This window comes from Lutjanus erythropterus, chromosome 16 (assembly GCF_056507025.1).
Source record: "Lutjanus erythropterus isolate fLutEry1 chromosome 16, fLutEry1.hap2, whole genome shotgun sequence".
Lineage (NCBI taxonomy): Eukaryota > Metazoa > Chordata > Actinopteri > Lutjaniformes > Lutjanidae > Lutjanus > Lutjanus erythropterus.
This window is the reverse complement of record NC_139332.1, coordinates 37,148,015-37,292,193: the sequence shown is the minus strand read 5'-3', so window position 1 is coordinate 37,292,193 and position 144,179 is coordinate 37,148,015. Positions and strand designations below refer to the sequence as shown.

General features: G+C 38.4%; 7 protein-coding genes, 7 pseudogenes and 7 gene segments (V, D, J or C); 12 read left to right on the top strand and 9 right to left on the bottom strand.

The window, feature by feature from the left end:
• The window catches only part of LOC146313624 (semaphorin-6D-like), a 93,919-nt gene extending 64,479 nt beyond the window's left edge, over positions 1-29,440 (top strand). The window contains exons 18-20 of the mRNA XM_084739561.1: positions 21,271-21,521; positions 24,092-24,223; positions 27,534-29,440. Of these exons, the coding sequence (XP_084595687.1) occupies positions 21,271-21,521; positions 24,092-24,223; positions 27,534-28,862 (1,712 nt within the window). The 3' untranslated portion in view covers positions 28,863-29,440. The remainder of the gene's footprint in view (positions 1-21,270; positions 21,522-24,091; positions 24,224-27,533) is intronic.
• Positions 29,441-45,805: 16,365 nt separating this feature from the next.
• On the bottom strand, positions 45,806-48,363 carry LOC146313623 (uncharacterized). Its single transcript, XM_084739636.1, has 2 exons — positions 48,082-48,363; positions 45,806-47,016 (listed from the first exon to the last, which is right to left on the bottom strand). The coding sequence occupies exons 1-2, from the start codon at positions 48,278-48,280 to the stop codon at positions 46,358-46,360; spliced, it is 858 nt and encodes a 285-aa protein (XP_084595762.1). The 5' UTR covers positions 48,281-48,363; the 3' UTR covers positions 45,806-46,357.
• Positions 48,364-48,831: 468 nt separating this feature from the next.
• On the bottom strand, positions 48,832-58,776 carry LOC146313622 (class I histocompatibility antigen, F10 alpha chain-like). The gene is made up of 8 exons (XM_084739624.1): positions 58,489-58,776; positions 56,437-56,703; positions 55,675-55,953; positions 54,753-55,055; positions 53,660-53,761; positions 52,016-52,033; positions 51,805-51,876; positions 48,832-49,951 (listed from the first exon to the last, which is right to left on the bottom strand). The coding sequence occupies exons 1-7, from the start codon at positions 58,667-58,669 to the stop codon at positions 51,830-51,832; spliced, it is 1,197 nt and encodes a 398-aa protein (XP_084595750.1). The 5' UTR covers positions 58,670-58,776; the 3' UTR covers positions 48,832-49,951; positions 51,805-51,829.
• A 3,548-nt stretch (positions 58,777-62,324) lies between these two features.
• Positions 62,325-65,814, bottom strand: LOC146313621 (uncharacterized). The gene is made up of 2 exons (XM_084739629.1): positions 65,383-65,814; positions 62,325-63,241 (listed from the first exon to the last, which is right to left on the bottom strand). Exons 1-2 carry the CDS (start codon positions 65,651-65,653, stop codon positions 62,355-62,357), a joined length of 1,158 nt encoding a protein of 385 aa, XP_084595755.1. The 5' UTR covers positions 65,654-65,814; the 3' UTR covers positions 62,325-62,354.
• Positions 65,815-70,153: 4,339 nt separating this feature from the next.
• Positions 70,154-71,827, bottom strand: LOC146313620 (Ig kappa-b4 chain C region pseudogene; annotated as a pseudogene). 2 transcript variants are annotated; one of them, XR_014772085.1, is made up of 2 exons: positions 71,793-71,827; positions 70,154-70,657 (listed from the first exon to the last, which is right to left on the bottom strand). The product of XR_014772085.1 is annotated as an Ig kappa-b4 chain C region pseudogene, transcript variant X2 (transcript). The 2 variants fall into 2 exon arrangements; XR_014772084.1 differs by lacking the exon at positions 71,793-71,827 and adding an exon at positions 71,408-71,658.
• A 1,759-nt stretch (positions 71,828-73,586) lies between these two features.
• On the top strand, positions 73,587-74,237 carry LOC146313619 (immunoglobulin kappa variable 4-1-like). The segment is given in 2 exon segments: positions 73,587-73,759; positions 73,867-74,237. Coding segments are annotated over 2 exon segments (435 nt in total).
• A 1,798-nt stretch (positions 74,238-76,035) lies between these two features.
• Positions 76,036-77,647, top strand: LOC146313618 (immunoglobulin kappa variable 1-39-like). The segment is given in 2 exon segments: positions 76,036-76,141; positions 76,358-77,647. Coding segments are annotated over 2 exon segments (360 nt in total).
• Positions 77,648-77,781: 134 nt separating this feature from the next.
• LOC146313617 (Ig kappa-b4 chain C region pseudogene) lies at positions 77,782-79,244 on the bottom strand (annotated as a pseudogene).
• A 16-nt stretch (positions 79,245-79,260) lies between these two features.
• LOC146313616 (Ig kappa chain V region 3547 pseudogene) lies at positions 79,261-80,281 on the top strand (annotated as a pseudogene). The gene is made up of 2 exons (XR_014772008.1): positions 79,261-79,830; positions 79,938-80,281. The product of XR_014772008.1 is annotated as an Ig kappa chain V region 3547 pseudogene (transcript).
• Positions 80,282-84,119: 3,838 nt separating this feature from the next.
• On the top strand, positions 84,120-84,738 carry LOC146313615 (immunoglobulin kappa variable 4-1-like). The segment is given in 2 exon segments: positions 84,120-84,202; positions 84,419-84,738. Coding segments are annotated over 2 exon segments (357 nt in total).
• A 725-nt stretch (positions 84,739-85,463) lies between these two features.
• On the bottom strand, positions 85,464-86,336 carry LOC146313614 (Ig kappa-b4 chain C region pseudogene; annotated as a pseudogene).
• A 3,419-nt stretch (positions 86,337-89,755) lies between these two features.
• On the top strand, positions 89,756-90,643 carry LOC146313613 (immunoglobulin kappa variable 4-1-like). The segment is given in 2 exon segments: positions 89,756-89,889; positions 89,997-90,643. Coding segments are annotated over 2 exon segments (435 nt in total).
• Positions 90,644-92,641: 1,998 nt separating this feature from the next.
• On the top strand, positions 92,642-93,301 carry LOC146313612 (immunoglobulin kappa variable 2-29-like). The segment is given in 2 exon segments: positions 92,642-92,746; positions 92,963-93,301. Coding segments are annotated over 2 exon segments (357 nt in total).
• Positions 93,302-94,383: 1,082 nt separating this feature from the next.
• LOC146313611 (Ig kappa-b4 chain C region pseudogene) lies at positions 94,384-95,676 on the bottom strand (annotated as a pseudogene).
• A 6,505-nt stretch (positions 95,677-102,181) lies between these two features.
• On the bottom strand, positions 102,182-103,911 carry LOC146313610 (Ig kappa-b4 chain C region pseudogene; annotated as a pseudogene).
• Positions 103,912-109,706: 5,795 nt separating this feature from the next.
• Positions 109,707-111,336, bottom strand: LOC146313609 (Ig kappa-b4 chain C region pseudogene; annotated as a pseudogene).
• A 3,470-nt stretch (positions 111,337-114,806) lies between these two features.
• LOC146313607 (Ig kappa chain V-III region MOPC 321-like) lies at positions 114,807-123,795 on the top strand. The segment is given in 4 exon segments: positions 114,807-114,930; positions 115,147-115,450; positions 122,325-122,353; positions 123,292-123,795. Coding segments are annotated over 4 exon segments (720 nt in total).
• On the top strand, positions 118,540-119,166 carry LOC146313608 (immunoglobulin kappa variable 1-39-like). The segment is given in 2 exon segments: positions 118,540-118,627; positions 118,844-119,166. Coding segments are annotated over 2 exon segments (360 nt in total).
• A 3,128-nt stretch (positions 123,796-126,923) lies between the features above and the next one.
• On the top strand, positions 126,924-130,281 carry LOC146313606 (uncharacterized). Its single transcript, XM_084739635.1, has 2 exons — positions 126,924-127,253; positions 129,518-130,281. The coding sequence occupies exons 1-2, from the start codon at positions 127,076-127,078 to the stop codon at positions 130,279-130,281; spliced, it is 942 nt and encodes a 313-aa protein (XP_084595761.1). The 5' UTR covers positions 126,924-127,075.
• A 5,288-nt stretch (positions 130,282-135,569) lies between these two features.
• On the top strand, positions 135,570-138,607 carry LOC146313605 (uncharacterized). Its single transcript, XM_084739633.1, has 2 exons — positions 135,570-135,874; positions 136,872-138,607. Exons 1-2 carry the CDS (start codon positions 135,730-135,732, stop codon positions 137,759-137,761), a joined length of 1,035 nt encoding a protein of 344 aa, XP_084595759.1. The 5' UTR covers positions 135,570-135,729; the 3' UTR covers positions 137,762-138,607.
• A 2,415-nt stretch (positions 138,608-141,022) lies between these two features.
• Positions 141,023-144,179, top strand: part of LOC146313604 (uncharacterized) — a 5,719-nt gene continuing 2,562 nt past the window's right edge. The window contains exons 1-2 of the mRNA XM_084739615.1: positions 141,023-141,587; positions 143,697-144,179. The exon at positions 143,697-144,179 is cut by the window's right edge and continues 2,562 nt beyond it. Of these exons, the coding sequence (XP_084595741.1) occupies positions 141,506-141,587; positions 143,697-144,179 (565 nt within the window). The 5' untranslated portion in view covers positions 141,023-141,505. The remainder of the gene's footprint in view (positions 141,588-143,696) is intronic.

Genomic DNA, 144,179 nt, shown 5'->3' with positions numbered 1-144,179 from the left:
TGCAGAAGAAGTTTAGGGTGACAACAAAGTCATGTCTCTGTCTGGAGTTTCTTCGGCTTTAGATTTGGCTGCTCGGTCTGCTCCTTTTTGAGAAAGTTTGGCTCCCAGAGATGGAGAAGCAGCTTCATAAACAACTTCAAATCCTCTCCTGCTGAACCCATATGGCCCCGGGGCAGTTCACTGTTAGATCACAGCATAAAACACATTTACAAATAAACAAACATACTGATAACGACGCCAAGAATAGCTCCATTAAAAGGTCGAGTGCACAGTCCATTAACACTACAAAGGGGGTGTTTAGAGACGCTTCCCCTCCCATCACCATTATCATCATCATCATCATCATTATCACCACATCAGGCCTTAATGTGCAGCTTAATCGCACTAACTGGAGAAACACACCAACCTTCAATGCCAATGGAAATATTACCAGTAAGACTAACTGGGCGGGTGATGAGATAAACTTTCAAACAACAGAAAACCGATTTGTTTGAAGGTTCCTGTTTGTCCTTCAGTCGGGGTCTTTCTGCAGTAATTACACACCTGACCGTCAGCTGTAGGAGGATCTGTCTCAGATCACGTCCTCCTCAAGGTTTCCTCCTTTTCTCTCCCTCTTAATGAGGATTTTTAGTAGACGTTACCTTGATCCACTGACAGATTTCATTGACTGTCTGAAGACGTGAGCGCTGTGAAGACCTCTGACTTTAATAAACCTGACTGTCAGCAAACATCTGCTGAGGGGTTCAGGTGTCCTTGGGCAAGATGTTGCATCCATGTATCAACATTTCACTTTTCCTGCCCAGGGCACCTTAATTGCTTGTGAGCACCTGGAAGTGTGCTCAAGTTAGTGCAGCGAAACAGACGCTGCATTCAGGTGCTCCTTGGATGTTTAGGAAGTTTCCTGACTTTGGGGTGTTTGTGAGCTTTACATTGTGGAAACAACATGGATGCAATAAAGAGCAGGGTAGAGTCGTTGCTGTACTTTGTAACGTGTGGGTGATGGTCAGCTGAGTAGATCCACGTTGCTGAAACAGTTTGAAGTTTGATATTACAAATACATGTTATCCCAGACTTGTTTCTGCACCAGTGCACTCCCTAAAATCACTAAAATATGCCTTTACCTGACTGTTTATCAGGGTTAGCTAGGTAGCTGGGTCATGCTGTGTCGACACAGTTACAACCTCATACCACTTCAACCCCAACTGAAAAAAAGTTGTGACATTGTGTAATATGTAAATAAAAACATTTCAGACCATTTCATGGTTAATTATGTGATAATTAGCAAGTACTGTTTTCATATAGTGGGTGGTAAATACCAAATATCATACTTACCATGACATTTGTAGGTCTTTGTAATTTGTAATTAAGTTACAGGTAAATTAGGAGGAATTTTAAATATGCTGCTTTGTAATTATCAGTAACTATGAAAATCGTACTTGCTAATTATAGTTATATTTTGCAGGTAATTTCTATAAAAGTTCAATCAGGCCACTCAGTAATTACAACCCACTACATGAAAATGGTACTTGGTCATTATCATATAATTTACCATGAAATTTTGGGGTAATTTGTGGCTAATTTCTAAGAAATTTCAAATATATTACATGGTAATTCCCCCTATTTATCATGAAATTATGAGACCTGGAAATTGAAGCATTACCCACGATATTTAATGTTAAATGTTGGAACTCGTGCACAGTGTGTCTTGGCATCATCTCAGCAGGGACATCTCTGAAAAAGACATTGTCTGGATGGCAGCATGTGTCGCTCCAAAACCTGCATGTACCTTTCAGCATTAATGGCCTTCACAGATGTAACAGTTACCCATGATGCCATGGGCACTAACACACCTCCATACCATCACAGCTGCTGTCTGTTGAAGTCAGTGCTGGTAACAATCTGGATGGTCCTTTTCCTCTTTAGCCCGGAGGACACGACGTCCATGATTAGTGAAATGTGGACTCGTCAGACCACAGCAGACTTTTCCACTTTGCGTCAGTCCATCTTAGATGAGCTAGGGTCCAGAGAAGTCTGCAGTGTTTCTGGATGTTGTTGATATACGTCTTTCTCTTTTCATGGTAGAGTCTGAACTTGCATTTGTAGATGCAGAGACAAACTGTGTTTACTGACAACGGTTTTCCAAAGTCTTCCTGAGCCCATGTAGTATTTCATTAGGTTTGCATTAATGAAGTTTCTTTTTTATTTCTTTGACAAAGCGGTGAATCTCACCCCGTCCAGGGTTGTGAACCACCGAGCCTTTCCATGACGCCCCTTTTATACCCAATTATGATAGTGTCACGTTTTTTTCTTTTTTTGATTAACTTTTTATTCAGTGCTCTAAAATGATTTACACATGCATGATATTTGCCACAGAAAACAGTCGAAGAGAAGAACATCACATGTAGAGAAAAATAAATCCCGCCCACGCTGTTTGATTGACAGGTGATCTCCAGGAGGTGTGAGGAGCACCTGGAGACCGAATTAAAACATGAGAACCGACCGTGTGTGTGTGAAGAGGTGAGGAGGAGGAGGAGGAGGAGTAGCGATCTGCAGACTGTTGGTTCACCTGCTGCAGAGAAACAGCTTAATTCTTATTCTACACACACATGCACACATACACACACACACCTGACGTACGGTGTGTCAGGTGTGAGTTGTCTGACCTTTAAAGTGAGGGGATCGTGTGTGTTACCAGCGTTTTTGGTGGCGAAGCGAAAAAGTCAAACTTGACAAGGTCTCTCCTTTTTCATCACATACACACGCACACATATACACACACTCTCTCTCTCTCTTTAATCCGTCTGTCACTTCTCTCTCTCCCTCCTTCATCTCGCTGTCATTTCTTTTCTCTCTCACCCTCATTGCCCCCCTCCTCACACAGACACACACACGTACACACACACTCTGTCACTGCTGTCTGCCTTCATGTGAATACCAATGGATCTTGTGGAGAAGGAGTGGGCGAGAGAGCAGTAGAGACAGAGGGGGAGAGAGAGAGCATGCTAATAGGGTAGAAGTTTCTGGAGCCTGACTTCAGTGTTCGGAGCGTCGCCTCGGCCTTAAAGCCACAGCTCGCTGTCAGTGGGGTGTGTGACGAACACGTGTGTTGGGATGTGATGCTGCCTGAGCCTCTGTTCTGTGATAAAATTATACCTATACCTATATAACAACACCTGCATTGTGTCAGCAGCTGAATGCAAACACAGTTATACCGTTTCTGCCTCAAAATTAGCACATATAAACCTGCTGAAAATAGGTGTGTTACCCTTTTCTCATTGCCAGCAGAAGCTGAGACTGAATTCATGTGTGCAGGAGAGCAGAGAGAAAGAGGTTTTTAAAAGTGCTTCTGTGTTCAGCTCGTAGTACTTTTGTAGCGTCTAACTGAATCTGTGTGGTTTGAAGTTTAGTTTCTCTCCTGCGTCACTGTTTGTACTTTCAGGTATCTGCTTTATTTGACTGTTTCGTGTTCACTTTCAGCTGACAGGAGCTGATGAAAAAGCAACATTTCCTGATTTTTCTGCTTCATAATAAGATTTCAGATTAAATATCTGAGGAAGAGCTGATAGAAGTAAAATGTTGATTCGATTAAAGACGAGTGTGAACTCCTCTGTGCTGGGCTGCCTCTCCAAGCAGCCAAACACCACAGACAGTACAAACTTTCATTGCATCCGATGGAAAGTAGAGTGTTTCCATCACTGCTGATCAGAGTTTGAGCTGATCAATAGTCACGTTAGCTTCACCACTATCATTCCTCAAAAAAATGCATCCAGAAAGCAAGACCACGGTCGCGGTTCAGTTTGAAATATGTCAGTGAGTGATGGAACAGTCTGGAGCAGCCACACTGTGCTGACCCGGTTGCTCATTGACTGATGGAAAAAGATCAATAAGAACTGTATTCTGTGATTCCATTACTGAAATTACAGATTTTAACCATCACTCCTCAGTGAATTGCTGCCTTGACGGAGGTCTGAGAACATTTTGCAGTTAAAGGTCCAGAGCGACAGATTTAGGGGTATCTATCGGGGTCTATAATATTCATAGTTATGTTTTTTAGTATATAACAACCTCAGAATGAGGTCTTAATATCTACAGAGGGAGCAGCTCCTTCTCTACAGAGGCCACAGTTTTAAACTGCTGTGTTTCTACAGTAGTCCAGAACAGACAAACCAAACAGTGGCTTTAGATACAGACTCTTGTACTTCCAGTGAGTTTCGTGGTCACTGTAGTTTCTCCTAGACAAGATGAAAAGTTTGTGATCTGCAAACTCAACGCCAGATGCAACTAAATCCTACATACTGGTGCTTTCATGGCCAGCAGGAGCAGGAGCTTTATAGTAAGTCATTCTTTTTTCAGAGCACTTTGAAGACTTCCTGTCTATGTTGGCTTTAAAGTTATTCTTGACCTCAAACACAGCACCTCACAGTCCACTCTGGAACAGGAGTTTTTCATCATATCACATGATCTTCACTCTGTTTTGCTTCAGATCGGCTCATGATTGGCTCCCCACATCATTTAACTTGGAAATTGTGATGTCACTGAGGTGTTTGTACAGAATCAGGTCGTGTTGGTTCATTTGTTGGTTTTCTAAGACAGGAACTTGTCGATTTGAGTTAGTGAAGAGGAAAGAAGAGGGAGTAGTGGAACGGAGGAAAATAAGGAGCTTGAAGCATGACATAGAGATGGAGAGAAGTCTAAAGAAATGTAAGGCAGAGAGATAAAACAGGAAGAAAGCCGGTAGAGACAGAGTTAAAGAATACTGTAAGTTTTCGACTGACAGAAACAGAAAACGGTGACAGAAAATGAGAAAAGATTTCACCCAGAAGATTTCAGCCTCGATCCTTGAAAACTTTTTTACAATTCAGACTGACAGCAGAGAGAAAGAGAAAGTTTCACCCTGACGGAGGAGAGAAAGAAACAAAGAGTGAGAGAATGAAACATTTCCATGTCGGGCTGTAATTAGCATAATATTTTTCTCTGTGTGTCTCCATCATCCTATTTATAACTGTCAGAGTGAAGGACGGAGATGAAAGAGTGGAAATAACGAACATGAAATAGTCTCTGTTGAACACAGGGGGATGTGTGTGTGTGTGTGTGTGTGTGTGTGTGTGTGTGTGTGTGTGTGTTTGTTAATCCTGACTGGACGTGTAATGACTGCTTGCTCTATTTCAACAGTATTTTGCATAAAAGACAAATTTGTTCCATAGCGTCTTGTATCAAAGCAAAGCCTCAGAGGCCTCGAGGCGACGCTGGCTTTGAGGTTCGAGATGGTTGCCAGTTCGAGTCCCGGACTGGCGGGGAGCAGGGAATAAAACCCCCGGACAGCCAGCGGTGCAGGGCATGAAATTAGCTTTTTGTTTCTGGGGGTATTTTTGGCCCTTTGATCAGGTTTTTGGGGACAAGCTGCTCCTCCTGAGCAATCTAACTGAACTATGAAATAATAACAGGGAGTTAGCCGCTTCTTAAAATGATACTCTACACAAATATACTGTACATACATCCTCTGGCACTGAAAAGTCAGCTCCTGAACATTTGAAGTGTGGCTGCAGAGTTGTCATGTATGTTGGAATCAAATACAGACCACACAAAATCTTGATACAGGCTACATGGGCTCTTTTATTCTCCACACAGACTGTTCACCAGCATGCAGCCAAAGCTGGCTCAAATATGATTGGTCAGTTCTGCAAATGGAAACCAACAACAGATTCTGCATTCATATGCATATATCTGTTTACAGAGATTAACAGAAATATTAACACAATCTCTAGATTTGGTCCTAGAATTTACTATTTCAACTTTTTCTGTTAGCAACACAGGTGTTTTTTTTTTTTTTAAATAAGAAGATAGAGGTACCTGTCATGAGTAATAATTCAAATTAAGTCTGAGATCAGTCTGAGCCCTCCTCTTCTTTTTTTCTCCCCCTTATCAGAGAAGTGAATCTGACAAAATGTCACTTGACCCTTCAGTTGTCTGTTTAACCATCACAGCTGACAGCTAGCAAATGTTTAAGAACTACATTTTCTGTCAGCTGGTGTCCAAGTGTCCAAATGTCCAAGTTACACTACAATGCATGCATGCTTATGCATGCATGCATTGTAGTGTAACTTTCAAAGCCGATCTTGTCGGACAGAAAATAGAAATTTTAGGCTGCTAGCTAGCTAACTTTAGTTATCAATATCAAATGTTAAATAGAAAATGCCTTGAATTCAAAACTGATTTAAATTTAAGAATTTATTTAAAAGAACAACAATCTTCAGATCTAATTATTGTCTGTGTGAGAGCTGATGTAGCTCTTGTTGTTTCTCAACCTTGATGATGTGCAGATGATGAAGGAACCTCGCTGACACTGGCTTTGTGTAAAATAGGTTTATTACAAAAAGACCAGTTATCATACAGGCACCATGGTTTGCCTGGGAGATGACTTAAAGCCAGGATGAGTCTCTCTCCCAGAACTGTGGTTTCAACCAACCTTTATAGGAGTATGCATACATCTCTTTAACATATAATTGCATAAACAACAGGGCTTCTCTTAGCATATGGTCTCTGTCAATTCCAGAGCATCTCTTTCTCCAAACAAAGGAATTACAGATATATTGCCCCCTGTAAACAGGACCCCTATAAACCTACGACTGAACCCTCCCCTATACCTAATTCACTTCTACCCTTTTAACCTTTAACCTTTTAACATTCCAACATGGTCACACATATACTCAATCTTAACTTCTTCTAAGATACACATCTATACATGCACAACTAATGGAACAACAGATACTACACTCTGAAAGCTGCTCCAGCTACCACACTTCCTCGTACCCAAACAACAGACAGGGTTGTTTGCCAATGACTCCTACAACATATATAACTGTTGGAGTTGGGAGATCTTTATACTACATCAGCTGTCTTCCTCCTTTGCTCCCATCATAATTACTAAGGTCTCAACAATTAACCCTCTATGGTACCATGTTGCCCTCAGGCAACAAACCCATTTTTGCCCTGTCACATCTCCACAATGCATCCCTTTAAATGATGCGATACTTTAAAAAAGAGGTAAAACCATAGGGAACCATTAACAATGCTTTAAGTTGTCACATGACCTCCAGGAAGCGATTTTGAAACCCTTCTTGGCGGGCTTTTTCTAAGGAGACAGCTCTGCTATCTTGCTGCAAAAAAAGACTCTCAAAAAGTTATTTTTTGTCCCTTTTCCACCTGGAAAAAAATGTCTTCACACTAATCGGTGAGTAAACTTTAAGTTTTGATAGTTTCATGCAACTTATTTACTAATTTAATAGTGGATACGTGTTAAAATGCAGCTGTTGCCCTGAGGCAACAACGTGCCATCATGAAAAGTTGCAATGTTGCCTGCAACAGTGAACCATTATGGAATCACTATAGCAAACACAACACTGACCACTGGCCTATTTGGGTGGAGAAAAAGGGCAGATGCAGATACCCTGGATGTAAGAGTATAGTGAAATCACAGTGCACAAAATGTGTCACCTGCCTGTGCTTCACTCCTGAAAAAAACTGCTTCATGGAGTTCCATAAGCACTGAGCAGCAACACCACAAGTGATGGCAACACATGTCAGGAAAGACACAGGGGACTGACACAAAACATGCACTGAAATGAAGCAGTGATGATCAAACACTGGAATTTGTTGTTTTTGTTTTTCAAATGGTTATGGTAATGGTTATCTTTGTTGATTTAAGTAGTTTAAAGTTTTATACTTTACACATTTATTTCAATGGGTTGTAACTAAATGGTACAATGTTGCCTACAGGCAACATTTAGCCAAGAAACTTTTTAAATTCTTTTTAAAATTCTTTTTAATTTAAAATTTAAAATGAATTGTGACTTCTTGATGTTATTGAATATTTTTGCATATGTTTATGAAATAAACAATGTTCAAATTGGAAAAGGAACGTTCTTTTTCACTTATGCACCATTATGGTACAATGTTGCCTACAGGCAACGAACCCCAAAAACTTCCAAAAATAAAAATAAAAATAAAATTTCTTCAGATTATGTTTATTTAGTCTATTTTGAGACATAAAAACACATTTCCCTCACTGGCATCATAATGTGTACCATAGAGGGATATGACCATACATACATACATACATACATACATATATACATACATGCATACATACATACATATGACCATACATGCATACATACATACATACATACATACATATGACCATACATACATATGACCATGCATACATTCATATGACCATACATACATACACACATACATACATACATATGGTCATACATATGACCATGCATACATACATACATACATACATACATACATACATATGAGCATACATGCATACATACATACATACATATGACCATGCATACATACATACATGTGACCGTACATACATACATACATATGAGCATACATGCATACATACATACATACATATGACCATGCATACATACATACATGTGACCGTACATACATACATACATATGAGCATAAATACATACATACATACATACATATGAGCATACATACATACATACATACATACATATGAGCATACATAGATATGAGCACACATACATACATACATACGTACATACATATGAGCATACATACATATGAGCATACATTCATACATACATACATACATATGACCATATATACATATGACCATGCATACATACATACATACATATGAGCATACATACATACATACATACATACATACATACATGTGACCATATATACATATGACCATGCATACATACATACATATGACCATACATACATACATACATACATACATACATACATACATACCTATGACCATACATGCATACATATGACCATACATACATATGACCATGCATACATTCATATGACCATACATACATATACACATACATACATACATATGGTCATACATATGACCATGCATACATACATACATACATACATACATACATACATACATACATACATATGAGCATACATACATATGAGCATATATACATACATACATATGAGCATACATATGACCATGCATACATACATACATACATACATACATATGAGCATACATACATACATACATACATACATACATACATACATACATACATACATACATATGAGCATACATGCATACATACATACATATGACCATGCATGCATACATACATACATACATACATACATACATACATATGAGCATACATACATATGAGCATATATACATACATGCATATGACCATACATACATATGAGAATACATACATACATATGACCATGCATACATACATATGAGTATACATACATACATATGACCATGCATACATACATATGAGCATACATACATACATATGACCATACACACATACATACATACATATGACCATACATACATACATACATACATACATACATACATACATACATACATACATATGACCATACATACATATGGTCATACATATGACCATGCATGCATACATACATACATACATACATACATACATACATACATACATACATATGAGCATACATGCATACATACATACATACATATGACCATGCATACATACATACATGTGACCATACATACATACATACATACATACATACATACATACATACATACATATGAGAATACATACATACATATGACCATGCATACATACATAAATACATATGACCATGCATACATACATACATGTGACCATACATACATACATACATACATACATACGTACATACATATGAGCATACATACATACATACATACATACATATGACCATGCATACATACATACATACATATGACCATGCATACATACATACATACATATGACCATACATACATACATACATACATACATACATACATACATACATACATATGACCATGCATACATACATACATACATATGACCATACATACATACATACATACATACATACATACATACATATGACCATGCATACATACATACATACATATGACCATGCATACATACATACATACATATGACCATGCATACATACATACATACATATGACCATACATACATACATACATACATACATACATACATGCATGCATGCATACATACATACATACATACATACATACATACATACATACTTATGACCATACATACATACATACATGTGACCATACATAGATACATACATACGTATGAACATATATACATACATACATACATATGACCATACATACATACATACATACATACATACATATGAGAATACATACATACATATGACCATGCATACATACATATGAGTATACATACATACATACATATGACCATGCATAAATACATATGACCATACATACATACATATGACCATACACACATACATACATACATATGACCATACATACATACATACATATATATGACCATACATACATACATATATATATAAAAAAAAATTATAATTCTTTTTAATTTAAAATTTAAAATGAATTGTGACTTCTTGATGTTATTGAATATTTTTGCATATGTTTATGAAATAAACAATGTTCAAATTGGAAAAGGAACATTCTTTTTCACTTATGCACCATTATGGTACAATGTTGCCTACAGACAACGAACCCCAAAAACTTCCAAAAATAAAAATAAAAATAAAATTCCTTCAGATTATGTTTATTTAGTCTATTTTGAGACATAAAAACACATTTCCCTCACTGGCATCATAATGTGTGCCATAGAGGGATATGACCATACATACATACATACATACATACATACATACATATATATGACCATACATGCATACATACATACATACATACATACATGTGACCATGCATGCATGCATACATATATACATACATACATACATACATACATACATACATACATACATACATATGACCATGCATACATACATATGACCATGCATACATACATATGACCATACATACATACATACATACATATGACCATGCATACATACATATGACCATACATACATACATACATACATACATACATATGACCATACATACATATGACCATGCATACATTCATATGACCATACATACATACATACATACACACATACATACATACATATGGTCATACATATGACCATGCATACATACATACATACATACATATGAGCATACATGCATACATACATACATACATATGACCATGTATACATACATATGACCATACATACATACATACATACATACATACATACATACATACATACATATGACCATACATACATATGACCATGCATACATTCATATGACCATACATACATACATACATATGGTCATACATATGACCATGCATACATACATACATACATACATATGAGCATACATGCATACATACATACATACATATGACCATGTATATATACATACATACATACATACATACATACATACATACATACATACATACATACATATGACCATGCATACATACATATGACCATGCATACATACATATGACCATACATACATACATACATACATATGACCATGCATACATACATATGACCATACATACATACATACATACATACATACATACATACATACATACATACATACATATGACCATACATACATATGACCATGCATACATTCATATGACCATACATACATACATACATACACACATACATACATACATATGGTCATACATATGACCATGCATACATACATACATACATACATATGAGCATACATGCATACATACATACATACATATGACCATGTATACATACATACATGTGACCATACATACATACATACATACATATGAGCATATATACATACATACATATGACCATACATACATACATATGACCATACATACATACATACATATGACCATACATACATACATACATATGACCATACATACATACATATGACCATGCATACATACAAATGAGCATACATACATACATATGAGCATACATACATACGTACATACATATGAGCATACATACATATGACCATACATTCATACATATGGCCAAACATATGATCATGCATACAAACATACATACATATAACCATACATACATACATACATACATACATACATACATACATATGACCATACATAAATATGACCATGCATACATACATACATACATACATATGACCATACATATATACATACATACATACATACATACATACATACATACATACGTACATACTTATGACCATACATACATACATACATGTGACCATACATACATACATACATATATATGAGCATATATACATACATACATATGACCATACATACATACATACATACATACATACATACATACATACATACATACATATGAGAATACATACATACATATGACCATGCATACATACATATGAGTATACATACATACATATGACCATGCATACATACATATGACCATACACACATACATACATACATATGACCATACACACATACATACATATATATGACCATACATACATACATACATACGTATATATATAAATTCTTTTTATAATTCTTTTTAAGTTAAAATTTAAAATGAATTGTGACTTCTTGATGTTATTGAATATTTTTGCATATGTTTATGAAATAAACAATGTTCAAATTGGAAAAGGAACATTCTTTTTCACTTATGCACCATTATGGTACAATGTTGCCTACAGGCAACAAACCCCAAAAACTTCCAAAAAATAAAAATAAAAATAAAATTTCTTCAGATTATGTTTATTTATTCTATTTTGAGACAAAAAAACACATTTCCCTCACTGGCATCATAATGTGTACCATAGAGGGATATGACCATACATACATACATACATACATATATATATGACCATACATGCATACATACATACATACATACATACATGTGACCATGCATGCATACATACATATATACATACATACATACATACATACATACATACATACATACATATGACCATGCATACATACATATGACCATACATACATACATACATACATACATATGACCATGCATACATATGACCATGCATACATTCATATGACCATACATACATACATACACACATACATACATACATATGGTCATACATATGACCATGCATACATACATACATACATACATATGAGCATACATGCATACATACATACATACATATGACCATGCATACATACATACATGTGACCATACATACATACATACATACATACATATGAGCATATATACATACATACATATGACCATACATACATACATACATACATACATACATACATACATACATATGAGAATACATACATACATATGACCATGTATACATACAAATGAGCATACATACATACATATGAGCATACATACATACATACGTACATACATATGAGCATACATACATATGACCATACATTCATACATATGGCCAAACATATGATCATGCATACAAACATACATACATATGACCATACATACATACATACATACATACATACATACATACATATGACCATACATACATATGACCATGTATACATACATACATACATATGACCATACATATATACATACATACATACATACATACATACATACATACATACGTACATACTTATGACCATACATACATACATACATGTGACCATACATACATGTGACCATACATACATACATATATATGAGCATATATACATACATACATATGACCATACATTCATACATACATACATCTGAGAATACATACATACATATGACCATGCATACATACATATGACCATGCATGCATTCATATGACCATACATACATACACACATACATACATACATATGGTCGTACATATGACCATGCATACATACATACATACATACATATGAGCATACATACATATGAGCATATATACATACATACATACATACATACATACATACATACATATGAGAATACATACATACATACGTACATACATATGAGCATACCTACATATGAGCATACATTCATACATATGGCCAAACATATGACCATGCATACAAACATACATACATATGACCATACATACATACATACATACATACATACATACATACATACGTACATACATACATATGACCATACATACATATGACCATGCATACATACATACATACGTACATATGACCATACATATATACATACATAGATACATACATACATACATACATACATACTTATGACCATAAATACATACATACATGTGACCATACATACATGTGACCATACATACATACATACATATATATGACCATACATACATACATACATACATACATACATATGAGAATACATACATAGATATGACCATGCATACATACATATGAGTATATATACATACATATGACCATGCATACATACATATGACCATACATACATACATATGACCATACACACATACATACATACATATGACCATACATACATACATACATATATATGACCATACATACATACATACATACATACATACATACATATATATATAATTTTTTTAAATAATTCTTTTTAATTTAAAATTTAAAATGAATTGTGACTTCTTGATGTTATTGAATATTTTTGCATATGTTTATGAAATAAACAATGTTCAAATTGGAAAAGGAACATTCTTTTTCACTTATGCACCATTATGGTACAATGTTGCCTACAGACAACGAACCCCAAAAACTTCCAAAAATAAAAATAAAAATAAAATTTCGTCAGATTATGTTTATTTAGTCTATTTTGAGACATAAAAACACATTTCCCTCACTGGCATCATAATGTGTACCATAGAGGGATATGACCATACATACATACATACATACATACATACATACATACATATGACCATACATGCATACATACATACATACATACATGTGACCATGCGTGCATACATACATATATACATACATACATACATACATACATACATACATATGAGCATACATACATACATACATATATACATACATACTTATGACCATACATGCATACAAATGACCATACATACATACATACATACATACATACATACATACATACATACATATGACCATACATACATATGACCATGCATGCATTCATATGACCATACATACATACATACACACATACATACATACATATGGTCATACATATGACCATGCATACATACATACATACATACATACATATGAGCATACATGCATACATACATACATACATACATATGACCATGCATACATACATACATGTGACCATACATACATACATACATACATATGAGCATACATACATATAAGCATATATACATACATACATACATACATACATACATATGAGAATACATACATACATATGACCATGCATACATACATATGACCATGCATACATACATATGAGCATACATACATACATACGTACATACGTATGAGCATACATACATATGAGCATACATTCATACATATGGCCAAACATATGACCATGCATACAAACATACATACATATGACCATACATACATACATACATACATACATACATACATACATACATACATATGACCATACATACATATGACCATGCATACATACATACATACATACATATGACCATACATATATACATACATACATACATACATACATACATACATACGTACATACATACATACTTATGACCATAAATACATACATACATGTGACCATACATACATGTGACCATACATACATACATATGAGAATACATACATACATATGACCATGCATACATACATATGAGTATACATACATACATATGACCATGCATACATACATATGACCATACATACATACATATGACCATACACACATACATACATACATATGACCATACATACATACATACATACATATATATGACCATACATACATACATACATACATACATACATACATATATAATTTTTTTTTATAATTCTTTTTAATTTAAAATTTAAAATGAATTGTGACGTCTTGATGTTATTGAATATTTTTGCATATGTTTATGAAATAAACAATGTTCAAATTGGAAAAGGAACATTCTTTTTCACTTATGCACCATTATGGTACAATGTTGCCTACAGGCAACGAACCCCAAAAACTTCCAAAAATAAAAATAAAAATAAAAATAAAATTTCTTCAGATTATGTTTATTTAGTCTATTTTGAGACATAAAAACACATTTCCCTCACTGGCATCATAATGTGTACCATAGAGGGATATGACCATACATACATACACACATACATACATACATACATACATACATACATATGAACATGCATACATTCATATGACCATACATACATACATATGACCATACACACATACATACATACATATGACCATACATACATACATACATATATATGACCATACATACATACATACATACATACATATATATGTAATTTTTTTTTATAATTCTTTTTAATTTAAAATTTAAAATGAATTGTGACTTCTTGATGTTATTGAATATTTTTGCATATGTTTATGAAATAAACAATGTTCAAATTGGAAAAGGAACATTCTTTTTCACTTATGCACCATTATGGTACAATGTTGCCTACAGGCAACGAACCCCAAAAACTTCCAAAAATAAAAATAAAAATAAAAATAAAATTTCTTCAGATTATGTTTATTTAGTCTATTTTGAGACATAAAAACACATTTCCCTCACTGGCATCATAATGTGTACCATAGAGGGATATGACCATACATACATACATACATACATACATACATACATACATACATACATACATATGACCATACATGCATACATACATACATACATACATACATACATATGACCATAAATACATATGAACATGCATACATTCATATGACCATACATACATACACACATACATACATACATATGGTCATACATATGACCATGCATACATACATACATACATACATACATACATACATTCATACATACATACATACATACATACATACATACATATGAGCATACATGCATACATACATACATACATACATACATACATATGAGCATACATACATATGAGCATATATACATACATACATATGAGCATACATACATATGAGCATACATACATACATACATACATACATACATACATTCATACATACATACATACATACATACATACATACATATGAGCATACATGCATACATACATACATACATACATACATACATATGAGCATATATACATACATACATATGAGCATACATACATATGAGCATACATACATACATACATACATACATACATACATACATATGAGAATACATACATACATATGAGAATACATACATACATATGACCATGCATACATACATATGAGCATACATAAATACATACGTACATACATATGAGCATACATACATATGAGCATACATTCATACATATGGCCAAACATATGACCATGCATACAAACATACATACATATGACCATACATACATACATACATACATACATACATACATACATATGACCATATATACATATGACCATGCATACATACATACATATGACCATACATATATACATACATACATACATACATACATACATACATACTTACTTATGACCATACATACATACATACTTATGACCATACATACATTTGACCATGCATACATTCATATAACCATACATACATACACACATACATACATACATATGGTCATACATATGACCATGCATACATACATACATACATACATACATACATACATATGAGCATACATGCATACATAAATATATACATATGACCATGCATATATACATACATGTGACCATACATACATACACACATACATACATACATACATATGAGCATACATACATATGAGCATATATACATACATACATACATACATATGACCATGCATACATACATACATACATACATACATACATACATATGACCATACATACATACATACATACATACATACATACATATATATGACCATACATACATATATTTAATTTAAAATTTAAAATAAATTGTGACTTCTTGATGTTATTGAATATTTTTGCATATGTTTATGAAATAAACAATGTTCAAATTGGAAAAGGAACGTTCTTTTTCACTTATGCACCATTATGGTACAATGTTGCCTACAGGCAGCAAACCCCAAAAACTTCCAAAAATAAAAATAAAAATAAAAATAAAATTTCTTCAGATTATGTTTATTTAGTCTATTTTGAGACATAAAAACACTCCAAACATTTTTTCCCTCACTGGCATCATAATGTGTACCATAGAGGGTTTAGTTAAGATTGCCCAATATTGCTGCTTCAGACTATACCAGGTACATAAAAAGGTTTATCCAAAGACATTTATTAGTTTCTGACTCTGGAAAATGGTAAAAAAAAAAAAAAACAAAAAAAACAAAAAAAAACTTTCACAAAATCACACACATTTATATGTGATAACCTTTTGATGATGAATACAATAACTAATTTTTAATATATTATATTATAACTAATATCGGAGACCTCCTGGACTGGCCTACCGCGACTTTGAAACCTTAAAGCAATCAATGTGTGATACAACTATTTTTTACAAATGTCCAGTCCTGCTGCGTAAATCAGAACACACTGTTCAGGTCAGGATGTCTTGTGAAATATTCACAGGGTGTTTCAAACATGAAGAATCTCATTTGGAACACAATGTTCTTGTTAGTAAAGATGGTGAAACTAACAGTTTGTAGTATGCCTCTGTCTGAAGAAAAAAAATCCTTAAAAAGTATTCCATATTTTTAGACAGTCCTTAATACATATGCTATCCATTTGACCTCTATTTGTTTTATATAAATAATCCATCAACATACAGCAAGGAGGGACTCTTTCACTGAAACTGAAGAAGTAAAGTTTGAATTGAAACCCTATAAAATCATCCCAGATCCTCTGGAGACGTTCCCCTCCACCTGTCAGCGGGCTGAGGCCGTTCACAGTGTGTTGTAAAATGTGTAAAACTCACTGTGAGTGTCAGCAGGTAAATCAACCTGTCACTCTGAGGCCTGGGAGGCTGCCAGGTGTGAGTGTGTGGCTGTGAATGTGAAGCAGCACGGCGGTAATGAAAAGAGCTGCTGCGGTGCTCAATCAAGCCTTCAGGATAAAACAGAGGTTAACACAAACAAAAGCTGCCTGAAAGTCACAGCTTTCATCTGTTAAAGTGGCTAATCACACGGACAGACTGCAGCAGCGGTGACTCAGCGCTGACTGCAGCCTCCGAGCGCTGTCACCCAAAAAAAAACCACACACACAAAAAAAACTCCAAACACAAATGCAACAATAGGAGCTGCAGTTTGACACGACTGAGCCTGTGTTCAGCTGCAGTTCATCTAAAGGCCACTAGATGATTCTTCAATTTATAGCTAAGGACTGTGAAAATCTTTGTTTTTCCCATTTTCAATTTTCCCAATTTGTTAAGTGAGTTTTGGCCTCCATCATTAAGTTAGTAAAATATACAGGCTGAGCCTTGTTGGTAGATTTTAGAGAAGAAGTAGAATTATAGAGCATCATGATCATTCATTTTTGTTTGTGTCCAATATTCACTCTTTTTTTTAGCTCTGTTTTTGGTCTCCACCACCTCCTGAGGGAACTGTGTGGCTCTTTAGCTGCTGAATGCTCCACTTTCTTCACCAGCTCGTCTCGAACTGTTTCTGCTGTTTGCTGCTCAGCAGGTCGTGTTCTTATCAGTAGTTTTTATTCAAAACAGACTCTAGTCATCGCAGTAACAAACACAAAGTATCAGTGTGCTCATCCCTGCTCAGCACCCATGTGGTGATCAGTACCACACCCTCCCATCCCACCATAGTTCTACATTACACAGAACATATATTTATACATTTATAACACTACAGTTCACTTCAAACACTTCCATTCATTATAATGCCATACATGTAAATATTTCAGCCAGCAGCTGTTTTAACATCTGCTGCTGTGGAGGCCCGGGCCGGGTCGGTCCTTTCTGTAGCTCCATGTGTTCCAGCTTCAAGCTATAGATTGTTCCATGTGTAGTTTGTTCAGAAAAATCATCAAACATTGTTCACAGGTTAGTGCCTTACTGTATCAGAGTTAATGTACATGCAAAGATGCAGAACACAGTGTATTCATGAAATACATTCATGTTAAAAACATAAAATAAAGACTAATGATACTTTGACAGAATTTCTCCGAAATGTACCTGAAAACACATAGATTAAACAAAACTAATTATTTTTAATGACGGCGTACCAGCACAGTACATACCAACACATATATGTAGGTGCTGCATAACAAGATGGAATATGGAAGATGGAAATCTATCTACAATAGATAAATTATATGCATAAAACTCTTTAAAAACACTTGTACATAAAACTCTACAGAATACACACAAAGAATAAACAAATGAAATACACAAAAATATAACATTCAGCTCAATTATAAACAGGTGGAAATATAAATACAAATATACAGTAAAAAGTAAAAATATACAAAAATACCATCAAGATGAAAATATGAACATTCTGTAAAAGAGATGCAACATTCACAAATATTCAACACTTTCATGTGATTCTTTATTAAAATGTAACAGAACATGAGTTACAGTATTGATTACTGCAGCATTAATCTGCCCTGTGTGTGTGTGTGTGTGTGTGTGTGTGTGTGTGTGTGTGTGTGTGTGTGTGTGTGTCGGACAGACTGATGAGTCATTGTATCTGAGAGGCTTTGATGTTGTATCTGGACCTGATGAGGCCGACGCTGCCAAACAATAAACTCTCTCTTTCATCTCATCTCTCCTCCTCCTTCATCCCTCCATCCTTTCTCCTGCCCTCATTTCTCCTCCTCCTCCTCTTATCCCTCCATCCTTTTGTCACCCCCTCCCCTCTCTCCCCCCTCAAATCCAATCACGGTCCTCTCCCTCTTCCTTTCTTCTCCTCCTCTCTCTTTCTTCTTCACGTCTCACCTTCTTCACCTCCTCTGTCATCCCGTCTTCTCACCTGTGAACCACCTCTTTCTCATTAACTTCAATCCTCGTCTCTGTCTCTTCCATCCTTTCTTCCTCCCTCCACGTCTCACCTCTCCCTCTTCTGTTTTCCTCCTCCTCTCATCTATTTTGTCTACTTTGAGTGAAACGTATTCTCGTCCTCCTGCTGATTTAACCTGTTACTTTTTACCCTAGAAGAGTATGACTCTTGCTCTTTGGCAGCAATAAAAGAAAAAGGTGTAATAACCCTTTTTGTCCCCTCCTCCCTTGTCTTCCAGGTGTCCGTCGTCTTCCAGAGATGGACCAGCGTGCCGGCGCTAACGTCCACTACACCCTGCTGATTGCCTGCGTGCTGGTGGCCTTCTTCCTGGGCGCCATCTTGTCGGGCTTCCTGGTGTCGTGTTACTGCAGCCGCAGCGCCGCTCAGCGCGCGAGGAGGCTGGGGAAGGACCCCGAGGCCTCGCTGCCCCACGCCTTGTCGCTGCGATCCCTCGCCAAGCTGAACGGACTGCTGGACGGACAGCCGAAGGTGGGTGGACACTTTGGACGGGGACGGTGTGTGAAGAAGCAATGTGTCATCGTAAACTCTGATTGGATGAAGGAGAAGCTGCCTACAAGAAAAAAAAAAACTCCAGAAAATATTGATTTAATGTGAACAAAGTGACACAGAAAAAGAAATTTAGCAGAAACTCAAGTTGCCAGACTGAAATTGTTTCTTACACTGGTGGTCAGTTTGAGTGAGAAAAATGTTTTTTGAGATTAACAAAGAAAATTGAAGAGATTCCTTTTATTTTACCATCAGACTCTCAAAGTCCCTCTTTCTTATCCAAAATGAAAAACTCCAGCATGTATTTTTATACAAATACTGATTAATATATAATAATAATGACAGACAGTCTGTTATCAGGGAAAGAACACGTTGAATTTGTCCACAAACAGACAAAAATAATTAATTTTCTCCACCACTGTAGAACCTTATAAATAGACAAATCCTTCTTTTAACTTGAGTTCTCTTGAGTTCATTTGTGCACAAGTTTTACTGCCATTTCCATTCAACATCTGGACACATGCATTTACATCAAGAAAACAAAAGTTGAGTCAACTCAGAATTTAACGTTACTTAACGTTATAATTTTTTGAGTTTTGAATCAAAGTCTTAAGTTTTGAAATACATGTTAAAAAGTTTTGCAAACTTGGTGGAGATCATTTACTTTTCTTTAGATTCTTTAGATGAACCTGATCTGTCATTATCTGCATGCTTGAAAATTAAATGGCTTCAATTGAAAATACTTCAGTACAAAGATGAGTCAGCATTAAGATTTTCATGCACGTTTCATTTTTCTCTCATTGTGTAACTGCAGTTCTTTTTACCTACGAGAGTAAATATTACCACAGTTAAAACAAAATCATTCATATGCAGGTTTTGTTTTTTTACATAAAATGTGTTTATTGTTACAGATCACACAAGAATGAGAAAAGATCTGCTGAAAATCTGTTTGCAGAATAATAAAAATGATAATAATCTTTATTTGTAGAGCACCTTTCTAAACCCATGTTAGAAAGTGCTTCACACAAGAACAACGTCCAAGCAAATAAATCCAACTTGCAAAAGCACAGTCAATAAAATCAAAGCAAATAAAAGCCGTTAAAGACAGAAAGAAAATCATCCACAGGAAGTGAAATGAGAAAAAACTCTCACACACTTTTATGTCTGTTGTAAGAGGAGATTTAAAGAAGTCACTGACTCTGCTGAGCTGATTTCTTCAGGCAGCTCGTTCTTTAACTTTGTGTCTCTGACAGCGAAACCTCCATCACCTTGAGTTTTAAACTGCGCCTGAGGAACAGAGAAAAGATCTCAGACTCGTATTCAACTGAGTGGACAGATATCTAAGAAGAAGTTTTAAAAGTCAACAGTAAAATCTTAAAATCAGTTCTAAAACATACTGGAACACAGACGCAGTGAGGTCACCAGAGCTGAGAGCGTGACTTTAAAAATGTACTCTGATACTGTTACTAATTACCTGTTAGAAAAAGTGTAACCATTATTTTCATCATCGATTAATCAGTTGATTATTTTCTCAATTAATCGATTAGTTGTTTGTCTACTTTGTCTTGTTTTGTCCACAACTCAAGGATGTTCACATTTAAGAAGCTGAAATCAGAGAATTTTGACTTTTTTTAATTAAAAAATTACTCAAAATGATTAATTGATGCAAAACAGATGCAGATTCATTTAATAATCGATCAATAATAGATAAATCTTTGCAGCTCTAAGTGTTTTATGTTGGTTGTTTAGTTTATTAGTTTGTCCAGCTATTCCTTGCTTTGTTGTGTGCAATTTATTCCTCGTATAATTGATTTAAAGATAAAAAGTGTTTACATTTCCACCCAGTGGAGCATTTTGTAATCTGATACAATCCAGTTCAGTGATAGTTACCATTTTTTGTATCCAGATTACATAATCCCGATACATGTAATCCATTACTCCTGAAGCCGTCACTTCTCTTAGGTCTTGTTTAAGTGATGATGTCGTCATGTGGGGCTGCAGTTTACATTAGAGAAAAATTAGTAAAGATGATGTGAGTGGAGCAGATCACAGTTTGAGGGGAAGTTTAATAATTAACTCGTTGCCTCGTCTCCATTTTAGACCCTCCTGCGGCAGATTTAGTGGGTTTTTGTTGTCGAAGAACGAGCTGAGAAGCGGCGACGCGGTCAGCAGAATTCTGAGCAGCCGTGTTAATATTCATCTTCTCTCGGGGGGAGACGTGATAAGTTAATAGCTTCACTTCAGTCTTTTATTCAGTCATTACAATCGACTGTTTCATTATGAACTCCATCCTTTTTCAACGTGTCCTTGAGCAAGAATCTGAGTGTGTGAGCTGCTGCCGGCTCCCCGCTGACCTCTGACCCCTCTGCTCAAATGACTTCCTCATTATTCTGCGTGGAATATGATAATTGAAAACCAGCCTGAAACACAGTGAAGAAGTTTCCCCTCACAGCTCAGGTCCTCGCTGTGTATTGATATTTGTGTCACTTTCACTCTGAATTTATCCTCCCAAACTTTCAGTGCTCTTAGTCTTTTGCTTTGTCTTCCCTCAGGAGGACAAACTGGACGTGTCCACCCCAAAGATGTACAGCTCCTTCATCCCCAACGGACGCTCGGAGCCTCACCTCCACACCCCCGGACACCAGGGCCTGCCGCTGGGAGACCCCGACCTCAGCCTCTCACAGGTAGGACAGCTGTTATGTTTCATCTGTTCACAATTAAAGGAGCACTCCACTGATTTTTACACCTAAAGGTTGGTTTAACACTCCTGCTAGTTCATCATGTTGTCTTCTGTGTCAACAGAAGCAAATATTGCAGCTCGAGATGCTTAGAGTCTATTAATTTATAACAAGAAACAGTGTTGCCAGATGCAAAATACAGCAATGTTGTACTGTGCCTTTAAAACGATCGTATTTTAATAAAAATGATCATACATACAGAAACAACCTGGGATGAAGCCAGGATTCTACACCAGATGGCAAAAGATCAATCAGCCACCTGTCAGAACTGGCAGTATTTGTTCTAACTGGTTCGATTACTGGTCTCTATAGCCGCTTTTCCACTATCACTCCAAACATGAGCGTGCCCCAGCCAGTTCTGTTTCCATCGTCACCTCTGGTATTACATCGTGCCTCCGAGGGGTAGTTTCCAGGTGCTGATGGCCCGTCAATTAACCCAGCAGGGCTAACCAGGGCCTGAGGTGGAGTCAAGTGTTATAGGCAGGGATTACCTGGCTTTGGGTGCGAAGACGGATGCAGGTAAATTAAGAAGAGATGTCAAACAAGGACATTACAGCTCTGGGGCCTCATTACAGAAACTTCCTAAGTGAAAACCCCAAGTAAAATCCTCTCTTATCTCAGCTTAGGAAGGCATTTAGGATGTTTGGTATTAAAGAAGTGTCCTAACTGAAGGTAGGGATCCCTAAGATGACATACACCTAATTATTATGACTGAAAAGTTACTTAAACTGAATGAATGATGCTTTAAATATCCAGGACCATGTTGAATTTGATCAGCCTGCCATTTCCATTCAAACCCTTATCATGGGTTGATAATTGGCAAGAAAACTTTCAAAGTAGGTGGTGTTTCTTCTCCTCCATGAGATGACTAATTCCTCTGAGCTACCAAAGCTTAAAGTGACCACCCGTCTCTTCTTGTTCATTCACAAGCTAGCCAGTGACAAGTGAAGTGAGACAGCTGTTGTCATGGATACATGCAGTCTTTTATACATTTTAAACACAGATACAGGCCTGACGGGACCAGTACCGATTAAAGAATCATGTTTGCAGCTCTAGTCAGGATTTCCTAAATTAAGATAAGACATGAGGTTAGGACCTGCTTCTGTAATAGGAAGATAGGATTTTTTTTTCTATCTTGGAAACTAAGTCTAACTATTGATAGCACAAGCACTTAGGAAAATATCTTGTAATGAGGCCCCTGCTCACTATCTGGGCAGAGGATGATGTCCTACAACAAAATAGCAGCATCTGCCAAAATAAGGATGTGATGGAATATTTATATAGCAGGAGAACTGACAGCGTTGGGAATCTGACCCACAACGGTGCAAAAACTGAAGAACCTGAATCCTTCCAACAAACAACCTGCTGTTTCAGCTTCCATTGTTCGTTTTATGAACAGCTTCTGCAGCAGGGTGTTAAATCCTCAGATTGACCATCTGTGTCCTACTCACATGAAATTGGCGGGATAAGTGACGTTTACAGCAGGGCATCATGTTATAGTTGGATTTTAGGGCAATACTGCAGGGCTACTGGCGTGATAGTGGAAATACTAATGTTTTTTTGTTCTTGCACCTTGAGGCCTGAGGTCATTAACTAGGGCTGCCCCTGACTAAAGATTTTTCCAGTCGACGAGTAATCATCAGTTAAAGCCAACAAAAACAACTTTCGACTTTACAAAAACAAATACTCACGGACTTATCAATGCTACGGACAAAGTGCACTTACAAATTAAGTCACAAACTCACTCCACAACCACTTCAAGCTTCCTGTCCCGTCTGAACCTGCTTCATTGTAACTGCAGTCAGAGCTGCTGTAACGTTAAATCCCCTCAGGAGCTGTATTCCCTGTCAAACCGGCCTTCATCGGTCTGTACGGCTGTATCCCATAGGACTGCTAACTGAGCCAACTTGCTAATGGCAGCAGCAGTGCACCAGAAAAAAAAGAAGTCCAACTGACATGGAGAAGCTCCTGTGTCCTACACTTAGACTTTAACTCCAACTAACAGTTAAGTGGACTATAGCAGGCAGCCCCACCATTAACACCTGCTGAGTCAAAGATAACCCTAGCTCACATTGACAATATAGTCCAAAAGCAGCTTATAAAGGCCATTTCGAAGAGCTGATCAGGTGATGAAGAGGCAGCATCTGAAACTGACACCAGCAGGTGCCAACTGTGGTTAGAGTTTCTGTTTAGCAAAGCTCTGAAGAGATTAGAAAGATTTAGAAAAGCCAAACGTTGGTTTAACTCAGCGAGTTATGAGTCAAATGCTAATCATTTGGGAAAGAGGACTGCAGTAATTATCAGCTAACTGAACAATAACATCTGACATCTTTTCATGGCAACAACGTAGAAGAAATTCAAGGTCTGACAATGAAAGTAAAAGATTCTGCATATCATATGTATATCCATTTACTGCTGAAACAGGTGTCAAAAATGATTTTGACAATGGACTGACTGTTGATACAGATTATTATTTGTTCGTTTTACTTCTCAAATTTGAGGATTTGTTACTTTTCTGTTTTATTTCATTGTACACTGAATATCTTAGGGTTTTGGACCTTTGGTCCAACAGTCGTGTTTGACTCTACAAGTTTTCACTGAACTGATTAATCAAGCTGTTGGTTGCCGCTGCTCTGCTAGTGTTAGGGCTGCTGCAGTGATGTAATTTCCCTTGCAGTTATTTAGATTGGCTCAACTGCGTGGCTTTGTCTGATTTTTAAAATTACTTCCTATCACTCTTGTTATTTAGCTTCAAATGTGGCTTGATGATAGTCCAACAGGTTACCTATGAAATAAACAGTAAAACAACAGAAAACATGACACAACTTACGGCCTCCAAGTTTGATGTTGGGTCTCAGACAACGGTATCGGTCCATCCTTGAGCTTGAACTGTTACTGGCCCTTGTATTGTTTTTGGAAGCGTTGATTCATTCATTTAAAATGCACTGAGGTGTAAAACAAGAAGAGAAAAAACAGATATAAACATGAATGATGCAGTTATTGCAACAGCCCTACAGCTACTGAAGTCCATTTTCCCAAGTCATTAGGAATTTTGTGGCAAGAACTAAAAGTAACAAATCAAAGTTCAAAGATGATTGTAGATTTAAGTTAGCTTCATCTTTTGTCATGGTTATTATTCAGACCCAAAAGTTTTGGCTTGTATGAAAAGATCATTCCTGCAGTGCTTTTAGGCAAAAAGGTTTGAAATGATGACCTCTTTGACATGAGAACTCTCTAACCTCTAACCTCTGTTTAGTCTCTGTCTCAGGCTGACGGAGAGCTGTCCGGCCTGCCCACACCCGACTCCACCCCGGAGCTTCCCATCAAGAACATGAAGGCCCTGCGGCACCATCAGTACGAGAAGAACCAGAACTGCAACAACGCCAAGGACAACGCCCCTCAGTCCGGTCCCAGCTGCTCTGGCTCCAGTCTGGGCTTCATGGCGGTCGTTGGGAACTCTATGACACAGCAGGTGTTTCCCTTCTCTCATCACCACAGCAAGAGTTTCAGCAACGGAGCGGCCCACGGAGCGGGCGCTTCTTCGACGTCACTGCACCTCCCCGAGGAGAGGAAGATCTCGAATGATGAGAGAGCGATGGCAGCGGCAGGAGGAGGCAGCAGTGGTGGAGGAGTCCCCCATCACCACCACTCCCAGCAGTCCCTTCCCCAGACGGTGGTGGACGTGTCAGCGCTGGACGAGCTGCTCAAACACATCCACGAGGTCAGCGCGTCGGGGACCGGAGGCATCAAGGTCCTCACCTCTACGTCTTCGTCCTCCCTGTTCCCCGGGCCCTCCTCATCCTCCTCTGGAGGACATAGTCATCATCACCATCACCATCATAGCCACCACGGCCAGACCCGCACCCACCACTACAACCACAGCCATCACCATAGCAACCACCATAATAATAACAGCAGTAGCAGTGGTGGAGGTCACCATCACCAGCAGCAGATCCCTGAGACAGAATCAGCTTCGTATTACAGCAACTCCACGCTGCCGAGGGACGGCCTCCCCAAGCGCCTGGACGGACCTCTTCAAAACTCCACCTCCTCCTCTGCCACCTCCTCTTCTTCCTCCTCCTCATCCTCCAACAACCCCACCTCCTCCACCTCCATCCCTTCTTCCTCCTCTTCCTCCTCCTCCACTCCACTCCAGCAACAGGTGATTCCAGAGAGACCTGGAGGAAGCAGCGTCTCAGTGACACGCCACCACTCCCAGCGCCACTCCCTCATCAAGATGGGCAGCGGGGGCGGCGCCGTACCGCGCCACCACAGCTTCAACCAAAGGGGGGCACAGCACGCACACTTTCTAGCAAGGATGAACACCAACAGCAGCAGCAACGGCCCCCCGAGTGCCAGCGGGGCGGCTAACGTGAACACCAGTACCAACGGCGAGAGCCAGCGGCCATCTGTCGCCAGCTCTTGCCTGACGCGGCAGCACAGTTACAGCGAAGGACCACATGTGCAGCGGGCGGCAATCGTCCGGAGAACAGCGTCACTGAAACCCCAAGTCCCACCAAAACCACTGTTCCTTCCGAACACGGCAACGTCACCGGTAGCAGAAGCCGGAAAATTCAACTACTGAGACTGTGGGAGGACAACATGGCTGCTACAGTCCTCAACAAGTACAGCACTCCGAAATGTCTGCGGGGCTTGTGAGAAATGACAAAATGAGAGCACTGATGGGATGAAAAGACACAAAGAGACTTCAGAGCTTTTTGTCACCATCACTCCTCATCACGACCCTTCAGTTGTGGTTATTTTCCTGCTGCTGAGAGGACGCCGTCCGTGTCACGACTGCTGCATTGTAGCTGCTTCGCTCAGAGCAGAAACCCATGAAAAGAGCCACAGAGACAGACAGAAAGACACTCTGAGGACCGACGAATAAACAAGATCTCTGACTCATTTCTTCGGGCAGGCGGGGTCGCTCGTGGCGACTTTCCCCTCACGACAGACTGCGGATCAAAACCGGCTCAGACGAGTCTGAGAAACATTCCAAAAGCAGGGCGAAAGATGTTAATGATTCAAAAGGAGTCCCCAAGGCTCGAGGTGGCCTCAAAAATTCTTGATTAAAGCAGTTTTCTTATGAGCGCTTTGATCTAATGTCCCCAGTTGTTGCACCTTGGCACCGGGCCCGGATTTCGCTTGCAAAGATTCATAAAAGCAGAGAATCGGACTGCTGCAGATCTGACACGAACTGAAACTGGGACCGCTGGGAGTGGACTTTGAGTCAGACGGTGGCATTTCTCACCACAGGAAAAATCAAACAAAAATCACACAATGTCACAAACACCCAGAGGGGTAATTCTTTCCTTTGGAAGTCTGTTTGTCCCTCTGAATGTGGTCGGGAAAATTGAAATTGAGAGGAGAGATCACTCTCCTCTTCCGTGAGAAAACTGAGTCCCAAAGGACATAAAAACGGTACAATGAGGTTTTTGTTATCACATCCAACACTTCAAGACGACGGGACGTTCACGAGATGGAGATTTTTGTATACCAACACATCAGCAGCACTTTGAGGACAGTGAGAAGAGAAAGACGGTCATGAGCTGCGGTATGAAATCTAAATGTCAAAATAATCCTGACAGAGCTGTCTCTTTCCACCCTGACAGTACATACAAACCAGATGAATGTTCTTTTTTATACCATATTGGTATCTGAAAAACAAACAAAACATTGATAGAGTGTTGGTTATGTTTTGTACGGAGCCCAGTAGGCGGTGGAGGGAGGATTTCTGATAAATTATTCCTTCAAAACAGAAATTCAAGCTCTCAATACACTTAATACTCCTTCAATTTGTATGTTCAAATTATTTCATTGATCCTGTTGAATTAATAATTGCCCTCAGATGACTAAATGTGCCTCCTCCCTTCACTCGTTTGCATCCGTCTTTATCTGTGAACAGCTCTAAAACATCAGAGCTGAAGTTTTTTATGAACTGACATCTGCAGGATCTATAAAATCTGTTTAAAGGGATGTCAAAGAAGTGAAAGTGTAGTAAATCCAAGAGGTCTGCTGGTGACTTCAGGGTAATCATTAAGAAATTTGAGGGGAATGTTTATCAAAAAATGTTTCTCTACGCCTACTGAGCTCTGCAGTTTGTCATGTAGTTGCAGCAGTAGAACAGGTGAACCTGCCAAAACAGAAGAAGCAGCTCACAGAATTAAATGTATAATAAAAGTTTACCCTTTTTCTTAAAATGTCAGTTAACCCGAACTAGTGCAGTGGTTCCCAAAGTGGGTTTGTTGGCCCCCCGAGGTTCCAATGGTAACGCAAGAGTCGTTTTTACTGTGCATTTTACCAAAAGTGACATTTTTATTAACTGCAGTTTTATATTGCATTTTCAAAGACAAGAAATATAGCTGAGTGCTGCAATAATCAGGGTTGGAAAAATTACAAAATTTGACATTGTAGCGCAGACCAAGTCCAGCTGACTAAAAGAGATTAAAATGAAAGAATTTGGACTCTAAGCAAAGCGCTTTTTGAGATCACTGTACAAACATAAATTTGATTTAGTTTACAGCGCCACCTTGAGGTCCCTGATTGTAATTTTACGTGCCTGAGTAGTGGGTAGAATTTGCACCTCATCGGCTGATTTTGGTAACTGTTGGTTTTGCTGCACGAACACTTCCAGCAGAGAAAACTAAGAAAGAAGTGGAGAAATGAGAACAAAAACTAGGAGTCCAGCAGTGACCCCTAAAAATAAGCAATAAAAATGAAAGTTACCATGGTAGCAAGACTAAGAATCCACAGCCAGACTGACCCGAGAACTGAAAATGACCTGCATGACATCATATATACAGGCATGTACTGTATGTTTAACTGAAAATGTATAGATCAAACATGTTACATCAGTGTTGTTTGTTTTATTAGTTTGTTAAAATAAATTCTAATAACTGATAATTGTGTCATTTTACCTGAAAGGGATATTTTAGTGTGGTTGTGAGTTTGGAGAAGCAGCAGGAGCACCAGTGAAGGAAGCTAAGCACAGTCTGTCTGACAGCAAGGTAACGTGGTGAAAATATTCTAAATATAGCAAACATTTAAACTGATATTGACTTTTTAAGCTGTCTAAAATACGTGACGCTGCTGACCCTGTCCACAGCGGGACATTGCTTAGCCTCGTACACTGGTACTCCTACTGTTTCTCCAAACTGGGGACACGTCTCATACAACCACACTTCAAAAATCCAAACTATCCTTTTGAAAAATTTAGCATTGGCTCTCCATATTTCATGCACGTCAGTGGGGAACACCGTGTTGTGGGATTTAAATCCGTTTGGGAACCGCTGCTCTAGTGGCGTCTAGCTGTACAGATAGTTTAGGTTTCTTTTTTTTTTTTAAGTCTTCATTTGATCATTTCTCACTGGTTGTAGTAAATATATTCTTTTTGCACATTTGTCCCACGTTGGGGAAACATTAAGAGGGGTGGGCAGTACCAAGGATTGTTGAAAGGCTCGAAACGAGTTTTTCAAAGAAGTTTAGGAAAAGACGAATGAAGCCAAAAGACACTGAACCATTAATCAAATCAAAAAGTGCTGGACAAATTGTTATATTTCTGTCAGATTAGGCGCTCAGGTGGACGGTGGGCGGAACCCGTTTGCACGTATCAAAAAACATCTATTCTGATTAAATGCTTTGAGGCATGTAAATGCATTATTATTTAGTGTCCATGTAAAGTTGAGCTGCTAAAACCTGTAGTGAAATAAACCCAAACTATCTGCATGCATAGACGCCACGACATACTATATGTTTATTTGTGTTGTAATTTGGGTGAACGTTTGGCTTTCGAGCCACTTTGCTCCACATTCATTCACTTTTCCAGAGTTTTCAGTGCGACCACAGTCTGCAGTCTGTGGGAGTGTTTCTTCACAGATGGTCTAAAAATACCCGACTGTGAGGAGAATCTGCTGCTTCCCGTTTTACTTTTACCTCCCAGTGTTCGTCAGCGGTCAAGAAAACTTTTTGAATTCTGTGGCTGCTTCTGCTGTCTGGGCACAAACTGACGGGAAAACAAACCGAACGAGTGCAGAGGTCAGAGGTTAGCGGTGCAACACACAGGCGACATTGTGAGGCGGTGGAGACGAACAACACAATCAGCAACAGCAATAAAACTTTGTGACCAGGAAAAAAAACAACTGAAAATAAAACAACGAGCTGCATGGAACCAGACACTGAATAATTCATTGTTGCTTCAACTTGTTGCCATGTAGGTTTGGTAAAGTTAAAGATTTGGAAATCATTACATTTGCTACGACCAATCTATAAAGATCTGCACTGGTGGTTCTACATGTTTTAGCTGCAAATGGTTCACTTTATTTTACTGCTGACCAGGTTCCTTTTAGGTTTCTAATCTTTTTATCGCAAAGAAACATCAATTATTAAAGAAATTCAGCCGTTAGAAAACATCTGTACAGCAGAACAATTAAAAGACGCAAAGAATCAAAATTCACTCACCCTCATGTTTCTCTGTTGAGTTCTCATCGTGCGGTAAAGAAGCTGTGAGGCCGCGATGGTGAGTTCAGGGAAGCTCTGACTTCTTAGACTGCAGAAATCTTCAAATTCATGAGATGCACTGGAACAGAAAAATAAAGTCAGGACACAAGTAATAATCCAGGACAATTTGAATTTGGGAATGATAATGTAAAGTTCCTGGGAAAGAATGAATCAATAGAACTTCCTTTGGTGAACGGGACGTTCCTGTTTCAGGGTATTAATGTTAATGTTATAAATATTTAAAAAGGATAGGCTATCCTGTATAGATGCTACCACATCCTTCAACTAAAAATACACTGCACTAACAAGTTCCATAATGTACAGGGCCAGGTACAATACCAGTACTTCACTTGAACCATTTTTTCTACTTCATTTAAATCCCATTGTGTGAATGGAAGCATTTCTGAAATATTTTTTAGTAGGGATGTTCCTCCTCCCTGTTGATTAAACGCAAATTTTAATTTAGACTGGCTGACTGGTCTAATAGCAAGAAAACACTCAGAAAGCAGCTAAAATTGAGCACAACTGAGGAAAGTGTACAGTCACCAAGTCATATTTTAAATGCAGCTGAAATGTGTGACTTCGTGCAATACGAACTTTTCACATTAACCTACAAAACATTACAACAACTCACTAAATGCTTCAACTTTCCAAACTGAGAAGGATCACAGTTGCAGCCTGACACAGTGTGGCTAACGTTAGCGGTGCTAGCAGCAGCAGCTGCTCTGCTTGCAGGTTAATGTTTATGTCTGAGGTGTCTGAGTGGTTATATACCAGTTTATTCTGACACAGACTACATTAACCTTATTTTCATTTTCTAGATTAAAACTCTGCCAAACCGTGCTGGTTTTACAAGCTGTCATCTGCACAACCTCGCTGATAAAAACATCTGGGGTTGCCTGGGCCATCAGGGCATTTGTGTTGGGCGAGAGGGGCTGCAGCCCAAACTAGTGGCAGGCAGCTGCATAACATCCTAAAGGCAAGAGTTAACTGGCATTGTGCATAAATAAAATATTGCTAAATAGTTTAACTGACCAGTATTTCTAATGCCAACCAGCGAGGATGCCGACATTTAATCGTGTCATCGCGCACATTTTTTGGATGGACACGCTTTCAAACTTTTAGGAGGCATCTCACTGAACTGACAACTCAAATGTACTCTGTCCTCGACTTCACCACACCACAGACTGTTGCATTAAATTGAAGAACACTTACAGTGATTGGCTGTGCACAAAAACAAATATTAAATACATTTTGTTCCAGATCTGTACAAAAGGGATTGAATGCAGGTATTGTTTGACAGTAGAAGTTCAGCTGATACCTGAAATATATCAAGTACCAATAAACAGCCCTAATAATTGACTACAGACGTGCTAAAATGAAAATAAGATCACACCTCTAGCAGCAGGTTGTGACACACATGAAAGAGACCAAGAAGGTTGGTAATCGATCTAAAACTGATGGTCTGCAGTTTGACAAAAAGAAAAAACATTAACTCCAGGTTCACTTACCAGCTGTTTTCAGAGCCCTCAGCTTCATCTGTGGTGTTCCTCAGTGAATGGAGTTTTCTCAGTTTCTGCTGAAGAAGACCATGAGATGTGGTTAAAAGTCTGGGGAAAAACCAGCCTTTGCTGTCTAATTACATGTGAAACACCAGTCTGAGTCTTTAATGAAGAAAAGTTGGCAGCTGAATCTTACAAACACTGAACTCAAATCCTGTCAGGAAATTCAGAATGATCAAAACAGAAAATTCACTTTCAGGTGATGTGGCTCAGAGAGACAAAACTCAACAAACAGTCAAAGCAGTTGATATCAGTAATTCAACAAACTTTTTTCAGTGAATTTTTAAGCGTCTGTTTGGTTCCCGGCTGCCGGTGAAGCAGATAAACATCCAGCAGCCGGTTTTAGTTTTATCTGACTCGCTCAGCCGGCCGGACACACACTCCCAGCGCAGATTAAGCAATAACGAAGCCGCGGTGATGCTGCAGCAGGGTTTTAGTGAAGCATCCCTGTCTGCTGGAGACGGCCGGGCAGCCTCTGCACCAAATGATGCAACTTTGAGTCCGCCAGCACCAGACGATCGACGGGGGAGGGAGGGCTGGGATGTGAAGCGCCTGCTGAACGAGATGTGCCGTAAACGTCTCGCCGTCAGGCGTTTGAATGATCGTTTTGTTTGGTTTAATAAGGGATTGATTTCTACTTGGAGTAAAGGGCGGATCTGTGTCACAGTTTGTGTTTTAAGAGGTTACATCACCCTCATCATCCGGGGCCTGAATCTCTCTTCTGACTGGAGCTGTTTGATAGTTATCAGAGATTACTGTTGTTCTGGTCACTGGGACGAAGCTGCCTGCATGAATCAGAGTCTGAATTAACGGGCCGCGTTCTCATGAGAACAGCAGATCTGATCTTCAGATCTCTGCAGCAGATTTGATGGCGTCACAGCAGAAGAAATAACATTTTGTAAAGGTTGGATTATAATGAGGTCAGCTCCTCGCCACAAAACGAGTTACCACTCTGTGGTCTTTTTGTGGAATTTAAAGGAACGTACTGCTGCTTTTGAATTTTTTACGCCATTAAATACAAGTTGCATTTACTTAAACATTCCTGGTGACCAATTCTTGTTACAACAAAGTTTTAGATTGTTTTCCTTCTGTTCTTTTCTATGGAAGTCAACATGCAGACACTTCAAACTTGCTGCATGCAGACAATTAAACACTAAGTCATCTTTGTTATAAAACTACATGTGGCTGTGCAGCTCTAAGCAGTGACCACTTTGTCCATCAAAAGTCAGAAAAGTCACAGTCAGCTGGTGAAATATGTTGTTAAATGTAAAATATAAAAGACAAACTATACTTAGACTACATAGATTAATGATTAAAAAACATTTGAAGGGGTCATCTTGGAAAATGTGATGGGCATATTTCACATTTTTCTAACATTTCACTCAGTAAATCACAGAAGAATGGAAAAAATGAACAGTTTTAATGGGAAAATTAAAAGCTGTAAGTGGCTGCAGCTCTTGTTCAGATAATTCTGTTACAGAAACTCACATGTTCTGAAGAACCGTGTTCAATTTTGGTGCCAAACAGAAAGTGTCTTTAAACTTGTATGAAGCTTGTTTGAAATGTTCTTCCCTCAATAATTTTCTGTTTTAAATCAGAAGATTTGCCCATTTTAACCTGTTTTTATTCAAACAAAGTTGTTCTACAGCTTGCTTGTGTTTATACAACATTTAATATTTGAGAATTTTGGCTGCTTTTGTCGTTGTAATTACAAAAAATAAAGAAGGTTTTGTGATGTCTACAGAAGAGTATTAGGGCCAGACAAAAGGAAAAAGGTCAACATTTTAAGGATTAAGTAGAAAAGTCATGAATTAAGTCAAAATGTTAAGAATTAAGTAGAATAAAATAAAAAATGACTTTATTCTCAACATTTCTACTTAATTCTTAACATCTGGACTTTGTTATTGACAATTCATCTTAATTCTTGATTTTTCTACTTACATCTTAAAATGTTGACTTTATTCTTAACATTGATCATTTATCGTTTTCATTTTCATAAAAGAAACAAAAACAATAAATGCATTATGATTTATTTACTTTTAAATCTTCCTCCTCTCATTTTTTACCCTTTGCCTGGCCCTAATAATCTTCCATAGCTATAAACTAAACTATCACTGTGGTATCAGTACAGAAATGCAGGCAACAAATAAAGTACAAATTTGAAAGGACACCCAGCCCTGGGAAACAGTCAGTGGTGAAGAAAAGAAAAGGCAACTTGTAGTTAACTGGCTCAAAAACAAAAGTAAGTACCTGTATGGTTGTTTCAATGGTTCCATGAGGCCTCTCAGCAGTATTGTCACTTTCACACTGATGAAACAGCCGTGTGGTTTCCCTACAATGCAGAGAGGGTTCAACAGAAATATCAGGTCAGTATTTTTCACTCTGCCGTGTACAGAGCAGAGGTCATCTTTTATAAATGTTTTACACTGAAATCTAAGCATGGTCTGGTTCTGAAGGAGACAAAAATATCAGATATTTCATGAGGAAAACTAACTGCTCTGCATTTATAAAGACTCTAAAGACAAAGTGTGGAACAGGAATCTCCATCTGTCACAAACAGAATCTGTCAGAAGGGTGTTGAAACTTGACTGAAAAAAACAAAAGACGCTGGTGTTCATTACTGATCTGACTGACTCTTTCAGTAGGAAGGTTTTCACTGGGTGCTACTACAGGGACGCTGCAAAGAATAAAACACTACGGCTCATTTTATAAAAAGGGGTTTTGTATGACGATGCACTTGTAACCTTCAAAATAAATTTGTTTATTCATTTCGTGGTTCTCGGTTCTCGTCCTCTAAACGTGCTCTCTGTGATTCAGCCAGAGAGACGGAGGGGGGAGCGGAGACACTGTGACAGCACTGATGATGGACTCACAGCGCCACCCGGTGGGCCTCACCACAATGACAATGTAATAATGTCAAAAGCTATTATGTTTACCTTACTGCTATTAATTAACAATGTGGATGACGGTGTAAATAAAGGCTACTGTGGAATATTAGTCTTATTTCTGTGGACTCTTATTTTGAAGTTGTGAGCTGAAAACTGAATAAAGAGCTGCAACAGAACTAGAGTCATACTCACTGAGGTGTAAAAACCTGGAGTTCTTGAGGGGAGCCGGAAGGTCTTGTGGTGATTTTGGGAGTCCTTGAGGTCCACCCTGGTCCCAGGCAAGGCCGATGTAGTCCAAGGAGGAGTTCAGGAGGTTTTATGGTATCCTGAGGCCATTAAGGAAGTTCTAGAAATTCAAAAGGTTTAGAACAATTTCAGGATTCCTGAAAAGGACTGGAACCCCTTCCAAGACTCCTGAAAGTGTCAAGGGAGTTCTTGAAATTCTTTCAAAAGTCCTTGAAAGGGTGTCAGAGGTTCAGTCTACTTACCTGTTTTGGTCCGAGTTGCCAAGTTTTGGAGGTTGTCTGTAAAGATGTTTGCCTTCTCTCCAAAATACTGCAATTACAAAACCCAGTTCCAGTAAAACATGAATAAAAACAGAATGCAATGATTTGCAAATCATTTTTGAATTTGATGCCTGCAACATGATTAAAACAGCTGGGCGAGAAAAGACCAGAAAATGTTTGGAACATTCCAGGTGACAGTATCATGATTGGGTATTAAAGGGGCTTCCTCAAAAGGCTCAGTTGTTCACAAGCAGGGATGAGGTGAGATTCTGCATGGGCAAATAGTCCAACATTTTTAAAACACAAAACTGCACTAATTTAGAAATTTCACCATCTAAAATGCATAATATCATTAAAAGATTAAGAGAATCTGATTATACAGACTGTTAACAGCCCAAAGATTAAAAGGCAGCACCTGTGATGGTATCAGGGTGTGTTAGTGCTCATGGCATCGTTGGTAACTGAGGGCATGATTGATTCTTAAAGGTACATAACGGTTTTGGAGCGACATATGCTGCCATCCCTGACGTCTTTTTCAGAGACGTCCCTGCTTATTTCAGTGAGACGAAGCCAAAACACATTGTGGACGTGTTCCAACAGCATGTCCTCGTAGTAAAAGAGTTCAGGTACTAGACTGAGCTGCCTGCAGTCCAGACCGGTCTCCCGTTGAAAATGTGTGGTGCATTATGAAGCACAAAACACAACAACAGAGACCAAACAGGACTGTTGAGCAGCTGAAGTCGAATATCAAGAAAGAATGAGAAAGAATTTCACTTTAAAACTTCAACTATTAGTGTCCTCAGTTCACAAACACTGACTGAGTGTTAAAACAAAAGATGATGTATCACAGAGGGAAACAGGCTGCTGTCCCATGTGCCCCTTTTTGAAACATACTGCAGGCATCAAATTAAGAATGAGTATATTTAGAAACAACAACACAGTTTATCAGTTTGAACATCTTGTCTCTGTTCTCTATTTAACTGAATGTAGCTGAGATTTTTTTACTTACAAATCATTGCATTATGTTCTTATTTGGCCTACTTTCTAATTAGTGTCCCAACTTCAGCTGTGTCTCTGTTCAGAAATCACAACCAGGTTACTTAATATAATCCACAGACGTTGTTGCTCTTTCTTCCGAGCTACACCCACCATAGCACCTTGCAGAAGTAAATTTGCATCTACCCATGGACAAGAGGCTACAGCTCAGCTGATAATGTTTACATGCCATGGTAGATGTATGCTTCCTTGCACTGCGATACGACTGAAGGACAGTATGATATAATAGTTCCAACATGAAAATGCTCACAACAAGGTCTGTGGATAATCTTGAGTAACTGGGTCATGATTTCTGGAAAGAGACATGACTGTGGAGCTTTTCAAATGTATTTTTCATTTGGTGCTTTCAGTTCCACAAGCTGAGTGCCATCTAGTTCCATTATATTTGAGAGAAGGTAGACGTCTCTATGGCTGCTATCTCCAAAACTTTGCAACTCAAACCAAAACTATCCCGATGGATAATCAGCACTACAGGTAAGAGAAGAAAAACATGTGTTTTTTGGGGTGTGAAATGTTCCAATTCTTCAAGGTGTTGCATTAGTCTTTGGGTTGGTTCAAGAGTTCTTGAATAGGCTCTGGGGGGGGGGCTTTGGGGTGTCCCAAGGGTGTCTGAAGACATTTTGGGGTCTATTAATACTCTTTGATTGTTTCAGTAGTCTTGAAAGGAACTGGAATCCCCAAATAATTCTTGGTACCTTTTTCAGAACCCTTGAGTTTTTGCCATTGTCTTTGACGTTATTTCAAGAGTTCCTTGGGGAAGCTCCAAAGACCTTAAAGTTTTCAAACCCAGGAGTTCTTCAGGGCATCCAGAGGATCTTTATGGGTGTCCCAAGAGGTCTTTAAGGAATTTCAGGGTACCAGGAGTTCTTGATGGGGATCTTTAACAAAGGTCTTGAATCACACAAACTGAACAGAAGATTTTCCTCCATAACCAGTTACTTATAATGAGCAGCGTATTTTATATTCTGCTGTCATTGTCAGCAGATTAAGTATAAAACCCGTCTGCTTATTAATGGATTTTTTCCTTTCATTCCAATTTTCATTTTTGTCAAGTTAATCAAAGTATGTAAATTAGTTTTTCATCCCTCCTGAGACAAACAGCATCCAATGTTACATCATGGTTTTGTTGGAATACAGTGCAGTTCAGTGATAAAAGTTCTGAGGTCCACCTGACACATGGGTCAGTCTTTAAAGGTCTTCATACTATCAGTTTTGTGGTTCCTGTAGTTCTTGGGGGCGCTGAGGGTCATCACATGGATTCCTTGATGAAATTTCAAGCAGTTTGACTCAAATGCTGGTGATCCTTTAGAGGTTTTCTGGGTGAGGAGGGATTCTCTGGGTGAGGAGGCCAGAGAGTCCTTAAGATGGTTACAGGAGTCAGAAGTTTAAGAAAAGGTTTCAGAAGTCACTGATGGGGTTTCAAAAGTTTTGGAATTGATTCAGGAGTCATTGAGGGGCTACAAGTCCGTGAAGATGTTCTAGAAATCTTTTTCACCATCCGACCCATTGGTTGATTGTCCAAACAGTTCTTAGAGGAATTATGGGCTGCTTGAAAGAGGTCTAGGGATTCATGAGGATGTTCTACAAGTCCTTAGTATGTGCCAGTTAGTTCTGGTGAAAGTAGAAAGGGTTCTTAAGGATGTTCCAGGGGTCTTCCAAGAGATTCAGAGTGCACAGAACAGGAATCCCAGAATAGTTCAGGGGCTCCAAGTCTTCAAGAGGGTTGTTTGGCAGAGTTTCTTGAGGAAGTTACATGTATACTGCAAAACTGTGAAGTTGGAGGAGTTGCAGGAGTCACTGAAGTGGGACAGGTCTTTGCAGATGTTCTTGGGATCTTGACTGTATCAGTCTTTGTGTCCTAACAGTACTTGGAGGAATTATGGGCCGCTAAAAGAGGTTCAGGGATCACTGAGAATGTTCTACAAGTCCTTGGTGTGTGCCAGTTAGTCCTTTTGAAAGTAGCGAGGGTCCCTGAAGATGTTCCAGGGTTCTTTCAAGGCACTCAAGAATCTTGAAAGAAGTTCAGAGGGTGCATGAGGAGAATCTCAGAATAGTCCAGGGACTCCAAGTCTTCAGGACAGTTCATTGCAAGAAGTCCTTAAAGAAGTTTGAAGTCTGGTACAAAACTACTCAACATAGCAGGGTTTTCCCTTCAGGTCTTTGTTTAGTGGAGGAGGTCACATACTGTTCATAAGGAGACTTTGTAACAGGCTTTTCTATTACATGTCGACGTCAGCTCTGTCAGATTAAAAACTGGAGCTGACAAAATGTTAAATTTCTAATTTCACAGCATAGTCATAGTGAGCAGCCATTTTATTTTTTAAAGTGTCTCAGAGTCTCTTCATGTTAATGAAAATACACATTATTAAACCATAATTCTTACTTAGCTTTGACTTAGGACTACAGAGTCGACATGTTATGGTTGAGACACATCTTATAGAAATATTATTAAATGATGATTGAGATAATGAGATAATAGCACATTTGCAAATGTGTTATCAGTAGGTATTCTTAGTTTTAGATTTTGAAGGATTTTAACACCTTTTTAAATGCTTAAAGAACACATTTTCACCAATAAATTAGAATTACACATTAAAGTTTTTCTATTTCTCTAGTCAGTCAAGGTAAATACCTACAGACAAAATATAGTCTCAATTCTGTGACTTTCTCTGCAGAGCTGCTCCCTACCACTTCATTTTTAATTTCTTCTTTAAATAGGTAACCTGCAGTGTTTTATATCTGAATTGCTGAATAATTCATCTACTGTAATACATTTTATTGCTGAATATGAACTTCCTCATCAACAAGAAACTGTTTTAAATAAAGTGCTCTGCTCCCACCTGCTGGTGTAAAATAAAAAACATAAAATTCAGATTTTATAAATCTTTGGTTTCATAAACATTGTGACAACACATAGCGTTTGTTTTAAAATAAATTAGATTTAGATCTTGACTTTATATCAAAAGGGACTTGTTTTGCTTTAAAAAGTTGAAAGCAGGTCAACAGACACACAGAAGTTTTTTTAAGTGATAAATGCGACAAAAACGTGAAGCAACAGAGAAACATAATCCCTCTCATGTCACCGTCATCAAAACTCACCTGAAGGAAAAAAGACTTTCTTAAAGGGTAACTTTGGTATTTTTCTGTTAGGACCTCAGTTTCCCATATTTGTGTAACAGCGTTGTTTTGAATTGGTCAGTTAGTGTTGAGCGACGGCGCTGATGCTGACAGAAGTGAAACTGAGCTGCAGTGGAGTCCTGTGGACTGTCAAAGTGTGTCCTCTAAAAACGTCTGTTTCTGTCGGGCTCAGATTGATGTTCTGAGTTTTTGACAACATTATAGAAAGGATCCCTGCAGAGGAGGAGCCTTTTTTTAAAGAGCAACAGCCCTTTTGTTTAACCACAAACTGAGGCTATAGATCGCTCTGTTCAAAGACACCAGACTCCATTGAGTGTCATTTTTACTCTCTGGTCCTCTGCTGCCTCAAACATTTTTAACCCTTTAAAAAGACCAGAGGTGGATTACGCTGCAGCTCAGTTTCACTTCTGCCGGCAGCAGCAGTCTTGTTCAATCAGAAGAATCATTCAGCTCTGCTGGTGGACGTCTGGACTGTCAGCTGTAGGTTTCATTACTGCCGTCTGCATTTAGACCAATTATCAGAAAATTTTCCAAAGTTAAATCATATCTAATAGGGACAAACTTTGCAAATTATCACTAAGACATTTTTGTAGTTTGTAAACTGTGATGATCAGAGCTTTGTTTCATCAGGAGAAACACACAGCTCTGATGGAGTCTTCAGTTTTTCTTCACTTTTCTGAACTGAAGTCTCACAGAAAAAAAAGCCAAAACTGGAGAAAAAAGTCTTTTTGTGTCTGTGGCTGAGATCAGGGAAAAAAATTATGACACAATTAAATACAATTAAAATGTGTCTCTTGACCGCCAACATCATTTTTGTGACAGTTTGATTTCATGCTAAAACATAAAGCTAAAAGGTTTCTGTAGTTTTTTCATCGGTCCTGTTACCGTCTGTTTTCATGCTTAATGTCAAGTTGCTGCAGCAGAGACGTCTCAAATAATGCTTCAAAAATTAAATAATTTAATAACAAAATGACAACTAAAGCTGCAACGATGAATCTATTAGCTGACAACAATTAAATTAAATGCCAACTATTTTCATAATCTGAGTTATTTTTAAAGCGAAAAAAGTGTAAATTCTCTGATTTCAGTTTCTTAAATCTGAATATTTTCTGGTTTCTTTCCTCTCTGACAGGAAACTGAATATCTTTGACTTGTGGACAAAACAAGACATTTGAGGACATCATCTTGGACTTTGGACAGCAGTGATCAACATTTTTCACATATTATGGACACCACTAATCCATTAATAAGAAATTAATCAACAGATTCATCGATGTTGAAAATAATTGTTAGTTTCAGCCGTAATTTTAACATCTGTTGGATTTTGGAACTAAAACAATCAAACTGTTTGAATCACTGTGAGAAACATGAACTTGAGTTTTTAATCGTGTGAATTTATTACTTCAGTAAAAGTGGTACAGTCTCATTAAAGCAACACTGATTTACTGTCGACCGAGTCGGCAGCCGTGTTTATTAGAGTTGACACCCTGAACTGGGATTCATTGTTCCTGACATCCCAAAATACAAACTCCAGACGTTTAATCAGAAAGATGGTGGGCGGATGATGTTTGTGCTGCAGCCTCCTGCACCTCGTCTCCACCACCAACAAAAAAATAAAATCCTGAAACGAACTGCGTCGAGGACTGTCGGACATGTTTGATGCTTCTATAAACTGCAGCATCTCCACTTCCTCCAGTGTAAATGTCTTCTTTTATAAAAAAATACAATATATGTGTCTTCTTCTGTGTCCTGGTCCATGTCCACACCAACGTGGATAAATAAGAGACATCCTTTTATATGCTGAAGGTCCCCTGTCCATTTTTCTGTCCATGATGAAATGTCGAGGTAAGAAAGAAGCTTTAAAATCCCGTCAGTCCTCGTCTCGTCTGATGGCAGCTGGTTCCTTCGCTTCCTCTCTTCAGTGAAGCAGTTTTTGTTTCTCTGGTTTGAAAAACGGGGAAATTAAAAGTAAAACCTGGAAATATTTTAACTTTTGTTTTTTTACTCCGGAGTTTAAACCGTGGGAAACAATATAGGACTGTTCCAAATGTGTTTTTTTAAGTTGAGATTTTTGAGTGAAGCTTCACGTTTGTCGTCACCCACCTTAAAAAAAAACAACTATAAAAATCCTGGAATAAAGTGATTATAGCCGCAACGATTATTTGATTAAAAGAAAATTTCTTTTTGGGTTTTAATTACTTGTTTCAGACATTTTTCAAGCGACAATGTGAAACACTGGCCCTCGTGCAGGAACGGCTCGTATGAACAGGTTTGTTCTGAAGTGGTGAGTACGAGACACTGTCATCCATCGATCTGTGACTGAGGCGAGTCGTTTTTATCCTCTGAAGTCATTTTCATATCGAGACATTTCTTCTTTATTTCAGTGACAGTCTGACTCTCAGGTAACTCGTCATTAACAGTACTGAGTTTTCCTTTTCCGTTTTTTAATTTCACTGCTGACGCTGTTAAAATGACAGATTTTCCTTTATGGATCCCTGAAAGCAGAACATCAAACTCATTTTCATGAATGAACACTTCCTGACAGATGAAGCAGGAAGCACAGCCATATATGGTATTACTGAGGGGTTCCTTATGCTAATTTACAAGCCTCATTCTCGTTTGTTGAATCTGGAGTGACGTGTTCAAACGAACAAAAACTTTGCCTGAAGCTCGTTGTCTGGTTGCAGCTTCTGAAATGTGCTGCTTTTCTTTGTCCTTTCTGACAGTAAATAAAGAGTCTCTTTGGGTTTTGGACTGTTGGTTGGACAAAAGAAGACATCTGAGGACGTCAGTTTGGACTCTGGGAAACTGTGATGAGCTTTTTTTTTTTTTACATGTTATAGACTAAACAATAATGACTGACATCAACTTGTTTTTAGTTTTGTCAACATGAATGTAGTGTATGCTGCTGTTCAACCACACAGTTAATACAGATGTGAGCCTCTTTTTCTGTGCAACAATCTGTAGAGCAAACTGTTTTTAGACGGCGGTGAAAATGTCACATCTGAAAGGATAAATGCAACAAAAATGAACTGAAGTTTAACATTTTGTTAATAAAAACATGATGTGAGCTTCTGAAATGATAACATCTATCTTTCTTAATAACTTTCGGACTTCACAACAGAAGTTGTTGGAAATTGTTTGGATCACATGAGTCAGAAACAACTGCAGCCACCACCAGAATCTAATTCTACAAACAGTATAATACGATTATTTTTAGTCCAGCCTGATCTTTATCTGCAACTGTGCAGAAATAGAGTCTTTAAACACAATGAACAGACATGGAGCTGCGTTTTAACCACCGGAACTTTCCCCTGAGACAAGGAACCTTTAAAGGAACTCTGCAGCACAGAGACCAGGAGCCTCGTCCCAGAAATATTCCTGACTGCTTGTCCTACCTGAAGTATCTTAAGCAGCCCTACAAAGGAATGACTGTGTCTTGGAGGAGAAGAAACGCCAACATTTTTGGGAAGTTTTGTTGCCAGTTATGGACCGGCATGTTGATAAAGTTCTAAAAGAATCGTCCTGACACTCTGTCGGTACTTTAATATGTGGTCATCATCAGCAGGTTTCTTTCAGCCTTTCAGTCAGAAGATTTTGTGCTGATGTTGTTCCTCATCTTCACAAACTGATCAACAGTGGTGCTGTTGTTTCTGACTTGTTCTGACTTTAGGACAGGATGTTTTTCTAAATTCAGTCAGGAAACATGTTTCTGTCCAAAATCACAAATGTCATCTCAAACTGAGAGAAGAGTTTCAGACCGAGGAAGACTCTGTGATGAGGCCTGCTCTAAATAAAGTCCCTGCTCAGGGGGGGAAATTACTTTCTAAAATTAAAGGATCTTTGGGGGTGGGGCTTGACGCGCTGAACATTTCTGATTGGTCGAGCGCTCGCAGCATTTTATTTCAGTCGCTATTTTTAAAAAAACTTCTGTCACAAACCAGTTGGTTGTTCTTTTTGCTTTGTCATCAATATGGAGTCATGAAGATGAAAACACAGCCACTTCTTCATACATCAGGAAACTAATTTAGCTGATCTTCAACAGGCAACAACAAACTGGAGGAACCTTCCAGTTCCTTGACAACTAGTTCTTCGGACAAACAGTTCTGGGTTCTTTGGGTGGAGACGCAGCATTAGAATTTGAATTTCAAGGTTATGAACGAAGCTTTGAACTATTGGGCACAGCCCCGGTGAAATCATGTCTTATAGTTTGCAGTGTTTTTGGAGGGGGGCTTAATGAAAAATGGACAATGTACATTTTAAAAAAATAAAGAAGAAAGACATCAAGGCTGGAGGACAGGCAAAAAGGCAATTTTACATGAGGGTGGACCTGTCTCCGCTGTGTTTTTATGACCGTCATGTGCACAAAACCTCTTCTGATGAAGGTCTGACAGTCTGTCCTCGTCCATCAGTGTCCATCCTCGTCCCGCAGCCTCAGCTCTGCTGCGTTTTCTGTCCCATGTGTGTGCGGATGTGCCGTTTGTAGTTGGAGTTGTCACTGAACCTGCGGCCGCACTCGTCGCAGCAGTACGGTTTCTCACCCGTGTGAATCCTCAAGTGTTTCTGATAACCGTCGAAGCGCGTCAGTTTCTTCCCGCAGATGTCGCACGTGTACGACTTGTCCGCTTTGGACTCGACCTTGCGGTGAACCTGGACGTGTTTGGCCCAGTGACCGCGCTGAGCGAACGCGCGGCCGCAAATGGTGCAAATGTACGAGTCGACCACCTCGGACAGCTGCGCCTCCATGTCGACGCAGTCCAGCTGGCCGTTACCTGAAGCCGGATCTGAAGCCTCAGCAGCTTCCTCGTCGAGGTCCGAGCAGACCTGCTGGACCGACGTGCCCGGCTGCTGGTCCAAGTCCAAGTCCTCCAGGTCCTGGCGAGGCCGCTTCGAGAGTGTCGGGGTCATGCTGTCCTGCTTGTCCCTCCGGAACAACGCGAACTTGACGTCGTTCCGCTCCTCCGTCTGAGACGCCTGCTCCTGGTGAGGCTGCCAGAGCTCCGCCTCCTCCTCGTCCTCCTCCTCTTTGATGTGAGGGGACTTGACGTCATTCAGGTCCAGACTGGAGCTCCACTCCTGCTGCTCAGACAGAGCTGCCAATCACAGCAAAGACGAGAGTCAGGACACCTTTCAAAACTGCACAAAGAAAAGCTCCAAATGTTTGAAATAAAAAGGAGGTCAGTGTCTTTACAGATAAGAGATTTTTTTTTTGCATAACCTTGAGGCACACAATGATTCAATATTATTGTTCACAAAAAGTCTAAATAAATCTTGATGAGAAGCTGCAAAACTACAGATGTTTTTTTCCTCTGGCCTGTAGTGCTTTTTATCCATCATGATGTTTGTGGTGTGATGAAGATAACAGTGCTGCAACTTATTTTCATGATTAATGATTAGTCAAAACATTTGCAAAAAATGCTCATCAGTTTCCCAGAGCCCATAGTGACGTCTTCAAATGTCCTCTTTTGTCCACAACCAAAAGACTGTTGTTTGCGCTGCAACTAATGATTATTTTATAGTCTTTTAATCTGTCAACTATTTTTTAATTAATAATTGTTTGCCTATAAAATATCAGATAAAATGTCCACGACCCAAAGATATTCAAATGACGAGTAAAGAAACCAGAAAATATTCCAGTTTAAGAAGCTGAGGAGAATTTTGACTTTTTGTCTTCTAAAATTACTCAAACTGATTAATCAGCTGTCAAAATAGCTGTCGATTCATTTGATAACAGATTATTTGATTAATCACTGCAGCTGTAATTGTCATAGATAAAGAAAAGCAGCAAATCTGAAGATCTGAGAATCTGGAACAGGACTTTTTTTTTCTTTTTTTACATTTCTGCTTGAAAAATGACTGAAACTTTTAAATATCAACTATCAAAAAGTTAGGATAGTCTGATCAATTGATCAACTAATCCTCGCAGATGTAGAAATCAATAGTTGCTGCCATAAGGCACAGCTGAGATTCGACAACTCAAAGATCCAATCAAATTGATTGAACAATATGTAAGAAAACACTCGTTTAACTTGCAGATAATGCGGTCAAACAATTTAAAAAAGCACCTTATTATTGTTCAGCTGTGATTTTTCTTCACCATGAAGTGATTTTGCTGCTTTAGTTTGAGAGATTTCCTCGATAACTGCTCGGTTTCTCACCTGATCCGTCCAGCTGAACGGAGATGTGCGGCTTCCTGCTGAGCTCCAGCAGCCGCCGCTGCCGCTCGATCTCCAGCTTGGAGCGGGAGATCTCCTCCTCGTACTCGGCGATGGTTCTGCCGAAGACCCCGAAGATCTCCTCCGCGGCCTCGGTGAGCCGCTGGTTGATCAGCAGCCTCAACATCTCGATCTTCGACATTTTAACACGAGTCTGAAGATTAAAACACAACACAACTTCTTTCTCCGAGGCGTCGTGCTCGCTCGGTTGTTTATTAGCTACACTTCCGGGTTAGTGTTCGCGCGCATGCTCAGTGTGAGTTTTATCACGGGGACGCGTCGTGTGAGATGTGCTTCTACCGCCACCTGCTGGACAGGATGTCAGCTTTGAATTATTTTGAAGATCTTTCCAGTGTCTTCCTGTCTGAGGCTCTGAGTTTGTCTCACTGGTTTAAAGTTTGTCCCCGTGTCTCTCCTGACAGACAGCGTGCAGACAGCAGCTTTGTCTCACTGCTTATGAGTTCAAATAAAATAAAATATCCATCAATGCATTTCACACCCTGTCTTACATTAGTTCAATAGTAAACCTAAATACACAACATCAAAAATGTCATCCACATTAAATAAAAATAATCTAAATTAAAAATAAATAATAAATAATTGAACTCTGCCCCATGTTGCATTACTGATCTTTTTTTTAAAGAATGAGTAGCCTGTGGTCATGAAATAAAAAAAAAGACAGAATCTTGGAAAATTAGTACTTTTATTGAGAAACCAATCAGTAAACTGCACACAGAACCGTCCGTCCAGCTCTGATAGGTTCATTCATTTTTCAGTGTCTTCCTCTTGGTATAAACTCCCATCTTCTAAAATATTTTCAAAAAAAATAAAAGCAAATAAAACTAATGAATACAAATATGAGACAGTTTGATTTTATCTAAACAAAATCTGGTACTACTTTACAATAAGACTTCTCTTACAAATATGTGTCAGTTACACACGTGTTCAACGGCACTAAAGAACTACAGAAGCAGCACATGGAAACACATTTAATGTGGACATGAAAGGTAAGTCTTTAAATACGACAGCTATACTTGGTTTCATTTATTTAATTTGAAGTCAGAGACAGATGTCAACTGAATTTAATGTTCATCTATGTAAAAGAGTAAAAAGAAAAATTATATTTTTAATGAAACATTTATGGTTAAGCATCAAAACATCAGATATACTGATTATACTTGGCTGAAGTTTGCTTTAAATTTAGTGCAGCTTTTACCAAACTTTGTTTCATAGAATTATACTAGCAAAATATTCACATAACTGTAAAATAATACAGGGTTTTAGTGCTTTATGTCAAAACAAGCATTGTGTTTGTGTTCATTTCCAACTGTGATATAAACATGTGCTTGCATATACATCTGTGTGTGTTCATTTATAAGGTTGTATTTAGATAGAAGTAATCATGGCATCTCATCACTGAAGAGTAACGGCAGCTATAGTGGATTTCTATGAGTGTCAGGCCCATAACAAAGTTTATTTATTCTTATAATTCAGCAAAACTGTGGTTTAAGTCCAAATCAATAGCTCTTGTTACTGAAACACAATCAATCCCTTTGTGTAAAACCTTCCCTCTATTATATAGGCCACATTTTTACACTTTTACTTCAATTGCACTTCATTTAACAAAATAAGACACTATTTCCCCCATAAATTAAACATGTCAAACTGTCACAAATCCAGGCAGGTCGTTTAACAACAGACTAACATCTGTTCTGAAGTCATCAGAGACTCTTCTGTCCTCAAAAGTAGCTCATCTTTTTTGCAGTAGATTTAAACCAGTGAAGTGACGACACCTCGCTTTGCTCCAGTCAACCTGAGACAAAAAGAAAAACACTTCACCATTGAAAGTTTTAGGCAGTGCAGGTTTTATAAAACATAACCTCATTTACTCACTATTTGTTTCCATCAGGGATGTGTTTTAGCTTCCCTGTATGTAAAACTAATAAAACAAACTATTAGTTCTGAACAATTTGTTCAAAAACTAATAAAAGCATGAATTGCTCCTGAACATCTTTCTGTGATCTCATACCTACTGAATATTTTTTCTATATACATACATTTTTTTGTATCTTTTTTTGACTAAAGAATAATCTGAGGGCCTCATCATCCAGCTCCAAACAATTCTTGAAACATGAATATGTACTGGGGCTGTCCATTACTACAGTTTTCTTCAGCTGAATCAGATTTGTCTGTCTACGTGAGTATTTGACTATTGAATAATTGAATTGTTCCTTTTTTTACAGTTCACTGTGCCGTAGCAAATTCCTACATAAGCCTACATGAATATGTTTTACCAGTTAGACTTGTGTTTAATGATGTTCGTCATCATCTGTGGTGTGAAAATAACAGATTTTCACACAGTCAAATAAATAAAAAATGTGTGTCCTCCTATAGTTCATTTATTAAATCACTGGAACTGTGCAGCTTCTGTCCCGAGGCTGCTGTCCAGCATCACCTGCACTGCACGCTCCACACTCCTATACACTGTGAATAAAGGCTTTATTTGAACCAAACCAGAACTGGTGATTGTTGCAACAGTGGAAAGGCATTTTTGGTGACTTTTATTTAGTTTCTGAATGAAGCTGATGATGATGCATGCTGTTTCTGGTCAAACAAAATGTCTCTTCCTCTTAAAAAAAAAAAAGCTCTCTCACTGAAGTGATCCTTTCCATAATGTTGTCAGACACTAACAAGAACAATCTGACCAACAAGCAAGCGTCACCTGCTCTGTGCGCTCTGACGATGCATCAGCTGCACTCCGTTTCTATCACTCTTCTCTGCTTCCATTACAGTTAGTTTTGTGGTTTGTGGTGATTTAGAGACTTTGTAAAGTTTACAGCTGTTGCATTGCTCTGTGTACAATGACGCAGATAAAAAACAAGAGCTGAAACTTGTTTACCAACCACTCCTTTATCTTTTCTCATCAGTCAAAAGACACAACATGTTGGTCACCAGGAGATTTTTGAATAAGAGCACCAGCTAACATAAAAATATATTGATGATTCCCTTTAATTTCACATGAAAATATTCTACCTGTGCAAGAAATGAACCAGTCCCGAATTCACTTGACAACAGTCAGAGACCACACCTTCAAGGAGGACCAAGGCAGTGGTTGTCTGGTCTGCTTTAGAGTTCCAGTCCGGTGTTCACACCAGCCCAAATGAACCGCATCCAGGAAGAAAACACTCCAAGGTTCAATTCAACCAGACTAAACAAGGCTTGTGTGAACGCACCCTAAGAACAGCTTTCATCAGTAACTCTAATGTTGTTATTTTTTCTTTTTCCTTTTTTTCCCCAATCAGAATCACAGTAAGTCTGGATTTTAGAATGAAGAGCACACAGCCCTGCTTCTGACTGGTTCAGAGACTCCACCAATGAAAGTCTGGAGCACCTCTCACCAAATGTTATGATCATTTTACATCAAACAACACAGAAAAGAGCCTAACACACAAAAGGTGTTTTCTTTTCATGTCTCAAGATTTTACACCAATTTTTCAGTAATTGCTCTGCTCGTGCTCAGCCGAGGCTCTGTGTGGTGGTTGGTTTTGAAGGTTTTATGAGGAATAAGTGATCCATGGGGGAAGAAAAAACTTTGAACCATTCAAACCAAATTTGTTAGAATATCAGCAAAATACTACCCAATCTACCCAAAGAGAAGTAACTTACTGGATGCACAGAGATCTGTATGGAATCAGGTTTCTGGATTCAGTTTCTCAGAGAGCTCAGTGCTGTCAGGAGCTGGAAGGTCAGTAATACATTGTTAACACATTTATTTTGTACAGAGAGTAAACCTGGCGAACAAAAAATACCAGTAAGACAAGTAAGTGCAGAGTGTAGGTCAGACTCGGTGAATATCAGGGAGAAACAAAATACTTACCATTCGAAGGGCACTTGGCTGAAATAAAAAGAACAGAAAAAATATATATATATCACAGTCTTTTGCAATTTTTCCTAACAGCATCTGACTCACAAGCTCATTATGAAGGTGCCGTCACTTTGAGTCTCTTAGTGCTCAGATGAAAAGATTTTAGCTTGAAACAGAAGGAAAGCAGGACATGAATGCAGCTCTGGTGTGACAGAAAATAATCAGGAAACAATAAAAAAAAAAGATCGCTATGCAAAAATATAAAAAAAAGAACAGGAACGAAACTAAACTCCAAACACAGAGATTCAGGTTGAAGCTACAAGATTACTGAGACCTGAGTACAGACTCAACAGACTCCAGCCACCGATCTGAGCAGCCACACGTCATTTTGGTGGGTGGAGTGAGCGCCAGAGGATATATTTACTACCATGACATCCGAATGTTTTGTCTGTCTAGAGATCTCTTCTGTTCCGTTTCAGTATGGACAGTGCTGCACCCACACAAACACCCTCTAATTAAGCCTCTAGTGTCGAGCTTCAGGGCACACAGGAGGGAAGTTCTGACACATTTTTTTTCTCCAAGTGAAGAAATACAGACAGCTCACAGCTCATTTTTAAATCATCATCTTTAAAGCTAAAGAAAGTATTTTGTGCACTGAGAGGTGTCTGTGAGGCGACTAGACGGACAGGCAGACAGGGAGAGCGCTCTGACTGCTGCATAATATTCTCAAGTTCAACAGGATGAAACTATGAATGAAGTCAGTCTAACATTTAACTGTCTGGTTGGTTATAATTGACAAATGCATGTAAGCATGTCACAGTGCAGCAGTTGGTTAAATGACCTGAAATGAACCACAGTAAAAGCACGTGTCTGGATGCATGTGCACGTTATTGGTGCGCTCTGGTAATTAAACAAATAGCACTAAATGTCTGAATTTAACCAAAATTATTTCACTATTTCAGAGCAGACATGACCACTTGCTGTGCCTTGAGGCTCACAGTAATCATCAGATAACATTAAATATTACACAAACTTTATTTAAAGATTTTGATAGTGACAAGGCACTGGATCCAATTAAATAGGTGTTGGTCCTAATCTGCCAGGTCCTGTATTCTGTTCTGGATCTGGCACAAGTTAAATCCTGTGTACAATATTTACTTTGCTCACTGTCGTAGTTCATCATGTTAGCATGCTAACATTTAACATCTAATTAGCAGTAAACTCAATGTACAGCGGAGCACCACCCTCATTAGTTTTGCAGGTATTGGGTCATAAACAAGACATTAATATTTTGACCTGATGAAAAGTCACCAAAGTTATTACAAATCATCTTGAAGGGAATGTGAAGGTCTGAACCACATTTATCAGAACTGAGCTGTCAAGAGACTTTAGTCTGGATCAAAGTGGTGGACTGAAAGACTTACTGACACCTCCATCATTGAGCTGCAGCATTTTGAGCCTCTCAGTTCAGAGCAAGATTGAACTTGTTTTGCTGTTTCCCTGGACCCAGGGGAAAACCACCAGGACCGCAGGTTGTGTTCAGGTAATTTTCACACAGAATGAGGACTGAGGATTTTGAACATCACCTTCTACAGTACAGATCACTTCACAGCCACAATGGACAAGAAGAATGACAACAAAAGTGACAAGTTTCACCTTTTTTCTTTTTGTAAACTGTGACTCCGGTGGCCACTGTGAAGATGACAGCCACTGCGACCACTGCAGACAGGATGCTGGGGAGTGTTGTGGGCTTCACAACTGAACAAGACGGCAAAGAAAGACATCAGGAGACAAGAAAACATCCATCCACCCATCTGCATTCAATTACTATTTCCATCCTGCTGTCTATCAAAATACATATGGTCACATTAGCAGGTGGGACATGGAACCAAACTAAGAAAAACCAAAGCACACATCAAATAAATGTTCCCCAAAGATGGTTTCTGTCAGTTTAGGTCATTCTTATCACGCTGATGTTTGTTCAAGTGCTTTTTCTCATCAGTTTGGTTTTAATTAGTTATTTGATGACATAAAAAGGAGGTTTCACATCATGATTGACAGCTGAGATGTGCTTGCCATTGAGTAGTCCAGCTGTGTGGACGGGGCCTTGATGCCACAGCTCCAACAATTACTGCACAAACTCTGGCTCCAACTGATGTCACCAGAACAAGATGGCAGCACTCATATCAGAGATATTTGAGCTTAATTTTTGCCCAAGAGGGCGGGAGAAGAGAGGGGACGCGGCGGCCATCTTTACTTACAGTCAATGATTTTTGCACTTCTTTTTTTTGTACTACTTAAATAAACAAGATATAGCATATTAATCAGTGAGCTTTAGAAGTAGAGCTTTAGATGCAAGGCTAGCTGTTTCCCCCTGTTTGTTCAAGCTAAGCTAACCAGCTGCTGGCTATAGCTTCAATTTTACTTTACAGACATGAGAGTGGCAAGAAAGTAAGTGTTTTCCAAAATGTCAAACTATTTCTTTAAGTACAGTACATGTACTTAGTTACTCTCACACCAGAGTGAACATCAAGAAATGCAGAAATGAATACATGGAAGGAGATCAAGACTCTGAAACCTATTGATGCAATGATGATGTATCTAAAATTAGCCACAAATGCTAGCTAGCTACAATGTTTGTTGTTGGTTATAAAAAAAACACAAAACTGTTTCATTTCAGTCCATACATAAACACAAATGTATCAACTGAACATCAGACAAATCTAAGATGTCTACCTCTGCTACTTACTCCAGTTTGTCTTGATGATTGCAGGGTCCAGCTTGGTGACGATGTCAACCTCAAGACCAGACAGCTGAAACACACACTCATACCTCTGCCAGTCATCAGGTTTCACCAGTGAAAGATCCAGGTCCACACTCATCTGGAAGGTCTCATCATGGTTGTGGAGGAGCTCACCGTGGTCCACGTTCTCGTGAAGCTCCTCTCCATCTGTGCGCCAAAATATCATGGCTTTTTCAGGGTAGAAACCTGTGGCATGGCAGCTTACTGGGGACGAGGGAGTCTTCTGGAGGAGAGACACAGAGGGACGCACTGGACAGAGAGAAAGCAACAAAGAAAGGTAACAGAAAAGGATTTGCCAATACCATGCATAGATTAACTTAAGATTGACTTCATCTCCAGACTTAACAGTAGCTGGTTTAGGAAATTAAAGAACCTTCGGAAACATGAAACTATATATTTTTGAGGTGTTTTTAAAGATTTACACATACAGACAGGAAGTCAGACAGTACTGAGAGATGGACAAAAAAAAAAAACGTTGGCTTGCTGACAATAAAAAAAAACATATGAAATATAAAATAACACGTTATCTGTTAAAATGATGAACTTAAAGCATGTTGCAATCTGGAGATCTTCACCCATCCTCACATCAGCACAAGGTGTGCAGATATTGAGAGAAATTTCATTTTTGGGTGAACTATCGCTTTACTTGATGTGAATCAGGACCTTCAGTATTTGTTTGAAGCAGCTGGTGAAATATAAGGTGTAAAATCAGCAGGCCAGATCTTTTATTTGAATATTTCTGCCTTCTCAGACAAAAAATCTTCAACAGGATTAAGATTGAATTAACATATTTGATATTGCACTTAAATTTTGCTAAACATATATTGTGTAAAGCCTATAATTATGCATATATGCACTCTACTTTTACCTGCACTCAGCAGAGTGCTCCTCCCATACTCCAAAGTGTTCTTCAGCCTCACAGGACACTCCTTGGTCAAACGGTGCTCCATGAATTCTAACCAGCTCTTGTCATTATTCCACTTATGTTGACTAATCAAAAGCTCGGGTTTTATGGCGATCCATCTCTGTGCCTGCATGTCCAGTATTAGGATGTCATCTCCGTCATAACTAATCAGACCAAAACCATTAACGTCTCCAGTCTCATCATCCCATTCACAGCCATTCAACACCTGGATCACATGGATACCTGACAGAGATGCAGAAACACAGACTTTAGTAAGCCCTTCATGTCAAAAGCAGGTTTGGAATCAAAATGAACATGTTTAGTTTGTTTAGAGTTAAAAAATGCAGTACCAGTGACCAGAGATAAAAGAAAAATCACTATCTTGGTTTAGTGTTTTCTTGGTTAGCATCCTAATATTTGCTAATTATCAGGTCCAGCTGTGGCTGATGAGAACATCATGATTCTGCAGGCATTTGGTCATAAATCAAAGTATTGGACACATTAAAATGTTGACCTGATGATGGCGCTACATGGAAAGTCACCAAAGTTATTATGAGTTTTTTTCCTCTGGAGAACATGAATATCGACACAAAATGCCACAGCAACCCACCCAGTAGTTGTTGAGACATTTCAGTCTGAACCAAAGTGCTGGTCTGACAGTCCCAACCAACAGAGCCATGCCCCTACATGACCTAACACCCTCTTCGCAGTAAGAATGAAACACACCTTTAGTCTGGTTAAAGCGTGACTTTAAAGTCTCGATGTTGACTCTTCCTATCTGCTCTTGACCTTCCCAGTATGAAGTTTGTCTGTTCCAGTACTCTGGATCATCTGCTGTGACTCGGCTCATCCAGGCCTGTGTGGGGACTGTTTTCTTAGTATTGCTGTCGTAATGATCCGTTTGAATTCCATCGACAAACACAGTGGCCACAAATTCTGGGAAATTTGGGACCTCAGAGGATGCAGTGTAGACGTGCTTCAGGGAGTGTATCGCTGTAGAGAGAAGCATTAATGTATAGATTTCAGGCCTCCAAATGGTCATACAGTACAGTATTTGTTTACAACAATTCACACACATTCAACTAATCACCGTGAATTCTGCACAACCATGCAATTCTGTCTATTATATTTATACTGCTTTATTTTGTCACAGGTACTGAAAAGAACACAAGACTTCTGTTTGGTCTTTATCAATGACCTGTGCATTTTTTATATAATTTTGTGCTGTTTTGACTGAATTTGAGTTCCAAAAAGATTTTGCTTCTTTGTGAAATACTCCCCAGCTTCACTTCCTCATTTACAAATGAAGCAGACGTTGTTAGAATTTTGTAATTTTATTCTCCCTGCAACAAGCTGTCTTTAATTTTTAATTAATTATACATAAAAATAAAGATTTTTTTTGCAATTTTCTCTTGGTACTGGAAAACTTAAGAAATCATTTAAAGGGTTAGTTCGCCCCAAAATGAAAATTCAGTCATTATCTAATCACCCTTACATTGATTGAAAGTCAGGTTTAGTTTTTTAGTCCACAAAACACTGCTGGAGTTTCACAGGAAAATAGTGTTACAGAATCTCCCAAACAATGGAAGTGAATGGTGACCAGTTTTCAACTGGAAATAAAATAACAGAGTAAAAACATGAAACACCTCCATACTGCTTGTCTGCTGTAATCCAAGTCTCCTAAAGTCCCAACATGCCAAGCTGACTAAAAAAATATTATTTACACCATGTTTTTATCCTGAATCTTCACTGTAGATCTTTCGATCTTTAGATCTTTAGTTTGGAGCCACGTTCACATGCACACTGTCTGAACTGTGTGTGTGGTGTGACAGTGTGCAAACAGCATGTTGGGACTTTAGGAGACTTGGATTACAGCAGAAAAGCAGTATGGAGGTGTTTCATGTTTTTTTTCCACTTGTTTTTTACCTAAACTTCATTCATCATGAGGGTGAGTAGAAAATGACTGAACTTTCATTTTTGGGCAAACTATCCCTTTCACAAGGCGTAAATGCTGTATCTTTGATTATTAAGTGTGTAAAATGCATTATTATTGAGGTAAAAGTGTTATGATAACTTTTGAATTTTATTTAGTTTTATACAGGTCTGCACAATATGGTAAAATAAAATTCAAATGAAATCATATTGTGATTATTTTGACAGATATATGATTCTCAATTAGTGGAAGTGAAGTTTTTTTCCCATCACATTCTGCATTTTTATAGAAAAAAATCGATTAAACTCATGATCATGTCACATTTGTTGAGGTCTGAACCAAACAAACATGTTTTCTTTCATCTGGAGAACAAAGATTTGTAGGTCAGGATATCACTGCAGCTTCTACAGAACCTCATTATAATAATGTTTGTCACAAATTTTCATATCACATTTTGCCAAAGAAAAAAAAATGCACCTTGTGCAATTTGGATGTTGCACTTGGCCAAACTGGGATTTGGATGATATTTCAACTAACTGCGCAGCCCCACAGATACATATATACATGTAGGTTATAGAGCTCGTGCTGCAACAACATCCTCATCTTCAAGACAGAGCAGCAACAACACGTCACACTTCATGGCGTCACATGAACATAAGTCACTTCTGGAAGCAAACTCGCCAAAAAGTATTTGTGCTGCATTTTAAGAGAACCGCAACTAAAACAATAATCAAGTATCGTCACCTGGGAACACACAGGTACCAGTTCAGATCAATATGACATCGTTCAAAGACAACACACACAAACACAACTCCGGCGGTGAGACTGTAAATGGGATCTCTTACCAGGAGACACAACACGACATGAAAGCAGAAGCAAAATCAGCTGCTTCATCATCATCATCATCATCATCATCATCATCGTCATCATCATCATCATCGCGGGGCTAACAAGTTCCAAACAAGAAAAGGAGAACAGAAAAAAAGAGGAACGGAAGAATCCACAGCGATGGTTGAATAACTTCATCTACAACACACCCGGTCATATGATGACGCACTTTAAGACCTGACGTTGATTCTGAAAGTGAAACTATGTAGTGTAACACAAAACCGACTGTCACTCCCACCGCAAGCTGTGATCGGTCAGCCGTGCGGAGACGAAAGAGAAAACTGGTTTGAGCTTCTGCCTCTGTTTCACTTTCCATGAGAAGAACTGAGGTCAGCACCATCAACTTCTTCACGTCTGCCTCCTCTTCTTCTTTTTACTCATAACAGGATTATGTAATCTGGATACAACAGTAACGGATTAAAAAATAAGTAATCAATTTACAGATACAATTATTAAAAATGAGACTATTAGCAGGATTACAGTTTTAAAATAAAAGAAATCCTACCATGCACAGTTCACACACAGCTGTCAATTCTTTATCATGGCCTCTAGTGAAAAAATGATTGACTGGGTGGAAATCTTTGTCTTTTTTGTCCAAAGCACCTTTTATTTTTTCTCCACTTTATTAGTTTTCACAATCAGGAAAGAAACATTATAATAAAAAAGTATAAGAAAAAGCAAGGCACCTTTGCAATCAGAGGTAGCTTACTGTTTTAAAAACATAACACTGAATTTAACACAGTTCTTCATTCAGTTTGTCTCTCTTAAATTCCCTCTTAAACAGCCTGAGTCGTGTCTCTGTGGTTAACAACAGACAGAAGAAATGAACAGGCCAACTAAGGAAGAACTACAGAAAATGCACAAAATTCGCAACCCAAGTTTGGAGACGTAACTGAGACCACCGAGCAGCAGAACAGCAGAGGAACAGGAATCATTTAGACTGAAGATCTGCAGAAACAGTGAGACTGAATCTACAGGCAACATCTGGTCATTTGGTTTGTCTGTGCAACACAGAAGAGGACTGACTCCCTCTGTGGACATAAAGAGCTGGAGGACATGTTCCTCACATGCATGGTAGATGTGTAGTGTCCATGTGGAGAAGTCTGCAGGCAAAAAAAGCTGACAGACATTTTTAATAAGGATCCATAAATTTGATTCTTGAAGAATCAAATGTCACGCTGAAAACACAACAGTGAAGCTTCAGACTCGTTGTGGACAGACTTTTGTCTTTCACTTTGACTGGATCATCAGTCAAATACTTTCTCTGCTACACAGGCAAAAAGGAACTTTAAAGGAACAGTCCAGCAATTTGAGAAACACTCTTGTTACCTACAGTCAAATGAGAAGATAAATAAGCTTTAGATTTATTGGGTTTGTTGCTACAGAATGTTTGTCTCCTCCCATCATGTCATCATCTGCTTAATACGTCACAATACAGGGTCAATGATGGTTTTTTTCTTTGGAGTAAATCACACAATTCTCTGTGTTATAATTTATGTACAGTAATAATTTAACATGCAGCATCAACACAAGTAGAAGAAAGTTGTTAGTTGTTAGATTTGAGGCGAAATGGTTCAATTATATTTGGTTAAAACCAAAATTACTAACATATATGCAAACCAAGCACATTTATGAACCTGAATCTTTAAAAAAAAGATCAATAAAACATCTGTTCCAAATCCTTCTGTCTGTTCTGGTGGTCTGATGATGACAGAACGCAGCAGTTATTTAATTTGAATGTTTCTACATGTGTTAACAAAAATGACCAGAGATGCACAGATGACAGTTTTCTTGGCCAATGAGGATTTCTGATTCTTTAATAGTCTGACCTGCTGATTACAATTTTGGCCAATTCTGATTTTCTTTCTTTCTAAGAACTAAAATTGACAGAATAAACAAACATTTTTGTAACTTTTTACAATGTGAATATAAAATGTTCATACACTCTACAACACTGACAACAAATAACAGTTTTCTCAGTTCAGGTTCAGGTTCAGGTTTTATTATATCACTCAGATTATGTAGCAGAGGAGGAAGATGTTTGGAGAGATGAGGTCTTCAGAGAGAACAGGAGGTGAGATTTTAACTGTCAGTCTGTAGTAACAGTATTTGCTGCTAGCTAACGTTAGCCTGAAGAGTTAGAAAGTTCAGTGTAGTTTGGAGACGCTGTCAGCTGCTCCTGTCTCCTTCAGACTGACGATGTCAGAATTAGCTGCCAACCAATTTAACTGTCTACAGTTTGTTCATTACATCACTGTGCATGTTTGTGATGCGGTGAAGCTCAACTAAACATTGTTTTTCCAGAACTTATGGAAGAAGTGAGTGAGTCATCTTCACGTTTCTTCCCATCTCTGCTTCGACCACAAAGTGACAAACAAAGCAGAGCTAAATGACTGAATTCTGGGAGCATTTTACCCTCAACACAGCAGAGAGAATGATTACCTGCAAGATGGTTTATCATGGGATCCCGTCAGTAATTCACAAACATTTGAAGAGGAGTAGCAGTCAGACAGCTTGTTAGCTAGTTTCCAGTTAAAAGCCAAGACAGTCTGTCTGGACCTGCATGACGGTTTCAAAAATCAAGACCAAAAAACTTGGTTTGAATGTCAGTGTTTCCCAAACACTCCTTTATTCGTGGTGACCTGCACATTTAAAACATGACTGCCACACGCTGATTTTATATTTTCTCTTTCAGTCGTGTCTAGAAGGGAACTCTTGATTTGCTGATCTCTCATGAGTCCAGTTCCCTTCTAGACACGACCGTCTCTGCGTCTCTGTCTCTGTCTCTCTTGTATTTTTTGGGCGACTTAATGAAACATCCTGCTGACGGAGAAAGTCAACAGATCAGACACAGACAGTGTGTGTGGTAACAGAGGGGTGTGTGTGTGTGTGTGTGTGTGTGTGTGTGTGTGTGTGTGTGTGTGTGTGTGTGTGTGTGTGTGTGGAGAAAACAACAGAAGAGGAAAGAGAGGTGAGCTGATTAAAGTGAAATGATGAAATATGAAATAACCATCTATAAACAGGGTGAGATTTCCTTTGAAATATTTTCAATCAAATCAGCAGCAAAGTTTATTGAGTGTTTTTTCATAAAATAATGAAGTATTCATCTTTTTTTGACTTCATTGTTAATTGACACACGCAAAAACAACCTTGAGCTAAATTTAAAAGCTAAATATGATCCACTGAGTAACCGAGTGATTCATAATCTGATTAGTTGATAAATCCTTTCAGTGATCAATAGTTTGAGCCCTGCTCTCTCCTCTGTCATGTCCTCTGTCCCTGAACATCATGTGGTAACTTTGATCAGTACAGAATCAGATATCTGACACTGATCGACCCGTCAAACTGAAGACTGTCTGATTCTGGTCTCTGAACCGTCGGTCTGATTCTGGTCTCTGAACCGTCGGTGTGATTCTGGTCTCTGACCTGTCAGTGTGATTCTGGTCTCTGACCCGTCGGTGTGAACCTGGTCTCTGACCTGTCGGTGTGATTCTGGTCTCTGACCTATCGGTGTGATTCTGGTCTCTGACCTGTCGGTGTGATTCTGGTCTCTGACCCGTCGGTGTGAACCTGGTCTCTGACCCGTCGGTGTGATTCTGGTCTCTGACCTATCAGTGTGATTCTGGTCTCTGACCTGTCGGTGTGAACCTGGTCTCTGTCGGTCGGTGTGAACCTGGTCTCTGTCGGTCGGTTCATACAGCAGCTACATCATAACCAGACTGCGCTGTATTTTCATGTGTTGTTTAACATCAGGATGTTGAGTTTTGCTGACTCGTGATCATGAGGGGAGTTTATTTTATTTTGAAAGTCTGCAGGCTCTCTGTCATGTTTTGGGGCAGTCGGTGCTCAGGCCTCTCCTCTGACACGGGTGTTTGTAGAAGCAGGACAGCTGGCTGAAGCGTCGGTCGCAGATGTTGCACCAGTATGGCCTCTCGCCGGTGTGCGTCCGCAGGTGCACCGTCAGGTTGCCCTTCTCCACGAAGCCGCGGCCGCAGTACGTGCAGACGAACGGCTTCTCGCCCGTGTGGCTGCGGACGTGCCGCACCAGCGTCGCCCTCCGGCCGAAGCTCTTCCCGCAGACGGTGCAGCCATACGGCCGCTCGCCCGAGTGGATCCTCATGTGCGTCCTCAGGTTCCCCCGCAGCGTGAAGCTCTGACCGCACACGCCGCAGCGGAACGACGACTCTCTGTGAACTCGCAGGTGGAGCTTCAGGCTCTCGGGATGCTCCAGATGTTTCCCGCAGAGGCCGCAGTCTCTCAGATGTGCCGCTGCGTGAGTGAGGAGATAACTGATCCTCTGGAAGGACTCGCCGCAAATTTTACAGCTGAACACGGACGGAGGCTGATGGGACGGATCGGCGGAGCTCCTCACCTCTGCGCTCAGAGACGAACTTTGTCCTTCTGCTTCTTCTTCTGTCTCCTCTGGTCTCCACAGTCCTGCAGCGTCCCTCCAGTAGTCTCCACTGTCTTCAGTCTCAGAGCAGTCGGCGAGCAGTCGGCCATCGCTCACTCCGTCTGAACCGCCGGCTGGATCAAAGTCGCCGTTTGGTTCAGATGCTCCCCCAAAGTCGCCACCACCGACTTCTGTTTTAATCTGAGCGGCCGAGGTGCCGGCGTCCGTCTCGTCCAGACTGCCTGTGTGGTCCAGCTGGACGCCCAGGACCGGCTCATCAGGACACTTTTTTATCCAGCAGGACGTCTGCAGAGGGTCTGGAGGGAGGGAGAGGACAGCAGGGAAAAAATGATTTAGATTTTTTCTAAAACCTTTTCAAGACAAAATATAAAAGATATTTAAAATCATTTTGGCTTCAAATCTTGACAGAAAGCTGCAGCTGATCCAACGTCATCTATTTCTTCAAAATGAAAATAAGCCAAAGAGTCCAAGTACTCCGTCTAAACTAACACACAGACATGTTGTAAATTTTAAAACATTGTTCAAGACATCCTCACATATACTCTGACATCTCTGATTCTAAAATACACAGATTTGGGTGTTTTTGAGAAAAACTGTTTGACACATTTTGCCTTTAACAAATGTTGCTGGGATTTAAAAATTGCAGAAAGTCATATTGTGATTCTGATAAAAATTCAATTCAGCTGTGCAGCTGTACCAGCCACCAAAATAATGATTATTTATTTTATCAGCTAATTATACTATTAGCTGATAAACTTTGATCACATTTTTAAAACTCCCAAATGATGTTTGTGGTAATTTTTATATAACAGCTGAAATGAGCTTATTGCAGATATACTGGTATGTATCAGCTGATTTATTATTATAAAATGTTATAAACTCTAGAATATAAACAATAATATCGATAAAACAACAACGAAAACACTGTCAGATCAGCTGCTGCAGATCCAAATACATACACAACACTGTGATTTATAGATGGTTCATAACTCATTTTTTAATGAGGCTGTAAAAACTTTATAAATTATTAATAAACAGCGACGTGTTGCTTGCCAAATATGAGCCCACATTTATCTCTAATGTTCAGCTCATTACTCACACTTAACCACATCATCGTCATTATCATTATTATTATTATCATTATTATTATTATTATTATAATTATTAACATTATTAACATTACTGTTATTATTATCATTATTGTTGTTGTTGTTGTTGTTGTTGTTGTTGTTACTTGATTGGAATATGATGGAGCCTGAAAGGTTTTCATCTGCAACAGTTGTTTATTTTCTATTTTTGATCTGATGTTTGAAGGCTATTTTTTAACCATCATTGTCAATATTTCTTAATTATTTTATTTTATTAGTATATTATATGAAAGCAAAGACAAATACTGTACCAGTTGTTTGCTATATGTCTTAATCTTTCAATAAAAAAGAAAATGGAAAAAAACCCCAAAAAAAACAGTTGTTTATTTTCTCAATCAATCAATTAATAGTTATCTGGTCCATTAGATCAAAGGGAATTGTGACTTTTTTTCTTTAAACTTGACTCAAACCAATCATCAAAATAACTGGTGTTTAATTAAATAGCTGATTAATATTCAATGAATCGCTGCTGCTCTGATATAAGATAAGTTAAAATAAATATATAATTGAAGAAAATGACAGTAAAGTAACATAGAATACAGAATATTAGCTAATCAATATTGGAATCTTTTTACTAATATTGGCATCAGCCCCAGAAACACATTAGTGGTCAGAGTCTTAATGTTAGTAACTTGTTAGTAAGATTAATAAATAGTAAGAAGGGTCCGACTGATACTGGCCGATGCTGATACTGATATGAGAGGGTATATATATAAAAAAATAAATAAATCAGATTTTGATATATCAGAGAGTATTATTTATATATATACATATATATATATATATATATATATATATATATATATATATATATATATATATATATATGTTAAATCCAGAATTACCATTCACTGGTATTTTTAATGATTGGAAATAACTGTAATTAAAAAAACACAAAAAAGAAAGAATCATCATTAAGTTCTGGAAAACTAATGAACAATATAATACCGATATAGACTGATATGTTAAGGCTGGCCAAATATCGGCCCAATGATATCGACCACACGATAAATCTGTCTCAGTAAATCTGTCTCAGTAAATCTGTGTCACTCTTGTAGGAACCAGTAACTGGATTTTGCCAAATAGTGAGCCGACACTGATGTATGAAAACTGTGTTATTATTTAATTCTCCATTAATGATGAATAAAATGTATGAAATCAAATTAATAACCCATTTAGACACCATTCATAACTGAATGTAGTTTTATTGTAAAGTGGTATCCAGTTGTGACTGACGTTTACACTGTTTTATTTGATCCATTCAAAGAAATGTTAAAAATGTCTCCGACCTGCCGCCGGGCTCCAGCTGACCTCCTCGGTCCTCAGCCGCTCCAGCTGTCTCTGCTGCCGGTCTATCTGCTCTCTGTACCGGGACACCGTCTTCACGAACACGCCCAGGATGTCCTCCACCGCCGCCGACAGCCGCTCGGTCACCAGCCTCCTCAGAGAGTCGATCTCCTCCTGCGGGCTGCTGCTGTTCTCCGCAGGCTCCTCCGCCCCGGAGCACAGAGGGAACAACAGCTGCTGCTGCTCCGACATGACGCTTCCGCTTTTTATCATCAAAAACTAACAAACACTTCCGGTAACGTCGCTGAACGTGAAGAAGAAACGCACAGAAAAAACGTCCTGACGCCCAAAACACCGAAAACAAACCGATAAATATTAATACATGAAGGTTTTCTGTTCGCAGGCACAGAAGAAAGTAAACAAAGTGGCTGCGGTCCGACACAGACAGGAGTCCGACGGAAACAACGTCTGGTCAACAAAGGTTCCGAACAACCACAACAACAACATTAATAAAAGTAATAATAATAAATAGGAAATATATTTACTATATGTTTTTTCTCAGAATGAGAAACAGTTAAGTGTATTATATAAGATTATAAACATGTTATTTGAACATGAACATGAAATCACTCCTTGAATATGGTTTAATATGAGAATGAGAATTATGTAAAAATGATAATTCCCTCCAATTATATGGCAAATGCAATATCACCAAAAAATAATCTTAGAGTTTGTTTTGTTTTTGTTTTTTTTTCCAAAATCATTCAGCCTAGTCAAACAAGTCACAGCAGTATTTTTCTGTAGGATAAAAACCATCAGTGATCTGATTCACATTTTATATATATATATATATATATATTTATTTATTTTTTGTATATATATATATATATATATATATATATATATATATATATATATATATATTTATATATATATATATATACAAAAAATAAAAATTTAAATTTGTAATTGCTGTTTGTAGTAAGTCAGGGTATGTTGTTTCAACATTTGAGAGCTTTAACACAAAAATTCAATGAGTTATAGGTGCTGAGTAACACTAGAACAGCCACGTTTTCAAATTTATATGTGTTTTTTTTTCTTTTAGCAAAACATTGAAGATTATACCTTTAAGTATCAAAAGTATGACTGTGTTTGGACAGAATGGCTCAGAGTTTAATTACTTTATAAACTCTCTGAGTAAAATCAAACTAAAAGAAATTTTAGCTGAAAAATATATTTCCCTCTGAACTGTAGTTAAGTATAAGTCTCAATTTGCATTAAATTGAAATACTTTGGCTAATCATCAATCATATCATTACACGTATAAATATCATATAATCAGGTTCAACACCTGGTGATGTGATTGACCACACTGAAATGACTTCAGGTCTATTTACAGTAGATTCCATTTAAATAAGAAATTCTACTGTGGATCTGTGGCTGAAGTGTGGAGTCGAACCACTGAGTGGCAGCAAAGTGACGTCAGTGTGAACAACCTGCAGGTCGACTCTGTTTAATCAGATTTAAAGAGACAAATGTTTCTGTTATCCTGGTTAACATGACGGATTTAAGCCATGTGTGAGATTTAAGATGAAACTTTAACATAAGAACGGGGTCAGGAGGGTTACTTTAGACAAGTACTCAGATACTATTACTGATTACCTGAACAGGTAATTATTTTGAAACTGTAATCCTACAAATGATCCTCATTTTTACTAAATGCATATGTAATCCGATTACCTTTGTTTTAATGTGTAATTGTAATGGGATACGGTTACCATTTTTGTGTGTTCAGATTATGTAATCCTGTTACAGGTAATCTGTTACTCTCAAAGCCTGCATAAGAACAACAGCAAATGTGTTAACAGTGTCTAATGGAATAACAATAGAAGTCAGATAAGTAAAATTAAATTAAATTAAATTAAATTAAAACAGTAATACTGGCAATGAAATTGAAAGTAATTAAAAGTTAGAATTTTTGCACATGACATTAAAACATTAGATTAAATGTCACAGAAAAGTAATATTGCACAAGACAATGATCATAATATTACTCTTGATATTAAATGTAGTATTGTACATAGTAATTATTAAAGTAATGGTAAAAAGTAATACTGCATATGATATTGGTATTATTATTATTATTATTATTGATATTATTATCTGATATTAGAAGGATTTATTGGCAGAATATGTCAGAAATAGAAAATAACGTATAAGTATGTTTTTACTGTGGTATAATCACCTAAAAACAAAAAGGATTGTGTTTTCATGACCTTACAATGATCCCCTATATCTATCTGTCTATATATATTATATTGTAGAGTAATATCATATATATATTTTATATTGGCAGTGACAATGTTCGGGAACAAAATGGCTAAACTTGCCTTTCTTTTTTCCACGAGTAGTTAAGAATTGAACTGCTTTTCTGTTTTTTTTGTTTTTTTGTTTTTGGATTTATCTTTGGAAGATGAATTTTGAAAACAATAATTGAAACAAAGAATAAAGACATTTGTCCTCAGTGCTGAGAGACATTTGGACACTTTGAACCTGATTAAAGGAGTGAAAATCAACTCCACCCTGTTGGCTGCAGCAGAGGAAGCTGCTGCTTCTGTTGGTCCTCCTCAAAATAGATTAAACTGGTCTCGAAACTGGTTTCACTTCCTTCTCTGTGCTCAGTAACCATGGCAACAGACAGGTGTCACTGCTGAACCATGGCAACAGGCAGGTTTTCAGTCCCGGAGATAAAAGTATCTGAAGGTAAAATATGTCTCGCTGCACTGTGCATTTGGTCACCAAGTAAAAGCACTAATCGTTGGTGGTTTAACAACACCTGGAAGAAAAGTAGCAGAAGCTGCACTAAAATGTTCCAAAATAAATGAATAACTTACTACATACTGGGAATTTCTGTGAATTACCATGAGTATGACTGAAATCTTGAGTGGTCCCAGCAGTGAGGAGGAAACATCATGATATGATAAGTGTTCATAAGCCGCAGCATTAACATTTGACTCAAAAAGACGCCATTTACACCATGTTTTTGGCATAAATGTCAGCTGTAGCCTTTCAGACCAGATCCTTGTGCACACACCTGAAGCGGGTACACAGGCTCTCGCCCAAGCGGCGTGGCTGCAGCAACGAAATGATGTTCCTCTATGTCGAAGTCCTTGGACATTTTCTTCTTTGTTGAAAGTTTTCAAAGTCAACTGTGCACATAACAAGTCATAAGTTCTGACCAGATCTCGCTCTGTTGTCAGAGACGCTTCCAGGTAGCATGCAAGGACAGGTGTGAATATCTTGTATATCTCGTGTCGTGCCACTTGGGCGAGAGCTTGTGTACCTGCTTCAGGCGTGTGCACGAGGATCAGGTCTGAGAGGCTACAGCTGACATTTAGCTAACAATAAGTAACAAGTATGCAAATCACTTAACATCATGTGCAATAACCAAAAACTTTTCCCTTTTCCTTTCAGGTTTAACCAGACAGTCACCCATCAGGTAAGTATTTAATTTGCGTCTTATGATTTTGTTTAGATGCAATGCTATTTTAGTTCACTATTTTAGTAGTAAGGCACTCATTAAATTATTTCCTATTTTGTCTTATTATGGTTTTGTAAATCCTATTTAAAGTGCCTCTATCTCGACAGGTGACTCCTTTACCTTTTGTTTTTCTCTGTTTATAACTCAACCCAAGTACTAATTTGGTCCGTTAATGGAACTTGATAACACCCCAGGAATTCTATTGGTGTCGCTCTTAACCTGTATTTTCACACAGACAACAACTGTATATGAATGTAGAAATGTAGGAATATAGAGATTCACAAAACTCTAGTTCCCCTCCTTGAACCACCATCTTATCGTGGTGGAGGAGTTTGAGTACCTGGATGATCTTAGGAGCTATGTTGTCAGGGGCTTATTGCCCCCGGTAGGGTCTCCTAAGGCAAACAGGTCCTAGGTGACAGGTCAGACTAAGAGTGGTTCCAGTTCCCCTAATGAATAGTGTGACAACAGGGACGTCTACGTCGCCCGGATTGGCGTCACTGGGGCCCCACCCTGGAGCCAGGCCCACAGACAGCGGTGGTAAAATACCCATAAGCAACACATATCTGCACATCTCTGCTCAGGTAGAAACAGAAAGTACCGTACCTGTTGTCTCAATGTGATTTTAACTATGTGAGGGGGGCAGGCTTGACCCTTTGATTGATGTAGGTAACGTCACTAAGGTTAACCATGAAGTATTTTCACAATCAGTTCCTCCACCATAGATTCATCTTCCCACAGTTTTTAATTATTATTCCATTGATCATTTTTGCTTATAGCAACATTTTATTATCTGCATGTTATACTATTTTCAATACCCACCTCAATTTTGTTACATTCACAGAACACTCATGGTTATCCCACTTTTTTCTTTACAGTGAAGTAGTTTCACATTAAATCAGATATCTTGGGTTTGTTTTAACTAAGGATGATAATCAGATCTCTGTTCATTATGGCAGAAAAAGTCTTATTAAGGCATTCATTGATTGTGACAACACATCATGAGCCAACACTACAACCAATGTTTTTTACTATTCAAATATCTTTGATGAGTTTTGTCTGTCTGTAAACTTTATTGATAGACAATATATAAAAATGCTACGTGATCTTACAGATTATTTGCAAAATCATTCAAATTTTCTTTCTCTCTGGATTTAATACAGTCACTGACAGCATTAAGAGAAAATGTATTGAGACACTTTGATGATAATAAAGATGAAAACAAGTGATTTGATGAACACGTCTTTATTCTGTTGAAACAGTGAAATAATATTGAAACAGTGCAACAAGCTAGTAAATATTGCTACTGAAAGATGTCAAATGAAAGAGAGAGATAGTTACAGAGTGCAGAGTGAGAGCAGTAGCAGAGTAAAACCAGCAGCAGAGTCCCAGTGAGTCAGGTCAGGACTGGGAACACTGGTCTCTCCTCAGTGTCTCTGAGAGTGGAGTCTGGGAGCCCTGGGTGGCCTCACAGGTCACAGAGCCCACCTTCCTCCACTGGTCTGCAGGGAGCCTCAGGGTGCTGCTCCAGCTGTAGCGGCCGTCCTTCTCCAGCACCCCGGGGCTCCTGCTCTCCTCCCAGCTGCTGCTGCTGCTGCTGCTGCTGCCGTCCACCTTCCAGGACAGACTCCAGTCTGAGGGGAAGCCCTTGTTGGCCAGACACATGAGCGTGGCCTTCCCCTGCTGCAGCTCCTCACTGGAGGGGGGCAGCACCGTCAGGGTGGGACGAGCATCACCTAGGAGACACCAATCAGATCAGAGGACGGTTCATTTTGTCCTTTAAGGACTTTCTGTCAGGTGTTTTTTCTGCTCCACCAGTCACTCACTCACACATTGTTTCACTTCCCTTTAAGAAACCTCTCATGCATATCAGCACAGAGAGAGTCATCGTACAGAATGACATGAAATATATCAAACTACACTCACAATAAAATATCTAAACTTTTCTCAGCAAAATCACCAAAACCTCAAATATACATTTATATCAACTATTTATTGGAAACATGAACAAATACAGAAAATCAACTGACTACAATCAAATGTTCTTTATGTGGATTTCAATGATCATCACCAAACTCTTTAGAATATTTTCAAAACCTGAAACAATGAAGAGATTTTGCACATTTTAAAATACTCATTTTTATCTTCACTCTTCCAGCTTTCTTTCAATCATTTCATGTGAATTCATTCAGTTATTACTGAGGTAGAAAATGAAAAACTAATCTTGTCATCAACATCTTTACAGTAAGATTGAACTTTGATCTTTTCTACACTTCAAGCTCTTTAAATTTCAGTCTGACAGGAATGTTTGAAAAATGTTTAGTAAAGCTGCTGAGTCAGTCTCCACGATAAAGGAGGACAAATACAAATATCAATCAAAAATACATTTCAAAAATGTTTCTTATGTTTCTCTCTCATCAACAATCAAAAACAGAATCTAAAACATTATTTACAATATTTGACTCAGTGATTGTTCAGAAACTTACTTCCAAACTCCAGTCTGGTTCCTCCACCAAAAGTCAACCACAGTGATACAAACTGGTTGAGTCGCCGTACAAAAACCTCTGACTGTAGAGAGACACGGCTCTCTGACTTTGACACACTGAAATAAATCTACAAGACTTCAAAATGCAGCCGACTGCTTCAGTTTGAAATTATGATTCATTGTCTGGATTAATACTTTAGATTTAGAGCAATGAATTTTTTGAAATTCAATCATGAAGGTGAACTTTGTCAGTGCAAAATATTACTGCAGAAATTACACATTTACATGGAAAAGCAACTGTTTCTTCTGATAGATTTAACATAAATGTTAAAAAACAAAGCAAAAAATCTCCTAAAATCATAGAAAATGGTGAATATTCGACTTACTTCCAACATCCAGTCTGGTTCCTCCACCAAAAGTCAACCACAGTGATACAAACTCATTGAGTCGCCGTACAAAAACCTCTGACTGTAGAGAGACACGGCTCTCTGACTTTGACACAAACAAACTCAACAAAATGAGTCTCTGTTTGTCACATTTTATCAGCTGATGTGAAAAATGACAATAGACACCAACTCCCAGAAAGTTTAGTTTTTATTTTAAAAACATCAGTTTTACAACAAAATATCTGTTAATCTGTCAGCAAAAAATGTTGAAAAGAAAAGACACATTTGGAAACAAAACATATCTTTAAAAATGAAACCAAGATCAGATTAAATCAGTATCTGAAAATTCCTATTAAATATTCCAATACTCATATTGATCGATTGATAACTAGCATGATGAGAGTAATCCAAGTCCCTGAATGTGTTGAATTTTTTTGTCATGGTGGCGTCTGAGGCTGCAAAGGCTTGTGACAGTTACCGTTTTTCAATCCAAAATACGCTACCTAGGATATCAGGAATAGCAAATATTCAAAATAAGTTAGCGTATGACGATCAGTATCTACTGGAATTATGATCATCCAGTGATCTCAGCTTCATAGACACGATTACTCTGGAGTGTTTACGAGCCTTGGTGTGTTTCACTGGCAAGACCCAGAGGCCGACGGTGCAGCAGACTCACCTGACAGCACAAGCCGACAGAGGAGTAAGCAGAGACGGTGTGACCGATAGCGGAAGCATGGCTGTCGAAGCTAAAAGCTAACCCCTACAAAACACCACTTCCATCCATCTTCCTCTCAAAAGTTTGCTCCCTGGAGAAGAAAATTGACCATCTGCAGCTGGAATTAATGACAAAATGTGAGATGAGGAACTGCTGCACAGTAATTCTGACAGAGACGTGGCTCAACTCATCAATCCCAGAAAATGCTGTTAGCATTAAGAGGCTAGCTGTATTCCGGGCCGACAGGAGCTGCACTCTCAGCGGTAAATCCCAGGATTGTGATCTGTGTATCTACATCAACAACAACTGGTGTAAAAATGTTAGGTTTGTCTCAGGTGGGAGGAGGTGGTCAGCAGCACCAAGTTCCTGGAGGTTCACATCACAGACAACCTCTCCTGGTCTGTGAACACCATGTCTCTGGTCAAGAGAGCACAGCAGCGTCTGCACTTCCTGCACAGGATGAGGAGAGCCCACCTGCCCCCACCTGCCCCCACCTGCTCCCACCTGCCACCACCTGCCACCACCCGTCCTCACTACATTTTACAGAAGCACCATAGAGAGCATTCTGACCAGCTGTATCTCTGTGTGGTGTGGAGGCTGCAGTGCCTCAGACTGGAAGAATGTGAGGACAGAGGTGAGGACAGCGGAGAAGATCACTGGGACTTCTCTCCCCTGCATTGCTCCTATACGCTGTATGTCCCGATCCAGAGACATTATTAGGGACCCCTGACACCCCCACTTCAGACTGTTCTCCCTGCTGGCCTCTGGAAAGAGGATCTGTAACATTCGGTACAGGACCACTAGGTTCTGCAACACTTTCTTTCCTCAAGTCATCAGACTGCTAAACTCAGAATGATAACATGCTGCTCAACCATTTTTATCTTTGTTACAATTTCACTGCATCACTTTTTAACACTTTTTTATTATTTGCACTTTAATTGTTTATATTTTAGTCCTGTGCTGAGCCAAGTGCAATTGAAATTTTCTCCTGTGTACACTTGTGTATACTGAATGACAATAAAGTTTCTGTCTGTCTGTTGGAGTCAGTCAGAGCATTTCCATAGAGAGTCACTTTGCATCAGCAGCACCATGCTCCAGTGCTCTGGGAGAGTTTATAGTCCTGAGAGTTGAACACTGGATGACTGACAGCTGTCCTTCATGACAACAGAAGACACAGAAATCCTCCTCATCAAAAACATGACTTTGACCTCCGTCCTCATCTGGACTCTCCTCTGCTGCTGCTTCACAGGTAAAGTCCAGAGAATCAAACTCCTCTCCTCTATCAACATCTGTCCCTCTGAAATGAAGCCCACAAAACCATGACACTGCTTTATGTTTTTGTCTCTGTGTCCTCAGAGTCCAGAGGACAGGTCACAGTGACTCAGCCTGGAGCAGTGAGCTCTGCTGTGGGACGCTCCGTCTCCATCACATGTAGGACCAGTCAGAATGTAGCTGGTGATTGTGGCTCCTCGTCCAACAAGCCTTGTCTATCCTGGTACCAACAGAGAGATGGAGAAACTCCTAAACTGCTTATTTACTATGGTAGCAGTCGAGCATCAGGAATTCCAGGTCGTTTTTCTGGTCGTGGATCAAACAGAGACTTCACTCTGACCATCAGTGGAGTCCAGACTGAAGATGCAGCAGTTTACTACTGTCAGAGTGTCCATGAAATCAACAGTCAGGATGTGTTCACACAGTGAAAAACAGTCGTACAAAAACCTCCCTCAGTCAGACTGAATAGAAACTGAACTGACTGCTGCAGCTGGAAGCTCCTGCAGAGACTGATACACTTCACTGAAGACACACACACACACACACACACACACACACACACACACACACACACTAAACATCAGTGTCCACACATCACACTGAAATCTCATTAAATCACATCAAGTTTATTTATAAAGAACATTGAAAAACTTTAGTAAACCAAGGTGCTGTGCAATAAAATGAGAAAAGTTAAACAGAATAATATGGTAACCAGATTTGACTTTGGTGATGTTTGTGATGCTGACCACACACTAGAAGATTTTGAAAAGACTTCTGGTCGACTTCTGTTTGACACCCTCTCAGATCTAAAAACAGTTTATTAGCTGTCACAGAGGTTTAAGTCACGGACTGAGATTTTGCAGACTGAATCTTGCAGGGTCACAATTTACAAAACACCTTTATTTTGGTCTTCTTTCCATTGTTGTATTTTTTTTTAGCAATATGTCTCTTTGTTTATTTTCTTTTCTTTGATTCTTCTATGACAGACAAATTGTCTCCCAAGTTCTTAGGTGTGAGGTCAGCATAAGCTAGGAGAAAGATAACTTGTGCAACAGAATTTATGTGTTTGTAGAACTGAAGATGACACTGAGATTTCTGGTGTGCATTTAAGTTAGATGCCAGGGAACCAAAGACCGAAGTGGTCAACTATGCCCCTGGTGGAGTTGAGGACACAAAATCAGATCTCAGGATGATGAATCTGCAAAGCAACAAATGAAACAGTGACACTGTCATAAACAGCATGTATTCAGTGACACAGTTCATTCAGTACATGTCAATACATGTCACTGAACAAACTGTTTCTGCTCCAAATGCTTCATATGTCAACTCACACTTCATACTTAATGAGGACAACAGCAGAGGAACAAGGGAGTCAGATGCAGAGCTGGTTCAGTACAAGGATTTAATTGCAAAGGTCAAAGAACAAAAGGTCCACAGGACTGGTCTAATCCAGAGAAAGCTTTCCAAACAGGCAAACAAACAGGGAGCAGGCAAGAATCAAAAGTCCAAGAAAACAGGCAAAGATTTAAAAAAAAAACACCACTAGAAAGAAACACAAGATGGAAGCAGGGTCAGGCAGCCTGGGAGATTCTGGATGGAACTGGTGATCTCAGATTAACAACCAGGGGGCAGGTCAGAGTCAAGACAGGAAGGCAGAGGAGGACAGCATCTGGACAACAGCAGGTCTGGAGGGTAAACAAGAGGCAGGGCTGAAGGAGAGAGAAACTCTAGAGGTCGATCAGATGTCAGGGAAGATGGGCAGAATCACTGAGAAGGTTGACGAGACAGCTGGGACAACTCATGAGGACAGGCAGGAGGATGACCAGACAAGTGGAGCTATTCTGGATGAACTGGAGGACAACAATGTAGGTGTAACAACTCTGGAGGTCAGTTGGATAGCTGGGGCCGTTCTGGAAACTGTTAGTGTAGATGGGACGCCTCTGGAGGCTCCCAAGACAAACCTTATTATTTAATTACATCAGCATGTCTGCATCAAATGATTTACAAAATATACAACAGAAAAATCTTTGGGTATTAGTTTCATATCACTTCTTATGGATAGAACCAAACACATCAACACTGAGAATTAATAATAATGATAATCTTTCATTTCTTCAACTATAAGCACTTTGAGTCAGTTGTCCCAGCAGTGAGGAGGAAACATCATGATATGTTGAGGACAGCTACAGTTGACTGACTCTGTGTGTTTGCATATGTGTCCTGCCTCTCTGCTCCCAGACGTTAAGAGGACAGTGTTGATCAGTGTCTGTCCAGGCCTTTCAGAGACACTGACACGCCGGCAGCACAATGATGATGTCACTGATTCTACTGCTGGCCACCCTTGGGCTCCTTGTTCAGGGTGAGACTCTCTTGTGAAAACTTTGCTTCAGGATGTAACCAGGTTCACCACAATGATGTTCTGCTGTGATGGAGAAACACTGAAACAAGCAGCATTGACCTTCTTCCATCTGTTCTCCATGTTAAAGAAATGATTCTCTTCTGTTTGGATGTTGATCATCTTTCTCCAAACTGGATTTGTCTCAATAATTCTTCTCCTCTTTTTCATGTTTTCCAGGTTCATCAGGACAAATCAGCGTGACTCAGTCTCCTGGATCTCAGTCTGTTGTTCCAGGACAGACTGTCTCCATCACATGTAAAACCAGTTCAAGTGTTTATAGCTACCTCCACTGGTACCTTCAGAAACCTGGAGAAGCTCCTAAACTCCTGATTCGTTCTGCTACAACCCGTCAGTCTGGAGTTCCTGATCGTTTTAGTGGAAGTGGATCTGGGACTGACTTCACTTTGACCATCAGAGGAGTTCAGGCTGAAGATTCAGGAGTTTACTACTGTCAGCAGGGTTACAGCAGACCGTTCACACAGTGATACAACGTCGTACAAAAACCTCCCTCAGCTGGAGAGGAACTGATCTGACTCAACAGCTGCACTGACACTAAAACAACAGAGGTTTGACTTAGAAAAACATCTAACAATAAATCACAGTGTGCATTTTAACACTAAATATTCAGTTTTAAAAAGTTATACTTTAAATTATTTCATTAAAACAGGGTCTGAAACAGCTGCACATTAAAGGAAACTTCTGTCAAAGTTTGATTTCAATTCTTTCATGAGTTTAATCCACAGAGTATGATAACTGTAAAAACTGTAAATATTATTTATTCAAATTGATTCATTTGTGTTTGTGTTTATTTTGTTTAAAGGGACAAACACATTAATTAACATGAATACTTAAATCCATAATGTTAATGTGGCAGATTTAGTCATTAAAGGTCATTTTTATCTGCAGTCCCTGACAGGTTTATGGCAGATAAAAACCATGAAAAGATGACAAATATATGAAAAGTTTTGATCAAAGCTGTAACTGTCCTAAATTCTGTCCTTTTGTCATTTCTTTCATTTCTCTTTGTGCTTCTTCAACAGAAACAGTCTGTAAATATTTCCAGGGTTTGAACTGCAGATCACACTATTATTCAACCTTATGCTGATGATATTCTGCTTTTTATATCAGATGAAGAAAATATTTTTTAGACTTTTGTAGTTTTGCTGAAAGGATCATTCATGTTCTTTGACTGCACTGTATGGAATTACAATATTACAGTCCTAAACATTAAGACACTTTAGTAAAAAGAGATGATTGGATGATTTCTTGTTGAAATCTTCCTGACATGGGTTTTGTTCGAAACGTTTATGATTTCAGACAAATCTATAATGACTATAGCAGGAACAGTTTAACACTGCTGAAGACATTCATATTGATTGTGACAACAAATTCTGCAATTCTCCTACAACTGTCACTGGTTTATACTGATCAAACAATAATGAGGAGTTTTATCTGAGAATAGATACAATATATGATAATATATTACATATTCTTGAGAAATGAAAACATTTCTCTCATCTCATTTTCTCTCTGGATTTAATACAGTCACTGACAGCATTAAGAGAAAATGTATTGAGACACTTTGATGATAATAAAGATGAAAACAAGTGATTTGATGAACACGTCTTTATTCTGTTGAAACAGTGAAATAATATTGAAACAGTGCAACAAGCTAGTAAATATTGCTACTGAAAGATGTCAAATGAAAGAGAGAGATAGTTACAGAGTGCAGAGTGAGAGCAGTAGCAGAGTAAAACCAGCAGCAGAGTCCCAGTGAGTCAGGTCAGGACTGGGAACACTGGTCTCTCCTCAGTGTCTCTGAGAGTGGAGTCTGGGAGCCCTGGGTGGCCTCACAGGTCACAGAGCCCACCTTCCTCCACTGGTCTGCAGGGAGCCTCAGGGTGCTGCTCCAGCTGTAGCGGCCGTCCTTCTCCAGCACCCCGGGGCTCCTGCTCTCCTCCCAGCTGCTGCTGCTGCTGCTGCTGCTGCCGTCCACCTTCCAGGACAGACTCCAGTCTGAGGGGAAGCCCTTGTTGGCCAGACACATGAGCGTGGCCTTCCCCTGCTGCAGCTCCTCACTGGAGGGGGGCAGCACCGTCAGGGTGGGACGAGCATCACCTAGGAGACACCAATCGGATCAGAGGACGGTTCATTTTGTCCTTTAAGGACTTTCTGTCAGGTGTTTTTTCTGCTCCACCAGTCACTCACTCACACATTGTTTCACTTCCCTTTAAGAAACCTCTCATGCATATCAGCACAGAGAGAATCATCGTACAGAATGACATGAAATATATCAAACTACACTCACAATAAATCTATCTCATTTTAAATAAAGTTTTTTTTTTTTTTCTTATCGTATTACATTGTATGTGAAGAAAACAAAAAAAATCTATATTTATTTTCAGACATTAATCATTTTGTTCAAAGTCCTGGTACATTTATAGAAACATATTTACTGTTTAAAGTCACAACACGGAAAAAAGTTGATCAGATTCACTGTTAAAGGACATTATCAACCAAAATAGTAATATATAGAATATATAACAGCTACAATCTTAATATGACACATTTAGAAACTAAACAGCCTCAGAAAACTGTTCAGATTATTTCAAACTGATGGAAAAAATATGATCAAAAACATTATTTCATAAATTTGGTTGCGTTTTTAACATTCTCTCTGTTTAAATCACTTTGAACTCAACTTCTAAACAGATTCAAACAGAGAATTAAAGGCTAAATTGAACATTTGTAAAGTCGGATTGTTGTTGTTGAATCTTTCCTACAGTTCAAGCTGTTCTCAACTCACTAATTAACTGGAACATGTCATGAAAAGTTCAGTGAAGCTGCTTTGAGTTCAACTTCAAGCTTCAACAGGAGACAAGAACAATAAAATAGAGTCTTTAAAGTGATTTCCATCAGTCCAGTGGAAATTGAAATCTACTGCAAATGTTCAGACACAGAAATTCAAACCTTAACTGATGATACCAGATTTAATATTTGAGACAGAAACTTACTTCCAACATCCAGTCTGGTTCCTCCACCGAACGTGTACCACAGTGATACAAACTGGTTGAGTTGCCGTACAAAAACCTCTGACTGTAGAGAGACACGGCTCTCTGACTTTGACAACAACAAACTCAACAAAATCAGTCTCAGTCTGGAAAACACAACTGGCTCATAAGAAAAATGAACTGAGTCACACAAATTTACAAATTTTATTCATTTCTTTCATGTTTATTAGATTTTTAAACATTTCTTGAATCAAAACTGAGGAACTGAGAGACAAAACTAATCACGACACATTTCAGAGAGAAAAAAATCAGTTGAGAGGCATCAAATCCATTTACAAAAAGGAACAATGACACATTCCTAATCAATACTCTGATAAAGTGATTGATCCATTGATAACCAGCATGATGAGAGTAATCCAAGTCCCTGTTGGAGTCAGTCAGAGCATTTCCATAGAGAGTCACTTTGCATCAGCAGCACCATGCTCCAGTGCTCTGGGAGAGTTTATAGTCCTGAGAGTTGAACACTGGATGACTGACAGCTGTCCTTCATGACAACAGAAGACACAGAAATCCTCCTCATCAAAAACATGACTTTGACCTCCGTCCTCATCTGGACTCTCCTCTGCTGCTGCTTCACAGGTAAAGTCCAGAGAATCAAACTCCTCTCCTCTATCAACATCTGTCCCTCTGAAATGAAGCCCACAAAACCATGACACTGCTTTATGTTTTTGTCTCTGTGTCCTCAGAGTCCAGAGGACAGGTCACAGTGACTCAGCCTGGAGCAGTGAGCTCTGTTGTGGGACGCTCCGTCTCCATCACATGTAGGACCAGTCCAGAGGATGATGGTGATTGTGGCTCCTCGTCCGACGAGCCTTGTCTATTCTGGTACCAACAGAGAGATGGAGAAACTCCTAAACTGCTTATTTACTATGGTAGCAGTCGAGCTTCAGGGGTTCCAGATCGTTTTTCAGGCAGTGGATCAAACTCTGACTTCACTCTGACCATCAGTGGAGTCCAGACTGAAGATGCAGCAGTTTACTACTGTCAGACTCTCCATGAAATCAACAGTCAGCTTGTGTTCACACAGTGAAAAACAGTCATACAAAAACCTCCCTCAGTCAGACTGAACAGAAACTGAACTGACTGCTGCAGCTGGAAGCTCCTGCAGAGACTGATACACTTCACTGAAGACACACACAGACATGCACATGTTTTAAAATTATATTCACAAAATGATTATATTCACAAAATTTATTACCATTTTTAGAAAAACAGATTTTCTGGCTAACAACACAAACAGCAGAGCTGCAAACTGTAGAAACAGAAAGTTAGTTTGTCAATACTATGAACATTTATTGTCCAGACTCTCACCACACATCTTTTAATATTACCCAAACTGAATCATGTAAACACAAGAGTATATGTCAAAGTGTGAGACAGACTTTAATCTGTAGCAGCTGGCAGCTGAAGAAGACATGACTATAGTCAAGAACTGGACACAAAGCAGCTAACATGTTTCTTTTTTGTTGAAAATTTAAATAACTAGTTAGTCAGGAACAGAGCTCCGTCTCTCACTCTCATTGAAAAAAGCCCCAGTAGCATCACATAAACAAGCTGGAATTTAAAGGGTTAAAGTCCTGAAAATGAAGATGAAAATGTTTTTTATGATCGACACGTAAGTTGAAAAAAAAACATATTTATGAAAAAGTTTTTTGAAGAATACATTAATATCATATGATGAAAAATATGTTCTATACTAACTTTTAAAGACACAGAGATCATTTGAAATCCTTCCATGTCATCATGTCTGGATTTCAGCCTTTTTACCTTCCTGAAACAAAAATCTATTAACAGACTTCAGAATGTTCTGAAGTCAGCTGCCAGGCTTTGAACCACAACTAGGAAACACCATCGTATCACTCAGTTTTAGCATCATTACTCTGGATCCCAGTATGTTTTGGAATAGATTTTAAGATTTTACTGAAGACTTTTACACACCAGGACATACTGTGAGATCATCAGGCAGAAGGTTTTGGTCTGCTCCACAGGCCTGGCTGAAAACTAAATGGGACATGGCCTTTTCAGTCAGGGCCTCGAGGCTCTGGAAAGATCTGCCCAAATAAATCAGGTCATCCAAGTCTGTCATTAAAATCCCTTCTTAAGGTATACTTTTATCAGAGAGCCTTTCCTGATTTGATCTGAGTTTTAGCTGGTTTGAACTGTTGCTAACAGCAACCTATTTTTAATCAATAGTCAGTCAGAGCATTTCCATAGAGAGTCACTTTGCATCAGCAGCACCATGCTCCAGTGCTCTGGGAGAGTTTATAGTCCTGAGAGTTGAACACTGGATGACTGACAGCTGTCCTTCATGACAACAGAAGACACAGAAATCCTCCTCATCAAAAACATGACTTTGACCTCCGTCCTCATCTGGACTCTCCTCTGCTTCACTCAGGGTGAGGAAAATCATTTTTCTGTCATGTGAAAATCATTTGGAGTGCAGCTGAGTTTCACCTCACCATCTCATGTCCAGTGTTTCTTCTGTCTCCTCAGGGTCTGTTGGACAAAATGTTGTCTTGACTCAGTCAGCAGCCAAATCAGTCCAGATCAGTCAAACTGTTTCTATTGACTGTAAAGTCAGTCCAAAAGCTGCTCAGTACTCTGGACCACAGTATTATCTGGCCTGGTACCAACAGAAAACAGGAGAAAGTACTAAACTTCTGATCTACAGAACATCAGAGAGAGAAACTGGAATCTCGTCCAGATTCAGTGGAAGTGGAGCAGGGAATGGAGTCGACTTCACTCTGACCATCAGTGGAGTCCAGACTGAAGATGCAGCAGTTTACTACTGTCAGAGTTATCATTACATCAACAGTCAGCGTGTGTTCACACAGTGAAAAACAGTCGTACAAAAACCTCCCTCAGTCAGACTGAACAGAAACTGAACTTACTGCTGCAGCTGGAAGCTCCTGCAGAGACTGATACACTTCACTGAAGACACACACAGACATGTTAAAAGCACAAAGAGACTTACCAAATATTAATGTCCAAACACCCAACTGATGGAGAAATTAAGCTGATTTAAGTTTTGTTACTTAACCAGAAACATATCATATCCAGAAACCCTCAAAGGCACTGCATTTAACGTAAAAATATGCTCATATAGTGACATGACAAACCCAAGTCTATCAGACACAGATGAGCATATTGACCTGCTCAGTTTAACATTAAGGCCAAAACACACTGAAAATGTCGTGAGAAAAGTCAATTGAAGCTTCTATGGAACTGCAGGCTTCAGATTTAAAATTCAAACACCACAGAACCAGCAATATTTTAGGAAAAAGTCACTATTTATGTGCATTTCTTTCTTTCTTTAGTATTATTATTATTAATAATAGTTTATTTCTTTAATAAAATCTTGTCCTCTGAGGAGAAAAATCCTCTCCTGTATTCAGCTCAGTCTGTATAATGATGAAACAGTGTTTTTGTATTAATGCAGCAGGATCATTTCCATCAGTGAGGATGTTTTAGACCAAAGCAGACAGTAAACTGCACACAGACACACTGAGGACATGAAGAGGAGAGACACAGTCTGGACTCTTCATCATGACTTACAATAATGCAGCACAGTGACAAACGTTTTGTGGAGGAGACGAGCGTCTGTCAGTTTGGTCTTTACAGAGACAGATATTTAAATGTATAGTTTAAACCACAGAACTGTACAGTAACATCAGGATTCATCATCAATAAAGTATTATAAAAAATAATTAAGTATTTAAAAGTACACAAATCAGACATGGAGTGAAAAATCACACACCACAGAAGTGTACAGTAACATTATGATTCATGATCATAAAACGTTTTTATATGAAGTCGACATATTCTCATATTCTCTCTCTCTGCTGGGGATCAGCCTTATTTTTACTTTTACTTGGTTTCGGGTGGAGCTGCAGCTCCATCAGCACTCAGCTCATCTCCCTCCTCATATACTTCTGTTTCTTTGCATTGAGCCAGTTGCCTAAACAGACAAACCTGTTTACACTGTCAGGTGACAGAAGCTCACATCTTCTCAGCTATGAGGTGATTCATTTCCAGCAGCTGATTCAAACTATGGGTAAGGCCAATATAAGAGAACGTGCATTAATGGCACATAAAAAAAAAAAATAGTGGCATTAAAATGAACTTGAACTTTGAGACGGCTGAAGTGGTTTTGAGACATCACTTTAATAAATAATCAAAGTGTTGTCCTGAAAAACAACGCTGACTTGTTTTAGGGATGGAAGGTACCATATGAAAAGATGTTTGGACACATACAGGACCTGGAGTTTTTCAAAGAACTGCTTCATATTGATCTCAAGATTTTAAGTTGTTTCAATAATTAGAACTTTAGTTTTGTCTTTCATCAACTGCAGGACATTTGTGACATTAAAATAAAGACAACAATGAACTCAGTATTTTCTGTGTGTGGTTCAGTTTGTCTCATCCAGTTCAACACGTCTCCTTCACACGGAGTTGATCAGATTGTTGATTGTGGCCTGTTGGATGTTGGTTCTCTCCTCTTCAGTAGCTGTGTGAAATTACTGGATGTTGGCAGGAAGTGGAACACGCTGCTGTAAACTCTGATCCAGAGCTTCCAAAACATGTTCAATGAGTGACATGTCTGCTAATGAATGTTGATCAATGAACATCATGTCTGTCTGACTGATAAGGACTGAACCAGTTTAACAGTGTGACACAGAGGACAGCATGTCTCTGCAGTCTGTGTACATGAGGATGATTGAAATGTTGAGTTGTCCCAGCAGTGAGGAGGAAACATCATGATATGTTGAGGACAGCTACAGTTGACTGACTCTGTGTGTTTGCATATGTGTCCTGCCTCTCTGCTCCCAGACGTTAAGAGGACAGTGTTGATCAGTGTCTGTCCAGGCCTTTCAGAGACACTGACACGCCAGCAGCACAATGATGATGTCACTGATTCTACTGCTGGCCACCCTGGGGCTCCTTGTTCAGGGTGAGACTCTCTTGTGAAAACTTTGCTTCAGGATGTAACCAGGTTCACCACAATGATGTTCTGCTGTGATGGAGAAACACTGAAACAAGCAGCATTGACCTTCTTCCATCTGTTCTCCATGTTAAAGAAATGATTCTCTTCTGTTTGGATGTTGATCATCTTTCTCCAAACTGGATTTGTCTCAATAATTCTTCTCCTCTTTTTCATGTTTTCCAGGTTCATCAGGACAAATCATCCTGACTCAGTCTCCTGGATCTCAGTCTGTTGTTCCAGGACAGACTGTCTCTATCACATGTAAAACCAGTTCAGGTGTTAGCTACTACCTCGCCTGGTACCTTCAGAAACCTGGAGAAGCTCCTAAACTCCTGATTTATTATGCTACAACCCGTCAGTCTGGAGTTCCTGATCGTTTTATTGGAAGTGGATCTGGGACTGACTTCACTTTGACCATCAGAGGAGTTCAGGCTGAAGATTCAGGAGTTTACTACTGTCAGCAGGGTTACATACCGTTCACACAGTGATACAACGTCGTACAAAAACCTCCCTCAGCTGGAGAGGAACTGATCTGACTCAACAGCTGCACTGACACTAAAACAACAGAGGTTTGACTTAGAAAAACATCTAACAATAAATCACAGTGTGCATTTTAACACTAAATATTCAGTTTTTAAATTATTTCATTAAAACAGGGTCTGAAACAGCTGCACATTAAAGGAAACTTCTGTCAAAGTTTGATTTCAATTCTTTCATGAGTTTAATCCACAGAGTATGATAACTGTAAAAACTGTAAATATTATTTATTCAAATTGATTCATTTGTGTTTGTGTTTTTTTTGTTTAAAGGGACAAACACATTAATTAACATGAATACTTAAATCCATAATGTTAATGTGGCAGATTTAGTCATAAAAGGTCATTTTTATCTGCAGTCCCTGACAGGTTTATGGCAGATAAAAACCATGAAAAGATGACAAATATATGAAAAGTTTTGATCAAAGCTGTAACTGTCCTAAATTCTGTCCTTTTGTCATTTCTTTCATTTCTCTTTGTGCTTCTTCAACAGAAACAGTCTGTAAATATTTCCAGGGTTTGAACTGCAGATCACACTATTATTCACCCTTATGCTGATGATATTCTGCTTTTTATATCAGATGAAGAAAATATTTTTTAGACTTTTGTAGTTTTACTGAAAGGATCATTCATGTTCTTTGACTGCACTGTATGAAATTACAATATTAAAGTCCTAAACATTAAGACACTTTAGTAAAAAGAGATGATTGGATGATTTCTTGTTGAAATCTTCCTGACATGGGTTTTGTTCTAAACGTTTATGATTTCAGACAAATCTATAATGACTATAGCAGGAACAGTTTAACACTGCTGAAGACATTCATATTGATTGTGACAAGAAATTCTGCAATTCTCCTACAACTGTCACTGGTTTATACTGATCAAACAATAATGAGGAGTTTTATCTGAGAATATATACAATATATGATAATATATTACATATTCTTGAGAAATGAAAACATTTCTCTCATCTCATTTTCTCTCTGGATTTAATACAGTCACTGACAGCATTAAGAGAAAATGTATTGAGACACTTTGATGATAATAAAGATGAAAACAAGTGATTTGATGAACACGTCTTTATTCTGTTGAAACAGTGAAATAATATTGAAACAGTGCAACAAGCTAGTAAATATTGCTACTGAAAGATGTCAAATGAAAGAGAGAGATAGTTACAGAGTGCAGAGTGAGAGCAGTAGCAGAGTAAAACCAGCAGCAGAGTCCCAGTGAGTCAGGTCAGGACTGGGAACACTGGTCTCTCCTCAGTGTCTCTGAAAGTGGAGTCTGGGAGCCCTGGGTGGCCTCACAGGTCACAGAGCCCACCTTCCTCCACTGGTCTGCAGGGAGCCTCAGGGTGCTGCTCCAGCTGTAGCGGCCGTCCTTCTCCAGCACCCCGGGGCTCCTGCTCTCCTCCCAGCTGCTGCTGCTGCTGCTGCTGCCGTCCACCTTCCAGGACAGACTCCAGTCTGAGGGGAAGCCCTTGTTGGCCAGACACATGAGCGTGGCCTTCCCCTGCTGCAGCTCCTCACTGGAGGGGGGCAGCACCGTCAGGGTGGGGACGACTCGACCCACTGGAGGAGGAGACACAGAGACGATAGAAAGACAAAATCAACTCCACCCTGTTGGCTGCAGCAGAGGAGGCTGCTGCTTCTGTTGGTCTTCCTCAGATTGGATGAAACTGGTCTTCAGCGTTTCACTTCCTTCTCTGAGCTCAGTAACCATGGCAACAGATAGGCATCACTGATCACCCATGGCAACAGACAGGTTTCAGTACTAAAGATAGAACATTCAAACTGCCTCACTTTTACTCCAATGTATATTTATTTAATCTTGAAATGTCCTAAGTTTCATTAGTTGAAAATATGAGATCATAAGATGAAGAATTTCAGGCTTTTATTGTTTGAACTCTCTTCAGTTTTTCTTGTCTCAAGTTCAAACCTCATAACTGATGACATGAGTTTTTTTCTCCTCATGAAAGCAGAAATCATCACTGAACAGTTAAACTTCATCACTGAAACATTCAAATGAATTCTTTTAACTACTGAAATACTTTTTAAACTCATCAAATTCTAATAAAACATGTTGAATGACTTTAAGATCGTTAGTCGGAAAGAAAGATCCAGTAACACTCATGCACATTAAACACTGAGTCCAAAATATTAGTTGAGTTCATGAGAAAGAACATAAAAACTTCTACTTTTAACTCTATTTTCTTTAGACAGATGATGCAGGGGAGTTTTCTCAGAGGAATGAATTGATAAGAAATCAGAAAATTAAAGTGAAATCTTTAGTGCTACAAAATGATTGATTGGAGTGGATTTAAGTCTGTTTAAAGACACTTTGAAGCCTTAAAGAATTACTGCAAATGCATCAAATTTAAAGTATCAGACAAAATATTGTAGTCAGGTCTACAGCTATGAAATTCAAACAAATTATATATAAAATTGCTTTATGAAAGGAGTCAAAAGTACTTACAGTCAACATCCAGTCTGGTTCCTCCACCGAACGTGTACCACAGTGATACAAACTGGTTGAGTCGCCGTACAAAAACCTCTGACTGTAGAGAGACACGGCTCTCTGACTTTGACAACAACAAACTCAACAAACACATTCACAGTTTACACACACATCTTATAACTGCTTATAATATTCAAAAATATGAATGTTTATTGTAGTTTTTCTGTGTGAAATGTCATTTACAAGCTACAAACATTAATTTCCCATTCAGTAAAACAAACTGAAATAAGATACTTCTGAAGAAGAACTCTCAATAACTCTGGTCAAATGCAAATAATTATCATATACACATGTTTATTGTGGATTATGATTCATGAAAAATAAAAACTTTGTTTAAATTTGTCCATCAGTGATGTTGATTAATGTCCCAGTAAATTTGAGAGAATTCACAAAATATTCTGGAAGAAAATTTGTTCATCAAACTCAAATCAAAGTCACAGACAAATGAGAACTGACACATTCCTAATCAATACTCTGATAAAGTGATTGATCCATTGATAACCAGCATGATGAGAGTAATCCAAGTCCCTGTTGGAGTCAGTCAGAGCATTTCCATAGAGAGTCACTTTGCATCAGCAGCACCATGCTCCAGTGCTCTGGGAGAGTTTATAGTCCTGAGAGTTGAACACTGGATGACTGACAGCTGTCCTTCATGACAACAGAAGACACAGAAATCCTCCTCATCAAAAACATGACTTTGACCTCCGTCCTCATCTGGACTCTCCTCTGCTGCTGCTTCACAGGTAAAGTCCAGAGAATCAAACTCCTCTCCTCTATCAACATCCGTCCCTCTGAAATGAAGCCCACAAAACCATGACGCTGCTTTATGTTTTTGTCTCTGTGTCCTCAGAGTCCAGAGGACAGGTCACAGTGACTCAGTCTGGAGCAGTGAGCTCTGCTGTGGGACGCTCCGTCTCCATCACATGTAGGACCAGTCAGGATGTAGCTGGTTATTGTGGCTCCTGGTCCAACAAGCCTTGTCTATCCTGGTACCAACAGAGAGATGGAGAAACTCCTAAACTGCTTATTTACTCTGGTAGCAGTCGAGCATCAGGAATTCCAGGTCGTTTTTCTGGTCGTGGATCAAACAGAGACTTCACTCTGACCATCAGTGGAGTCCAGACTGAAGATGCAGCAGTTTACTACTGTCAGAGTTATCATTACATCAACAGTCAGCTTGTGTTCACACAGTGAAAAACAGTCGTACAAAAACCTCCCTCAGTCAGACTGAACAGAAACTGAACTGACTGCAGCAGCTGGAAGCTCCTGCAGAGACTGATACACTTCACTGAAGACACACACAGACATGCACATGTTTTAAAATTATGTTCACAAGAAAGAGAAACACAAGAACAAAACCAAGTGCTGAATCAAACTTATATAACATAATCTCTTACAATTTTTAGAAAAACAGATTTTCTGGCTAACAACACAAACAGCAGAGCTGCAAACTGTAGAAACAGAAAGTTAGTTTGTCAATACTATGAACATTTATTGTCCAGACTCTCACCACACATCTTTTAATATTAACCAAACTGAATCATGTAAACACAAGAGTATATGTCAAAGTGTGAGACAGACTTTAATCTGTAGCAGCTGGCAGCTGAAGAAGACATGACTATAGTCAAGAACTGGACACAAAGCAGCTAACATGTTTCTTTTTTGTTGAAAATTTAAATAACTAGTTAGTCAGGAACAGAGCTCCCTGTCTCTCACTCTCATTGAAAAAAGTCCCAGTAGCATCACATAAACAAGCTGGAATTTAAAGGGTTAAAGTTCTGAAAATGAAGATGAAAATGTTTTTTATGATCGACACGTAAGTTGAAAAAAAAAACATATTTATGAAAAAGTTTTTTGAAGAATACATTAATATCATATGATGAAAAATATGTTCTATACTAACTTTTAAAGACACAGAGGTCATTTGAAATCTTTTCATCTCATCATGTCTGGATTTCAGCCTTTTTACCTTCCTGAAACAAAAATCTATTAACAGACTTCAGAATGTTCTGAAGTCAGCTGCCAGGCTTTGAACCACAACTAGGAAACACCATCGTATCACTCAGTTTTAGCATCATTACTCTGGATCCCAGTATGTTTTGGAATAGATTTTAAGATTTTACTGAAGACTTTTACACACCAGGACATACTGTGAGATCATCAGGCAGAAGGTTTTGGTCTGCTCCACAGGCCTGGCTGAAAACTAAATGGGACATGGCCTTTTCAGTCAGGGCCTCGAGGCTCTGGAAAGATCTGCCCAAATAAATCAGGTCATCCAAGTCTGCGATTATAATCCCTTCTTAAAGTATACTTTTATCAGAGAGCCTTTCCTAATTTGATCTGAGTTTTAGCTGGTTTGAACTGTTGCTAACAGCAACCTATTTTAAATCAATAGTCAGTCAGAGCATTTCCATAGAGAGTCACTTTGCATCAGCAGCACCATGCTCCAGTGCTCTGGGAGAGTTTATAGTCCTGAGAGTTGAAGACTGGATGACTGACAGCTGTCCTTCATGACAACAGAAGACACAGAAATCCTCCTCATCAAAAACATGACTTTGACCTCCGTCCTCATCTGGACTCTCCTCTGCTGCTGCTTCACAGGTAAAGTCCAGAGAATCAAACTCCTCTCCTCTATCAACATCTGTCCCTCTGAAATGAAGCCCACAAAACCATGACACTGCTTTATGTTTTTGTCTCTGTGTCCTCAGAGTCCAGAGGACAGGTCACAGTGACTCAGCCTGGAGCAGTGAGCTCTGCTGTGGGACGCTCCGTCTCCATCACATGTAGGACCAGTCCAGAGGATGATGGTGATTGTGGCTCCTCGTTCGACGAGCCTTGTCTATTCTGGTACCAACAGAGAGATGGAGAAACTCCTAAACTGCTTATTTACTATGGTAGCACTCGAGAATCAGGGGTTCCAGATCGTTTTTCAGGCAGTGGATCAAACTCTGACTTCACTCTGACCATCAGTGGAGTCCAGACTGAAGATGCAGCAGTTTACTACTGTCAGAGTTATCATAGCATCAACAGTCAGCTTGTGTTCACACAGTGAAAAACAGTCGTACAAAAACCTCCCTCAGTCAGACTGAACAGAAACTGAACTGACTGCTGCAGCTGGAAGCTCCTGCAGAGACTGATACACTTCACTGAAGACACACACAGACACACACACACACACACACACACACACACACACACACACACACACGTTAAAAGCACAAACATATCTATATTTCAAACATTTTATTGAGAGTGAAGTCCAGTATGCACAATTCATTCATAGATTTACAGACATAGGGATTACTGATGTATGAATATACTGAACTAATCAATAAGAAATATACATTACTCATACACACACCAACCTCTTTACAAAATTAACAGAAAGCAACACAGTAGAAAAATAAAAAAAGAAAAGTAAGAAAAAAAAATAAACAAAGGATAAAAAATCCCAAACCCACTCACACCCTGCTGCATCACTCAAAGGATCTACTTTATAGCAGAAACAAAGACTTCTTATAAGCAGAGTTGAACTCTTCTTGTTGACCTCTCAAGATGAATGACAGGTTGGCATCAAATAAATTCACCTGATCATCCTGATATATCTGATCTTTTCCACCTCAAGGGTGTTGATGAGGTCATTAAACCACATTTTGACATCTGGAATGTCTTTAACCTTCCACAGCTTCAACAAACATTTCTTGGCAGACATAAGGCAATACTTAATAAATTGTCTATGATCCAGTGTGAAGTTGTTTAATCTCACATTAAGGACACATTAAATGACAGAGTACAAGAATGGCATCATTAAATGACACTTATCACACAGAGAGGAAACAGAGGAGAACCATTTATTAATCTTACATCTGGAAATGTATCATCTATGTACTATTTGAAGTTGTATTAGTGTCTGACATTGATAGAACATTAATTAATCTGTATTAAACTACGGTTCCATTGTTTCTCTGTAATCTGGATATTTCAGTCTTGTTCTCTCTGATGTGAGATGTGTCCACCTTTTCATCCTGCAGAAGTGTATCAAGTGTAAAGTGTTATTTCATTACCCTGGTATTTTGATTTGAGAAGTGTGGAAGGTGATTAGAGGACAGTCCCTGGGTTCTATGGGGAACAGTCTTCTCTTTCTAATAGCAGCCCTTCATGAGAGGCAGTAGGAGAGTGGAAGTAATACATCCATACACAGACATTTACAGGCCAGTACTAACGAGTAACGTTGGGTAGAGCTAAGCCTCCCTCTGTTTTGGATTTGCATGAATGAATCTTTTGTCTTCTGGGACGTTTGATATTCCAAAGAAACTGGGTGTTGATGGAATCTAGTTTAGAAAAAAGGCCTTTCTTAAATTAATTAGGACATTTTGAAAGAGATAAAGCAATTGGGGTACATGAACCATTTTAATTGTATTCACTCTGCCAATAAGTGAAAGAAGCAGAGTCCTCCAATATTTGACACACAACTGTAATCAAGAACTGAAAGGAGAAAAATTTTCTTTAAATAAATCCTGGAATTTTCTGGTATTTGTTAGGAGTCACTTTAAAGAGTAAGGGCTTTGATATATCATGGTTGTGCAATCTAACAGGCATACAGAGGACTGACAGTCTCAGTACATGGGACACACATCCCACCAACTGGGCTACTGGATCGTCTTACACTCCATCCAGACGTAAGGTGTCTTTGGTATTGTGCTGTGTGATGAAATTTTATAGTTGTGTTTTATTGTGAACAGTTCAAGGAAACTCTGTGCAACTGTCATGATATCTGCTGATATTTTTTATTGAATATAATTAATTGAAATTTAAGAGAAAGGATGACTTTAACATAAACCTGAGCAACAATTAATATTCAATACAAAACTGAACACCAACAAATACTATAGCCTGATAGTAAAGAATTTTTGAAAGTTATATATTGTCATATTACCATACCAAAACATATATCTACAAACCACTTTTAAAATTATGGTACTTAAAATCTGCATGGCTACAAAATCAATTAAATGTCCAGGAATGTTGAGAAACACAACCATGACAAGTGTGAACAACAGAGGACCCCGGATGGAGCCTTGAGGGACGCCATCATTTATATTGATAGAATCTGATGAATGTTGATCAATGAACATCATGTCTGTCTGACTGATAAGGACTGAACCAGTTTAACAGTGTGACACAGAGGACAGCATGTCTCTGCAGTCTGTGTACATGAGGATGATTGAAATGTTGAGTTGTCCCAGCAGTGAGGAGGAAACATCATGATATGTTGAGGACAGCTACAGTTGACTGACTCTGTGTGTTTGCATATGTGTCCTGCCTCTCTGCTCCCAGACGTTAAGAGGACAGTGTTGATCAGTGTCTGTCCAGGCCTTTCAGAGACACTGACACGCCGGCAGCACAATGATGATGTCACTGATTCTACTGCTGGCCACCCTGGGGCTCCTTGTTCAGGGTGAGACTCTCTTGTGAAAACTTTGCTTCAGGATGTAACCAGGTTCACCACAATGATGTTCTGCTGTGATGGAGAAACACTGAAACAAGCAGCATTGACCTTCTTCCATCTGTTCTCCATGTTAAAGAAATGATTCTCTTCTGTTTGGATGTTGATCATCTTTCTCCAAACTGGATTTGTCTCAATAATTCTTCTCCTCTTTTTCATGTTTTCCAGGTTCATCAGGACAAATCAGCGTGACTCAGTCTCCTGGATCTCAGTCTGTTGTTCCAGGACAGACTGTCTCTATCACATGTAAAACCAGTTCAGGTGTTCGCAACAACCTCCACTGGTACCTTCAGAAACCTGGAGAAGTTCCTAAACTCCTGATTTATGATGCGACAACCCGTCAGTCTGGAGTTCCTGATCGTTTTAGTGGAAGTGGATCTGGGTCCGACTACACTTTGACCATCAGAGGAGTTCAGGCTGAAGATTCAGGAGTTTACTACTGTCAGCAGGGTTACAGCTCGTTCACACAGTGATACAACGTCGTACAAAAACCTCCCTCAGCTGGAGAGGAACTGATCTGACTCAACAGCTGCACTGACACTAAAACAACAGAGGTTTGACTTAGAAAAACATCTAACAATAAATCACAGTGTGCATTTTAACACTAAATATTCAGTTTTTAAATTATTTCATTAAAACAGGGTCTGAAACAGCTGCACATTAAAGGAAACTTCTGTCAAAGTTTGATTTAAATTCTTTCATGAGTTTAATCCACAGAGTATGATAACTGTAAAAACTGTAAATATTATTTATTCAAATTGATTCATTTGTGTTTGTGTTTATTTTGTTTCAAAGTGACAAACACATTAATTAACATGAATATTTAAATCCATAATGTTAATGTGGCAGATTTAGTCATTAAAGGTCATTTTTATCTGCAGTCCCTGACAGGTTTATGGCAGATAAAAACCATGAAAAGATGACAAATTTATGAAAAGTTTTGATCAAAGCTGTAACTGTCCTAAATTCTGTCCTTTTGTCATTTCTTTCATTTCTCTTTGTGCTTCTTCAACAGAAACAGTCTGTAAATATTTCCAGGGTTTGAACTGCAGATCACACTATTATTCACCCTTATGCTGATGATATTCTGCTTTTTATACCAGATGAAGAAAATATTTTTTAGACTTTTGTAGTTTTACTGAAAGGATCATTCATGTTCTTTGACTGCACTGTATGGAATTACAATATTACAGTCCTAAACATTAAGACACTTTAGTAAAAAGAGATGATTGGATGATTTATTGTTGAAATCTTCCTGACATGGGTTTTGTTCTAAACGTTTATGATTTCAGACAAATCTATAATGACTATAGCAGGAACAGTTTAACACTGCTGAAGACATTCATATTGATTGTGACAAGAAATTCTGCAATTCTCCTACAACTGTCACTGGTTTATACTGATCAAACAATAATGAGGAGTTTTATCTGAGAATATATACAATATATGATAATATATTACATATTCTTGAGAAAAGAAAACATTTCTCTCGTCTCATTTTCTCTCTGGATTTAATACAGTCACTGACAGCATTAAGAGAAAATGTATTGAGACACTTTGATAATAATAAAGATGAAAACAAGTGATTTGATGAACACGTCTTTATTCTGTTGAAACAGTGAAATAATATTGAAACAGTGCAACAAGCTAGTAAATATTGCTACTGAAAGATGTCAAATGAAAGAGAGAGATAGTTACAGAGTGCAGAGTGAGAGCAGTAGCAGAGTAAAACCAGCAGCAGAGTCCCAGTGAGTCAGGTCAGGACTGGGAACACTGGTCTCTCCTCAGTGTCTCTGAGAGTGGAGTCTGGGAGCCCTGGGTGGCCTCACAGGTCACAGAGCCCACCTTCCTCCACTGGTCTGCAGGGAGCCTCAGGGTGCTGCTCCAGCTGTAGCGGCCGTCCTTCTCCAGCACCCCGGGGCTCCTGCTCTCCTCCCAGCTGCTGCTGCTGCTGCTGCTGCTGCCGTCCACCTTCCAGGACAGACTCCAGTCTGAGGGGAAGCCCTTGTTGGCCAGACACATGAGCGTGGCCTTCCCCTGCTGCAGCTCCTCACTGGAGGGGGGCAGCACCGTCAGGGTGGGACGAGCATCACCTAGGAGACACCAATCAGATCAGAGGACGGTTCATTTTGTCCTTTAAGGACTTTCTGTCAGGTGTTTTTTCTGCTCCACCAGTCACTCACTCACACATTGTTTCACTTCCCTTTAAGAAACCTCTCATGCATATCAGCACAGAGAGAATCATCGTACAGAATGACATGAAATATATCAAACTACACTCACAATAAAATATCTAAACCTTTCTCAGCAAAATCACCAAAACCTCAAATATACATTTATATCAACTATTTATTGGAAACATGAACAAATACAGAAAATCAACTGACTACAATCAAATGTTCTTTATGTGGATTTCAATGATCATCACCAAACTCTTTAGAATATTTTCAAAACCTGAAACAATGAAGAGATTTTGCACATTTTAAAATACTCATTTTTATCTTCACTCTTCCAGCTTTCTTTCAATCATTTCATGTGAATTCATTCAGTTATTACTGAGGTAGAAAATGAAAAACTAATCTTGTCATCAACATCTTTACAGTAAGATTGAACTTTGATCTTTTCTACACTTCAAGCTCTTTAAATTTCAGTCTGACAGGAATGTTTAAAAAATGTTTAGTAAAGCTGCTCTGAGTTAGTCTCCATGATAAAGGAGGACAAATACAAATATCAATCAAAAATACATTTCAAAAATGTTTCTTATGTTTCTCTCTCATCAACAATCAAAAACAGAATCTAAAACATTATTTACAATATTTGACTCAGTGATTGTTCAGAAACTTACTTCCAACATCCAGTCTGGTTCCTCCACCAAAAGTCCACCACAGTGATACAAACTCATTGAGTCGCCGTACAAAAACCTCTGACTGTAGAGAGACACGGCTCTCTGACTTTGACACAAACAAACTCAACAAAATGAGTCTCTGTTTGTCACATTTTATCAGCTGATGTGAAAAATGACAATAGACACCAACTCCCAGAAAGTTTAGTTTTTATTTTAAAAACATCAGTTTTACAACAAAATATCTGTTAATCTGTCAGCAAAAAATTTTGAAAAGAAAAGACACATTTGGAAACAAAACATATCTTTAAAAATGAAACCAAGATCACATAAAATCACTATCTGAAAATTCCTAATCAATATTCCAATAATCATATTGATCGATTGATAACCAGCATGATGAGAGTAATCCAAGTCCCTGTTGGAGTCAGTCAGAGCATTTCCATAGAGAGTCACTTTGCATCAGCAGCACCATGCTCCAGTGCTCTGGGAGAGTTTATAGTCCTGAGAGTTGAACACTGGATGACTGACAGCTGTCCTTCATGACAACAGAAGACACAGAAATCCTCCTCATCAAAAACATGACTTTGACCTCCGTCCTCATCTGGACTCTCCTCTGCTTCACTCAGGGTGAGGAAAATCATTTTTCTGTCATGTGAAAATCATTTGGAGTGCAGCTGAGTTTCACCTCACCATCTCATGTCCAGTGTTTCTTCTGTCTCCTCAGGGTCTGTTGGACAAAATGTTGTCTTGACTCAGTCAGCAGCCAAATCAGTCCAGATCAGTCAAACTGTTTCTATTGACTGCAAGGCGAATCAAAGAGTTACTCACTACTCTGGCTCACAGTATTATCTGGCCTGGTACCAACAGAAAACAGGAGAAACTCCTAAACTTCTGATCTACCTAACATCAGACAGACAATCTGGAATCTCGTCCAGATTCAGTGGAAGTGGAGCAGGGAATGGAGTCGACTTCACTCTGACCATCAGTGGAGTCCAGACTGAAGATGCAGCAGTTTACTACTGTCAGAGTCTCCATAGCATCAACAGTCAGCTTGTGTTCACACAGTGAAAAACAGTCATACAAAAACCTCCCTCAGTCAGACTGAACAGAAACTGAACTGACTGCTGCAGCTGGAAGCTCCTGCAGAGACTGATACACTTCACTGAAGACACACACAGACATGCACATGTTTTAAAATTATATTCACAAAATACAGAAACACAACAACAAAACCAAGTGCTGAATCAAACTTCTTCATAATTTCTTACCATTTTTAGAAAATCAGATTTTCTGGCTAACAACAGAAACAGCAGAGCTGCAAACTGTAGAAACAGAAAGTTAGTTTGTCAATACTATGAACATTTATTGTCCAGACTCTCACCACACATCTTTTAATATTACCCAAACTGAATCATGTAAACACAAGAGTATATGTCAAAGTGTGAGACAGACTTTAATCTGTAGCAGCTGGCAGCTGAAGAAGACATGACTATAGTCAAGAACTGGACACAAAGCAGCTAACATGTTTCTTTTTTGTTGAAAATTTAAATAACTAGTTAGTCAGGAACAGAGCTCCCTGTCTCTCACTCTCATTGAAAAAAGTCCCAGTAGCATCACATAAACAAGCTGGAATTTAAAGGGTTAAAGTTCTGAAAATGAAGATGAAAATGTTTTTTATGATCGACACATGAGTTGAAAAAAAAAACATATTTATGAAAAAGTTTTTTGAAGAATACATTAATATCATATGATGAAAAATATGTTCTATACTAACTTTTAAAGACACAGAGGTCATTTGAAATGTTTTCATCTCATCATGTCTGGATTTCAGCCTTTTTACCTTCCTGAAACAAAAATCTATTAACAGACTTCAGAATGTTCTGAAGTCAGCTGCCAGGCTTTGAACCACAACTAGGAAACACCATCGTATCACTCAGTTTTAGCATCATTACTCTGGATCCCAGTATGTTTTGGAATAGATTTTAAGATTTTACTGAAGACTTTTACACACCAGGACATACTGTGAGATCATCACGCAGAAGGTTTTGGTCTGCTCCACAGGCCTGGCTGAAAACTAAATGGGACATGGCCTTTTCAGTCAGGGCCTCGAGGCTCTGGAAAGATCTGCCCAAATAAATCAGGTCATCCAAGTCTGTCATTAAAATCCCTTCTTAAAGTATACTCTTATCAGAGAGCCTTTCCTGATTTGATCTGAGTTTTAGCTGGTTTGAACTGTTGCTAACAGCAACCTATTTTAAATCAATAGTCAGTCAGAGCATTTCCATAGAGAGTCACTTTGCATCAGCAGCACCATGCTCCAGTGCTCTGGGAGAGTTTATAGTCCTGAGAGTTGAACACTGGATGACTGACAGCTGTCCTTCATGACAACAGAAGACACAGAAATCCTCCTCATCAAAAACATGACTTTGACCTCCGTCCTCATCTGGACTCTCCTCTGCTGCTGCTTCACAGGTAAAGTCCAGAGAATCAAACTCCTCTCCTCTATCAACATCCGTCCCTCTGAAATGAAGCCCACAAAACCATGACGCTGCTTTATGTTTTTGTCTCTGTGTCCTCAGAGTCCAGAGGACAGGTCACAGTGACTCAGCCTGGAGCAGTGAGCTCTGCTGTGGGACGCTCCGTCTCCATCACATGTGGAAGCAGTTATGATCTTTGGGACTGTAGCAGCGCTAAGTGTTTATACTGGTACCAACAGAAAGATGGAGAAACTCCTAAACTGCTGATTCGCTACACAAATGAGCGAGTGTCAGGGGTTCCAGATCGTTTTTCAGGCAGTGGATCAAACAAAGACTTCACTCTGAGCATCAGTGGAGTCCAGACTGAAGATGCAGCAGTTTACTACTGTCAGAGTTATCATAGCATCAACAGTCAGCTTGTGTTCACACAGTGAAAAACAGTCGTACAAAAACCTCCCTCAGTCAGACTGAACAGAAACTGAACTGACTGCTGCAGCTGGAAGCTACTGCAGAGACTGATACACTTCACTGAACACACACACACACACACACACACACACACACACACACACACACACACACACACACACACACACACACGTTAAAAGCACAAACATATCTATATTTCAAACATTTTATTGAGAGTGAAGTCCAGTATGCACAATTCATTCATAGATTTACAGACATAGGGATTACTGATGTATGAATATACTGAACTAATCAATAAGAAATATACATAACTCATACACACACCAACCTCTTTACAAAATTAACAGTAAGCAACACAGTGGAAAAATAAAAAAAAGTAAGAAAAAAAAAATAAACAAAGGATAAAAAATCCCAAACCCACTCACACCCTGCTGCATCACTCAAAGGATCTACTTTATAGCAGAAACAAAGACTTCTTATAAGCAGAGTTGAACTCTTCTTGTTGACCTCTCAAGATGAATGACAGGTTGGCATCAAATAAATTCACCTGATCATCCTGATATATCTGATCTTTTCCACCTCAAGGGTGTTGATGAGGTCATTAAACCACATTTTGACATCTGGAATGTCTTTAACCTTCCACAGCTTCAACAAACATTTCTTGGCAGACATAAGGCAATAGTTAATAAATTGTCTATGATCCAGTGTGAAGTTGTTTAATCTCACATTAAGGACACATTAAATGACAGAGTACAAGAATGGCATCATTAAATGACACTTATCACACAGAGAGGAAACAGAGGGGAACCATTTATTAATCTTAGATCTGGAAATGTATCATCTATGTACTATTTGAAGTTGTATTAGTGTCTGACATTGATAGAACATTAATTAATCTGTATTAAACTACGGTTCCATTGTTTCTCTGTAATCTGGATATTTCAGTCTTGTTCTCTCTGATGTGAGATGTGTCCACCTTTTCATCCTGCAGAAGTGTATCAAGTGTAAAGTGTTATTTCATTACCCTGGTATTTTGATTTGAGAAGTGTGGAAGGTGATTAGAGGACAGTCCCTGGGTTCTATGGGGAACAGTCTTCTCGTTCTAATAGCAGCCCTTCATGAGAGGCAGTAGGAGAGTGGAAGTAATACATCCATACACAGACATTTACAGGCCAGTACTAACGAGTAACGTTGGGTAGAGCTAAGCCTCCCTCTGTTTTGGATTTGCATGAATGAATCTTTTGTCTTCTGGGACGTTTGATATTCCAAAGAAACTGGATGATGATGGAATCTAGTTTAGAAAAAAGGCCTTTGTCAAATTAATTAGGACATTTTGAAAGAGATAAAGCAATTGGGGTACATGAACCATTTTAATTGTATTCACTCTGCCAATAAGTGAAAGAAGCAGAGTCCTCCAATATTTGACACACAACTGTAATCAAGAACTGAAAGGAGAGAAATTTTCTTTAAATAAATCCTGGAATTTTCTGGTATTTGTTAGGAGTCACTTTAAAGAGTAAGGGCTTTGATATATCATGGTTGTGCAATCTAACAGGCATACAGAGGACTGACAGTCTCAGTACATGGGACACACGTCCCACCAACTGGGCTACTAGACCGTCTTACACTCCATCCAGACGTAAGGTGTCTTTGGTATTGTGCTGTGTGATGAAATTTTATAGTTGTGTTTTATTGTGAACAGTTCAAGGAAACTCTGTGCAACTGTCATGATATCTGCTGATATTTTTTATTGAATATAATTAATTGAAATTTAAGAGAAAGAATGACTTTAACATAAACTTGAGCAACAATTACTATTCAATACAAAACTGAACACCAAAAAATACTATAGCCTGATAGTAAAGAATTTTTGAAAGTTATATATTGTCATATTACCATACCAAAACATATATCTACAAACCACTTTTAAAATTATGGTACTTAAAATCTGCATGGCTACAAAATCAATTAAATGTCCAGGAATGTTGAGAAACACAACCATGACAAGTGTGAACAACAGAGGACCCAGGATGGAGCCTTGAGGGACGCCATCATTTATATTGATAGTATCTGATGAATGTTGATCAATGAACATCATGTCTGTCTGACTGATAAGGACTGAACCAGTTTAACAGTGTGACACAGAGGACAGCATGTCTCTGCAGTCTGTGTACATGAGGATGATTGAAATGTTGAGTTGTCCCAGCAGTGAGGAGGAAACATCATGATATGTTGAGGACAGCTACAGTTGACTGACTCTGTGTGTTTGCATATGTGTCCTGCCTCTCTGCTCCCAGACGTTAAGAGGACAGTGTTGATCAGTGTCTGTCCAGGCCTTTCAGAGACACTGACACGCCGGCAGCACAATGATGATGTCACTGATTCTACTGCTGGCCACCCTGGGGCTCCTTGTTCAGGGTGAGACTCTCTTGTGAAAACTTTGCTTCAGGATGTAACCAGGTTCACCACAATGATGTTCTGCTGTGATGGAGAAACACTGAAACAAGCAGCATTGACCTTCTTCCATCTGTTCTCCATGTTAAAGAAATGATTCTCTTCTGTTTGGATGTTGATCATCTTTCTCCAAACTGGATTTGTCTCAATAATTCTTCTCCTCTTTTTCATGTTTTCCAGGTTCATCAGGACAAATCATCCTGACTCAGTCTCCTGGATCTCAGTCTGTTGTTCCAGGACAGACTGTCTCTATCAGATGTAAATCCAGTTCAGGTGTTAGCAACTTGCTCGCCTGGTACCTTCAGAAACCTGGAGAAGTTCCTAAACTCCTGGTTTATTTAGCTACATACCGTCAATCTGGAGTTTCTGACCGTTTTAGTGGAAGTCGATCTGGGAATGACTTCACTTTGACCATCAGAGGAGTTCAGGCTGAAGATTCAGGAGTTTACTACTGTCAGCAGGGTTACAGCTCGTTCACACAGTGATACAACGTCGTACAAAAACCTCCCTCAGCTGGAGAGGAACTGATCTGACTCAACAGCTGCACTGACACTAAAACAACAGAGGTTTGACTTAGAAAAACATCTAACAATAAATCACAGTGTGCATTTTAACACTAAATATTCAGTTTTAAAAAGTTATACTTTAAATTATTTCATTAAAACAGGGTCTGAAACAGCTGCACATTAAAGGAAACTTCTGTCAAAGTTTGATTTCAATTCTTTCATGAGTTTAATCCACAGAGTATGATAACTGTAAAAACTGTAAATATTATTTATTCAAATTGATTCATTTGTGTTTGTGTTTATTTTGTTTAAAGGGACAAACACATTAATTAACATGAATACTTAAATCCATAATGTTAATGTGGCAGATTTAGTCATAAAAGGTCATTTTTATCTGCAGTCCCTGACAGGTTTATGGCAGATAAAAACCATGAAAAGATGACAAATATATGAAAAGTTTTGATCAAAGCTGTAACTGTCCTAAATTCTGTCCTTTTGTCATTTCTTTCATTTCTCTTTGTGCTTCTTCAACAGAAACAGTCTGTAAATATTTCCAGGGTTTGAACTGCAGATCACACTATTATTCACCCTTATACTGATGATATTCTGCTTTTTATACCAGATGAAGAAAATATTTTCTAGACTTTCGTAGTTTTACTGAAAGGATCATTCATGTTCTTTGACTGCACTGTATGGAATTACAATATTACAGTCCTAAACATTAAGACACTTTAGTAAAAAGAGATGATTGGATGATTTCTTGTTGAAATCTTCCTGACATGGGTTTTGTTCTAAACGTTTATGATTTCAGACAAATCTATAATGACTATAGCAGGAACAGTTTAACACTGCTGAAGACATTCATATTGATTGTGACAAGAAATTCTGCAATTCTCCTACAACTGTCACTGGTTTATACTGATCAAACAATAATGAGGAGTTTTATCTGAGAATATATACAATATATGATAATATATTACATATTCTTGAGAAATGAAAACATTTCTCTCATCTCATTTTCTCTCTGGATTTAATACAGTCACTGACAGCATTAAGAGAAAATGTATTGAGACACTTTGATGATAATAAAGATGAAAACAAGTGATTTGATGAACACGTCTTTATTCTGTTGAAACAGTGAAATAATATTGAAACAGTGCAACAAGCTAGTAAATATTGCTACTGAAAGATGTCAAATGAAAGAGAGAGATAGTTACAGAGTGCAGAGTGAGAGCAGTAGCAGAGTAAAACCAGCAGCAGAGTCCCAGTGAGTCAGGTCAGGACTGGGAACACTGGTCTCTCCTCAGTGTCTCTGAGAGTGGAGTCTGGGAGCCCTGGGTGGCCTCACAGGTCACAGAGCCCACCTTCCTCCACTGGTCTGCAGGGAGCCTCAGGGTGCTGCTCCAGCTGTAGCGGCCGTCCTTCTCCAGCACCCCGGGGCTCCTGCTCTCCTCCCAGCTGCTGCTGCTGCTGCTGCTGCTGCCGTCCACCTTCCAGGACAGACTCCAGTCTGAGGGGAAGCCCTTGTTGGCCAGACACATGAGCGTGGCCTTCCCCTGCTGCAGCTCCTCACTGGAGGGGGGCAGCACCGTCAGGGTGGGACGAGCATCACCTAGGAGACACCAATCAGATCAGAGGACGGTTCATTTTGTCCTTTAAGGACTTTCTGTCAGGTGTTTTTTCTGCTCCACCAGTCACTCACTCACACATTGTTTCACTTCCCTTTAAGAAACCTCTCATGCATATCAGCACAGAGAGAATCATCGTACAGAATGACATGAAATATATCAAACTACACTCACAATAAAATATCTAAACCTTTCTCAGCAAAATCACCAAAACCTCAAATATACATTTATATCAACTATTTATTGGAAACATGAACAAATACAGAAAATCAACTGACTACAATCAAATGTTCTTTATGTGGATTTCAATGATCATCACCAAACTCTTTAGAATATTTTCAAAACCTGAAACAATGAAGAGATTTTGCACATTTTAAAATACTCATTTTTATCTTCACTCTTCCAGCTTTCTTTCAATCATTTCATGTGAATTCATTCAGTTATTACTGAGGTAGAAAATGAAAAACTAATCTTGTCATCAACATCTTTACAGTAAGATTGAACTTTGATCTTTTCTACACTTCAAGCTCTTTAAATTTCAGTCTGACAGGAATGTTTAAAAAATGTTTAGTAAAGCTGCTCTGAGTTAGTCTCCATGATAAAGGAGGACAAATACAAATATCAATCAAAAATACATTTCAAAAATGTTTCTTATGTTTCTCTCTCATCAACAATCAAAAACAGAATCTAAAACATTATTTACAATATTTGACTCAGTGATTGTTCAGAAACTTACTTCCAACATCCAGTCTGGTTCCTCCACCAAAAGTCCACCACAGTGATACAAACTCATTGAGTCGCCGTACAAAAACCTCTGACTGTAGAGAGACACGGCTCTCTGACTTTGACACAAACAAACTCAACAAAATGAGTCTCTGTTTGTCACATTTTATCAGCTGATGTGAAAAATGACAATAGACACCAACTCCCAGAAAGTTTAGTTTTTATTTTAAAAACATCAGTTTTACAACAAAATATCTGTTAATCTGTCAGCAAAAAATTTTGAAAAGAAAAGACACATTTGGAAACAAAACATATCTTTAAAAATGAAACCAAGATCACATAAAATCACTATCTGAAAATTCCTAATCAATATTCCAATAATCATATTGATCGATTGATAACCAGCATGATGAGAGTAATCCAAGTCCCTGTTGGAGTCAGTCAGAGCATTTCCATAGAGAGTCACTTTGCATCAGCAGCACCATGCTCCAGTGCTCTGGGAGAGTTTATAGTCCTGAGAGTTGAACACTGGATGACTGACAGCTGTCCTTCATGACAACAGAAGACACAGAAATCCTCCTCATCAAAAACATGACTTTGACCTCCGTCCTCATCTGGACTCTCCTCTGCTTCACTCAGGGTGAGGAAAATCATTTTTCTGTCATGTGAAAATCATTTGGAGTGCAGCTGAGTTTCACCTCACCATCTCATGTCCAGTGTTTCTTCTGTCTCCTCAGGGTCTGTTGGACAAAATGTTGTCTTGACTCAGTCAGCAGCCAAATCAGTCCAGATCAGTCAAACTGTTTCTATTGACTGCAAGGCGAATCAAAGAGTTACTCACTACTCTGGCTCACAGTATTATCTGGCCTGGTACCAACAGAAAACAGGAGAAACTCCTAAACTTCTGATCTACCTAACATCAGACAGACAATCTGGAATCTCGTCCAGATTCAGTGGAAGTGGAGCAGGGAATGGAGTCGACTTCACTCTGACCATCAGTGGAGTCCAGACTGAAGATGCAGCAGTTTACTACTGTCAGAGTCTCCATAGCATCAACAGTCAGCTTGTGTTCACACAGTGAAAAACAGTCATACAAAAACCTCCCTCAGTCAGACTGAACAGAAACTGAACTGACTGCTGCAGCTGGAAGCTCCTGCAGAGACTGATACACTTCACTGAAGACACACACAGACATGCACATGTTTTAAAATTATATTCACAAAATACAGAAACACAACAACAAAACCAAGTGCTGAATCAAACTTCTTCATAATTTCTTACCATTTTTAGAAAATCAGATTTTCTGGCTAACAACAGAAACAGCAGAGCTGCAAACTGTAGAAACAGAAAGTTAGTTTGTCAATACTATGAACATTTATTGTCCAGACTCTCACCACACATCTTTTAATATTACCCAAACTGAATCATGTAAACACAAGAGTATATGTCAAAGTGTGAGACAGACTTTAATCTGTAGCAGCTGGCAGCTGAAGAAGACATGACTATAGTCAAGAACTGGACACAAAGCAGCTAACATGTTTCTTTTTTGTTGAAAATTTAAATAACTAGTTAGTCAGGAACAGAGCTCCCTGTCTCTCACTCTCATTGAAAAAAGTCCCAGTAGCATCACATAAACAAGCTGGAATTTAAAGGGTTAAAGTTCTGAAAATGAAGATGAAAATGTTTTTTATGATCGACACATGAGTTGAAAAAAAAAACATATTTATGAAAAAGTTTTTTGAAGAATACATTAATATCATATGATGAAAAATATGTTCTATACTAACTTTTAAAGACACAGAGGTCATTTGAAATGTTTTCATCTCATCATGTCTGGATTTCAGCCTTTTTACCTTCCTGAAACAAAAATCTATTAACAGACTTCAGAATGTTCTGAAGTCAGCTGCCAGGCTTTGAACCACAACTAGGAAACACCATCGTATCACTCAGTTTTAGCATCATTACTCTGGATCCCAGTATGTTTTGGAATAGATTTTAAGATTTTACTGAAGACTTTTACACACCAGGACATACTGTGAGATCATCACGCAGAAGGTTTTGGTCTGCTCCACAGGCCTGGCTGAAAACTAAATGGGACATGGCCTTTTCAGTCAGGGCCTCGAGGCTCTGGAAAGATCTGCCCAAATAAATCAGGTCATCCAAGTCTGTCATTAAAATCCCTTCTTAAAGTATACTCTTATCAGAGAGCCTTTCCTGATTTGATCTGAGTTTTAGCTGGTTTGAACTGTTGCTAACAGCAACCTATTTTAAATCAATAGTCAGTCAGAGCATTTCCATAGAGAGTCACTTTGCATCAGCAGCACCATGCTCCAGTGCTCTGGGAGAGTTTATAGTCCTGAGAGTTGAACACTGGATGACTGACAGCTGTCCTTCATGACAACAGAAGACACAGAAATCCTCCTCATCAAAAACATGACTTTGACCTCCGTCCTCATCTGGACTCTCCTCTGCTGCTGCTTCACAGGTAAAGTCCAGAGAATCAAACTCCTCTCCTCTATCAACATCCGTCCCTCTGAAATGAAGCCCACAAAACCATGACGCTGCTTTATGTTTTTGTCTCTGTGTCCTCAGAGTCCAGAGGACAGGTCACAGTGACTCAGCCTGGAGCAGTGAGCTCTGCTGTGGGACGCTCCGTCTCCATCACATGTGGAAGCAGTTATGATCTTTGGGACTGTAGCAGCGCTAAGTGTTTATACTGGTACCAACAGAAAGATGGAGAAACTCCTAAACTGCTGATTCGCTACACAAATGAGCGAGTGTCAGGGGTTCCAGATCGTTTTTCAGGCAGTGGATCAAACAAAGACTTCACTCTGAGCATCAGTGGAGTCCAGACTGAAGATGCAGCAGTTTACTACTGTCAGAGTTATCATAGCATCAACAGTCAGCTTGTGTTCACACAGTGAAAAACAGTCGTACAAAAACCTCCCTCAGTCAGACTGAACAGAAACTGAACTGACTGCTGCAGCTGGAAGCTACTGCAGAGACTGATACACTTCACTGAACACACACACACACACACACACACACACACACACACACACACACACACACACACACACACACGTTAAAAGCACAAACATATCTATATTTCAAACATTTTATTGAGAGTGAAGTCCAGTATGCACAATTCATTCATAGATTTACAGACATAGGGATTACTGATGTATGAATATACTGAACTAATCAATAAGAAATATACATAACTCATACACACACCAACCTCTTTACAAAATTAACAGTAAGCAACACAGTGGAAAAATAAAAAAAAGTAAGAAAAAAAAAATAAACAAAGGATAAAAAATCCCAAACCCACTCACACCCTGCTGCATCACTCAAAGGATCTACTTTATAGCAGAAACAAAGACTTCTTATAAGCAGAGTTGAACTCTTCTTGTTGACCTCTCAAGATGAATGACAGGTTGGCATCAAATAAATTCACCTGATCATCCTGATATATCTGATCTTTTCCACCTCAAGGGTGTTGATGAGGTCATTAAACCACATTTTGACATCTGGAATGTCTTTAACCTTCCACAGCTTCAACAAACATTTCTTGGCAGACATAAGGCAATAGTTAATAAATTGTCTATGATCCAGTGTGAAGTTGTTTAATCTCACATTAAGGACACATTAAATGACAGAGTACAAGAATGGCATCATTAAATGACACTTATCACACAGAGAGGAAACAGAGGGGAACCATTTATTAATCTTAGATCTGGAAATGTATCATCTATGTACTATTTGAAGTTGTATTAGTGTCTGACATTGATAGAACATTAATTAATCTGTATTAAACTACGGTTCCATTGTTTCTCTGTAATCTGGATATTTCAGTCTTGTTCTCTCTGATGTGAGATGTGTCCACCTTTTCATCCTGCAGAAGTGTATCAAGTGTAAAGTGTTATTTCATTACCCTGGTATTTTGATTTGAGAAGTGTGGAAGGTGATTAGAGGACAGTCCCTGGGTTCTATGGGGAACAGTCTTCTCGTTCTAATAGCAGCCCTTCATGAGAGGCAGTAGGAGAGTGGAAGTAATACATCCATACACAGACATTTACAGGCCAGTACTAACGAGTAACGTTGGGTAGAGCTAAGCCTCCCTCTGTTTTGGATTTGCATGAATGAATCTTTTGTCTTCTGGGACGTTTGATATTCCAAAGAAACTGGATGATGATGGAATCTAGTTTAGAAAAAAGGCCTTTGTCAAATTAATTAGGACATTTTGAAAGAGATAAAGCAATTGGGGTACATGAACCATTTTAATTGTATTCACTCTGCCAATAAGTGAAAGAAGCAGAGTCCTCCAATATTTGACACACAACTGTAATCAAGAACTGAAAGGAGAGAAATTTTCTTTAAATAAATCCTGGAATTTTCTGGTATTTGTTAGGAGTCACTTTAAAGAGTAAGGGCTTTGATATATCATGGTTGTGCAATCTAACAGGCATACAGAGGACTGACAGTCTCAGTACATGGGACACACGTCCCACCAACTGGGCTACTAGACCGTCTTACACTCCATCCAGACGTAAGGTGTCTTTGGTATTGTGCTGTGTGATGAAATTTTATAGTTGTGTTTTATTGTGAACAGTTCAAGGAAACTCTGTGCAACTGTCATGATATCTGCTGATATTTTTTATTGAATATAATTAATTGAAATTTAAGAGAAAGAATGACTTTAACATAAACTTGAGCAACAATTACTATTCAATACAAAACTGAACACCAAAAAATACTATAGCCTGATAGTAAAGAATTTTTGAAAGTTATATATTGTCATATTACCATACCAAAACATATATCTACAAACCACTTTTAAAATTATGGTACTTAAAATCTGCATGGCTACAAAATCAATTAAATGTCCAGGAATGTTGAGAAACACAACCATGACAAGTGTGAACAACAGAGGACCCAGGATGGAGCCTTGAGGGACGCCATCATTTATATTGATAGTATCTGATGAATGTTGATCAATGAACATCATGTCTGTCTGACTGATAAGGACTGAACCAGTTTAACAGTGTGACACAGAGGACAGCATGTCTCTGCAGTCTGTGTACATGAGGATGATTGAAATGTTGAGTTGTCCCAGCAGTGAGGAGGAAACATCATGATATGTTGAGGACAGCTACAGTTGACTGACTCTGTGTGTTTGCATATGTGTCCTGCCTCTCTGCTCCCAGACGTTAAGAGGACAGTGTTGATCAGTGTCTGTCCAGGCCTTTCAGAGACACTGACACGCCGGCAGCACAATGATGATGTCACTGATTCTACTGCTGGCCACCCTGGGGCTCCTTGTTCAGGGTGAGACTCTCTTGTGAAAACTTTGCTTCAGGATGTAACCAGGTTCACCACAATGATGTTCTGCTGTGATGGAGAAACACTGAAACAAGCAGCATTGACCTTCTTCCATCTGTTCTCCATGTTAAAGAAATGATTCTCTTCTGTTTGGATGTTGATCATCTTTCTCCAAACTGGATTTGTCTCAATAATTCTTCTCCTCTTTTTCATGTTTTCCAGGTTCATCAGGACAAATCATCCTGACTCAGTCTCCTGGATCTCAGTCTGTTGTTCCAGGACAGACTGTCTCTATCAGATGTAAATCCAGTTCAGGTGTTAGCAACTTGCTCGCCTGGTACCTTCAGAAACCTGGAGAAGTTCCTAAACTCCTGGTTTATTTAGCTACATACCGTCAATCTGGAGTTTCTGACCGTTTTAGTGGAAGTCGATCTGGGAATGACTTCACTTTGACCATCAGAGGAGTTCAGGCTGAAGATTCAGGAGTTTACTACTGTCAGCAGGGTTACAGCTCGTTCACACAGTGATACAACGTCGTACAAAAACCTCCCTCAGCTGGAGAGGAACTGATCTGACTCAACAGCTGCACTGACACTAAAACAACAGAGGTTTGACTTAGAAAAACATCTAACAATAAATCACAGTGTGCATTTTAACACTAAATATTCAGTTTTAAAAAGTTATACTTTAAATTATTTCATTAAAACAGGGTCTGAAACAGCTGCACATTAAAGGAAACTTCTGTCAAAGTTTGATTTCAATTCTTTCATGAGTTTAATCCACAGAGTATGATAACTGTAAAAACTGTAAATATTATTTATTCAAATTGATTCATTTGTGTTTGTGTTTATTTTGTTTAAAGGGACAAACACATTAATTAACATGAATACTTAAATCCATAATGTTAATGTGGCAGATTTAGTCATAAAAGGTCATTTTTATCTGCAGTCCCTGACAGGTTTATGGCAGATAAAAACCATGAAAAGATGACAAATATATGAAAAGTTTTGATCAAAGCTGTAACTGTCCTAAATTCTGTCCTTTTGTCATTTCTTTCATTTCTCTTTGTGCTTCTTCAACAGAAACAGTCTGTAAATATTTCCAGGGTTTGAACTGCAGATCACACTATTATTCACCCTTATGCTGATGATATTCTGCTTTTTATACCAGATGAAGAAAATATTTTCTAGACTTTCGTAGTTTTACTGAAAGGATCATTCATGTTCTTTGACTGCACTGTATGGAATTACAATATTACAGTCCTAAACATTAAGACACTTTAGTAAAAAGAGATGATTGGATGATTTCTTGTTGAAATCTTCCTGACATGGGTTTTGTTCTAAACGTTTATGATTTCAGACAAATCTATAATGACTATAGCAGGAACAGTTTAACACTGCTGAAGACATTCATATTGATTGTGACAAGAAATTCTGCAATTCTCCTACAACTGTCACTGGTTTATACTGATCAAACAATAATGAGGAGTTTTATCTGAGAATATATACAATATATGATAATATATTACATATTCTTGAGAAATGAAAACATTTCTCTCATCTCATTTTCTCTCTGGATTTAATACAGTCACTGACAGCATTAAGAGAAAATGTATTGAGACACTTTGATGATAATAAAGATGAAAACAAGTGATTTGATGAACACGTCTTTATTCTGTTGAAACAGTGAAATAATATTGAAACAGTGCAACAAGCTAGTAAATATTGCTACTGAAAGATGTCAAATGAAAGAGAGAGATAGTTACAGAGTGCAGAGTGAGAGCAGTAGCAGAGTAAAACCAGCAGCAGAGTCCCAGTGAGTCAGGTCAGGACTGGGAACACTGGTCTCTCCTCAGTGTCTCTGAGAGTGGAGTCTGGGAGCCCTGGGTGGCCTCACAGGTCACAGAGCCCACCTTCCTCCACTGGTCTGCAGGGAGCCTCAGGGTGCTGCTCCAGCTGTAGCGGCCGTCCTTCTCCAGCACCCCGGGGCTCCTGCTCTCCTCCCAGCTGCTGCTGCTGCTGCTGCTGCTGCCGTCCACCTTCCAGGACAGACTCCAGTCTGAGGGGAAGCCCTTGTTGGCCAGACACATGAGCGTGGCCTTCCCCTGCTGCAGCTCCTCACTGGAGGGGGGCAGCACCGTCAGGGTGGGGACGACTCGACCCACTGGAGGAGGAGACACAGAGACGATAGAAAGACAAAATCAACTCCACCCTGTTGGCTGCAGCAGAGGAGGCTGCTGCTTCTGTTGGTCTTCCTCAGATTGGATGAAACTGGTCTTCAGCGTTTCACTTCCTTCTCTGAGCTCAGTAACCATGGCAACAGATAGGCATCACTGATCACCCATGGCAACAGACAGGTTTCAGTACTAAAGATAAAACATTCAAACTGCCTCACTTTTACTCCAATGTATATTTATTTAATCTTGAAATGTCCTAAGTTTCATTAGTTGAAAATATGAGATCATAAGATGAAGAATTTCAGGCTTTTATTGTTTGAACTCTCTTCAGTTTTTCTTGTCTCAAGTTCAAACCTCATAACTGATGACATGAGTTTTTTTCTCCTCATGAAAGCAGGAATCATCACTGAACAGTTAAACTTCATCACTGAAACATTCAAATGAATTCTTTTAACTACTGAAATACTTTTTAAACTCATCAAATTCTAATAAAACATGTTGAATGACTTTAAGATCGTTAGTCGGAAAGAAAGATCCAGTAACACTCATGCACATTAAACACTGAGTCCAAAATATCAGTAGAGTTCATGAGAAAGAACATAAAAACTTCTACTTTTAACTCTATTTTCTTTAGACAGATGATGCAGGGGAGTTTTCTCAGAGGAATGAATTGATAAGAAATCAGAAAATTAAAGTGAAATCTTTAGTGCTACAAAATGATTGATTGGAGTGGATTTAAGTCTGTTTAAAGACACTTTGAAGCCTTAAAGAATTACTGCAAATGCATCAAATTTAAAGTATCAGACAAAATATTGTAGTCAGGTCTACAGCTATGAAATTCAAACAGATTATATATAAAATTGCTTTATGAAAGGAGTCAAAAGTACTTACAGTCAACATCCAGTCTGGTTCCTCCACCGAACGTGTACCACAGTGATACAAACTGGTTGAGTCGCCGTACAAAAACCTCTGACTGTAGAGAGACACGGCTCTCTGACTTTGACAACAACAAACTCAACAAACACATTCACACTTTACACACACATCTTATAACTGCTTATAATATTCAAAAATATGAATGTTTATTGGAGGTTTTCTTTGTGAAATGTCATTTACAAGCTACAAACATTAATTTCCCATTCAGTAAAACAAACTGAAATAAGATACTTCTGAAGAAGAACTCTCAATAACTCTGGTCAAATGCAAATAATTATCATAAACACATGTTTATTGTAGATTTTGATTCATGAAAAATAAAAACTTTGTTTAAATTTGTCCATCGGTGATGTTGATTAATGTCGCAGTAAATTTGAGAGAATTCACAAAATATTCTGGAAGAAAATTTGTTCATCAAACTCAAATCAAAGTCACAGACAAATGAGAACTGACACATTCCTAATCAATACTCTGATAAAGTGATTGATCAATTGATAACCAGCATGATGAGAGTAATCCAAGTCCCTGTTGGAGTCAGTCAGAGCATTTCCATAGAGAGTCACTTTGCATCAGCAGCACCATGCTCCAGTGCTCTGGGAGAGTTTATAGTCCTGAGAGTTGAACACTGGATGACTGACAGCTGTCCTTCATGACAACAGAAGACACAGAAATCCTCCTCATCAAAAACATGACTTTGACCTCCATCCTCATCTGGACTCTCCTCTGCTGCTGCTTCACAGGTAAAGTCCAGAGAATCAAACTCCTCTCCTCTATCAACATCCGTCCCTCTGAAATGAAGCCCACAAAACCATGACGCTGCTTTATGTTTTTGTCTCTGTGTCCTCAGAGTCCAGAGGACAGGTCACAGTGACTCAGCCTGGAGCAGTGAGCTCTGCTGTGGGACGCTCCGTCTCCATCACATGTAGAAGCAGTTATGATCTTTGGGACTGTGGCAGCGCTAAGTGTTTAGCCTGGTACCAACAGAAAGATGGAGAAACTCCTAAACTGCTGATTTACTACACTAATCAGCGAGTGTCAGGGGTTCCAGATCGTTTTTCAGGCAGTGGATCAAACAGAGACTTCACTCTGAGAATCAGTGGAGTCCAGACTGAAGATGCAGCAGTTTACTACTGTCAGGGAGTGAGCACTGTCAACAGTCAGTGGGTGTTCACACAGTGAAAAACAGTCGTACAAAAACCTCCTTCAGTCAGACTGAATAGAAACTGAACTGACTGCTGCAGCTGGAAGCTCCTGCAGAGACTGATACACTTCACTGAAGACACACACACACACACACACACACACACACACACTAAACATCAGTGTCCACACATCACACTGAAATCTCATTAAATCACATCAAGTTTATTTTTGAAGAACATTGAAAAACTTTAGTAAACCAAGGTGCTGTGCAATAAAAGGAGAAAAGTTAAACAAAATAATATGGTAACCAGATTTGACTTTGGTGATGTTTCTGATGCTGACCACACACTAGAAGATTTTGAAAAGACCCTCTCAGATCTAAAAACAATTTATAAGCTGTCACAGAGGTTTAAGTCACAAATTAAGATTTTGCAAAGACTAATTCTTGCAGGGTCACAATTTACAAAACACCTTTATTTTGGTCTTGTTTCGATCATTGTATTTTTTTTTAGCAATATGTCTCTTTGTTTATTTTCTTTTCTTTGATTCTTCTATGAAAGACAAATTGTCTCCCAAGTTCTTAGGTGTGAGGTCAGCATAAGCTAGGAAAAAAAATAACTTTTGCAACAGAATTTATGTGTTTGTAGAACTGAAGATGACACTGAGATTTCTGGTGTGCATTTAAGTTAGATGCCAGGGAACCAAAGACCGAAGTGGTCAACTATGCCCCTGGTGGAGTTGAGGACACAAAATCAGATCTCAGGAAGATGAATCTGCAAAGCAACAAATGAAACAGTGACACTGTCATAAACAGCATCTGGACAACAGCAGGTCTGGAGGGTAACCAAGAGGCAGAGCTGAAGGAGAGAGAAACTCTAGAGGTCGACCAGATGTCAGGGAAGATGGGCAGAATGACTGAGAAGGTTGACCAGACAGGTGGGACAACTCATGAGGACAGACAGGAGGATGACCAGACAAGTGGAGCTATTCTGGATGAACTGGAGGACAACAATGTAGGTGTAACAACTCTGGAGGTCAGTTGGATAGCTGGGGCCGTTCTGGAAACTGTTAGTGTAGATGGGACGCCTCTGGAGGCTCCCAAGACAAACCTTATTATTTAATTACATCAGCATGTCTGCATCAAATGATTTACAAAATATACAACAGAAAAATCTTTGGGTATTAGTTTCATATCACTTCTTATGGATAGAACCAAACACATCAACACTGAGAATTAATAATAAAACATAAACATAAACATTTTATAAGTCAGTTGTCCCAGCAGTGAGGAGGAAACATCATGATATGTTGAGGACAGCTACAGTTGACTGACTCTGTGTGTTTGCATATGTGTCCTGCCTCTCTGCTCCCAGACGTTAAGAGGACAGTGTTGATCAGTGTCTGTCCAGGCCTTTCAGAGACACTGACACGCCGGCAGCACAATGATGATGTCACTGATTCTACTGCTGGCCACCCTGGGGCTCCTTGTTCAGGGTGAGAGTCTCTTGTGAAAACTTTGCTTCAGGATGTAACCAGGTTCACCACAATGATGTTCTGCTGTGATGGAGAAACACTGAAACAAGCAGCATTGACCTTCTTCCATCTGTTCTCCATGTTAAAGAAATGATTCTCTTCTGTTTGGATGTTGATCATCTTTCTCCAAACTGGATTTGTCTCAATAATTCTTCTCCTCTTTTTCATGTTTTCCAGGTTCATCAGGACAAATCATCCTGACTCAGTCTCCTGGATCTCAGTCTGTTGTTCCAGGACAGACTGTCTCTATCAGATGTAAAACCAGTTCAAGTGTTAGCAGCTGGCTCGCCTGGTACCTTCAGAAACCTGGAGAAGTTCCTAAACTCCTGATTTATTCTGCTACAACCCGTCAGTCTGGAGTTCCTGATCGTTTTAGTGGAAGTGGATCTGGGACTGACTTCACTCTGACCATCAGAGGAGTTCAGGCTGAAGATTCAGGAGTTTACTACTGTCAGCAGAGTCAAAGCTTCCCGTTCACACAGTGATACAACGTCGTACAAAAACCTCCCTCAGCTGGAGAGGAACTGATCTGACTCAACAGCTGCACTGACACTAAAACAACAGAGGTTTGACTTAGAAAAACATCTAACAATAAATCACAGTGTGCATTTTAACACTAAATATTCAGTTTTAAAAAGTTATACTTTAAATTATTTCATTAAAACAGGGTCTGAAACAGCTGCACATTAAAGAAAACTTCTGTCAAACTTTGATTTCAATTCTTTCATGAGTTTAATCCACAGAGTATGATAACTGTAAAAACTGTAAATATTATTTATCCAAATTGATTCATTTGTGTTTGTGTTTATTTTATTCAAATGGGGCAATACATGTTAATTTACATGAGCATTTTATCTGCAAAATTAATGTACCAGATTTAGTCATGAAAGGTCATTGTTACCTGCAGTCCCTGACAACAAACATTTTGTATATTTTGTGTATTTCTGTTATTTATTTTAGTTTTTATTTATTTATTTATTTATTTATTTATTTATTTTGTGGTTCCTCAGCAGAAGCAGTATGTAAATATTTCCAGGGCTAGAACTGGATCATACCATTATTTGCACTTCTGCTGATGATGTTTTGCTTTTTATATCAGATTTATAAAATATTTTGTGGACTTTTGTAATTTTGTTCAAAGGATAATTTGTGTTCATTAATTACACCCATAGAATTACAATATTACAGTCCTAACCATTAAGACAATTTAGTAAAAACACATAATTTGATGATTTATTGTTAAACTGTTCCTGACATGACTTTTATTCTGCAAGTTTGTTATTTCAGACAAATGTGTAATGACTACAGCAGAAAGAGTTTAACACTCTTGAAGACATTCATGTCTTTTATACAATAAACAAAATTATACAACAACTATTACTGGTTTATACTAATCAAACAACAATGTGGAGTTTGAGTGTATATATGATATATGATGATAAATTACATATTCTTGGAACAATTAGGTTCTGCAACACTTTCTTTCCTCAAGTCATCAGACTGCTAAACTCAGAATGATAACATGCTGCTCACCCATTTTTATCTTTGTTACAATTTCACTGCATCACTTTTTAACACTTTTTTATTTGCACTTTGTTTATATTTTAGTCCTGTGTTGAGCCAAGTGCAATTGAAATTTTCTCCTGCGTACACTTGTGTATACTGAATGACAATATAGTTTCTGTCTGTCTGTTGGAGTCAGTCAGAGCATTTCCATAGAGAGTCACTTTGCATCAGCAGCACCATGCTCCAGTGCTCTGGGAGAGTTTATAGTCCTGAGAGTTGAACACTGGATGACTGACAGCTGTCCTTTATGACAACAGAAGACACAGAAATCCTCCTCATCAAAAACATGACTTTGACCTCCGTCCTCATCTGGACTCTCCTCTGCTGCTGCTTCACAGGTAAAGTCCAGAGAATCAAACTCCTCTCCTCTATCAACATCTGTCCCTCTGAAATGAAGCCCACAAAACCATGACGCTGCTTTATGTTTTTGTCTCTGTGTCCTCAGAGTCCAGAGGACAGGTCACAGTGACTCAGCCTGGAGCAGTGAGCTCTGCTGTGGGAGCCTCCGTCTCCATCACATGTAGGACCAGTCATGATCTTTGGACCTGTAGCAGTGCTAAGTGTTTAGCCTGGTACCAACAGAAAGATGGAGCAACTCCTAAACTGCTGATTCACTCCACTAATCAGCGAGTGTCAGGGGTTCCAGATCGTTTTTCAGGCAGTGGATCAAACAGAGACTTCACTCTGAGAATCAGTGGAGTCCAGACTGAAGATGCAGCAGTTTACTACTGTCAGGGAGCGGGCACTGTCAACAGTCAGTATGTGTTCACACAGTGAAAAACAGTCGTACAAAAACCTCCCTCAGTCAGACTGAACAGAAACTGAACTGACTGCTGCAGCTGGAAGCTCCTGCAGAGACTGATACACTTCACTGAACACACACACACACACACACACACACACATGTTAAAAGCACAAACACACTGTTCACTTGCCAAAATTAATGTCAAAACACCGAACTGGTGGATCAATTAAATATTTTGAAGGTTTGTTACATGAAGCCTGGTTCTCCTGTCTTCTGTTTAAGTGGAAAAACTGACACAGAACACAAAGCTGAGAGCCAAAAGAGAGATCAAGAAAATTACAAACTAACATAAGTGAAAAACACGAAATATATGAACAGACATAGATCAATGTGGCCACATTCAGTTCAAAAAAGAGAAGGCTCCAATCTCTGAACTTTATCCAGACAGATGCTGAAGACACTGATCCACAAACCTCAGACACAAACTACAGGAAAATATTTTGTCAGAGCTCTTCAAAGTTTTTGAACTTTGAGACGGCTGAAGTGGTTTTGAGACATCACTTTAATAAATAATCAAAGTGTTGTCCTGAAAAACAACACCGAATTGTTTTAGGGATGGAAGGTACCATATGAAAAGATGTTTGGACACATAAAGGACTTGGAGTTTTTCAAAGAACTGTTTCATATTCAGTCCCAACATTTTAGGTTGTTCCAATAATTAGAACTTTAGTTTTGTCTTTCATCAACTGCAGGACATTTGTGACATTAAAATAAAGACAACAATGAACTCAGTTCTGTGTGTAGTTCAGTTTGTCTCATCCAGTTCAACACGTCTCCTTCACACGGAGTTGATCAGATTGTTGATTGTGGCCTGTTGGATGTTGGTTCTCTCCTCTTCAGTAGCTGTGTGAAATTACTGGATGTTGGCAGGAAGTGGAACACGATGCTGTAAACTCTGATCCAGAGCCTCCCAAACATGTTCAATGAGTGACATGTCTGCTAATGAATGTTGATCAATGAACATCATGTCTGTCTGACTGATAAGGACTGAACCAGTTTAACAGTGTGACACAGAGGACAGCATGTCTCTGCAGTCTGTGTACATGAGGATGATTGAAATGTTGAGTTGTCCCAGCAGTGAGGAGGAAACATCATGATATGTTGAGGACAGCTACAGTTGACTGACTCTGTGTGTTTGCATATGTGTCCTGCCTCTCTGCTCCCAGACGTTAAGAGGACAGTGTTGATCAGTGTCTGTCCAGGCCTTTCAGAGACACTGACACGCCGGCAGCACAATGATGATGTCACTGATTCTACTGCTGGCCACCCTGGGGCTCCTTGTTCAGGGTGAGACTCTCTTGTGAAAACTTTGCTTCAGGATGTAACCAGGTTCACCACAATGATGTTCTGCTGTGATGGAGAAACACTGAAACAAGCAGCATTGACCTTCTTCCATCTGTTCTCCATGTTAAAGAAATGATTCTCTTCTGTTTGGATGTTGATCATCTTTCTCCAAACTGGATTTGTCTCAATAATTCTTCTCCTCTTTTTCATGTTTTCCAGGTTCATCAGGACAAATCAGCGTGACTCAGTCTCCTGGATCTCAGTCTGTTGTTCCAGGACAGACTGTCTCTATCACATGTAAAACCAGTTCAAGTGTTGGTAGCTACCTCCACTGGTACCTTCAGAAAACTGGAGAAGCTCCTAAACTCCTGATTTATTATGCTACAAACCGTCAGTCTGGAGTTCCTGATCGTTTTAGTGGAAGTGGATCTGGGACTGACTTCACTTTGACCATCAGTGGAGTTCAGGCTGAAGATTCAGGAGTTTACTACTGTCAGCAGGGTTACAGCACACCGTTCACACAGTGATACAACGTCGTACAAAAACCTCCCTCAGCTGGAGAGGAACTGATCTGACTCAACAGCTGCACTGACACTAAAACAACAGAGGTTTGACTTAGAAAAAATGCTTTGACTTTACAAAAAAAAACGCAACACAGTTAATAACAATTGTTCACTTTGAACATTTTAACAATAAATATTGTGCATTCAAAAAGTTATACTTTTTACTTTTTACTTTTTACTATTTCATAAAAGCAGGGTCTGAAACAGCTGCACATTAAATGAAACCTTGGTTGGAATTTAACTTAAATTCTTTTTAATTCAAAGATCGTGGTTACGGTTTCTAAATATAATTTATTTATTTTTGATTTATTTGTGTTCATTTTATTTTAAAAAAGGGGATAATGCACTTTAATTTACATGACTACTTAAGTCCATTATGTTAATGTGTGAGATTTAGGAGATGAATTGCATATGAAAAACATAAGAAGATTAACATAAGAGGCTTTGCTCTAAACGTTTGTGATTTCAGACAGATTTGTAATGACCAGGAATAGTGTTACAGTGATAATGGCATTTATATTTCTTATGTAATAAAATATGAAATTATACAACAACCATCACCGGTTTATACTGATCAAACAATAATGTAGAGTTTGTCTGAGTGTATCTACAATAACACAGTCAACGATACCATTAGCTTCTAGCTTCCAGCTGAAGCAGTCAGTTCAGTTTATGTTCAGTCTGACTGAGGGTGAACATATCCTGACTGTTGATGTAATGATGACTCTGACAGTAGTAAACTGCTGCATCTTCAGCCTGGACTCCACTGATGCTCAGAGTGAAGTCTCTGTTTGATCCACTGCCTGAAAAACGATCTGGAACCCCTGACACTCGCTGATTAGTGGAGTGAATCAGCAGTTTAGGAGTTTCTCCATCTTTCTATTGGTACCAGTTTAAACACTTAGCACTGCTACAGGTCCAAAGATCATGACTGGTCCTACATGTGATGGAGACGGAGCGTCCCACAGCAGAGCTCACTGCTCCAGGCTGAGTCACTGTGACCTGTCCTCTGGACTCTGAGGACACAGAGACAAAAACATAAAGCAGCGTCATGGTTTCGTGGGCTTCATTTCAGAGGGACGGATGTTGATAGAGGAGAGGAGTTTGATTCTCTGGGTCAGGCATCTACCTTGGTGCAAAGACCCTATTGTAATTCCTCATATTTTCCTCGAAATGATTTGCATTTTGTAGTAAACATGCTGAAAAACTCCCCACATTTGACACATACATCACTCCTTGTGAACGTTCATCTGTGATATGGTTTTTACCAATGGTCATGACCACGCTCTTTAAACAGCAGCCTCCAATACATCTCTGATTTACTTGTATATTATGAAGCACCAAGACCCCTCAGATCATCTGGAACAGGTTTACTCAGTGTTCTCAGGATCAAAACCAAACAAGGTGAAGCAGCCTTTAGTTTCTCTGCTCCCCACCTGTGGAACAAACTTCCAGAATATCTGAGGTCAGCTGAAACTGTCAGCTCATTTAAATCAGGGCTTAAAACATTACTGTTTACTGCAGCTTACCAGTGAAGTGGATACGTAACTTGCTGTATAATGCTGGATAATGCTGATAATGGATAATCTGTATCACCTTGAATTGCTTTGTATATGAATGGTGCTATATAAATAAAAATGCCTTGCCTTGCCCACAGCACTTTTCACAGACATGCACAAAAGTTGACATGCACATGTATCATGTCCCAATGCACAAAAAAGTCTCTTGGACCAATACACCAAATTATATTGAAGTCTATGTTGAACTAAAGTTGGACATTTTGAATTTTGTGGTCAATTTTGGCATTTTACACACATCGAATTTGAAAGAACTCCTCCTACCAAAATAATCCAATTGACTATCTACATTAGTTAGTGATCAAAAGTTATTAAACATTTCACTGTCATTGAAGGGTGTGGCCGTAGCCTGGCATCGAATTTTGATGTCTCGCCATGAAACATAAAATTCCTGTAATGTTAATATAAATTGTCCCATCTTCATTAAACTTCATGTTTCATAATAGTCCTGCGCTGAACACATCTCCATGACAATATTCATTCATAGTAATAGCGCCACCTACGGGCAAAAGGAAGTGTTTTACACTTTGAATAGGTTGACCATATCCAACTCAAATCTGGTCAGAAAGGCCTTAAGACCCTGGTATGCTACATTGTAAAGATTGTGACATATTGCCTAAGAGCGTCGGCCTAATGGCGCGGCAGAAGTTGAGGTTTTGCCAGAACACAGGAAGTTGCATTAACTTCCATTTCCTTGGTTGAATCTGAACAAAACTTCATATGCTTGTTAACAGTCCAGGCCTGAACATGTGATACGAGTTTCATCAAAGAACTGCCCCCACAGCACATTTCACCGACATACACAAAAATTGGTATGCACTCTAATCACACCCAGATACACAAAAAGGTCTCTTGAATCCATAGGCTAAACCCAACAGGAAGTCAGCCATTTTGAATTTTATTTAATTCAATTTTGGCCTTTTACACACATCATATTTTAATGAAGTCCTCCTACAGAAATATTCCAGTTAATTCCAAAATCAGTGTGGCTCATCTAGACAAGCTTACCATCAAAAGTAATTGAAAGGTTTGGTAAGTGTTGACCGGTGTGGCCGTGGCGTCAAGTTCTGATATTTCGCCATGAAACACGAAATTACTATAACCACCCTGAACACATCTACATGACAATCACCAATCATAGTCAGAGCGCTACCTAGTGAAGAAAGGAAGTCAAATCAAATTCCTTCCTGCGGTGTCCGTGGTGCATGGAAATTAAATACCTCGTCGACCGGTCAGCGTCTGGCAAAATGGTCGCGGCATGCCCCGATAAGCATGTGGGTGTAAGGGCCCGTACAACACTGCTAGCAGCTTTACTTATTTTTACGTCTGCAGAGCTCAGATATAATTCACAACATTTTTTTAAATATAACACGTAAAAAAATAATAATTAAGCTTGTAAATTTGTCACACAATTAATTTTTCATATGAGCCAGTCGTGTTTTCCAGACTGAGACTGATTTTGTTGAGTTTGTTGTTGTCAAAGTCAGAGAGCCGTGTCTCTCTACAGTCAGAGGTTTTTGTACGGCGACTCAACCAGTTTGTATCACTGTGGTACACGTTCGGTGGAGGAACCAGACTGGAGTTTGGAAGTAAGTTTCTGTCTCAAATATTAAATCTGGTATCATCAGTTAAGGTTTGAATTTCTGTGTCTGAACATTTGTAGTAGATTTCAATTTCCACTGGACTGATGGAAATCACTTTAAAGACTCTATTTTATTGTTCTTGTCTCCTGTTGAAGCTTGAAGTTGAACTCAAAGCAGCTTCACTGAACTTTTCATGACATGTTCCAGTTAATTAGTGAATTGTGAACAGCTTGAACTGTAGGAAAGATTCAACAACAACAATCCGACTTTACAAATGTTCAATTTAGCCTTTAATTCTCTGTTTGAATCTGTTTAGAAGTTGAGTTCAAAGTGTTTTAAAAAGAGAGAATGAAGATGAAAATGTTAAAAATGCAACCAAATTTATGAAATAATGTTTTTGATCATGTTTTTTTTACCTCGGTTTGAAATAATCTGAACAGTTTTCTGAAGCTGTTTAGTTTCTAAATGTGTCATATTAAGATTGTAGCTGTTATATATTCTATATATCACTACTTCAGGTTGATAATGTCCTTTACTGTCAAAAGTCCAAAAGAGAAAAAGTTGATCAGATCCACTGTTAAATATGTTTCTATAAATGTACCAGGACTTTGAAAAAAAAAAAAAGATAAATGACTGAAAATGCATTTAAATTTTATTTTTCTCTTTTTTGGGTGGTTTTTCTTCACGTAGAAGAAAATCCAATAAAATAATGTTTTTAATTTAATTTTGTTATTTAAAATGAGATAGATTTATTGTGAGTGTAGTTTGATATATTTCATGTCATTCTGTACGATGATTCTCTCTGTGCTGATATGCATGAGAGGTTTCTTAAAGGGAAGTGAAACAATGTGTGAGTGAGTGACTGGTGGAGCAGAAAAAACACCTGACAGAAAGTCCTTAAAGGACAAAATGAACCGTCCTCTGATCTGATTGGTGTCTCCTAGGTGATGCTCGTCCCACCCTGACGGTGCTGCCCCCCTCCAGTGAGGAGCTGCAGCAGGGGAAGGCCACGCTCATGTGTCTGGCCAACAAGGGCTTCCCCTCAGACTGGAGTCTGTCCTGGAAGGTGGACGGCAGCAGCAGCAGCAGCAGCAGCAGCTGGGAGGAGAGCAGGAGCCCCGGGGTGCTGGAGAAGGACGGCCGCTACAGCTGGAGCAGCACCCTGAGGCTCCCTGCAGACCAGTGGAGGAAGGTGGGCTCTGTGACCTGTGAGGCCACCCAGGGCTCCCAGACTCCACTCTCAGAGACACTGAGGAGAGACCAGTGTTCCCAGTCCTGACCTGACTCACTGGGACTCTGCTGCTGGTTTTACTCTGCTACTGCTCTCACTCTGCACTCTGTAACTATCTCTCTCTTTCATTTGACATCTTTCAGTAGCAATATTTACTAGCTTGTTGCACTGTTTCAATATTATTTCACTGTTTCAACAGAATAAAGACGTGTTCATCAAATCACTTGTTTTCATCTTTATTATCATCAAAGTGTCTCAGTACATTTTCTCTTAATGCTGTCAGTGACTGTATTAAATCCAGAGAGAAAATGAGATGAGAGAAATGTTTTCATTTCTCCAAGAACATTTAATATATCATAATATATCCCATAAACACTCCAACATCATTGTTTGATCAGTATAAACCAGTGATAGGTGTTGTATAATTCCATAATTGTTGACACAATTTATATGAATGTCTTCAGCAGTGTTAAACTATTTCTGCTGCTGTCAGTGCAGAATTGGCTGTAATCATAAACTTTTAGACCAAAACTAATGTCAGGAACATTTCAACAAAAAAATCATCCAATCATCTCTTTTCACTAAAGTGTCTTAATGTTTAGGACAAATATTGTAATACCATATAGTGCAGTCAACGAACATGAATTGTCCTTTGAATAAAAGTACAAAAATCTAAAAATAAATTCTGAATCCAATATAAATATACATTTCTAACCTTGGAAATACTTACAGGCCAGAATAATAAGTAATTTATATATTTTATTAAGCTTTTCAGACATTTGTTTGCTCGAATATAAAATGAACAAAATGACAAAATTATGTTTTAGACATTTGTATTTATTGTGCATACTTTTTGTGCTCACATGCTTTCGTAGTTTATCTTTTCAAGTTTTTAAATGCAACACACCTGTCAGGAACTGCAGGTAAAAATGTACTTTTATGGCTAAATCTGCCACATTAACATTATCAATTTTAGCACTCATGTTAATAAATTTCGATTGTCCCCTTCTAAATAAACACAAACACAAAGATATATTTTAAGTGTAAATTTTTTTTAACTACTTTAACCACTGCAGCTGTTGAGTCAGATCAGTTCCTCTCCAGCTGAGGGAGGTTTTTGTACGACGTTGTATCACTGTGTGAACGAGCTGCTACCCTGCTGACAGTAGTAAACTCCTGAATCTTCAGCCTGAACTCCTCTGATGGTCAAAGTGAAGTCAGTCCCAGATCCACTTCCACTAAAATGATCAGAAACCAGAGAATGATGTGCTGTAACTTCATAAATCAGGAGTTTATGAGCTTCTCCAGGTTTCTGAAGGTACCAGTGGAGGTAGTTGCTAACATCGGAACTGGTTTTACATGTGATGGAGACAGTCTGTCCTGGAACAACAGACTGAGATCCAGGAGACTGAGTCACGCTGATTTGTCCTGATGAACCTGGAAAACATGAAAAAGAGGAGAAGAATTATTGAGACAAATCCAGTTTGAAGAAAGATGATCAACATCCAAACAGAAGAGAATCATTTCTTTAACACGGAGACTGACACGCCGGCAGCACAATGATGATGTCACTGATTCTACTGCTGGCCACCCTGGGGCTCCTTGTTCAGGGTGAGACTCTCTTGTGAAAACTTTGCTTCAGGATGTAACCAGGTTCACCACAATGATGTTCTGCTGTGATGGAGAAACACTGAAACAAGCAGCATTGACCTTCTTCCATCTGTTCTCCATATTTCCTGTCTCAAGTTCAAACAGATGAGACAAATGAGAACTGACACATTTCTAATCAATATTCTGACAAAGTAATTTATTGATTGCTGACCAGCATGATGAGAGTAAAGCATTTCCATAGACACATTGTAGTTTCTACAATAAGTGTTCTTTTTTTTTTTTTTTGTTGTTGTTGTTGTTTTTTTTTCTACACAAAATCAATTTATTATGAATGAAACATTTCCAGGTGCAAGTGCATTTACAATGAAGTACATAATGTTGTGTAAATCCATTTTTATAGATCAACACAATTGATGACATAAAGTAGGTCCCTATTTGTGTTTTTAATCATCTCCCAGTGGACTGAAAAGCCTTTGAAATGTTAATGCATCACATAAATATGCTTCAGTAGGGTGTTATGAATATGGATGTCACAAAAAATGGTGTGTATTATTGGTTACAAGTGTACTAAATAAACTCAGTTATCTGTGTGTGACGGATTCCCTGATAATGAAGCCACTGGACTGAACTGCTGGTTTGAACTGTATTAATCTGCTGCCATCTAGTGGTAAACTTCAGCAAATAGCAGGCAGGTTTCAAGGAGGGTGCAGAGCTGAAGTTCGGTTTAAAAGTTAAAAATGTCACTATGGTTAAACATAAACATAAAAATGTAATGTATATTATATTTAATTCTAAAATGTATTTACAGAATGATGCATTGTGGGGAATCAATGATTTCAGATATGAATAAACAGGATTTTTTGCAACAAAACATGGACACAGCCACAGCTTGATATTTAGATAATTTCATGTCTTTAAACTTGAGTTTTTCACGCCTGATGATCTTCCAAACTTTTCTTTACATTTCATCTGAAACTTCTCTTTTGTCACTGATTTGTTTGGACATGCTTTGCTGTTTTTGAGTGATTGCTCCACTACATTTATCTGAAACTTAAGAACAAAGAAAGAAAAAAAATAAGTTAGCTTTGCTTGTATGTACTTCCTCCTACTACTTTTTGCGTTTGTAAACTGTTGGTTTGTTTTGTTTCTTGTTGGGTTTTTGTTTGTTTGATTGTTTGTTTTGAAATTTTCCTCAGTAATCCTGTACAGATTTTCAGTTCTTTTTGTCTTCATTTTGTTATTCATCCCATCGTTTTTATGTTTTTATTGTTTACTTTCTTTTTACGTTTTCAAAACAAAAATCTTTTTTGTTTTTTATACTTTACATATAGAAATATATTTAATATTTTTAAGTACTTTATATCAATTTAATTCTTTTTATTTATATGTGCATTTAGATATATTTATTGTCAGATTAGCCTTACTGTTTTTAATTTTCTATATTTTTATGTACTTCATTTTATTATATTGTTTTATTTATTTTTATTTATCCATGGATCTATGTTTATTTCACTGGCAAATTAGCCCTGCTGTTTTGATTTTCATACATATGGATCTATATTTATTTATTGTCATCTTAGCCTTGCTGTTTTGATCATGTGTTTATTGTTTAACGGAGGGTAAAATGATTCCTACAAGAAGTATATGTAAGTTACTGTTCTACATAAAGTTTAAGTCAAAGCGGAACCATTGATGAGTCGACATTGTTTCCTACGGACGTATTTCGGTGTCGGACCTGAGCCACTTTGTTTGTTCTCGACTGCAGCAGCTCAGTGAGCTCTCGGCCGATTCACGTTATCAGAACAAACCCCGTCAGTTCGTGTGTTTCTCTGACTGAACCGTGCGTGTGTGCGTGTGTGTGTGTTTGTGTTTGTGTGTGTGTGAAGATGTCCAGACTGCAGAGTCTGAAGGTTTTCATCAAGCAGCGTCTCTCTGCGGCTGTGGAGGACATCTTTGGACATTTGGACAAAACAATCAGCGAGTATGAAGAGGAACTGGAGCTCCGCCTCAGCACGAAGCTGCTGGACGAGGCTTCACAGCCCGGAGAGAAACCGCAGGAAGCAGGTCAGTGGACTAAAGACACGACCCGAGACCAGTCTCACCGTCAGGGGACAACAGAGGAAGGACACGGAGAGGACACTGATGAGCAGCCAGTGGGAGGGTTACTTTAAATAATGTATTCTAGTGTTACAGTTATTAATTACCTGTTTGTAATCAGTAACGTTACTTTTGGATTACCTCAATATAAATATGGTGGAATTATTTAGCCTGAAACTGAAATCAGAGAATTTTGACTTTTCTTTAATTGAAAATGACTCCGAAGCATCACTCTATAATCAAAGTAGATGTTGTTGGTTAATAATATATTAACCTTTGCAGCAGTAAGTGTTTTATTAGTTTTAACAGATTGTCCAGCTGGTTTTTATTATGTTTTGCACAGTTTATTGATTGATTGATTGATTAATTGATTCCAAGACAGAAAATGTTAAATTTCCACCCAGTGAAGCAGCAGAATGAATTGGCAGCTTACCCCACTGTAATAAATTAATCTCATTTCATATTTAATTTTCCACCAATAAACAGTTGTAAGTTCTACGTTTCATGTAACTTTATTCATGATGATGTACCTTCGAGATTTCTTAAAACCCTGGTTTACATCCCAAACCTACAAATTAGTTATAATCATTTTTTTTTTAAAAATTACTGATGAAAGTTCACTGTTTCAGGGCCCTGATGTCATTTTGGACAATAGCACTTTTTTTTTTTTAGCTGTAAAATATCCCGCCTCCATTACATATCTTCGTTTAATAAGTACATGGATCATTGAAAAAAAAATATGTGTGAATATATTTATATACTGTGTTATGATTTTACTCCCTCAGTGTTGGCCCTGAAAATCCAGTATCAGGCAATCAATAACTTTATTTGTCCCCAGTGAGGCAAATGGTTGTGCATCAGCGGGATGTATACATTTAACATACATAAAACACAAGGTACATAAATACACAAGGACCAGAGAAATATAGATACACAGTAAAATTCCTCAGTCGGACTCTATTTATTTGACAGCTGTTTACTTTTCCGATTCAGTTTTTACATGAACAGAACTCACAGTGAGCTTATTAAATCCAGTGTGCTGCTGAAGCTGCAGCAGTGAAATGCTGCTCTAACATCCACAGTCAAACAGTGTCCCAGATTCAAGAGTCTATTTTCACCCTGGTGAGAAAAATCACACGGCAGATATTCAGCTATTTACAGCCGCCCCACCCCCCACCCCCCAGTTCAGCTATAAAGAGACACAGAGTCTGACTGTCGCTGCCATATGGGTGCAAGCAGCACTGCTGGCTTATGACACCTGGATGCAAACAGCATCTGCCTGATACATCAGTCACAGAGGACATTTTACTGCAGAACGAGTGCTTTCTGCAAATAATACACCCTTATGTTTAAACAATGTTTGTCTTCTGTTAAGTTTGATTATTCTAACTCTAATAAATAAATGTAACATCCACCCGAGTGCTCACAAAGGTAACATACATGTAACAGAAGGAATCATGAGATGTGCATCATGATAAAAGTACTGTTTAGAATTTAAAGGGATAGTTCAGCTCATTAAAAGAGTTATATTGTGCAAATTTTGGAATCAGTTTTATTTGGAGGTTGTAATAGAATAGGTTTACAGAGCCAGTTTATTGAGCCAGACTACAGAGTGTAGTAGTGTACTATTCTGTATGACATATAATTATCTATTATACGTGCTTTAGTATATACATAGTACAGTACTGTATGATACAGTAGAACCATGAATTTTGTGATCCATTACACCCCTAATAGTATATAACCTTCAAAGTGGCAGTGGATCCATCATAATTTGGGTTCAAGCAATTCCTGTGTTCTGTGAGGTAACATTACTATTTTGTTAATGGAGTGTGGAGGGAGTTTCTTGTCAAGAAAGTTTCACATCACAAAAGTCTGTCAGACTGGTAAAGTGGTGAAAATATTCTAAACATAGTGTACACTTAAATTGATATAGATTTTTTTTAAGTGTATAAAATACATTTTGCTGCTGATCCTGTCAGGTACTGTAAGTAATACACTGACTATGGATAAGTGCCTCATAGAACCACACCGCAAAAAAGCCCCTGAACTATCCTTTTAACTGAATAATAAAAAATACTCAAATTTGCAAAAAAAAAAGTCTCAGAATTTATTTTCTTTAGTGAATGAAATGTCCCCGTGCACCTAACTGTTCTCAGTAACATGAAATATAGTATCAATATTGGGTTAACAAACTAATTTTTCATAATGTTTGTGTTTTTGTATTTCAGTGTGTCATCCTGCAGACATCCAACAGCTGTTGGTCAGTCGAGACGTCCAGGACATTAAAGAGGAGCAAGAGGAAGTCTGGACCAGTCAGGAGGGAGAGCAGCTTCGAGGGCTGGAGGAGGCGGATATCACCAAGTTCACATTCACTCCTGTCCATGTGAAGAGTGAGGAAGATGATGAAGATGATGCAGGGCATATGAAAACAGCGGCAGATGGAGAGGACTGTGGAGGATCAGAAACGGCCAGGAACTCCGATCCAAACAGACATTTACAACCAGAAAGTTTTGTCAAGACGTCTCACTTTTCTGAAGCAGAGACTGCAGACTGCAGTTATTATTGGATGGGACCTCGGCCAGATTTAAACGCTCTAAACAGTCACATTGTCCCAATAAATGACATTGGAGCAAAATCCCATCGCTGCTCCGAGTGTGGTCGAATGTTTGCCAAGAAGGCGACACTGCGGAGACACATGAGAAGTCACACAGGAGAGAGACCATTCGGTTGCACAATATGTGGTAAAAGATTCACTCAGAGCGGACCTCTGGTGCACCACCTGAGAATTCACACAGGGGAGAAACCATTCAGTTGCTCCTTTTGTGGGAAAAAATTCACACAGAAGGGAAATCTGACCAGCCACATGACAGTCCACACAGGGGAGAAACCGTTCAGCTGCACCGTTTGTGGAAGACAATTCACTAGACAGGCACGCGTCAAAAATCACAAGTGTGTTGTTGAGACCAGTGGCAGTCAAGGGCAAATGTTGTGATCTAACATCTGTGTTTTGTCTTCAGTGAGAAAGGATACAATCAGCATTCACTCAGTGATGGAAACATGACATCCAGGTGGACATGCTAATTTTCGCCCACTTTTGGCGGTGGCCTCGAAGGCTTCTCTGACTCTTTTGCCCCTTTCCATCCATACACGTGTTGCATGATTTGAGTTTACACCAGCTTGAAGTTGTCTATTTAACTGATGACTGCTCGTCTTTAGTTGAGCAGCTTAACAATGGATCAACATTTTAATTCATATGAATTCTTCACATTAAAAGTCCCCTTTTATTTTGTTATTTAAAAGCCTTTATTATGAAGCAGTAAAATCACGAAAAGTTGGATTTTCATCAACAGAAAACATAAGGGCTGTTGTTGCAGAAGATGGTGAAGATGTTGTTCTGAGAGCTCCGCCTTCTTTGTGCAGCTGCTCTGAGCGTTTCAAGTTTAAAATCTTTTAACTTTTAAGATGACAGATGTCATCGCCGCAGCTTTTTTCAGGCAACCAGTCATATATTAGATAGGGACTCATCACTCTGGTAACCAAGAAATGTGGGCTGGACAGCAGCAAAGACTCAACTAATGTTTGTGCAGGAGAGCAGACAGAAGTTTTTAAAAGTGTCTGTGCGTTCAGCTCTCAGTGATTTGTAGCTTCTAACTGAATCTTTGTGGCTTTACGTTTAGTTTCTCTCCTGCGTTGCTGTTTGTACTTTTAAGTATCTGTTTTATTTACTGTTTCATGTTCACTTTAAGCAGATAGTTTTGTCAAGTTACTGCTGGTGAAAACCAAACATTTCCTGATTTGGCTGCTTCATAATAAAAGCTTTTAGATAACAAAGTATCAGGGTACATTTTATTGTGAAGAATTCATAGGAAATGGTATGTGGTTAACCAGTGTTTTACAGCAGCTTGACTCAAGATACACCTTCAGTTGGGCAGATGCAAATCCCTGCTTGCTGCGCTGACACACCAAGTCAAACCAAGGCAGCACATCCTGTGGTTGCTGGTCACACTGAAGAAAATTGCATACAGACTGATACAAATAGAAAATAAAAACCGAAGTGGTGATGCTAGACTCTGCAACAGTGGTGGTCATAGGAACTTTAAAGAAATTGTTGTCATTGAAACAAAACTCACATGCAGTGTTTGTTTTTAACGGTAGATATTTCACCCCATCACTCTGCAGTGCCGTGCCAGAAAAAAACACTGTGTGGACGCAGGACCTAACATGACTCGTATCGGATGAACATGAACATGAAACAGTAAAATAAAACAAATACCTGAAAGTACAAACAGGAGAGAAACTCAACTTCAAGCCACAGAGATTCAGTTAAAAGCTACATTACATTTAAAAGTCAATCATATATTTTGGCAGGAGTATTCATACTTCAAAAAAACCTACATATGTGCACATGTGGTGTAAAAATGGTACAGAAGAAGATTTAATGCCAGGCATGTTTCAGAAGCCTTAGTTCTAATTTTCAGTCCTTAAGTATTTATAATACAGCTGCTTTTGCACAGAAAAGCCTGAATTAATTGCCCTTAAATTTAGAGTTATAGGTTTCATTCCATTTATCATTTTACCTTACCACTCACACCTGGTATTAAAAATGCACTCTGTACCCAAGTGAGGAGAAGTGCTTATTAATGCAGGTATAAGTGTGTCGTGATCAGACCTGCCTGATCACATCTGGTGGATGTCTGGCTCGCATTTTCTTCAAATCTTAGGCAGCTGTAAACACAATCCATACAATGTGCAGAGAGAGGGCTGAAACACACACGCCTCTGATTACTGTGATTAATCAATGATTTCTTTCAAGGGAGTCTGAGGCATATTTTTTTTCCACCAAATTATTCACAGTTCTTTGCTCTGGAGGACAGAAATCCAGTCTCAATGACCTTTTACATGCACACTAATTTCCCCTCATTATTCAGAATTTGACTGTATTCTGATTGATCCAGGTCGTGTAAACAACCGTTTTGATGTTGTGTATTAGACCTTACTCTGAATATATGATTTTCTGTTTTGAGGAGCATTCTTTGGACACTCAACCTCTTGCTTGAAAAAAATACCATTTTGACCCAAGAAACAAGCAGCTCCTGCTGTTCAACTTTTCCATTATTGGAGTATGAATGGCTGCATGTTAACAGGACTATTAATGGAATATTCCTTTTCATTATTAATGTAAACTGTTTAGTAGGAATATTGTCTTTTTCAGAATAAGGGCAAAAAACAATATTTGTGCATGTAAACATTTACAGTGAGGAAAACAAGGAGTATTAAAAGTACCAGGTGTAAACAGAAAGGCAAAATTGGTGCTTTATTATCCCGATAACGTATTTGTATATCGATCTTGTTTTAATATTAGGTGTAAATGAGGTGTCTCTGTCATGCATATTTGATGCAGTGTTGTATGTTGTATGAGCACAGCTTGCAAAAGAAAGTGAGAATTGTTGAAAGGTCATGGCCACTGTGTGTAGAAAGTTTTGTGAGTTTGCTCAGACAGTGTATGATTTTATTTTATTTTTTTTTGTAGAAAATGTTTTGATTTTGGACTAAACTGCATAGATACACTTTGAGTTTTAACATTATGAAAGATATGATTTTACAACAACAAAAGTCTTTTTTTCAGACTTTGCACCAGTGTTCGTGAATTAAAAATGTTTGGTTTTGGACTCAAAATGCATTTGTTTGAGGTGCTTTGTGGATAGGGACACGTGTACAGAAAAACTACAAAAAGACTTAAAGGTGCTCTCTTTTAAAATAATTAAAATGCCTTTATTGTCACAGCATTATCAGGTTAGACCTTAAAACAAACTTGACTGACTCCCTGACTCGGTGGCATTTCCAGCCCCCACTCCCTTTCCAATATATAAGATAATCCATAAAATATTCTTTTTAGTTGTTTCATACTAATTTTAACCACCCCTTCATATACAATTGAAACAAAAACATAATTCTGCTCCTACAAAGACAAAACTGACACTGCTCAGCAAGCCGTTGTCATCAGGGGTAAAAAGAACTAACTGAAATCGAAAGAAGAGGCACTGAGGTTGTTTTTTTTGTTTGTTTGTTTTCAATTTATAGTAATGGCTTTTTGCTACATTTGATGAAAATATGTTAATGTAAATTTAAGTAAAAGTATATTTTCAGAATAAATATTGAAGTGGCCCTCTTATGACATGACAAAACCATCAGTAACCAGAGGACAGTTTGAGTTTGAGACCCTGTTTTAGGGTTTAACGTAATCAAGCTGTGACAAAAAAGGCATTTTTAATTATTTGAAACATTTTTTTTTTTCAATCTTTGTGAATTGTTGGATAAGTTTGCCTTTAAAAACATAGAATGAAACACAAACAGCAGGTAGACAAATGCAGTCAGCTGTGAGGAGTCACAAGTAAATATTAGTGGGAATTTTAAAGTTTCCAACACAAAAAGGTTGGAATTAGAACTGCAAAGATAAATCAACTAATTGTCAACTATTAAATTAATCACAAACTATTTTGATAATCAATAAGTGTTAAGTAAATTTTCAAGAAATAAAAGTCTAAATTCTCTGATTTCAGCTTCTTAAATGTGAATATTTTCTGGTTTCTTTCCTCTCTGACAGTAAGCTGAATACCTTTAAGTTGTGGACAAAACAAGACATTTGAGGATGTCATCTTGGACTTTGGGAAACACTGATCAACATTTTTTATGGACCCAAAAAATAAATTGATTCATGAAGAAAATAATCAACAAATTGATCAACAACAAAATAACAGTTATCTGCAGCCCAACCCTGGTTGGGATGCTTATTTTATGGGGAAAGAGATTGTTTATGTAATTTATTCTGACAAATTATTAATTGAGGGAAAAGAAATGATTTGGGGTGTTAAATTTCTAATATGTGGACACAGGATAGTAATATGTATGCATAAACAATATCTCAGGAGACTAATTATTTTCATTTCTTCCACCAGTGTCATTTCCCTCAGTTACAAATCCTCATGTAGTTTCTGTCTGACTGCTGAAAACCTTTGTTATAAATAAAGGTTACTTGTTTTGGAAGATTGGTTTGTTTCATTTCTTTTGCCACCACAGCATTCAGCATCAAGTTAAACCACTACCCTGTATGAGTTCATGACTGCTGGCTCAATCAGCACTCAACTTTTATCATATATCTAAGTGTTACACTGAGCAGAACTTCTGCATCAAATTTAACATTTTTATACCAGGATTTTGTGGTACCTGGTACAAAATAATACTTATCATAAAAGATTACTTTGTTTTTTCTTTCCTAGTGTAAAGACCAAGTAAACTCAGATTGTAGTTGATGGTATCTAACACTAGAGGGCAGCACATTACCTCAAATAAAATCAACAGTGACGTGGAACTGGGTGAGATTGTGCTCTCAGGGTGAAGGCACAAACATTCATGGTTGATTGTGACAAACTGATGAGTTTCTTTGGCAGGTGTTCACACAGTTTAACCCTTAGTAATGCAGCATTCTTGCATAAACAACAAAGAGGTGGAAAACTGATGAGTGAGGCAACAGACACTATTACACTTTTAAATTTACAGCTCTTAATCATATTGGTGGCATATTTTGACATTTTACTTCATGACAGAATGGTTTATGTTAGGCTTTATACAACAAAAAATGTACACATGTCAGGAGCATAAAGTAGATAACAATACAGAAAGTTCATAACAAAACAACAAATACATAAATAAATAATAAATAATGAATTCAAAAATAAAGAGATTAAAACAACTAAATATCCTAAACTTTAAAATTAAATAATACAGAAAAAGAAAGAAAGAAAAGAAATCTTTAAAATAATAAATAAATAATGACAGACATAAGAAAAGATTCATTAATTTGACTTTAAGGGGTTTCAAATATATTTTTCTAATATTCTTTTTTTTAATGTTGCTTTTTGTATTGTTTGTAATATGAAGACAATATCTATTTTATTATATTTGTAGAATGCTACACACCATGTGTGTATTTACAATGTGTCTGCAATTATAATACACAACATATATCCTTATATACATATATTTCAATATAAAGCTGCTGTAACATAAATTTACCCGGTGTGGGATCAGTGAAGTTTACCTTATCTCATCTTATCTTATCTGTAGTATGGTAGTATGGGTATTGGAATACACTCATACAAGTTTTATTTTGAAGGTTTGCAACGGGACCCGGAAGCAGTTTTCCTGCAAGATGGTGACGATCAACAGAAGCTTCACTTCGTGATGGACATTCGTCCCTTTAAAAAAAACAGGAGGAAACTGTGCAGACTCTGTCTGTGTCGAGTCGGTGCTGTTCAACTTTACTTCAGTGTTTGACCTCCGAAAAAACTCCTGACAGTCTGCAGACCTGTGATGAAGTTAGCTTAGCTTAGCAACACACCTGACTGTCAGACACCAAACTGTGAAAATACAGCCGGTGAAAATGTCTAAAGTCCAAACTCTGAGAGCTTTTGTGAACCAGCGACTGACGGCAGCTGCTGAAGAGATATTTGAACTGTTTGAAAGAACGATAGCAGAGTACGAGGAGGAACTCAGACTGTTGCAGGAGAACCACAGGAACACAGCAGGTGAGTATGGAGGGTCAGTTTATCTGTGGGTCTTTTCAGATACAGGTATTTAAAAATTGTGGTTATTTGTTATATTTTGGTTTTACAAACATTAAAATAGACACAATGTGTTTTTTCATGGTCATAAGGGATGATTGAAATTTTGAAAATTGTTTGATTTTCATTTTCTGTTACATGTAAAAAAAACAAACAAACAAACAAACAAACAAACAAAAACAGGCCTATTTTTTTTTTCATATTCTGGATGAGACTGGATGTGATCATTTACAAGTGTGCCAGCTATTCTTTACCCCAGGCTAAAATGTCTTTAGAAACGTGCTCTAATGTGATTTTAGATGATGAAACAGAGGCTGTCATCTGTAGAAATCTGCACACAAATGAACTTATATTTGTGGAAACTCAGTCAAGCCACTTTGATTTTGATGCGCACCTATTCGAACTGTTACGGTAACTGTGCCTGGAGAGGCTGAAGAGGGTGAAAGAGTCGCATAACAGCAATAATATCTCACATTTTATTACACATCATGATTCATAAAGTCTTGTTGAATGTGGCATCACCAAATAAGTCAAATGAAGTCTATTTCCTTAATAAAAAAAATTAAAGGGAAAGTCAGCTTAAATTGCATTATACTCATAGTTTTCTTTGAACTAATTTTTCTGACAAAACATTTTTAAAATCCCTGTTTGAACATGATAAAGAAAAAAGCATCTTGTATTTTAATTTAAATTTTAAAGGACATGATGTCATTTCAAGTCCTTGCGATATTTTCAAAACAAAACTTTTTACTTTTTTTTACTATTACTAAAAAAATTTTATTAACATTTTAACAAAACTGCACTAATACTGATAACCGTGATAATTCTAGTCACAATAGAAGAGAAAGAACAGAATAGAAAATACTTTATTTGCTTATATGTGCAGAACAACGGGTACTTTAAAAACACAACATATCACATCCAAACAAAACAAATACAAAAATGTGTTTGTGTTTTCCAGTGTTTCCTACAAATGTCAAGAAGTTCATGGTGATTAAAGAGGTTCCCCCTGAGCAGCAGGACAGGAGCCCTAGTCTGGAACAGGAGGACCCACCAGAGCTGCCACACATTAAAGAGGAACAGCAGGAACTCTGGACCAAGACCTCATTCACTCCTGTCCCTGTGAAGAGTGAAGAAGATGAAGAAGAGAAACCTCATTCCTCACAGCTTCATCAAAGACAAACTGAAGAGAACAGACATGCAGAACATTTGAAAATAGATGCTGATGGAGAGGATTGCAGAGGATCGGAACCAGCCAGCAATTTTAATCCTCAACATTTACAACCTGATAGTAGTAAAACATCACACTCTTCAGGTACTGAAGACAGTAATGATGGTTTGAAGCAGACCAGAGAACCTCAGCCAGGTTCAAATGCTTTGAAAAACAATGGAGTCCCTGAATACGATATGGGATATAATGCAGCCAAAACATATTTTAGCTGCTCTGAGTGTGGTAAAAGATTTGGCAGCGGGGACCATCTGCAGATCCACATGAAGTGCCATACCGGAGAAAAAACATTTATTTGCCCATTTTGTGGCAAAAAGTTTACAAAAAGCTCTAATTTGACCACCCACCTACGGGTTCACACAGGAGAGAAACCATTCACCTGCTCAGTGTGTGGCACAAGTTTCAGTCTGCGCTGCACGTTGGTGAATCACATGAGAGTCCACACCGGGGAGAAACCATTCAGCTGCTCCGTTTGTAGTAAAAGCTTTTCAAAAAAGGCTAATTTGACCACACACATGGTGCTCCACACCGAGGAGAAGCCATTTAGATGCAGGACTTGTGGCAAGAGGTTCACCTGGCATTCACAGGTCAAAAACCACAAGTGTGTTGACAGCAGCAGGTGATGGTGGAGTCACATCATAACTTTCATTCAGGAGGAAACACAAACTCATCTGGAGCTGCTTAACACCACAGGATTTTTTCAGGAACCTTTGCAGAAACTCAGGAAATGAAAGGAAAGACCAGGTCAGCAGCAAAATGTATTTCAGACACCTAAAAAAAAGTATCAGGGTTCAACACTAACATTTTTTTTCACTTGCATGTTTGGGCAAGTGGTTCAGAAATGTACTTGCCTAAAGTCAATTTTTACTTGCCCCTGTGCAAATTGTTTTATTAAGTTACCAAATAACAGACTAAAATTAATTGTCATGTATAACCTAAGGCTGCAACATCAACAAATATCAGAAAATAGTGAACAGTGTCCATCAAGAGCCCAGCATGACATCTTTAAATGTTTTATTTTCTCAGTCTAAAACCAAAGATATTCAGAATATGATGATAATAAACCAAGAAAAACAGAAAATCTCCATATTTGAGAGGCTGAATCTTCCAGGGATTAGATTTTGGAGATTGAGTAACGTGTACAGTGTTGCTGATGTTTCTTCTGTGCAAGAAAGAAAATAGTTCCTAAATGAAACTGCTCACAACTGGTCATGACTTCTGAAAAGTGAAACTGCTGTTGAGTTTATAAATTGTTGGGGTTTTTTTTTTGTTTGTTTGTTTGTTTGTTTGTTTGTTTGTTTTGGCTCTTTGAGCACCACAGCCTGTCATGTAGTTCCATTACACTGGAGAGAAGTCAGACATGTCTACGGCAAATATCCCCAAAATTCTCCAACTCACACCAAAACTATCTTGATGGATAAATAACACTACATGTGAGAGGAGACATTAGTATTTTGATGAACTGTAGAAGACCTTGATCCACAACAGAATAATGCATCCACAAGCACTTGAAAAGGTATTGTTCAAATAATTTTGTCAGAGTATTTAAAAAGGTGAGATCCACTGTGTGTCACTCTGGCCAGCAGGGGGAGCTACACCCCTTTCTGTGCAAATGCAGCTAGTACTTTCTGCAGCTGCAGCTCATCCAGCAGCTGCTTAAAGTTTGACTTTTACTCTGAAACTGTTGCAAGAAGTGAGCGCTTTTTACCAAATCATATTGTTGGTTTAATTCACTGCATTCTCATACATTTGATTGCAATTTACTGGGTTTATACTTGTGTTGTTTTGACCACTGTTGTTATTTTTTCTTTGTAAAGTAACTTGTAAGTGTTGTGTAAAGTGCTCTATAAATAAAATGTACTATTAGAATCTGACTCTCCCTGCTTTCAGAAAACTCTTCTCCCACTTGAAGAGCTGAATGACTAGTTTGAGACAAATCTGACCTGAATTTATTGTAACACATCGACTCAGCAGTTCATAAAGTAGATAAATTTAGATCCACTGCAACCAGCTACATCAAAATATGTTAAAAATATGTTGCTTATATGTTAATGTATCAGTAAGTAAAATCCAATAATAGAATAAACAGTATGAAATAACATTCACAGAGGCCATTCTGCTGCCCAATGAATAACAAATTTTACTAACGTGGTTTTGTAACATTTTAGATTACATGTAAACAAAATTACATAATCAGATTAGACACAGTAAGAAACTATAATCAGCCAAGGTTACATTAAAAAATGTTAGATTGTAGTTATGTTGTCAGGGATTACTTGATTTTGATTATGTCTTTAAAATCTAGCAATTTTAAAACTATGAAACTTTTTTCACGATAACCAACAATGCTCCGTTAACTATTGACTCATATAAATAAATGTGGGAGAGTCTGGGCATCCTCGACTAGAAAAAAGTTTTTTAGACTTTGTTTCCAACAATGTTCATACAAAATGTATAAAAACAAACTCATGTGAGTAAAAATGATAATCTAAGACATTAAGTGATTTCATATGTCTCGGGTCAAAATAAATTATGTATACATCATGTTGCAAATTAGGGCCAAGCAGTTTGCAGTGACAGTACAGTTGTAGTTTATGTAGAGAAGAAAAATGGCACATTTTCTCACTTTTGACATAAATACATTAGGGACAAAACAATAAACAGTTTCATGATAAACTGTGGTAAATTTTAATTATAATGATAACCATGTTTGAGTAAGTAAATACTGTCCAGCATCAACAGATCTCAGACACAGGCTCAGCAGCAGCATGGGGTTTGTTTTGTGTCCGTGAAAACACTGACATCACAAAGGACATGATGTCATTTCAAGTGGTTGAGTAATTTCAAAATAAAAGTTGGTGAAATGATTCCAAGATAAACTTCATTACAGCAGCTCAAAAGTTCAAGTACAAAAAGTACAAGTAGAAAACCATGTGAGTCATAAATAGAATAGTCCTGAAATGTTTTAGTCCTCTTTTGACCACATGAAGCCTTTCTAACATTGTTTTTATGTGTGCTGTAAAAGTGTATTATTATTGTTAGAAAATACCAACAACTGGTTCAGCAAAGGAACACAGTGATGAGATCAGTTTGTTTCCCATCACAATGGGAGAGGAGACCATGTGATGACTTCTCACATCAAACATATAACTCAGATTTGAATATGTGAAACCCTAAAACATTTTTTTTTTCTTGCAGATTAACCAGAACCTTCTGAGGGGCGTTTCAAGATTGGATAACTTATAATAATAAACTAAATATTCATATAAAATATGTAAATATAAAGTTTGCAAATAGAGGAATAAAACTATTTGAATGATTAATTTCATTATTTTGACAAAAAATTTCATCAAGTGTTCTTTCTTAAAAATTGTTCCTACATTTGCTGCATATATAAACTAGATAATACTATATAAAATAAGACGCCCCACAGCTTTATGAATATTTCTATACCTTGATTCCTGATTGACCATTTTTTAAAGTTATTCTTTATTTATTTTATTATTATTTATTGCTGACCTGCAATTTTTCTTTTTGTTTGATACTGCTGCTACTCTTGGATATAACATGCAGCTTTTTGACTGTACAATATTTAATATAAAAAGGTAACAGTAGTCATTAAGTAGAATCGTGTACATCAGAATATTATATAGTATGATTATATCATTATGTGTGACTTATTTAAATTGATGATGAAGCCATACAGTTACATAGAATAGAAGACAAAATATTTACTTTTGTATTGTTTCTTTGTGGGTTTTATGTATTAACAGTTAAATAAATGGTCTGGGTACTTCTACAATTATTAATTCTTTACAGACAGATGCAAACATCGGTCACTTTTATTTTGAAAATCAGCAAAGAACTGGCACCGGAAGGAAGAGTACCGTCCGTGGCTAACATGCTAACTTTAACGTTGTCTGTTACGTGTGTTACCATCAGATCAGATGGGAGCGAACCGGCAGAGCCTGTATGTTTGGATAAACGGGTTGAAGAGGACTTTGTGTGAACTTTTGGGATGTTTCAGCTCAGACTCACCTCCTCTTAGCCGAGAATGCTAAAGGAAGTTAGCCTAGCTTGCTGCAGGGAATAGACGGAGACGGGGCTCGGCGTCACAGCCCTGGTCGGAGCAGCGTCAGTGAAGACAGAACTGTATTTTTGACAGATAGAGCTGTCTGAACAGACTCTGTGCTGTTCACTTTATTTGAAAATCTGTCACATCTGAATTATCTCCTGGTGTCCTACGAAGCTAATGAAGCTAGCTTAGCTTGCTAGCTGGAAATAAGCGGAGCTGAACGTGATCTAATTTACGAACAGCAGAGAGACCAAACTGATTTTAACGGATTGTGTCTGGAGGACAAATCAAAATGGCTGAAGCAGAGAACAAGGAGGAACAACACAAACTGCTGGATGCTGTTTTCAACCCTCAAGCTCGGTTACACAGAGCAGGTTTGTACAGTTTGTTATGTGCCGCAGTGTGTGTTTCCTTTGTTTAGATTCTGCCCCTCCCCTCCTCCTCACTGCTGCAGTCAGTCAGTAATCAGGTCTGGAGCTTAAAAACAGGGACAGAGAAGCAAGACAGAAACCTGACACACCAGATGGTTTGTTACACAGAACCATCTGTCGTTCTCTTTTTCTTCCTCTTCTTCTTAGAGAATTTGTAGCAGGCAAGATGCAGCAAAGGCGTATTGCTGCCCTCCACAGGTCATTTGTAGATCGCCACTGGCTGGATTAAATCCTCATGTAAAGTCTAGTGTGATGGAGTTTTCTGTGCGGATTATTGACTTGAATAAGTGATCTGTAACTCTGTTTGAGGCTTCTTTCTGCATGATAGAGTAGCCAGCACATCTGGTTAAACCCTGGTTTATTCCTGAGGCCTGTACTACAAGGCGAGATAAATGTGTTTGCGAGGTATGTTGAATCTAAAGTTAGAGTTTTCGGTGTCACAAAGGTCTTTTAACCTGGATAGATCACCATGGTAACTGATGCTGAACTCATAACCCGGTCGGGAGCAGGTTATGTTCTGAGTTTCAGATTAAATCAGCTGTATAAAGCGACGCTCTTTAGATAATTAATTTCCTAACAAAGTTCTTTATGAGCGATATAGGTTATACACTGAGGGAAGACGTTCAAAATGAGAAGTTCCTTATCTGTACGCTCATAATATCACAGAACGAAGCTGTATAATGTAGAAACAATGTAATGTAACAGCAGCACAAACTGTTTGCATGGCCTTCTCATGGTAACCTCAGTTTGGTGATCCAGAGTCATTTTTCCAATGTATTCTATGAAAGAAACAAAGTTTTATGGCCGTCCACGGCTGCTATGAGACCTATCCTGTTCCACAATCATGAAATAGATAATACATTTTCCGAACACATAACTGGTCAGAGTCCAAAGGGAGCAGAAAATTACTATTAATTTATCTTCACAACAACATGCTTAACATGAGGGGAAAAAAAGACAAGCTTAAATATGTATCCCACAATCCCACAAGAAGAAAAAAATGGGGAGTGCTATGACACAAAGCTCAGTTGGGAGAGCATCCACCCCATCTATGGAGGCTGTCAGTCCTCTGGAGTAGCTGCTGGTTTGAGTCCCACCTGCAGCCCTTTGCTGCGTGTCATCCCCTCTCTCTCCACCACCCACAGCTCTTATTGCTGTCAACAGAAACCCATAAAAACAAACCACACAACTTGGAAACTCAATTTAACATTGTCAAAATTTCTACTACTAGATTTGGTCTGGCTGGTTTCTCAGTTAATGCTAGAGCTGGGTGACATGACCTGAAATTAGCTCCAAATACGATTTAACATGAGGTATAGTCCCTTTGTGATGAGTAGTCTGCTCCATAATGTAGGTGCATGTAATGTGATTCATTCTCAGAGATGAACAAGCACTGGATCAGGCATCTCAGCTGCTTTGAGGAAGAACATCTTTGGTGCTGCCAAAGAGGAGAAAAGAAACCAAAAAATATTCACATTTAAGATGCAGAAATCTTATAAACTAAACCAATTAATTGATTGTCAATAAAGGTTAGAATTAATTTAAAAATTAATTTATCATTGCAGCTCTACTTATTTGAATGGAGGCTCAGTTTGTAAATGCACACTTATGAACCATTATTCTTTCAACTTAAATTTGATTAACCCCAGATAAATACACATAACACAGGCATGGACATAAAACATATCAAAAGACAAATGCTAAACCCTCCTCACACACATTCATCACATGAAACTATAAACATCAGTGACAGCATAACATAAAACCTGGAGAACATGAGGCAAAATGGCTTCTTCAACTCATGTACACATGACATGAGCATGGAATTAAAGCTGCCTTGATTGCACAAATTTTATCATATTTCAGCAATGATCAAGTTCAAAGCACATGCTTGTAGTTTGATTTAGTTTGGATGACCTCCAAATATCTGGAATATCAGGAAATGTTTATCATTTTTCTATATATTTCAGAAAGTAATGGTGTCTGTGATTTACATGCTAACAGCAAATTACGATTTTCTAAAACATCTATGTATTTTACTATACTCCACAGAGGTCCAACAGCTGTTGGTGAGTAAAGAAGAGGTTGCCCCTGAGCAGCAGGAGTGGACCCCCAGTCTGGATCAGAAGGGCCCACCAGAGCTGCCACACATTAAAGAGGAACAGGAGGAACTATGGACCAGTCAGGGGGGCGAGCAGCTTCAAGGGCTGGAAAAGGCTGATATCATCAAATTCACATTCATTCCTGTTCCTGTGAAGAGTGAAGAGGATGAGGAAGAGAATCCTCAGTCCTCACAGCTTCATCAAATCCAAATTGAACAGATAAAAACAGAAGCTGATGGACAGGACTGTGGAGATCCAGAACCAGACAGGAACTTTAATCCAGACAATCATTTACAAACAGCTACTCATGACAAGACGTCAGACTCCTCTGAACCTGAGACTGATGACAGTTGTGACTGGGAGGAGAACAGCGGACCTCAGTCACGTTTAACAGAGAACCTGAAGAACCCGTTAACACCTCACATGAGACTTC

Bases quoted from the DNA above. Each gene is read 5' to 3' on its own strand.
- LOC146313623 (XM_084739636.1), bottom strand. From the start codon at position 48,280: ATGTCGAAGATCGAGATGTTGAGGCTGCTGATCAACCAGCGGCTCACC. The intron at 47,017-48,081 runs GTGAGAAACCGA...TGTGATTGGCAG, and splicing joins CGTTCAGCTGGACGGATCAG to CTCTGTCTGAGCAGCAGGAG.
- LOC146313622 (XM_084739624.1), bottom strand. From the start codon at position 58,669: ATGAAGTTATTCAACCATCGCTGTGGATTCTTCCGTTCCTCTTTTTTT. The intron at 56,704-58,488 runs GTAAGAGATCCC...TTCTCTCTACAG, and splicing joins ATGTCGTGTTGTGTCTCCTG to CGATACACTCCCTGAAGCAC. The intron at 53,762-54,752 runs GTAAGTAGCAGA...CGTCTTGTTCAG, and splicing joins AATCATCAAGACAAACTGGA to TTGTGAAGCCCACAACACTC.
- LOC146313621 (XM_084739629.1), bottom strand. From the start codon at position 65,653: ATGATAAAAAGCGGAAGCGTCATGTCGGAGCAGCAGCAGCTGTTGTTC. The intron at 63,242-65,382 runs GTCGGAGACATT...CCCTCCCTCCAG, and splicing joins CAGCTGGAGCCCGGCGGCAG to ACCCTCTGCAGACGTCCTGC.
- LOC146313606 (XM_084739635.1), top strand. From the start codon at position 127,076: ATGTCCAGACTGCAGAGTCTGAAGGTTTTCATCAAGCAGCGTCTCTCT. The intron at 127,254-129,517 runs GTCAGTGGACTA...TTTGTATTTCAG, and splicing joins AGAGAAACCGCAGGAAGCAG to TGTGTCATCCTGCAGACATC.
- LOC146313605 (XM_084739633.1), top strand. From the start codon at position 135,730: ATGTCTAAAGTCCAAACTCTGAGAGCTTTTGTGAACCAGCGACTGACG. The intron at 135,875-136,871 runs GTGAGTATGGAG...TGTGTTTTCCAG, and splicing joins GAACCACAGGAACACAGCAG to TGTTTCCTACAAATGTCAAG.